This window comes from Rosa chinensis, chromosome 5 (assembly GCF_002994745.2).
Source record: "Rosa chinensis cultivar Old Blush chromosome 5, RchiOBHm-V2, whole genome shotgun sequence".
Lineage (NCBI taxonomy): Eukaryota > Viridiplantae > Streptophyta > Magnoliopsida > Rosales > Rosaceae > Rosa > Rosa chinensis.
In genome coordinates this window covers 41663584-41806167 of record NC_037092.1, presented here as the reverse complement: position 1 = coordinate 41806167, position 142584 = coordinate 41663584, and the positions used below count along the sequence as shown (strand labels likewise).

The window sequence follows — 142584 nt, the reverse complement described above, 5'->3', positions numbered from 1 at the left end:
GAGAGAGAGAGAGAGAACAGAAACATGGGCCGGTAAAAGGAAAAAACAAATCTCGAGTTAGTTGTAGGCCATTAGATTTGGTATGGACACGTGTCTCAATCTTCTTCAAAGCTTAGGTAGGTTAGGTAAATAATAGATCAGGAGAGGATCTGGTCCCGCCAATTAAAGTAGCTGTGTGTCAATTGATAAGGAGCTTAGACAGGTTCGGCAGATAAGGAGCATAGGAGAGGAGGCACGCCCCATAGAGACACACACACGTAATTAGTGTTTATTGATATTGCAGCCTACTCATAAACACTAATTACATGTGTGTGTCTCTATGGGGCGTGCCTCCTCTCCTAAGCTCCTTATCTGCCGAACCTGTCTAAGCTTTTGATAATAAATTGACACGTGTATAAAGGCAAATCTAACAGCTGATATTGATTTAACCACTGTACCTTCAATCCTTCCTCTATTCGCGACCAAGTATGAAGCTTCAGAGTTCAAGACTATAACAAACCCAAGCATTCCTGGTTCGTCTTCTTCATCAAGCTCAAAACCCAAGCTGTTTAAACTCGAATTTTGAAGAGAATCAGGAAGAAGAAGACATGGGTGTGGATTACTACAAGTTTTTATAGGTCGAGTAGTGCGCCACAGATGATGAATTGAAGAAGGCTTATAGAAAATTGGCTATGAAGTGGCACCCTGATAAGAAACCCCACCAATAATAAAGAAGCTGAGACCAAATTCAAGCAGATCTCTGAGGCCTATGAGGTTGCTGACTCTTACCCTTTACTTTGCTTTGTGTTGTTTCAATTAATTAGATGCAAATAGTATATTTTTGATCTGGGTTTTGGGAAATTGCTGAAATTGAGCTGAGGGTACATGAAAATTGGATCAAGATTGAATCTTTTTTTGTGTTTGGAATGTGTTGCATGAATGCTAGAGTTTGATCTTGTGTAAATATATCGTATGGCAATAGAAATGATCATATATAATCTGGTTTTTGAAGATTTGTATGGTAGAATTGAAGTCAACATGTATGCTTGGATCTGATTCCAAGTCTTTGGTTTTGCAGGTTCTGAGTGATTCTCAGAAAAGAGCATGAACCCATCTTGGAAACTAAAGGTTGATGGAATTGAAGATTTCAAGCATAATAAATTTCATTCCATGAGAGGAAGAGACAAGATCTAGAAATTGGCAAAGAAAAAAAAAATTCTGGAAACTAGCAACCCTTTCATTTTTCATTTTTTTCTTTTTCATAAAAATCTTAGGTCTTTTTTTTCATCTCCGATTACTCGATAATTCAGAATATATAAATTCGCAGTAAAAATATTGAGTCTCATTTTCCATGTATAAAAGTTAGGGAAAATGCTCATTTACCCAATTTTAGCTTAAAATTTGCCCACTTGCTCCACTAACTATTTTTTAACCCCATTTACCCAAAACACTCTAAGGGATTATTTCCCCTTTACCCAATTAATTCTTTTTTTGTTCTTTTTATTTATTTTTGGGACTTTTTTGCCCTCTCCTTCTTTCTCACTTAGAGGGAGAAGTCATCCTCCACCTTGCTGGACTTCGGTGACCAGTGGGCGGCCGCCGACTCCGGTGATCGGAATCAGGCGGCCGGTGACCGGAATCAGGAATCCGGCTACCGGACTGGTGACCGGATTCCGACGTCTGAATTTATTGCCCCCTAATAATACCCAGTAACCATATTATTGCCCCCCAGTAATCATATTATTGCCCCCCAGTAATCATATTATTGCCTCCCAATAATCATATTATTGTTACCCAGTGATCATATTATTGCTGCCCAGTGAATTGTATAAACTCCCAAAACCAAAATGAATACACTACAAGCACAATTGATCAATTTATAATCATATTATTGCCTCCCAATAATCATATTATTGCCTCCCAGTAATATGATTATTACCCCAGTAGAAATATTATTGCCCCTCAATAATGTTATTATTGCCAAGTCAATTTTGAAAAAGTTTGCTGGGCAAGGAGGAGCATAAAACAAAGAAATGGGAAATAAACATACTTAATCCCCCACTTTATCAAGAAAAGCAATAACCTCTCTTTTTGGCTGTAATGAACGATTAGCTTGATTATGCTTAAGTGCTTCAATTTAATAAAGACAGCGTTGCCTTCTTATAACTAATAAAGACATCGTTGTCGTCATAATGCCGAGCAGACGGCGGCATAGTGCCTGACTATGTTCAAGCAGACGGCGGGGAACTTTTTTCCGGCGTTGTCTCAGCCAGGCTGTCGGTTTCTCTCCTCGGTTTCTTCCTAGGCGTGGAGATCAGTGAGAAAAGTTGTTGTTTTGAAGCACCGGTTTGCTTCGATCCCGGAGTAGGGGGTGATCGGCGTTCTGATCGGTCGACCTGGGATTGAGGACCTTGGATGGGCTCCCTTTCAAGGTGGTCTCGGCGTCTTGGGTTGTCTAATCGGATTTGGAATCGGGTCAAGGTCGGGCTTTCGTGTTTGAGTTCGACGTTGATCTCCAGATTTGTGGTTGGACTTGGTGATTGGCACGGTGGTGCGGTGCTGCTTCTGATGAGGGTTGGAATGTTTGCCTGGGTCGACGATGGAGTAGCCAGCGGTGATGGCCGAGAACCCGCCAAGGAGGCTGTTGCTAGATCGGCGACAGTGGTCTGGGTGAGGAGGCGAATGAGAGAGAGAGATCGTTGATGGTGGTCTCGATGAGGAGGGGATGAGAGAGAGAGAGAGAGAGAGAGAGAGAGAGAGAGAGAGAGAGAGAGAGAGAGAGAGAGAGAGAGAGTAATTTATGAATTAAAATAAGGGCGAAACTGTCAATAGCTGTTAGATTGGGTAAATGGGGTTAAAAAACTCTTGGTGGAGTAAGTGGGAAATTTTTGGGCTTAAATTGGGTAAGTGGTCATGGCCCCTAAAAATTAAAGAGTTAAGCGGAAATAAACATAAACATAAGAAACCGTTTATCCCAAGATTGGTTAATTAGTCATCCTGACTTGAAGCGGGCTCAAAAGATCCACCGTATTGAGTTTTCACTATCATTTGTATGTATTAAGATACATGTATTATCATAACGGTGGGTTGAACAAAAACGAGTGGATGGTTAGAAACACCAAGATATGTAACAGATTTGTAATGGAAATGGAAATTCTGTAAATTATCCAAAAGGATATTTTTACATAATACACAAACAAAGAATACTAATTGGGGCTTAAGGTTCGTAAAAATTATTAGGCAGTACTCCCCAAGGCACGATTCCAATTCAGAGTATGCTTCTATCCACCGATCCAAGAGAGGGGGATGGGAGAGGGGACCATGATTTTTTATTTTTTTTTTTTTGGTCTCAGCATGGATTAAAAAAACCGATAAATAAGTAGGTATATATCAAAATCAGTATAACCTATTGGATGTGAATTTATAAACATGTCGCTTTGTCATCAAAAGTTTAGGCAGGTTAGGAGCTTAGGAGAGGATCCTCTCCCGTGTTGGGTGTGTGGGTGTGTTTATATATAGGTAGCAGCATCAAATGTGGTAGCAGATAAAGCAAGAGAGATAGGTATGGCGAGAGCAGATTCTAGTATCAACAGCAGACATAGGAGGTGGTCTCTTGAAGGAATGACTGCCCTTGTCACCGGTGGAACCAAAGGGATTGGGTCTGCAGCCTTGATCTCTTTCCATTCTTTCTATAATGCTTATATTTTCATCTGATTAATTAGTGTTTTAACTAATTAAGACAAGAACTAATGAAAAACTTGTAACACGCGTATCTTTTCAAAGATTCTGCATGCATGATCATAAAATTTTTTTCCTACCGTCAAAAAAAAAAATAAAAAATCAACATTTTAACACTGACCAATTAAAGAATTTGTAATTTTATATGTAGTTTTATGCACTAATCAATGTTTGGCAATTTTAGGTATGCAATTGTGGAGGAACTGGCGGGGCTAGGTGCTAGTGTACATACTTGTTCTAGGAATGAAGCCCAACTCAATGAATGCTTAAGTCAATGGAAGAAGAAAGGTTTTCGTCAGGTCACTGGTTCAGTATGTGATGTGGTTTCAAAAATCCAGAGACAGGAGCTAATACACGAGGTCTCATCATTGTTTCATGGAAAACTTAACGTCTTTGTAAGTACTTTAATCATCGATCATGTCTTCATGAGTTGAAAACAACTACTACCGCATAGAGTTCAGTACTAATAGCACCAAGGCAGTTTGCGAAAATCCCATACCTAATGACAAGCAGGTGTTTAAATTGCGAGAACAATATTAGATGTATCTTGTTTTCTTTTACATCATTGAATGACATCTCCTCGCTTTGTCGAGGTTTTGATAAGAAAAAGTCTAATAGTCTTATCAAGCACACATGCATATCTAGGGCTGCCACTTGGTTTGGTAATTACCAAACTGACCGAATACCAACTGATGTTTTAGGTTTGGTAAACCGACTTTTTGGTAACTGAGACCGATAAAACCGAAATTGAAAATTACCGAAAAAGTTGGTTTGGTTTTGGTAAATACCGAATCTACCAATTATCTAAATATTAGATTTATATACTACAATTTTCAATACACATACATGTATATTAAGAAATAAACATAAAAACTTTTATAATAGTATGAACATTACTACATATACTACATTAATAGTACATGTATTTTAAGTAACCTAGTCAAAGATGGTTAAATAACCTAGTTTTATTGAAAATTGCTAGAACTTGATGTCATATATACAAAAGAAAGCTATAATTAGTAGATGAATATAACGTTTATGACTATAAAATTCAAAAACCTAGTTTTGTTCACTCTAATTTATATTATAAATGTTATAAACTAGAGAATAAGAGAGAGATAGAATACAGAAACAAAATGTAGGAGGAAGTAAAAGTGTGTATTTCATTCTCATTAGACCCCTTTATATAGGAGTAATGTTTACATCATAAGGACATAACTAATGAATATTTACAGTGGACAACCACGTTTATATAATATTTATAACACTCCCCCTTGGATGTGCACCACTAAATGATATGGTGTTGGACTCGCTTTTGTTGCCTCGTCAAAAACCTTGTCAGGTAACAAAAACCCAGTGGGACAAAAATAATCTTGGTCGAAGGAGAAAAAGAGCACAACGCGCATATGTCCTAGGTAGCATAATTTTGAATGCTTCCCCTTATGAGAATCTCCCCCTGATTGTTGCAAGCTTCAGTCATGTATGTAATAAAATACATGCACCATGTATATTAGATATGGTGTGTCAATCACATAGGTGAGACTATGTGTGCTTTGCATAAAGGGGACTCATCATGAATTGCAATTCTTGCAAAAGTTAGGGCATTACCAATAAAACTATGATGTTCTTATGAATCTTACCCGACATGATAAGAGTAGAACCAATTTCATATGCTCAAATTATAGATAAAGATATTAGTTAAAGAATAACAATATCAAGGAACAACAACTGACACATTCACCTTTATCCGAGCATTGAAATTCAAGTATGGTATACTTAGCCATAAATATCAATTAGTGTAATTGATAATTTCATATGGGCTCAATATGAGCTCTAGATAAATTTATAACTTCGCGAAAGTTAGAATATGTTGCAACATTATGAGTATGATTCGAATTCGATTTCTTAGTCTTGTCATAGTACTCATTAAGGCAATAAGTCACTTTGACCATAATTGAATGAGTATGTATAAGCTTTAGACTTTTGATTCCATGAGTGAGCTTTAAGCTCATTCATTCATGGACTTGTCTTTGGCAATATGAATCGGTCAAGGATTTGATTAAGCAATATGCTTATAATGACACATAGGATTTGGGGATTTGCTTTTAGCAATTTTCCTTTAAGATCTTCATATTAGCCAAGACAACATGCCATAAGTCTCTCGTCAATATAACACTGTACTTATAGAAAAGTTGTCGCTTGGAGAAGAATGATAAGCCCATGTCTCTATAAAAAGACTTGTGTCATAGTGATTTTAATTCACTGGAATAAACACCCTCTTGTATTTTAGGGGAAAGTCCAAATATATCATCACGTTTACAATATTCAAATGCATTGGAATTGCCTCTTTCCAATTTTGCCAATAGTATAATTTATCGACACAATGAAATGTGGTAGTATACAACCCTTGATGATATTTAGTAGCTACAACAGATGAGATATCATCAATGATCATCAATTAGAGATCTATCACACATTCAAAATATATGCATGCATTAGCTATAATAAGCTTATTCATATCAGGTACCCATGCCTCTTTTAGCATTTGTTGTCTCTTAAGGACAAATTAATTCAAGAATGTGGATCTTTGTATAACCACATGAAGAGTGTTATGGGGCTTGTATAATCTTCCCTTATAGGGAGCTTGAAACATTGGACTTGGTGGCTATATTTCACATAAATTCACGCCATTACAATAGCTTTTCCTCCCCCTAATGGCGGGAAGACTATCTAGTTTGACCATTAGCAAAATATGCGTGCAAAAAATTAGATTTATGATATCCACTTGGGATAGAAAGCCCAAACCAATTTTTAGGTCAAGAAGATAACGAATTGAGATTTTTTCTCAAAATTAAAATGAGACATGGTGGATAGATATTACACACCAATGGCTGTCGTTTTTCATAAACGATATTGCTCCCCCTAAAGGCTGGAGGATTGTCCCATTAAAGTGACAACTCGCAAATATGCGATAAATTATAATTTTCGTGTTAGGATGGTTTGCAACTGTTGTTGTATTATACAACAATGTAGAGTATGTATATAAATGAGTCTACATGACATAGTAATGACACATTAGTCATGCCAAAATAAATTTATTTGGCTCAATGAAAATTTTAGTTCATGATACAGTATACAGTAGTATACTTATAGTTGATTAATACAACTTAATTTAGGTGAAAATTTCATCACCAAATATATGCAATGATATTCCACATAGGTAATATAATACAAGCTCAGTTGGAGCCGACCATCAATCAAGATCTGTAGCTCTTGAGATGATTGTTACCTTTACTTTTTGAAGCATCAATTGCGAAAAATTATCAACAATTTGCAATGGATCATGTCCATAGTTGCATTATATGCAAGACAAATATGTTTGTCATAGTTCAAATTGAATTATTGATGAACATGTGGTTCATATTATTTTTTGACACTGAAAACAAATGTCAAAATTATATACTCAAATTTGAGTCTGGGACAGTAGTCCATATGGGTATAAGCATATACTCCAATAAATAATAGATTTAGGGATCATAGCCCTCATACGCAAACCATTTAGTTTGAATCTTCACAATTAGAAGCATGTTCTAAAAGTGGAGTGAACAGAGGTTCACATGTACTCATAAAGAGAAGTGACAAAGGTCCTGACATATTTGGAGATCAAGAAACAAGAGGTTTCGATCTATTTGATTGTATGACAATCAGTGGAGAAATTTTAAGTCCACATGTAATTGGATCAAGAAACATGTAGCTTCGATCTCATTAAAAAGTGACAATTTTATATTAAATTATCAGATAAGATAATAAGAGGAAATCAAATTAAAGTTGTCAAACTCATGAAAATACATACCTCGATTCTGTTGAAAATATAATTGATATTGTTGATATCAATTGGTGAGTAACAGAATATTCCAAAATAGAGACAGATTCATTTAGAGTCAATAATTGAAACATGCATTAATATAACATTATAACAAAATAATCAATAAAACTGTTGTAGTCTAATTGGTTAGGATATTTGGTTTGCATCCAAAAGACCTGGGTTCAAGTCCCAGCGATGGAAAAATAATTTTGTTATTTTTTCACACACGACATAATCATATGAGTTCAAGTCCCAGCGATGGAAAAATAATTTTATTATTTTTTCACACACGACATAATCATATGAGGTAGATATGACAAAAATAATCATAAATAATAAATGTTCATTATGATCACATAAAATAAATAGGGTGCGGCTATTGCCACCCTATTATTTTCTTTGTTCACCCTACAAATATTTGAATTATTGAAAAACTATATATATTACCCAAATGCAAAATGACTAATAAGTACACTAATTTTCTAAAATTTAAATCTTTAAGGAAAACTAAATACATAACTAATTAAATACAAAACTACTTAATTTCTCTTCTGATAACATTAATCTTCATCTTCTCCATCCAAATTTCAATTTATTACAATTTTCTTTTTTATCTTTTTGTTGCATCCACATTGTTAATTCGTTATTCAATTCACAAAACCATTGTGTGTTAACTTCATCAAAATCTTTATAATACTTTTATAAACACCGAAAGTAAAAAATTTAAAACATGAAGAAAAAAATTAATCTTTTTTTCATTGCTCATTGTAGTACTTACTAATTTTTTAATATGGATTGAAATAAACGAACATTGAAATTGAATGGAAAAAATAAAAAAAATGGAAATAAATCAAATTATGATTTTATTAGGAAACTTTAACATATTTTAAGATGTCTTTTTAATTGATATAAATTAAATAAGAAATTTTCGTTAAACAAAATTTCTTTTTTAATTTGATATGTCATATGATGGAGGATATTTCTGGAAAGAGAAATGGGTTAGATAAGTAAATCTAATAATTGAAATTAAAATGCAGGGTGTAATGAGCAAGTAGGGTGAACAAAGAAAATTATAGGGTGGCAATAGCCTCACCCAATAAATAACTATGGTAAGTATCAAATAATGGTAATAGGATGAGTTACTTAACAATAATTACGGGAGAATGGTATTAAAATTGATAATAAAATGAGTTATTAATAATAATAACTACAAGATAATGGCAATTAAAAATATTATCATAACTCTTGCAACAAATTCTCATGACAAATTCGGTTATGAAAGAATTGTAATGAATGTAATATAAATGTAATAAATGTGATTAAATAGATAAAGATAAGGAAATGTAATTACGTTTAATCGGTCCCAGAACATAGGCTTAAAATGACTAAACAAAATAAATAGAGACAAAAAAAATGCCTAAACATAGGCTTAAAATTTATCGGTGTCAAGAAAACCGCCGCTGAACATGTAATTAATATGTTTTCTATTGTCCACAAAAAAATCAGAGACTTTGAGCTTGTTATCTTCACTGACAGATTCTCCACATAATTTTATTTGGGAGGTAATCATATGTTTAGCGGAATTGAAAATCAGTGACAGATTTAAAGTTCTGAAGGCGCAAAATGCGTCCATTCATATCGTGCTCCAAATAGAACAATGGTTTTCTGGTGAGCAAATCAATTAGCCAATGCTTGCCAAATCTCAAGTGGATCTTTCACCGTAAGGTAATCATCTTTTAGGATCTTATCAAGATGATAACGCAAAAAAATCATAGGCTTGGCAGGATCTTGCACAGATGACTTATTGTCAACTTTGATGGCATTTCCAAGGTTTTTAGCCATAAGGTGAATTTCAACATCAAATAGTTCTTGCCAGAAATTTTAAGAGGATCAAAGTCCAATTTTGTTAGATGCGTCATCTTTCTACAAAGAGAAAAGATGAGATATATCAGGATCCATAATTATTAGAACAGTGTGTTCTATGAAAAATTCATATACGAAACAAAAGTTTCGAAGAGTTCATAAATATGAACAATGGATCTCACACGGAACACATGAGAAAAACATTCGTGTGATGTCTATAGAACCATAGGTTCTAAGACTACTCGGTCAGAGGACTCGAGTTTTGAGCAATGGAATATGCAGTTCTCATTGTCGTATATGAAATATCAACAATTATATTATATAAAAGATATATACAAATATATATGTAAATGATCGCATAAAGAAAATTGATATTCATCTAGGAGAGAAAGAAGAAAAACTCATAGATCATTAGTCATGGTCATAAGTAACTATGTTGCACCATAAGGCTTGCGGATTATCATGGAGTTCAAAGAAGAAGAAGAAGAAAAAAAAAATAAGAGCAAATTCGTGCTGATAACGTGTTATAAACTAGAGAATAAGAGAGAGATAGAATAGAGAAACAAAATGTAAGAGGAGATAAAAGTGTGTATTTCATTCTCATTAGACCCCCCTTTATATAGGAGTAATGTTTACATCATAAGGACATAACTAATTAATATTTACAGTGGACAACCACATTTATATAATATTTCTAACAATAAAGAATTAGTTATTCTAAAGTTGGTAATACCAAAAACCGAAATACTGAATTTGGTAGATATAATTAAAAACCGAAAATTTTGGTTGGTAATTGGTAACTCAGTTTTGAAACCGAAAGCTTTAGTTTTGAAGTTGGTAATATGTATAACCGATTCGAACCGACCGAGTGACAGCCCTAGTTTTATCTGATAGGCTGGGATGATAGACCACTTGAGTTAGTTAAAAGAAGAAAAAAGAAAAAACTCAAATCAACTTGTTGACATATCTTGTAGATAAACAATGTGGGAACTTGTATAGGAAAGCCAACAACTGAGTACACGGCTGAAGATTACTCATTCATCATGAGTACGAACCTTGAATCTACTTACAATATGTGCCAACTTGCACATCCTCTTCTGAAAGCTTCAGGAGCTGGTAACATTATTCTTCTGTCTTCTGTTTGTGGTGTGGTATCAATTGGGGAGGTTGGGAGTCTATACGGTGCAACTAAAGGTACGCTTTTGATTTGATTATATGTACCCTTTTCAAGGAACACGAACATTAGGAAATAGGCTTTTCCGCCTTTCTAATAGAAAAAACCGTATATATATTCCACAAAATTTTGCACACCACAAATTGAAGGTTAATATATGGCGGCTGATCTCTTCTCTACTACATTTCAGGAGCAATTAATCAATTGGCCAAAAACTTGGCTTGTGAGTGGGCAAAAGACAAGATTAAAGTCAACAGTGTTGCTCCTTGGTTCATCAAAACTCCTCTTGCTGAACCTGTAAGATATCGTAGATAAATGATTTCAGATGTGCATACCTATATTTTACCACCCAATTGATTCACGGTACTGATTCTTGTTCACATACAGATTTTGAGTGACGAAAAGTTTATGGAGGCTGTCATCTCTCGAACCCCATTAGGACGTACCGGAGAGCCTGAGGAGGTGTCTGCATTGGTGGCATTTCTATGTCTTCCGGCAGCCTCTTACATAACAGGGCAAACTATTTGCGTCGATGGAGGGATGACTGTCAATGGCTTCATGTTCCAAGCATAATGAACTTTTTTTCTTGTGGACAATGGATTGGAAGCAAAATAATTCATCGGTCGCCATAGCTGTACAAAATGGGACAACGATGCATAAATCTTCTGATAAATGCCCTCAAAGATTTATCCTTGGTTTCTTAAATTGTACTTTTGCTTTCTTTGTGTTGGGTTAGTCCAGACCTTTGTCTACCGCGCACTTTCCTATAATTGGTTTTTTTCATTAATCAATTTGATCATCCAGCATAGAATATAAATTTTTAATAAAATTCCCTCATCCTATCCTTTATCCCTCATCCTATCCTTTACCAATAACTACAATGGGCCATTAATTCTTCCCACGCGCAGGATTTATATTTTGTTGCCCATGCAGTCATCTTTAGGATGAGTAACAGTAGCGGCACGTTTGTACAAAAACAAAAGGGCACAACAAGTTCTGGTTAATTATGACAATTGCCACAGCTGTCATTTCAATTTTCTCTCAAACCAAATATGTCAGATCTAGTTCTCCCAAAATCAAAGCGATCCCAAAATCCAAACTGTCTGAAAATCAAAATCCTCTCTAAATTGACATCTCAAGCGAAGCTAGGGCACGACCTCGGAGGCGAAACAAGCGATCGACCCTGGCGGTGAAGCAAGGGCTAGACCCTGACGACGAAGCTAGGGAGTGACCCCGACAACGAAGTAATCGCGCGACCTCGGGGGCGAAGCAAGGGCGTGACACTGGCGGCAGAGCTAGGGAGCGACACCAGAGGCGAAGCTAGGAGGCAATCTCGGTGGCGAAGCAAGGGGGCGACCCCGGCGGCGAAGCAAGGGAGCGACACCGGTGGCGAGGCTCCTGCAAAGCTAGGGCTTGAAGATCAGTAGAGAAACTTGTAGTTACTGAAGGTCAGTAGCAGCTATAACTTGATTTTTGTGTTATGCATTCAACACTGTCGAAATTTGATTATGCTTAGTAGCTTTAGCTGAGAAATTTTGGTTGAGAAATTCTGAGGGTCGGTATCTTCAACCTCGTGTTGTCACGGTCTCTCCCTCAGGTAAATGATTTTGGTTGAGAAATCTTGATTATTCTCAATGGTTGAGAAATTCTAAGGGTCAGTAGTTTTAACAAAGAAATTAACATTTAGGTTATTGAGGATCAGTAGCCTATTGAGGATCAGTAAACCTATGTGTATTGCAACCTCATTTTTATGTGTAGCTAGGTGGTGGAAATTGATGTTATGTGACTGATAATAGTACAAAATTAATTGTTTGAGCTTATTGACAGTCAGTAGCATTAAAATGCTGCAATATGTGCAATCTATGATTATTGAGAGTTAGTAGCATTAAAATTTTGCAATATGTGCAATCTATGATTATATGGACCCTCTAAAGATCATTAATTAGCTTTAGTTTCTGAGGGTCAGTAGCTTTAGTATCTAAGATTTCTTTGTCCTGATGGAAAATGATGAGTTCTGTGACCAACAATAGTACGAAATGAATTGTACGAGCTTCAGTTTCTGAGGGTCAATAGCTTTAGCTTCATGATTTCACCAACCCTGTGTTTATTGCAAGCTCATTTTTATGTTTATTTCGGAGGGTCAGTAGCTTTAGCTGATTTTATCTGTATTGCAACCTCATCTTTATGTTTACTTTATGGGAAGGTCATTGCAATTATATCTACCTATAGGCTCTGTGGATATTTGATCTTATTATTGCTGTTAGTCTTTATTTTCTGCTTGAAATTCTGGTCATTGATTTGCTGCAACTGTGAGTATCTTTTGATTAGGTCTTTTGCATTCTTGTAAGCTATAATGGTTTTTAAATCAAATTGAGGGTCAATACACTATTGAGGGTCAGTATACTACTAAGCATCAGTACTCATATGTTTGCATTTGTCATATACACAGATTAATCGCAAATGGCAAAGAGAAAGTCTGTTGGCCTGCTGCAATAGACAAAGAGGATGTACCGATTGAAGAACATGAGAAGAATTAGGATAGAAGTGTTTAGGCAGACAATGTGCTACAAATTGAAAATGAAATCAAAGAGAGCCTCAAACATGAAGAAATCCTGCTGGAGAAACTTCTTCACCATGAGAAGAGTTGAAATTCAAAGCAACTTATATGTAAAAACAGCAAAGCCAGAGATAAATGATATAGTGTTCAAGTTTCATATTGTAATATAGTTTTTGGAATTATTAAATAAATGAGTTGTTTTTAAGAAAAACAAAGATAGAATGTAGAAATATTATTTCTTCATAATGCTAGTATGCTACTGACATCCAGCAGTGTTAATTCACATTATCCAAACCACAAGGGCAGTTTCATAATTTACTTGTCAATAGAAAGAATTTAAAAAGTGAAGGAATCTGACCACAAGATCTAATACCTTGCGCATGGGCCTTGCATGCTAGCGTTGTTAAGGGCCATCATCTAGTGCCACAAGATCTAGGAACATCGATCGCTGTTAAGGGCCTGCGTTTGGTGCCACAAAACAAGGCATGTTCTCCACTTTGATCAATCGGTGCTCCATCGAAAGGATGAGGAACAGAGGATTAGACAGGGGTTTGATGTCAGGTGTCGTATTAGGGTTTGGAGCTATTTGAGTTTTCATTCGAAGTGGAACGTGAATTAACCTTTGAAAATGAAAAGATTAAAGGTTTTTGCATAAGCTGTGGTCTGTTTGAACATGATGTTGCAAGTTGCAATTTTATTTTGGTAAAGGGGAAGATGAGGTTCTTGCATGCAAAGCCACCGGCAGAGGCGATGGTTGATTTGTTGCTATTTTCGGGGGCTTCGGCTAACCCTATTGGATCGATGAAGGAGACAACTGTGAGTAGTGTTGTGTTCCATCACGAGTATGAAAATATGTGCAAATTTGTGTGATGTTACCTATTCCCAAGATTAGGAGGTCAAGTTTTAGTAAAGGGGAAAAGTAAGAGTCTCGTACTCAAGGGATTGAGTAACTCTACCATAACTAGATTACCGCGAAAATAAAACCTAGAAAACACATGTGAGTCTATCTTTTTACAAATTAATAGTTTCGGCCCTTTGGAAGCCAAAACTATCAATAATGATATTTACAATGGTAAAGTGGTGAATCGGTTTTGTTGATTTTAATTTCTATAAAGTAACATAAGTTGCACAAAAATAAACTAAGCTAATAAAAACAAAATAAAATAGAGACTTTGATCAATGAGATAAATAGGAGCATAGGTTTTGCACCTAGCCTCCCTCATGCATATAATGTAACCCATTTTCAAATGACAACATACTTTGATAAATTTCCCCTTAGTGCTTTGATGAAGCTACCAAGAAACCAACTAGTCATGCAATTTAACAATCTCTTCCGAAGTAAAGCTAAATTACACAACCTTTATACCATTCAAATCTTCCGGATCCTAAATGGCCTATGGTGCCGTGAGCCTAAATTCTTCCGGAACCTAAACCCACAACATCATGCTTTAATTTCTAGGTAAGAAACCCAAGCATTAATCTAGTTCTTCCCGTAAGAATAAGCTAAACCACTACCCTATTAGCCACACATGCTTCTCGGTTATAAAAGATTGACAAGCTTAAGTTTCCGATTTCATTAATTCCTACAACATGCTTCTAGGTGACAAATCCAAAAACACATGTAAGAAAACATTAAAGTAAAGTAGCTAAAGGATTCAAAACATGCATATTCATCAAAAACATGGCATCACACTATTTTATACATGAGTTTGGCTAGGGCTAAGGCCTAGCCCAAATTTATTCTACTCAAAACCCATAGTTTCATAAATTAAACCCATAAACATAATAACATCAAGCAAAAGAGAGGAAGAGTAGAGAAAGTGGTTGGTTACAAAACTAGCTCCCCTTGATGCAAAACTAGCGAAAGATGTTTCAAAGTATGGAAATTTCGGTTTTCTCAAACCCAAATTGCCATACAGATCCACAAAACTCTTAGAAGCTATGAAGAACAAGGCTTGTATATATGAAAACTAAGGTGTGATTGATCAAAGATGTAAAGGATCTTTGGTTTTTGGTAAAAACCCAAGACACTTTACACTTTTCTCTACACGAAAGCTAAACTAAACTATCTAAAATATGAAGAATTATGGAAAATGGAGAGGAAATGGAGAGAGGAAGAAGATGAAATGGATGAAGGAAGACATGAAAAACGTCCAAAGTGAGGGGAGGGTGTTTTTATAGGCCAAAAGTGATGAATGGAGGGTGGAGATCAAAGGAAATGAAGGGCTAGATGTGGTTGACAAATGTGTAAGCACAAAATGTGGACCTAGTCTTTAACTCCACATGGAAATGACCAAGAAAGCCCATAGATATTTTGGTGAAGGGGAAAAAGTAAGGGCAGAAGGGTCATTGTGTAGGGAAACAAGGTAATAAATGGGAGACAAAAGTGTAAGATGTAAGAATTGGACCACTTGTCATATTTTAAATTTTGGATTTCAAAATAACCTAGACCTAAAGTCTTCCCACCTAAAGTCTCTAACCCTAATCAGCTCTTCCTTCCTCTCCACACATGGTCTTGGCCGGCCAACTTGGGCGGAATCCGGCGTTGACCGGCGTTGACTCTCATTTCGTCAAGTTTTCACACTTTCTTCCTTCAATTTAATCTCCAGTAAGACTTTGGAATTAGCCTTTGGTTTCTTCATACCAAATGTTCCTCCATGTGTTTACATCATCCTCGTAAAATTTTAGAGCTTAGTTCATCATGGTGTGGCTGAAAATTCTGCCGGAATCCGTACAGGTCCGGTTTTGCAGTTTTTGTCTTCTAGTGCAGAAATTTGCACCAATCTTTTGAAAGCCTTCCATTCCGAACTAGCTCTTGAACTCTTCATAACAAATGATTCTTAGGATGTCTAGAATGGATCTGGAAAGTTTCAACTCATTTTGAGTTCATTTGGTCGATCTGTCGCTCCTCCTTCCTTGCCTAACTCGGTTTCTCCTAACCGGAGTAGGAAAATGTGCTAAAGTTAAGTTTTAGGGCATTTCCAAGCTTTTCCATTATTTCCTAGCATGATAAGGAAAAAATAATAAATATATATAAATAAACACAAAGGTTATGCAAAAGTGCAATATTAGGGGAATAATTACTAGGTAATTATGGACCTAACAAGTAGACGCCCAGGAGTAGTAGCAGTCGCTTGGTGCTGGTTGGAGAGGCTTCTGGTGGCAGACTGGGATGCATCACTTGGAGGCCAAGAGGTGCATAGCTCCAAGAAGTTGGGAACTCCCGTCATCTCGGAGCAGGTGTTTGCAGGTATTAAGAAGGCATGCTTTTTGAAGGATTGGGTGGCTCCGACCACTCCTACACTGGTTGGTGCTGTTAAACAAGTTGTTGAGATGCCCCTGGCCATAGTGTCGTCATCTAAGGAATCTAGGGTGGATGTCGCAATGGATATGGAGGAGCATGAACAACATTCGATCGTAGGATTCAAAAGGAAGGCTATGGAAGAAGAATGCTGATATAGGAAGCGTTACGTTGCTTTCTCTACACTTGTACTTAAGTGGATGAAAATGTTCAACTGGTGCTGCAGCACAAGAATGGAAAATTTGTGATTTCTCCAAAGAAGAAAAAGTTGGGGCGCCCAAAAGGAAGCAAGAATAAGCCCAAGATTGCTCAAGAAATCAACATAGATTTGCAGGTGAAGAACCTAGGAAATGGAAGTTTTGAGGATGCTAGCAAGGTTGTTTCCGGTTCTGAGAATTCTAAAGGAGAGTTGGATGGTGGGATTGATGTTGTGCAGATGGCGGAGACTCCAAATGCAAAGGAAGGTGTGGAAGGTGAACTGTCATCCTTGACTACTAGTATTATCTAATTTTTTTGAGTGGGCAAAAACCTGGAGTTTGGTTGGTTTTTATTTTATATGTTTCTAAGTTTCTAAGTTTTTGTTAGAATAATGATGCATGGACTGTCTAAAAGGTGGGTGAAATCTGGGTATACTGGGTTCTATTTGTTTTTAGAATAGGGTTTTGTGTGTTCAAAATGATGATTCTTTCTGTCGACCTCATAGGGGTGTCATGCATTTGGTACTGCATGCTGAATTATAAAATTGGGTTGACCTTTTTGCTCAATTTTAATTTTTTTTATTTGGAGGGAATCATCATCCTTTCAAAAACATCAAGTTATCAACAACGTGGTAGCTAGGGTTTGCATAAAAATTACATATGTTAAACCTAGCTTGGAGCGGTCATCTTACTAATCAACTTTGATCTACTTCCTTAATATTGATTATTTTCATCCAATTAACTTTGATTACCATTTAGAAATGAGGCAATGGGTTAACAAATTCTTGTGTGCATTAATAACAAAAACCCTAATTAAATCTATTGACTCGTATAATAATTGGTTGGACGTTCAATCAAGTAACTGGGTCGTTCTTGTGCTACTCCTCCTACACTATCTGAAACTTCTTTTCCACTCGTCTTTCCTTACATTCTTGTGATAATGTTTGGATTTGGATCCTCTAAACTTCTTATTGTGATAAAGGTATCAATTTATTTGGAACTGATAAAGGTATCTGGTGCATATATTTTCATATACACACATAAATAACTCTAAGGAAATACAAATGGATGAAACTTTTAAAATAAAATAATAATAAAATTTTCTACTACCTGAAGAAAGTGTGATGGCAGATGTAAAACTTTATCTTTAATGCATATGTCCATCCCAAACTTTTTAACACTGGCCTCCTAGCAATTGAGTAAGGTGAATGAATAAGTAAATCATAAAGTAATAAAAGAACAAGTCTTCAATGACTAAGCCATAAAACTAAGTATTTTAATTAAGAAAGAATTATATACCTGTTCATTCAGTTAATTTTGTGCAACATGAACACTATAGAATAAAAAAAGGGAAGAATGTATTTGCAGTTCTATTTATTGTGTCGAATGGAGTTGAACTTGTGTAGTAGGAACACGTGTGGATTTCACGTTTGAACGATGTAAGTTCCCTTTAGTGTGTAGATGAAGTATCTACTTCTTTCTTATGCCTTTTGTTTCGTAAGAGCTTTCCAGTGCATTATTTGGTCTAATAGAATTCTCCTTACAAACAATTCTTTCTTGAATCTGATTCCTTTCACCCTATGATCATCAAAATCATCATAAACAACATCAGTGTTCTATTGATGATCAGTGTGGTAACTTGAGGAGCTTCTTGATTGGTTTTTTTCTTTAAAGATGCCTTAACATCTGCTAATGTCAAGTGAAGAGACATGGTAGAAATTTCGTAAACTTAATTAGATTCTACAGTACTTGTTGCAAGTTCAGTATGTAGTCGGGCCAATAATTCTCTATAACGCATTGCTTTTTTTTCCTTGGGGTCATTATCATTTGCATTTGGAAAAGTCATTTTTTTCTGTTTTATCTCTAATATCCTTGGTCCATCTCTATAAGATGTATTGACTATAAATGAGAGGTGGAAAACGGGCTAGCCTGTCCTGACCCATTTTAGGAGGACTATTTGTGCAGTGCTCAGCCGCCTAATTCATTATTGCACTCGGGCTCGGGCTGGCCCATTAACTTAAATGTGAAGCCCGACATTCATGTGCCGGTCCATTTACTTAAATGTTAAGTCTAGCCCTGACCCATGGCCAGAGCACTTATCGTGCATGGCCGTACTCCTACCGGACCAATAAACTGGCCATGATCGGGCCATCCCAAAATTAGGCAAGGTTTTGAAATTTTAATTTGAGTATTTTTCTTACTATCTGTAATTGAAAATTGATTTTATATAACTATTTAGAAAAATAAAATAAATAAAACTCTAGAACAGTTTTCCTAATCTTTGTTTTCCAAGATTAGTTTCCTAATGGTTTATTCCACTATATGAAAGAAAATCTGCCAACTTTCAAGGCTTCTCTCTCTAGCCGCTATCTTCCCTATAAACCCTAGTCAGCGTTTTTCAATACGTTACTCATCGGTCGCGCTGCTGACATGGCTGATGTCAGACGGGTGGTGTCTATGGCCTGATTTCAAAAGTAGTTCGGTCTGATGGCTTCACTGGTGGGCGGCTTTTGAACTTATCAATTCATCTTGCTAGAGGGGCGGCTCGTGTGCACCATTTTCAAGGACGGCAGAGCGGACTGGTTCCGGTTCCAAGCAGAGGCGATGGCGGGGCGTCATCATTTGGACTGTTGGCGGCGTGGTTCCTTCCTGGATGATACTCAGGCGGCGGACGACAATGGCTTGGTCGCGGGGCTAGTGCGTGTCTCCTCATGACTTGAGGAGATTGGTTCTAGGCCGGGCTGCAAGTGGGCCTTGGCTGGCTCTCCCTTAGGCCTTTTGGGCTGCTATTAGATAGATTTTTCTTTCTAAATAATTCCCTACTTTTGGGAGCTAGGCACTGTGGCTTTTTTTTTTCCGTACTTATTTGTTATGTCTTGTGGCAAGCTTATAGGCTCGGTTTTTTAGTGAGCACTATTTGTTTAATTAGTGATCTATACCTATGTATCACCATGGTACCACCACAATTTCTTGTTTGTCTATTAATGTTAGTGGAATGATATGTAATAGTCATTCTGGCTTGCTATTAATATACGGTCCATGACCTCATTCAAAAAAAAAAAATGTATTTGTTTTTATCTTTATAAAATGAAGATTTAATATCTGACTTTACACATATTTACGCAAGCGTACATGTCATTATCAAGATAGAGAAGGATTAAGCCCAAAATTATCGTACCAAGGGGATTAGTGGCTAACCCACAATCCTTGGGTAATTGGAAATAGAGACACTTATCATACAAAAGAAAAAGAAAAAGAAAATAAATAAAATTAAAATGCTACTCTTGTAATACCCCGGAAATTCGTTACTAATTTCTTGGAAGTGTTCATTAGTACGATTTTGTGGTTCGAAACAATGTTCTAAAACTCGGCCGCCCAGGCCGCTTAGGCGGTGCCTAGGCGCTGGGCGGCGGCTTGCCGACTCGAGTAATGGCAAATCGGAGAGCTTGGGCGGGCTGAGGTTGGGCGGCCACCTAGACGGCCGATTAAACGCCTGGGCGGTTCGGCAATTCGACACTAGGCGGTCTGTCTAGTCGGGTTTTTTCCTCTCTCTCAGATTAGCGGGAGGAAGAGATCGAGGTGATCTGAAAATCAGAGAGATTGATGGACTCAGGAAAGAGATCGATTGGAAGACTGATAAAGAGAGAGATCTAGAGAGGATTTGTGACCTGAAAATCTGAAATTGATCGAGAGTCAAGACTTCGATCTGGGTAGTAGATTTTGGCAACTCGATTTAGGTATAATCCAATTTTGTTCAATGATAACTGGCTTGGAACTCAATCTGAGCATTTTCCATAGAAAGTTCTATGATATGTGGAACTAGATCTGGGTATTTTGACTGGCTTGGAGCTCAATCTGATGCTCTTTGATTCTTCATGACGGTCATGAAAAAGGGAACTCCTGCTTGAGAGACTTGATCTTTCCCCTTCCCATAAAGTCGTTTGCTTTTGCTCTTTTCGTTGAAATGGTCAATGGTGTTTGGTATTAAGTATTATTGTATTAACAAAGAGGAAGATAAAAATGGTAGCTGGTTGGAAACGACTGAAGCTGGAATTATCCCCTAAATGGTTTATTTAATCATTTATGAAAGTATAAAACTATCATTATTCATTATATCCGACTTAAGCTAGCCCAACAGTCATCAATAATTCAGTATATAATCAACCATTATAATATATAAACTCAGTTTAAGGTAGAATTAGTTTCATAAAGAAGTAAAATAATAATGCAATATGCTTGAATACATTTTATATATCCTTAATTATATAATTAAATGCTATAAAATTCAAAAATATATAAAACCACCTAGGCGCCGTCTAGGCGTCCGCCTAGCCGCCTGGGCGCTAGTCGCTTAGCCACCGCCCGACTAGCGCCTAGCGATTTTTCGAACCTTGGTTCGAAGGTAGAGCGGAAGTGTTTCGGATGAATAATTACTCGAAATGTTTTATTTTCGAGAGGTCAAAGTGTTGACTTTTTATTTGTTATGTTTCTCCAGAAACTTCCTTTACGAAAGTTATAGAGCGCGTCGATACAAGTTCGTGAACATGCAGAACGCAAAAATCGGAGTTCGAATGAAGAAGTTATGGCCAACGGAAAAAGTTTCCATTTTTGGATAAATAGGAAAAATTCGGATATTTTTCAGAAAACCGTAAATTTCCATAAAAGGAAACCGGATCCGATTTTCTCTCCTGAGCCGCCCTCTGACCTGTTTTCTTCTTCCGGACATATCTTCGCCATCCGGCCATCAATTTGGCCGCCACCTGTCTCATTCGAACCGCCTCTTCAAGTCTGTGTTGATGGTTTACGGCGAATTGCCTCCTGGACGAAGCTGCAAGGGAGGCAAAGGGTTTTTGGTCCGCCGTGGTTTCTCCATCCTCCTGCCACCGGTCATTTCTTGAAGCGCAGGAAACTCTGATCATCCCCTCCAAGTGGGTTGAACTGATTTGCAGAGAGGAGGGAGAATCGATCAAAAATCCAATTTCGGGTTTTTCCGACTTCTTAAACTTTCGAGGTAAATTCCGGCCAAATGGCTTAGATTTTGACTTTATGCTAGTTGTGAAAGTTGTTGTACATGTTGAGATGAACATGTTGGCATAGGTTTCATGACTCAATTTTGGGGGTTGCCAGCGGCATGTGGAGCTCACTCGCAGCCATGGACTGCGGCGCATCCGTCCAATTTTTGGGGTTCTACTTTCATAGTTGTCTCCACTCGTCGATACGAGTATGTTGATATATTATGGGGCCATGTCATGATCATTTGAAGCAGGCTAGGTTTACGTAGTTTTGGTTTTCTCGGTTTGCGATCTGTAAGGATTCGACCTTTGGATCGTAGTATAATTTTGTTAAATTGATCCTACAAGTGTTCTCGAGACCTTGGGAGGGCTTGAAGGAAGCTTGTCTCGATTGACAAAATCTTTAGTTTTTTGTTCAAATGCTCAGTTCAAACCTTAATCGCTTTCGTTTTAAATTTGTTTTGAATCGATATGTTCAAAAACTAAACCAATCTAATCGCCATCCCACTTTGGCACTTCCCACTGATAAAGATTGGTTAGTTGCTTCAATTGTGTGTCACTTTTAAAAAAAATTTGATTCTTCAACAAAAACTTTGTGTGGTGTGTATTATCCGACATCATGTCGTGTTATTCCTTGCTTAGTAAGTATCAATGTAGCTTTTAATAAATATGCTAAATATTATGTAATTGCTGCTGCTTTGGAGGCCATGAAGTCTAAATTTGCTAAGTATTGGAAACAATTTCCTCCGTATATTGTCTTACTGCTGCTATGGATCCTAGATATAAGTTTTTTGCAATTAGCCAATGGATGAAAAGTATGGGTGTTGAAGATTGGGAAATTGAAACTACTATATTTAGTTTAAAGCATCAATTGTTTGAATTGCACGAAGTGTACAAGGATAATATAGTGCATGCGGTTCCAACCTCTAGTATAAGCTCTAATTTACTTGCATCTTCTTCTAATTCTATTGTTTTACCTAATGATGAAGATGAGGACTTTGCTGAAGAGGTCTTAAAAAAGGCTAAAACAGCAACTTCTACTTCTACCTCTTCAAGTTCTGATTTACAATATTATATTGATATGCCTACACTTGAAGTTGTTGATGGATGTGAATTTAACCTTTTAGGTTGGTGGAGATCTCATGAAGAAGTCTATCCCGTGCTTTGTTTGAGAGCTTGTGACCTGATATCTATTCTAGCTTCAACAGTAGCATCGGAAGCAGCTTTTAGTGCCAGTGGAAGAGTTGTATAGGAGAAGAGGGCAAGTCTGAGCCCAGCCACAATTCAAGCACTGATTTGCTTGAAAGACTGGAAGCTGGCAGAAGCAAGGTAGCAAGACAAAGACCAAGATGAGCTCCGAGCTGAAGAGGAACAAAATGCAAAACTAGCAAGACCGGAATGGATGATTGAACTTGAGCGTGCTAATTCAAACACAGAAGGGGTCGAGTCAATTGGAGATTGAGGAAAGGTGTGTTACTGTGTTTTTCAGATTTGGTTTGTTTTGTTTGTCTTCAAATTCTTTTTTTTGGAAAGGTGTGTGACTGCTGTGCTTTAGATTAAGGAAAGGTGTGTTATTGTGTTTTTCAGATCTGGTATGTTTTGTTTGTCTTCAAATTCTTGTTTTTTTGAAAGGTGTGTGACTGCTGTGCTTTATTTTCAGTGTGTGTTAAATCACTGAATATGTATATATATATATATGTGTGTGTGTCCAGTTGGTATGTTTTGTTTTTGTTTTTTTTGTGTGAACTGAAATATATGTCTAGTTTCTAAATTATTTATAGGATTAAATACTTGTTACTCTTCAAACTTTTGCCTGAACAACAGTTTAGTCCCTCGCCTTTCAAATTAAATTAGATAGTCCTTATTCTCTCTAATTCTCACACAACAGGTCTAAAATGACTATTCTACCCCCAAGATCTTTTTTTATTTTTTCTCTCTCTTCTTTAAATTTTTCTCTCTTTTTTTTTTTCCTGGTTAGTTCTCTCTCTCTCTCTCTCTCTCTCTCTCTCTCTCTCTCTCTCTCTCTCTCTCTCTCTCTCTCTCTCTCTCTCTCTCTCTCCAAGCTCGTATCCGACCTCGAGTTTATCCACTTGATCCACTGCACTCACTACCACTCTGTAGCGCTTGGTGGGCCCCCTCCACCCCTCATGGAAGCTCCGCCACCACAATTCCATCTCCACATCCGTCGTCGTCCCCACTAAGCTCAGCCACCTCTCCTCCTCCTCATCCTCCACCACTCCCACCAATAAGCCACCTCACTATCATCATCCAACATATTACAAATGATCAGAAACACCCAGATCAGATCGAGCAATAACAACACACTGAAACTACCATATTACAAACAATTGATAAAACTAGCCGGAAAAGTTGAAGAACTAACCGAAAGGCAATCTCGTAATGTTAGAAGACATCGTCGGTTGACCCTGCTTCCGATCATCGCTCTCTTTCTCCGAATTCAACTGCCAAAATGAAAGCCCTAGCTGTGACCACACCAGCAACAGTTCCTGGACCTTGCTTGCAAAGCTAGTTATGGCAAGAAGACTTACTGTTCTTCTGTGTAGTACTAGTACTAGAAGCTGAATCAGAGCTAGTTGGAGCCAAAGAAGGCGGTGGAGATTTGACTGAGTTGGCGGTTGGGTTCATCAGAGTAGTCGTCGGAGGCAGCGGTGCTGCTGAGCCAATTGAGGAGTTGAATCGAAAGACAAGCTGAAGCTCCACCAGTCAACGTTGTGGATTTCGGTGCTTCCCTGGGTCGACCTGGAAAACCCGACGTACATGAAGTCGTTGACGTACTGATCAAGATCGAGAGGGAACTAACCAAGCGGGGCTTTGGGTTTGAGATAAGAATACAAAACGGATATGTTGAAGACCCGACTCGACCCGCCGAATTCAATCCAGCAATTCACGAGGTCCCCGCTCTTGAGATCAATATCCGCAACGCCAAGATCGCGAATCCGTTGGGAAATTGTCAATAGTGGCGAGGAAGACAAAGACCCATTTAGTGGTGGGTTCTGGAGGGTTGAAGAAGAAGATGAAGATGAGAATGTAATCACGAGTGTGTAAGGCGTGGGACCACACCAGCAAAAACAAAAGAGATGGAAAATTATAGAGAGTAGTGAGGAGGACAAGATCGATTTGTGGAGAGGGAGAGAGAGAAAAGCAGAAAAAATAAATAAAAAAGAGAGAGAAATTAAAAAAAAAAAAGAGAAAAAAATAAAAAAATGATCTTGGGGGTGGAATAGTCATTTTAGACCAGTTGTATGAGAATTAAAAAGAATAAGGACCATCCAGTTTAATTTGAAAGGCGAGGGACTAAACTGTTTTTCAGACAAAAGTTTGAGGAGTAACAAGTATTTAATCCTTATTTATATATTTTTGTGCAGGTTCTTTCTTTGGTGAAGACTTGATTGTGCAAAGCTTTGCAGGTGTTGAATTACATTTAACTTTTTGGGAATTGATACAATTTTTGTATCAAACATTACAACTTTTTGGGAATTGATGAGGACTTGGTCAGTTCTTGTATCAAATAAGTTTTTGTAGCCTTAGTGGCTTAGTGCCACAGAGCAATTAATAAGTCAGAATGTGAGTTTTAGAGTTTTTATGTGGGATTTGTAATTATTTGTAATTAACTCAGGTTCTGAAATATCAAAGTGTTCAGTGAATGTGTGTGTGTGTGTTTTTTTTTAATAGTTAACAACATTTGGTTTTATGTGAGTTAGACAAAAGGACGGCCCGACCCTATTCGGAAAGCCCGGCCCAGCCCTGCCCTTTTGGCCCTTGCAGAATGGTTTGCATTTTGAGGCCTCGGCCTGGCCCGGCCCTAATCTCTGTTGACTTGGTCAAAGCACGACCCGGCCCTACCCTAAGCCCTAAATTTTATGGTAGGGCTGGCCCTAACTCGGCCCATGATGAGGCCTAATCCGTGTGAAATGACCTGTTTTTCTAGTAGTGCGAACTACAACTAAAGGTGTAATAAATATGTTGAATTGATTCAAACATATCTAGCTAATCCACGTAGTTAAGAACAGCTTCTAGGTGTTACAACTTGACTTCTGGATAATCCTAAGAGGCTAAATATTCATCGATGTACTTAGTTGAAACCTACAGGGTCATACAAAAACAATGATTGTTGACCGACTAAATTGGAGAATAATTTTTGTAACATCAATTTTTATATTAATTAAATGGGTATATAAATTGGTTTAGGCTTCTTATAAGTAATTAATCTGTTGGGTTCAATAAAATAGTGAAACCGAGTTTGATCAATGGCAAGTCGAATAAGGAAAAAAAAAATTAAAGAAGCATGAGCCGTAGTATCTTGTTGGTGAGCCGCTAATCAGTTGGCTAGCTAGTTAAACTAGCATCTTGGAGGTCTAGGATTCAAACCTCATTAGCATTAAAGATGTGTGGGATGGGGTAGAAAAGAGAACGAGCCTTAATTAGGGCCCAGCACAGCTAAAAAAATCGGCCTTCATAGGGTTTTTGAACCGCTTGAGTTTCGGAAGGTTGCTTAATAGAAAAAGTACTCTAACTTAACAAAAAGTAAATCCTTTTCAGGTTGGTTATAAGGTATTCTTTGAGTCTGATTTATAGCATTCTTTGATCGCCATGCTTTGCAACGATATGACTTCATTTGTCCTTTATATGATATGAAAAATGTGCTCAAATAAAACAACTCCACTTCGATCTCTATTATATGTACAACAATACAGCCTTGACTTTCTAATCGATCACTCGATCATATGTTTCCATGGCTGAAATAAAAGACTTGAACAATATGTTGAAGAAAACATATCAGACAAGAGAGGAAACTGCAGAAAAGCAAACAAAGCAACCGGGACAAATGCAAATACAAATATAAGATTTGGGACCCATCCTAATCCATAGTGACAGTCTAAATAGAAGGTTGCGCTAAAAGCTACCATCATGGATGCTATAGATATGAAAAGTGATGCGAGTCCTATCATCAACTTCAACGGTAACGATTTGAGGAAATCACCTTCAGCGTAACGCGATGTGAGGATGAACAAGAACATCAGTATTGAAGTTGAAGAGGAAACGAGTGCTACTCCATCTGCTATGGCAAAGAATAGGAAAGCAGTCTCTTTTAGAAAGTTTGGCTGTCCTGTATTATCAGATGTACCACCAGGTACGCTAAATGCAGCTGAAAACACAATAGCTGCGATAAGAGCCGCAACAATCATGCATGAACTTGCAGTGTCCTTCATCCATGCTTCTCCTTTGTGTAACAACCCTTCATGCTCACTTGTGAACAATTCTCGTGGTGTTTTTCCTTTCTTGTTTTTCATCTCTATGGAGTTAGGTTGTACAATCTTTTTCACTTCCTGAAACATCAAAGATATAAAAAGAATGCATGACAATTTGGCAAAGAAATTGAGAAATGTCAAAGTGAATGTACGTCCTAGCTAGTATGAAATAATTGTAGGCTTAGTGGGAGATCGAAGTACCTCAAACCATACCAACTCTCGCTGCATTTGAAGGGCTGCTCCTGATACAAGGTTGAGTTGATTTGGAGGTGCTAATTTTGCAGCCATATGTAAAATGTTATTACTCTCTTCATCATCAGTAAATGTCACTATGATATCCTTGATGGAACCTATCTCATGCACTAAATTGAAGATACTTGCATGACGATGCAAAACAGCAACATGGATTATACTCCGATTTTTGTCATCAAGTTGCCATATTAAGTCAGGATAAGAGTTAATGAGCACTGCCAGGAACTCATAATTTCCTAATTTTGTAGCGTCGAACAGTAATCTTGAAGGATGTTTGATTAGTCTCATCACATCGTCATGATCATTTCTCAAGATTTCTGTCCAAAGGCATTGGACTAGTTGAAGGGCTTCATTGACTTGTTTCAAGTTTCTATTGTATGAGAAATTCCAATCTGGGATAACTTATGAATAAAAGGTTGAAAACCATAAGCCACAGGGTTCAAAATGACATGCACAGAGGTAATATTAACTTTTAAAGAACCGACTCACATGAGTTGATGAGTCTACTCCACGTTCCTGGACTTTGGCTGGTGAAGTCTGAAGGCGTTCTAGCCAAGATATGCAAAGCTGTTTCCTCTTTTGCATTACAAGCCTTAGCTAATGCTCTGTCACTTCTTAGAATCTTCAAAGCTAGATCTGCATAATTTACAAAGAAACAGATTAAAAGATCATTAGAAATGCAAACACTATATTGAATATGTGGAGGATGAATTGTTTATATCTTACCGTACAGACCATTATCGATACAAGTAAAAAACAACGCTTGGCGGTCGACTTCCTCCAACATTTCCTTGGTTCTAGAGTACAGGTTATCTGCCATTACAGACTGTCCCAACAAGGCAGCCATATAGAGTGGTGTCATTCCTTCACCACCTCGAATTATTTGCAAATCCTTATTCTTCTTGATCAAAATCTCTGCAATTTCAATACTTCCAGCTGCAGCAGCAATGATGAAGGCAGTGTTTCCATTCATGTCTTGCAGTGCCAAGTTTTGTGAACATGTCTCGTTTCCATTCAGTTCTTCCATCATTTCGACCAGCTTCTCCACAAAGCGAACATGTCTTGCTCCTGCTGCAATGTGAAGGACAGTGTCCCCCCCTCTTGTTATGCTAGAAGTCAAAAGACTCGGATCCTCCTTCAAGATTCGTTCAGCAGCTTCCCAATTGCCTTTTAGTGCATACTTAGAGAGTGGCACACATGTATTAAGGTATAGCTCTCCTATGTAGGATTTTATAAAGGACAATTGATCAAGTTCTGTAATTAATTTGTTGAATATATACATAATATATTAGGTCCATTCAAAACGCAGAAGAATATATAATAGCTATCATCTTTTATCTTTGTTTCAAATATTGGAGGCGATAAAATCTCTGCAAAATCCAACAATACTTCCCTGCATGCATGGCACAGATGCAATTTATTAGAACTCAATTGCTCAATCGAGAATCTAGTTGTTTTACTCTAGTGTCGACTTTATTTACCTTAACCTTTTCCTGTCAAAGTGGTAAAATACTTCATGATCATGTATTCATGTATGAGAACTTGAGAACTTGAAAAGCATGCATGATTAACACACACATAATCTAGGTAAGAGTAGAAGGAAGATTGGCTACATACTATTGTTGTTTTCTAGAAAACGATGCGAATGTATCGAGTGAATGTTAATGGCAGTATGTGCACTTGCCATTGGATCTCCATTACCAGTAGCCATCAATTGAATTCCAGGCGGTACAGAATTGTGTGCTTGTGGGCCAGACAATGGTTCCAAATTGAACCTCCACCTGCACCCAAGAAAATAAAAGTAAATAATCAATTATTATATCTTGGTTTTGCGCGTCTTCATCTTCTGTACTCCAACTAAACTTCATACTACTATTCCTAATTACATTAACTTTCATTTTCCACTCATATCCTACAAAATGTGGCTAGCTATGTGGAGTGGATCATATCAGTGAAAAACTGCATGGGTCATACATGCATCCAAGTGTGTGGAACTGAAAAATGAAAAGAGCACATATTTTTACCAAAAACTTAATGGTTATGAAATTGATCTTTTATATAGACTCCTAGGTTAATTAAATTTGGTTAAATTAGAAACTGCTGTGCAATTCTCTGGAAGGTGAAACAGAGAGAGAGAGAGAGAGAGAGATGGCTTACAGTTAAGCGAAGTATCACTCTTGTGAAGCTAATTCGCTCCTGATATAGCATGCATGTAGAATCTTTTTTTGATGAACGAGCATGTAGAAACTGTGAGTAGTAAGATGTTTGGTTGGGGAAAAATGGAGCTACAATAGTCATATATCAGTGGAAACGTACGTATCCATTATTTAATCATATCATGTTCAAATAAATGAGATTTAATCTACGGAACCACATTGATTCAATGAAGAGGAATAAATAGAAATTCTTTACTTGTTGTCATCGATGGTATATATTCGTTTCGTAGCTTAGAAGGTTACTACATTCCTTGTAAAATTCGGTAGCTCAAAAGTTTGCTACATTCCTTGGTTACTGAGTCATTGCTTAAATCCACTTTCGAGAAAAATTTTAGTAGCATCATTTGAGGAAGTTATTTCGAGAAACATGTTGTAAGACGCAGATTCTTTCCTTGTAATCCTCTATATAAAGAAGCCTATATTATCAATTCTCTCCTAATTTCAGTTTTCTTAAAACACAATTAAGGTATTTAAAGAGAACATTAATTTTGCTAGTTGACTAATGTTTATCACCTTTAAATAGTGGTAATATGTGTAATTTAGGAAGGAAAAAAAAAAGGCAATATTTTATCCTAGTTGACAATAATTGGGTGTAGATTGAAAAAAAAAATAGTATGTAGGTTTTCTCCATTAGATTTTATAGGAATTGGGTCTATAATGAATTTCCCTTTACTTAAAAACAAATATCAATTTGTAATGAATATGATTTTACAACTAACAATTAATCCTACTAAAACTAGTCTATCACTCAAAATAATGTGAGATTTACTCACCTCTAAATCACATTGCTTCTTTCACACGCAAACCAACTAACCAACATAAGCACATATCGCCAAAATCCGCTCAACACAACTCCTTACTTAATCACATCAATGTCACACTCAATACAACACAAAGTACACAAGCATTTAAATTTGAAACACGCTAACTAACACCAAAGACTACGTCAATCGAGACGAAACTTCATTAGAGACACCACAAAGTCTCCGAAACACTTCTAGGATCAAACCGCCCAAACAAAAAGACAATACAACGATCATATAAGAATATTTATGGAAAAAGAAATCAATTAAATAAGTAAATTTAATATTGAAATTAAAATGTAGAGCGTAATAAAGTAGAGTGAACAAAAAAAATGATAGAGTAACAATAACCGCACTCCACTCTTCAAGCCAGGTTATGCTATAGAGTGCCTTGACCCATGTTTGGTGCCAGCGGGATTAAATATAGAACCAACCTGCAAAACCTTCAACACCAGCAAAGCTCCAAAACCAGCAAAGCTTCAACACCACCAACCTGCAAAACCAGCAAAGCTCCAAACGGTGACCTGATCAGAACTCCGCTGTCAGGCCACCTCCGGCCGGCTCACCTGTTGGGTTCGATTCGTCTTCTGGTCGCAGACGTGCCTCTAGCCTCAGCTGGTCTGATTGGTGGGTGTGGAGAGAGAATCGCACTGCTGAGGGCTCAATTTTGGGATCCTTTCTGAGGTTTTCCATCACCCAGTCTGCATGGGAGCTGTGTTTGGTTGGGTGGCTAGTAACGGCGCCGCCATAGGGGTGTGGAAATGAAGTAATAGATGGGTTGAGGTTGAATTGCAGGTTGAGAATGATGAGAGAACGACGAACGGAAGGGAAGAGTAGATCGAGTGAGAGTGGCTTCCACAACCCCATGGTTTTTGGTGGGTTTGCGGAAGAAGGTGTCGGGGTGGTTTTTGGGACTGTGGAGTCTCATTAAAAAGAGTCCCCTTGCTGCCAAACATGGGATAACTGAGATTGGATTAGATCAGAATGTCCAATCCTGTGTAACAAACACCACCTTAGTATTCTTTTTGAGAAAATAAATATACACTTGGTTTTCAGGTTTTTATTTTTACTTTTATTCGGTGCCGTACGAGGGGGTAGGAGTCACCCACGATACGGAGAAAAAAAGATGCTCTCGTTCCCTTGTCCACTACCTCGCAGGTTTACACAACAAAATAAAAGCAGCATACTTTTCAAAGAAAAAAGATGGAAACTCAGGATTATTTATGGGTTTAACCGTGGTAAATGGCACAGAAAATTGTAACCATAGTAACTATATATCAGAAGCTCTCATAAGAATGAGAGGACAGATTCTATACATTCATACACTCTGGAAAGACAAGGAAATCTTGGAAGACGAACAAAAACAATCCAGCTTTGTAGATTGTAGTGCCACCTGCATATTTAAGCATTCAACCCCTAATGGGTTACGAGCTCAAAGATGGGCCATCAAGAGTGCCATTTGTGAGTTTAAAGGTGGTAAAAGCCACAGGTAATTGAAAATTATATATCAGGTGCTCTGATGAGAATGAGAATGAGAAGAGATATTCTATACATTCATGTGATCTGAAAGAAGGAAAAACTACATGATAAACAAAAACAATCCATCTCCTTAGATTGTAGTGTCACCTCCAATAGCTGCTCAGTCACCTGCATATTTAACGCTTCTCCTAATGGATTATGAGTGGTGCGCTTTAAGGAGTGCTAGATGGACCATGTCAACGAACTGATTATCCTACAAAACATACAAAGCTTCTCATCAAATAATACAAAGAGGAAATCAACCAACAAAGAAAAGCCGGATACAGTACATGCACAAGGGGGAAATGAGAGATTGATATGGGTTCAATGTACTTTCCTGGTCAAACTCACCAAATTATCAAAAGGTTGAGGTACTAGCCAATAAAGGACCACAAGGTAATAAAGTCCAACAAACAATAGCAACTAAATTATTTGTTCAGAAAACTTCCACATTAAATTAAACAAGAGAAATAACCGCCATATGACTTAACAGACCAAAAAACAAGAAATAAGAGTTCTAGTTTATGGCTCTGATCCTTGATAAATAAGACTACTAGACTCATCCGGTATTCCAAATATTGGTGCTCATATTGATCAGAAAACTATGAACTGTTTCTGGTGCATTTACAAATGCTTTCCTCCCCCTTGATGAATTTTAAAGACCATCGCAAACATGAGATCATGAGATCTTCTCAATTAAAAGAAACAAAAAATGGTACGGAGACTAACCTGAACAAGCAGCCGGAGTGCATCTCGGACTTTATCTCTGCTAATAAGTGGCCCATAGTTTGAAGTGGAAAAAGAAGCAGGAGTGAGAGATGGTGGAGGGGCAGGTGGGGGAAAAGGTTGTAGCAAAGGAGCACCATATGGACGCTGTAGACTCACAGCAGGTTGAAACAGAGGAGCACTAGGCACTGATGAAGATACAGGTGCAATCACTGTTGCAGGGGAAGGAGGGGTAACAAAAAATGACGAAGGCTTTACAAGACTAGTGGCCAGGTTGGTATTGCTGTGGGATTCAGGGACGTCAAGGAAAGGGACTGAAGGCGCAGTTGATAACTGTGGAGGAGATGATATGTGCATGTTAGAAATAGTGGAAGGAGCAAAGCCGACTTGATGCAAGGGCACAGAGATTGTAGAAGACTGGTAAGCCTGTCCAGCAACTGCTGTATGTGAAGCTGCCTGCAATCATCATCATATTTAGTCATATGGCCCAGAAAAGAGAATGAAAATAAGCTGTCAATTTATCAGTTTATATACAGTTTTATTTGTCAGTATGTAAACTATTAGATGCATTTGCAGGACTGCATTGTGCAAAGTTCTATAGTTACCCACTTTGTTTTTGGCCAGTAATACAGTGGGGTGTGCGTGTGTTAGTGAGTTAATAGGCAGATGCTTGAAATAAAACAAACACACAAAGTGAAAGCCAGCACCTTTAAATGTATAGATACGTACTTTTTAATGTATGTGTTTGTGTGCTACTTGAAATGCAACCAACACGCAAAATATAAACTACAAAGCCTTTATGTAAGCATGTGCTTGAAAGCAAACAAACACATTGTGTGCAAAGCCAGCACATTTAAGGAAGTTGGTATTCCATAAGCAAAGTATTGTTTTTATTTACTTTTTTCTTTAACTGGGGAACCAAGATCTTTTCCTATTCTTACTACATCACTGACTCCCAAAGGCCACTAATATTAGCATTGAAAGCAGAAGTTGTTGGAGATGCAATTTCAAGACATTAACTTTTCTTTTCATAGAGAATCAGGTATTTGAAATTCTACCACTATGCATATATATCCAATAGAAACTTCTAAACTAGATACTCAAAAATTAAGAAACGTGTGAAACCTGAGACAGTTAGCTCTATATACAATGTGCATTCGAGTCGTAGCAAAGTAAGTCCTATACAAATGTACATGCATCAAGGATAGCTACGCCCTTTTTTATTGGTTACATCATTTATGTTCAGTATTAAATCACTTGGGAAACTGAAAACACAACAACCAAAGCTCAGCTATAGAAACACCCCTTTTCCATATAACATCCCTTGTGTTTGGTTTGAGATCATATTCAGGCAGAATCAAGAAATCCCTAGAATATATGGTATAAATCTATGATATAAAGTAGGGATTCATATGAAAAGGCCAGATCCAGTTTCCTGAACTCTAGAAAAGCAAAGAGAACAGCACATACGCTAAAGAAGTTAACAAAGGCATGGTCATCAGGAGCATCTGCGATATTCGAGGCAGTTGATGATGATGGCTCTAAAGGACCATCCATAACATCCATGGATGGGACTGCTTCAAGTTCCTCAAACTCACTACAATGAAACGTAAGTGAACATATTATTACTTTAACTGGTATATCATAAGCTCATCACCAAAAGACTTAAACATTTACAAGTGATTACGAAGGACTGTCAGTAATCTCGTGTCAGGAAACCAAGGACAAAACTACTACACTGGGTTAAAGATGAGAGGAAGCACACACTGCAAACTTAAAACCAGAGCACCTCAAGAGATTACACAATCACATCAGTTGCTCTATTATTATTATTTTTTTTTTTTTTTGACTAATATCAGATCTGTGGCTCTATGCAGTTTGTTTGACTATAACTGCAGGGTGATAATACATTTTCATTGAAAGAATATCATAATCTGAGTAAAATGTATATTGATGAATCTACCTTGCTACTATTAGTAAGAGACATAAAAGTAGCTGACTTAAATGTTAGGGGGGGGCGGAGTGAAATTCACATTTTACAATCCACAGTCCATGTTTCCTTTTTTAATATCTTAAGTTTTATCTTTTTGTAGTGTGGATTGTAAAAATGTGACGTTAGTATACTAAAAAAGGACACATTGAGTGTGGATTGTAAAATGGGGAGTGTGGATTTCACTCCGCAAAAAAAAAAAAAAAAAAAACAGCAGTCAAAAATCAATGTCATTGTAACCTTACAGCACAGGCAACCAAGATGGTTTCTTGGTTTGAGGTTTCAAAATAAATAAAGAGAAAACAGCATTCTTAAAGATGATCAATAACACAAAACCCAAAGTTTATATACAATGGTTATGCAGAAAAAATATGGGAAAAGAAATTGTAAGGTTTCAAAGGAAACAGAACTAACAAAGTTCAGTAGTACATAACAAGAAAATATCTTCATCCTATGACAAATTTGAAAGGTATATTATAAAAACATCTGTGCAAAGTAAGAATGAACAGATACCTCTTTGTAGTTGATACTGTTGACTTTTGAGGCACCTTGGAATATGCACCAAGTATCCTGGACATAGGAAAACATAAGATAGAAACAAATGAAAAGTTTACTGTATTTTGAAAAACGAATTTACTCATTGTTATTCTTCCTTTACAGTGTGTGCAGTATAGATTGATAAATAAAATGCAATTAATCCAAATCCTAGCCAAATGTTGGAATAGTACCGTCCTGAGGTTGTATACTCCTATCAAAGTATCAATAAGGATAATATACCAATGAACAAAATAACAATACGTATTTTCTGAACTTCAGATGACCATTAAAATAAAGTTACCATGATGTACATTTCTTTGAAAAATAAACAGTGTTAATCATCATTATGATTAATACAGAAAAAAAATGGACAAGAGGTACACAACAGAGAGAAAACAACAGCAAAAACCAGAAAGCTACACCATATACAATTCAATGCCTGCACGCAAACACCCTAGAGACCATAATCTTAGACTACAGCTGCCTTCTGGTCAAGCAGAATATCGTAACGCCGTTGTCTCCAAACTCTACCATGGAGTATTGAAAACAAAAAGCCACACACAGCACTCAAAAGCATGGTATGCCAAATTATTTCTCAAGGTGCAACTATATCAGATAAGATTCAAAATTCTCTTAACATGAGACACATGGCTTGAACTTGACCAAATTATGTGCCCACATGACAGGCAGGATCCATGTAGTTTTACAAGTAACTTCATTTAAAAGAACAAGTTTTATCCAAGATCCATCAAACAAAACATATTAGATATGTACTCACACAAACCAATGAATGTATACTATAACAAATTATCTAACTCCTATAGCTCTTTTGTTGCAATGCGGGATACTAGTAAATGCAAGACGGAAGATCAAAAAGTCACAACTCGATATTTGACTGCATCTGCTATACCCTCTTAATTTTGAACTTGTTTATAAAGATCATTAAGAGCAAGTTCACCCGTTGAGTCACCAGGTCACCCACTATTCACTACTTTTTAGTGTTAATTTCACCCTCTGGGTCATGAGCACAGTGTATTTCGTGCCCTGGGTCACCCTGTACAGTGTTCTGGGTCACCATGATGACCTGCACAGTGTATTTCGTGCCCTGGGTCACGGGCACAGTATATTTCGTGACCCAGAGAATGAAAATATACAGTAAAAAACAGTAAATAGTATGTGACCCGGTGACCCAACGGGTGAACTTGCTCTAAATAAATTGAACAACATTCAGTTTCAATTGGGCATTCCCATACCTGCCATGTTGAAAAGTTGGATATCATTCTTAATGTAAGCCACGGGATCAAAAGTTCACTAAAACCAAGCTGTTGACCGAAATAAATCTTCAGAAAATTTTGACCTCTTTTCTATTTATAGATGTTCTCAATCTTTGACTCCATCTTACTGGACCCATTCAATACTTCGCTATGTTTATGAAACCCATTAAATAGTAAAAGACATTCAGTATTAATTGGGAGTAAGTAGACAAGGAGACATAGCTGAAATCAGATGGCAACATCAAGTACTCACACATAAGGAAGGGCCAAATCCAAGATTTTCAGACAATGTTGATGCGTTTCCTAGTTCTACAAAAATGAAAAATCCCCATGGTGCCTTTTTCCTGAAATGAAAAGAATAAGTAAAAGATAAAAGAGAGAAACTGGAGCTAAAGCAAGCACTCTGCAGACTTAAGGATGGCAAGTGGCAAGAAGACAAGTTGGAGGGTTGTTATATGAACTGGTCTGCTGGCTTTAGTAGTGTTAAATATGATTTTCATTGATCTATATGTTTACAATTGTACAATTATATAGCTAAGATCTGCTCTACTGTTACCAACAGAATTCAATGCTATAAATACAAATATTCAAAACTAATCTACAGTTACACAATCAGTTTTGATTGTGGAGAGGTTACACAATCAGTTTTGATTGTGGAGAGGAAATCAATATAGGAGAGTGATTTTCTCTAACACCCCCCTTCAAACTGGGCGGCTCAGGACGCACTAGTTTGGTACACAGGAGATTATGGCGCTGCTTGTGAAGTGGTTTAGTAAGAAGATCAGCTGGTTCATCGACGGAAGGGACAAAATGAACCTGATGACTCCCAAGTGCTACCTTTTCACGAACAAAGTGATAATCTAACTTGATGTGCTTGGTGCGAGCATGGAAGACCGGATTAGAAGCCATGTATGTGGTGCTTAGGTTATCACAGTAAAGCAGAATGGGGTACTGAATATGGACACCAAGTTCATATAGTAAGAAGCCTAACCAAGTTGTCTTGGCACTAGAATGAGCAAGGGATCGATATTCATATTCTGCACTGGAGCGAGCAATGGTAGGTTGCTTTTTGGAACACCAAGAGACAAGGGTATTGCCAAGGTAAATGAGATAGCTGGAAGTGGAACGGCGAGATTCTGGGCAGCCGGCCCAATCGGCATCAGAGCAAGCAGAAAGGTGGGCAGGTTGCCTTTGAGGACTAAAATGGAGACCATGGCCTAGTGTGCCTTTGACATAGCGGAGAATACGTTTGGCTGCAATGAGATGTGGAGCACGAGGTTGACTCATGAAGATCTTAGCTATATAATTGTACAATTGTATAGCTAAGATCTGCTCTACTGTTACCAACAGAATCCAATGCTATAAATACAAATATTCAAAACTAATCTACAATTACACAATCAGTTTTGATTGTGGAGAGGTTACACAATCAGTTTTGATTGTGGAGAGGAAATCAATATAGGAGAGTGATTTTCTCTAACAAGTAGTTGGAGCTGAAGCAAGTAATCTGCAGGCTATGAGGTAAGTTGTCAAGTAAAGGCATACAGTTTTACAAATACTAAAAATAAACACCTATCTTCTTGCATGTGGACGACCATGGCAATGTTGATTCCTTGTCTTTTGTGATAATTACATAATAGCTCACCCAAAGGAGGGACAACAAAAGAATCTCTTTCATTGCTATTCTACGGCAGAAAATTCTATCCTAGATGGCATATGTTGCTTCTTCCCTCTTTGCTTCTGTTGTCAATGTGCCTGATGGAGAAAAGCGGATCATAGGTTTTGTTTGTTTTCTCAATAGACTACAATACGAACTGTGCCATAGCTTCGTTGTTCATCTGCCCCTCGCTACTAGATGGGTGAACTTGGACCCTCATCCAAAACGAGATTAAAATCAATTCACCAACTCTACAAGAAACTTACTTTTTGACACCAATAAAAGAATCAACTAAAATCAAGTCTCAGTTCAAGGAACTGTACTTTAAAACACAGTGCCACCCCGCCCCACCACCACTACCACCAAAGCTCAAAATGGCTTTGCTGCAGGACCCTAATCAGGTTCTAACAACGGAGGTAATCATAAACTCTATGAGACGGAAAGCTTCAAGTGTTTCCCTTGACATGAGTGTTAAGGCAAGTAGCAAAGTCAAAAATGAACAACTTCTAATAACTGTGAGAAGGGTCAAAACAGATATGGCCCTTAGGTGTCTTGTATTAATTTTATGATACTGGGTTCATTCTCCAGCTAATTAATTTAGGCAAGACATCTTATGATGTGAGGATGCACCCATTCATATGATTTTTGTTTATAGCCTTTGGTTCTTGGAGGTCTCTTTGTAGACTATTTTGCTGCAAACCCACAGGTACCATGAGCTGTGACAAATTTGGGTCTTTCTGACACCCACATGCTGTAACTTCTTAAATATTCACAAGGTAGCTAGTAGATCGATACTGAAACATGACCAGCAATTAAAGTTAATCACAATGTCAAAAATTGATACAGACTAATGCTATTTATAAGTTGCATTATCATCAACTAAGTTGCTTCTTCTATCTTTTCTTATATATTTTATGAGGAATGAGACTTGCAAATCATAAAAATGCATAGACAGAAACAAGGATAAGTGTGCACCAAATACTAAGACTACGCATGACAAGCCAATATGAAAAGAATTATTCTAAATTAACAAATAACAAAATCCGGACAGCTTCACCATACAAACCTAGCAATGAAAGGATATATAATTATATACAATACACCATCATGCCGGATAAAATAATAGTAAACCTGAATTTTCTTAAACACTGAATGACCCAAGAAACAAAAAGCAATGCAAAAACAACTAATTATGCCTCAAATGCATGGAGATAGATACAAACAGTAGATTCCTGAGAGTCTTTGACTACACCTTTTTCCCTTTTTCTGACTATGGGTATCACGTGTCAAATCTGTCGTCCTCGGAAATTCTTAGCTATATGGGGTGGGGGCATGGATGTGAAGCTAATCATTATGAGATAAAAACTCTCCTAACTGAGAATTGCATACCTTATGTATTTTACTATGATGCAATTGCCTATATAGATGCCTTACATTAGAGGGGCGTTAAGACTTTGACATACTGATTTAAGATTTACTAATCGAGTTTACCCGGCCTTTTTCTTTCTTCTCTTCAACCTATATTCTATATACCCTATATTTTCTTCATTCTCTTTCATTCTACCAATTTTATCTCCTTGTCATACATCACCACCTAAAAGTAATTAATCAATCTTGATTTTGTCAAACCAACATACCACAAAGAGTACCTTTTTCGTTTTTATTATCCAATAGACTGTGAGAAGAGAAAAATACCTGCTGAAAAGATTTGCCACCTCTTCACACTCAGATGCATTGTAGAACCAAATACCATTCACCTCTCGGGCCGCATTTCGATATAAAAGATAAGGAAGCTGGACTTCACATTCAAAATCTCCCAAAAGATCCTCCACCAAATTTTCTGCTTATGCCAATATAGTTATTTTAACATGAAGAAACTGAAAAAATGCATTCGCTATTTAAATTTTATTTTCTAAATTAAAAATAAAAACACCATTTAACCGAGGTCATATGTGAGATGTGAGGTAAAAAAAAATACAAGAACGGCTGATAACAATATCTAACAATTAATTTGAACATCTTGCTGTTAATTCTTTTTCTATGACTCATTTCAAGTTGCAAAGCAGACTACAAGATATTGAAGAAGCCAACATGCAGGAGAAAATGAAAATGTCTCAAGACAAGAGATTCAAAGAAGAACATTCAAACCAGAGAGGCAATCAGCAAAAAACAAAAAAGGAACCAAGGTCTAGTAACCTTGCAAAGAAAAAGATACAGTCCAGTAATGTTTTTCACTGGTTCATTTGATATCCAAGTTATTTCATTTCAAAATTAATATCCCGTTGAGGGTGTGAATCCCTACCGGTATTCAATGACTTGGCAATGGCTAGGGTAACCAGGCCAAGTTAGTATTTGGTATATCCAGCCAAGTTTTCATATTTTCTATACAATAACAATTTGTATCTGATCCAGCCTATAGGTAGCCCCTTGATCGGACTCTATACCATGGTAAAACGAGCTCCGATACCAAATGTCACAACCCACGGGTAAACGCAGAACTAGTCTTCCCAAGTCCAACTTTCAAAACAGGGCACTCTAAGTGCTCATATACTACTCCACAACAGGACATCAGGCCTATCTTTTAAGTTAACCCTAAAACCCTACGATATAACAACAAAGTTCAGAAGCAAAGATTCAATTTCCAAACTAACTAGTCTCTGAAAAAAGAAGCCAAAGACACTGACCAGTATTGAGGCGATTCATCACAATAAACTGAAAGCGAGGCTGCGCGTTCCTGAAACAGCAACAGCGGCAAATCAAGCTCCATTCCCAAACGAAATTCAATTCGAAACAGGATTACCTCTTGACGACGAAGAGAGATCCCTCGACGTCCTTGCGACTCTGAGATTTGAAAAAGGCGGTGAGAATGAGAGACAATCGGAAAAGGGGGGAAAGAGAGGAGAGAGAGAGAGATGAATCGGAGTACGTACCCATTGGCTGGTGTTAGTGTCGAACTTGTAGAAGGTGACGTGAGTAGAAGTCATGAGGATCTCCTCGACGAAGGGGTCGTTTCGCTGGAGAACGGTGAGGTTGAGGACCTTGGTGCTCTGCTGGTCCAGATTCGGCATTAGCTTCCCGTTCTGCGACATTTTTGCTGTGACACTATACTCTCTGGGCACTGGGCACACCACCACCAACCTAACAAGGGGTTTTATAGAGAGAAAGAGAGAGAGAGAGAGAGAGAGGAATTGAGGAAGGAGTGTTGTTGAGTTTGTTCTACTCAAACACCTTCCTCCTGAAGTTAGTGAGTGACGCCTTCCTCCCGAAGTGATCAGCACGACGTCGTTTGCTGGCAAAGTCGACTACAATGATCGGACAAATTTCTTTTCTTTTTGTTTTTTTAAACAATTTAAGGGAACAAAAGTTAAAATCACTTTCATGAAGCGTTGAAATTAGAAAAGAAAAGTACTCCACTCCCGCATGCACAAGTCTTCTCCTGTTTTCCTTTTTATTTTTCTTTAATTATGGTTGTTGTTTTCTCAATAATAAGTCATTTGGATGTATAATTCTTAGTTCTAGTGGTGAGAGAGACCATAATTGAATTAGGATTAAGTTAATAGGTTATGATTGCATATCTTTTCAATGACTACGATCAGTTTAATTGAGTCGAGGGCTGCCATTTAGTTTGGTAATTATCGAACCGACCAAATACCAACCAATAATTTGAGTTTCGGATACAGACTTTTTAACTCTAGATATATTAAGTCAATTGAAGTTGGGAAATATAAGGAAAAGCAACTAATACAATTTAAGATAAAATCCACATATTGTACCTAAATTATCACCCATATGCACTAATGGAGATATAAATTTAAATTTATAATGCATATGCTATCATTACTTGAATTATTTTGACTCTGAAGAGATGCCTTTCGTGGAATCGTTTGGGGAACCTTGCATAGGAAGATTGATAGCTTTAATGGAATCAATAATATATGCCTGATGACTTTTGACAAGCCTCAAAAAAGGAGTTATCAGTTGACTAACAACTTTCCACCCCAAATTTGCTTAGACAAGCTAGACTGAAATGAGAGAGATGCAATATGAAATTATGGCATAATACACAACCGTACGTATTTATAGGTCATGTAGTAAAACATTATTGCTACTAGCAAAATCGTAATTTAATTTGAAAGAAAGTCAGGTTGGATAGGTATGGCATGGATGTTGGGAGCAGGTCAAGCAGAACTGTGAATGCTACTCTATACTGGTCCCGAGAATTCTAACTTATCAGTGATTAAATTTTACCAAACTCACGGTCAGTAAACAGGCTAGTCAATCCATTTTATTGACTGAACTTGGATAACATATTTAAGATTCACAGGCTTCATCAATTGAATCATTTCCTATAGTTACAGCACAAAGAAGCCAACACAATCTCACGTGCATTCCCAGGTCTTTCTTTCTCCTTTTCATTTATGGTTTCGATTTGGTCATTATTCTGTTGCCTTGCCTTTGCGCCTGCTACTGCTGCTAGTTTCCAACAAGTAACAAACCATGGAATCTACGTCATCTCCAAATATGCTGTAAGCTTCGATGGCCTGCAGATAGCTGAATCCCATCGACAGAACAATTTGCATACTACTGCTTAAGGTGGAATCCTGGCCACCCTGGTCTCTACCCCCTGGCTTAGTCTCACTGCCTGATGATCCTGTTAGTCAGCAACAAACATTCTCAAATTCCAACTACAATGCCAAAAAAGGGAAACAGAAAGAAGATAAGGGTTAACTCACTAGCTCCAGAAGATGAAGGCTCACAGCTTGAAGTAGAAGATTCTCTGCGGCCAAGTTGTTTCTTGAATGTGCCATCTGCAAGATACTCAGCCCTAGAAGCTTCCATCACCATGCGTTCAATTTCTTTCTCAGTAAGCTCAAGATCCGAGTAAAATCGCCCCTCAGCTAAAAGTGCCTGTCCGTAGGAAAAGAGGAAGAAGCAAAATTTGATCACTATCTGATGATATACCATCAGAAATTAGTGAACTTCATACTGCTTAAAAGTTGACATACTTACATTATCGATTTGTTGGTCTTGTTGAGCCTTAATGGCAGCCTTGACCTGATCCTTGTCAGCATTTGTCTGAAGCAAGAAAAAGATGGAGCAAACATCATAGTCAGAAGCAAGAAAAAGATGAAGCAACCTACATATAGTCCAACCAGCTCATTGCATAATAAGTATGCCATTCAAAACATTGTTGTCACTGGTATGGTAGAACACCTTGAAGTTGCACATCCCAACACATTTTTCCTGGTACCCATTTTTGTACACCCCCCTTCAAGGTGCCCCAACAGAAGACATGATTTTGATGGTGACTTCCTGGGATTCTTCTAATTATTGATAATGTTTGAATGGATGCTTTTGCAACCCCCAAAGTGGATCACGCAAGTCTACTTCTTTCTTGTCCAAGCTCATTATAAAAAAAAACTTTGCTCAACCCATATACTAATTAACTCAATATTCCCATACCATTGACTTCCTATTATTCACCAACTGATCTGGCAGCAGTGATAAAGAACTTGGAAAGAGAAGAGGCAAGGGAAGAATAAACATTGATATTCCGGGAGTAAACAATAAGAAATAATCAGTAGGCATAAATGCACTAGACAAAAGAAAGTATTTATAGCCATAAGAGATGCTAATACTAGAAGATCACAACAATGTCCAAGATTGATTATTGTGGACATTTCCCCATGCCTGAGCAGCTAAAGGGGACGAACTGTAATTTTTTTCCTTTTTCAAGGTATCATTTGTATTCAAACCTATTTCTAGTATAGCCTGTTCCTATCCAATAATAGAGAACAAACCTATCATATCCATTATCGTCTAATTGTAAATAGAATTGAAGCCAAATGGAGATAGAGACAACAGTTAAGAACATAGACGCACCCCGCGAAGACTGCTGAACCCAAGTCCTGCACCAATGGTCAAGCGGCGAGGATCAACAAGAGAGTTGTAATGATTTCCATGGTGGTAACTTAACCGTACAGGTGGTGTGTCGGTATTATAACTTCCATGGAAGATATTGATAGGTTCTGCATCAACCTTCATGTTAGAAAATGTAGAAGTAATGCAAACAACAGAGTTTATTTGAAGAAAGCAAATATAGCTATCCTGGTAAAAATCAGTACCAATGCTATAGGAATAAATATGGATGGGCCGATTATACATTTCAGATAAGGCCTGGATCTCCACATTATTTCCGTAGACCTGACAGAAAGGAAAGAAATAACCATTATACAACCAACATTGCACAATAGAGGAAATTGATCATAGGATGAACACTGCGCTAGATAACAACATTGATCATAACCTAAATTGAAAAATGAACAAAGATATAAACATGGAGAGAAGTCAACAAGGATGACTCATTACTATACAAAATCGGTAAAATACTAGTAGTTGAAAAGCCACAAGATAATACACAAAGGCTTAAGAAGTATGACTAGGATGAGGGGCGGAGCTAAGAAAAAAATTTTAAGGTGACCTGACATTTCAATGTAAATGATATAAGTAAACTGTATGGCAATGATGTTACAACTGGTATAGTTGGTGCACTGGTTGACAGCTAAGTAAAAACTTAGCTGCTCTCCATCCTAGGTTCAGAGGCAATCACAATGCTTAACTTCACTTTTGGCTTTCGGATGCCAAAAGCTGGCCAGCTTAAGCTTGCATTGTGCTCCGCCCCTAAACTAGGATGGTGGGAACGGGTAATGCATAATCATAGGATTTTTTTATTATGCAATAGAGGGCAATGCCTTTCAAACATTATTGTCCGTACGTAGCACTACCAAAGTCACCTGTCAATATGTACCCATCTATGGTTCTAAATGACTTGGTTGCTTTAAGATAATATAATGGTATGTTTCACAATTCTGGTATATATCAATGTGCAATAATCCAGCTTCTACCTCTTCTACACCTCAGAACAGACTCGCATAAAACTTGTGAGAAAATTAGCATTTGCAGTTCCAATGGGACAGAGCATTGTCATCCTTCAAATGAATAGCCAATTTACTGCAGCTTATTCTCTAAGGATGCACAACTCGTCTGAGGGTCCAAAACTAGATATGAATTGGCATCTGTGTTAATAAAGATTTACATTTTGCGGATGCAAAGTGTTGAATAACCGAACTGGGTTGTATCCTACAACCTGATGAGCCACCGGAATCTAGAGACTGTAGCTCCTACACTAAAAATTCTTAGACTAGGAAATTTCACTGTCTATTCTAGGCCACTCCCCTCTCATCGATCTCTCCTGAGTATAATACGGCGACTCTACTCTGCAAGCCTTTTAAAGTAAGATCGACGTGTATAGTATTTGAGACCCAGAACAGGAAATCCAAAAGCAAACCAAGGCCCATCCACCAAATCTCCTCATGAATGTATTTTGCAGTTGAATGCAATGGTTGTATTAGATTTAGCCACCCATCAAAGCCATAACTGAGGCATGATATAGTAAGAAAAAAATATCAAGAGACAGGCATCCTGCCAGTTGTTGCTGCTGAACCAATAACCAACTTTTTAATGAACAAGACTAGAACCTAGATATAATAGATAAAATAGTAAAAAGGTGCCAGGCCTTCACTGGGAATAGTTCAGGATCCACCTCATCAACAAAACCTCACATCTTGGACTCGATCTAGGAAAACGAATCAAACATTCAGACTGTTGAAATCTGATTCAAACAACAAGATGTTACTGAAAATTAGAGTATTAGACACATAGTATACTGAGAGAAAATTGTGAACGTTCACAATCTACTATCAGCTATGAGAGCACTGACCACGAGAGCCTTGGTCAATTACCTTTGGATGTAGATCCAAGGGTGGGAAAAAATATTTTGTATTTGAATTGTTTTGTTTTCCACTCTTGGATTTGAATCCAAGTGTGTGAATGACAAGGTTTAACTGGTCAACTCCTAACCACTTGAGCACTACTGTACCAGTAAACTGTGAAAGGAACAATCTGTCACAGTTGTTAAGCTTTATAATAGAATAAGTCTTGAAAGGAAATTGCATCTACTCTCTAAAGTAAAACTATATTGTGAAGGTATGAAAACAGTCATATCGAGAAGGTATGAAAAAGTTGTATTGCGAAGGTATTAGTTATAATCTATTATGGTTAATTAGATTAACCTGCTTTCTTTGTGGCATTTCAGGACTGAAACTGGAGAAAATTACTTTTTAAGATGAAAATGATAATGTCCATTTTATACTAAAGAATAGAAAATTTGGCATCTAACTAACAAAAACAAATTGTGGATCTCAAAAACATTAAAAATTGACTAGCGAGCAAATATATTACTGTGTACGCTCTACATATGCATCTTACCTCTTTAATTGGAAAAACTCATCATTTATTACATATTACACACCACAAGTGTTGGCGTAAAGTCATAAACATATAATTGTCTTTAACATGGGCACACCATAAAAACAACCTGTGCTTCTATACATCCAGTAAATTTAAAGAATATATTTAGCAAACGATATCCTGCGTGTGTAACAACCATTGAATGAATCAGCATGTTTCATTGTCCAGACCAAGAGAGATGCTTATAAACACCTAAATATTAATCACATTCTAAAACTAAAAAACAAGTCATTTATACCCCAAAGCCAGATGCAGACACTCCCTATCTTTGATCGGTTATAAAACACGCACAAGCACCTACAGGACAAAACTCAAACTTTGACCAACGAAGGGGCAGTTATTGAATAACAGCAACTAGTACTACAAAAATTTCTCTCGACTCTGAATTTAAGCCAATTATGCCAACGACCATGCGAAGTACAAATTTAGGAAAGAAATTAAAACACAATGGTAGTGAATACGACCAACATATATCTCACATTAGCATTTACTTCCAGACTATCATCATTTTGAGAATAAACCACAGGAAGTAACCGTGCCAATTAAAAAAAAAAAACAATTACGGAGCTACATATTCAACCCCTCTGTCATTAGAACATGTTAGAACTACATACCTTGTCTCTTCTTTTCCTCTTGCAATAAGAAGTAAATCCTTCTGTAATAAATTGAGAAAAATGATCCCTCTCGCGCTCCTGGACACATAAAGTAGTAGTATTGACAATCATGATTGGTTATAACATTAAGCACGTACCAAATGCAACTTTCAGAAACAAATGTGTAACCGGACAAAGAAGAAGAAATATGGGCTTTGCTTCATAATAATTCACTGGTGCATGGTTATCCAAAACAAATGGATAGTTTGCATTCCAACATTTATTAACTAAGAACCAAAAACACTAACATTTCCTTTTCTTCTTCTTGGTGAAAGAAATTGTCTCTACTACTCGATGTATTTCACTATTCCTATACATTTCTCTAATTATTTTCCTCATTATCCGCGCATTAAGTAGAACTTTTAAAACAAATGGTCGAGATGCAACTGACAAGGGATATAAAAAATAATTCAATTAACTAGAATAAACAATTTAGCAACTGCATCTACCACATAAAATTAATGAACTTTTCTCATACACCATATAATGTGCCCAACAAAGCTATTGTGAATTTCTACAGAACAAAACCGTAAAGCAGTTACCCCATTTTAAAAAAGAAGCCACAATGTCAAAAAAGCCATGTACTAAACTCTCATATACTTCTAAATAGCACATTTGTGTATGCAAGTGGTATTCCTGCAGTGCCTAAAAATTGACATTAAAAGCATAAACCAGTGAGGAAAGCAGGTACGAAACCATACCATATAATCTATGCACATTTGTCTAGTCAAGTCGTACGCTTCAGAATCCCCATAAACCTGGTCTGCAACAGCACGAAACAGACAATTGCCATCCTCCAGCATTCTTTTCACTTCAAACCCTTTTGCACGTCTAATATCAATTTCAAACTGCCGTTCCCTTTCCTAAAATAGAATTACAAAGGCAATTTAGAATGCAAGTTAAAAATGGATCCAATAACAACAATTGGGGTGTAGTTGCAACATCCAAAGACTAAACTAGAAAAGAATAAATATTATAAGCATGACAGTTTCCTCAAAGAAGATGTTAAACAAGTTTTGGTAATATATAATATTAGGAAAAAAAAAAAAAAAGCAAATAAAAAGGGGATGCAGACCAAAGAAAGTATTTGGATAACCCTAACTAAAATGACCAGAATGAAAGAATCTCGTATGCCACACCTTCTCTTTATCCTAAACCACTGGGCATTTTTGGCATAAAACACAAAAGAAAGGACATCAGATTTAAGATCTCATAATGATCAGATACTTACCATATCGTCATAGGAGGACACAAAGCAAGGGCCTTGCTCATCGGCACTATTGTACCCCTCGCCTTCACCATGAGACCTGGGAGAAGAAGGCCGTGACCCAGTTGGTGACGTCCTAGTTGAAACAACTGGCCAGGCAACTGCTCTTCTTGAAGGTCCAATCCTGACCGCAGTTGAACTTCCTGTGACAGTTCTCCTTGAATTTGAGTTTGGTGAAGAAATTTTTGGGGGAGGAACAGGAGGAGGTGGTGGCTGTGAACTCCCAATCACATTTTGTAAAGCATCCCCACCAGAGTCCACACTGTCAACTTTCACCCTTTCAGATATTGTCAAACTGCCTAAACCGTTCATCAACTCCCCTTGTCCGGCAATATCATTCTTAGTAACCCTCTCAACTTCAGTAAGTTCATCACTTGAACTTAGAGTGTGATCATTATGAGTGCCTTCCATCAAAACATCATCATTTTTCACGGCATTATTGTCACTACTCCCACAATTCTCTGAAGGATCATCCACAATAACATGTTCCTGTGGCTCCTCTTCAATATCCTCATCTTTCACAGCCGAGAGGACCTGAGGAGTATTAACCTGTGGCTGTGACCAAGCCGAGGAAGAGCCAGACAAGGAAGAAGAGCGGCTTGGGTTGGAAGAAGAACCACTTGAGGAACCTCGCTGAACCAGAATCCTAGTCATTGCATTCGTTGCTGTTAGTCTTCAACAAACACACTAGCCTTCACAAAACCCCAAACTTAGAGTTGTGTTTGTCACGCGTTCTGGCCTTGGGAGCAGTGACGCCAATCCCTTGGCTGAAGGATTTATTCCAGCCCAGCACGTTCTGCTCCTCGCGAAACAATCTCTGCATTCCCCTAACAATTCTCATGAGACCCAGAGCTCGAACTTTAAACAAGAAAACCCTCTAAGCTACTCGAATTTTACCCGTAAAATTGCCAAAAATTTCACCCCTCAAGCTGCAAGCAACACCATACATTTCCAAGAAACATCAACAAAGTAAAAAAGGAAACATCTTTCCATTGACTTCTCACAAAATACACAAGAAAACTAACCATAAAAAATCAACAAATCAAAAAAGAACACACCTTTCTAACTAACACCATACATATTAACAAAAGAACTGAGCAAAATTTAGATAAAAGCAAGCTACGAACTTTATTGAAAGGAACACAAAAAATCTCAAAGACTCGGCACTTTTCCAATTAATTTAGTTCCTTTCCTCAGCAATTAAACCCCTTTCAATCAAATTAACGATTTCCAGACCCATCACACCAAAGCATCAATCAAAGACCGTCTCATCCCGAAACGCAAACAACTTTCAATTGCATCGAAAACCCTAGAGTAGACTCAGCACGAGTTGGAGACTCACCTGAGAAACGAAGACAGAAACGAAAGAAAGCCCCGTTAAGCAAGCGCGAGGGTGAGATCTGAAAAGGGCGGAGCGAATTCGAATGGAATTTGAATCGGAACAGTTGAATTGATGATTTTAGGGTTTTGATGAATCTGGGAAGGCAAGGAGGATCAGAGAGAAGAGGAAAGAGGAGGAGGAGGAGGAAGGCAAAGAAGAGAGGTAAAAAAAAAACCCAAATGGGAGGCTGCGTTTTAAGGGACGGTGAGAGACGGCCACGTGACGTGGACTTCACCAGCAACGGCTAGTCGGGACACATGGGGATTTACACGTGTCGACTTCCTTCACGCTAATTTTTACACATGTGGGGGACAAGTCTGTGTTCTGTTCACTGCGTGCAACTCAAGGTAACTCTTCCGACTTTTTTGTCATGTAGGGCTGTTACTGTTTTATTTTTGACTAGTTTTATATGCACATCCTTGGGTTCGGTTCTTTTCGGATTAGTTTTTAGCTTAAATCGAGAACTGAACTTTAACTTCAGTTTGGTTCGACCCTTTCTGATTTTTAGAGTTTAAAATAGAACTGACCCAATTTAGTTTGGTTCCGTACAAAGTTCGGTTTTTTATTTTATTTTTTTGAAAAGTAATAATCAATGGTGTATATTTTTAGCTAAAGAAATTATGTCTAAAATAACATTTATTTCTGCCTATTAATTACAAATGAAGTAGTATACCTGCCTCTCTAAAAGTAGTAGCTGGTTTCAACTTCAAATACGTAGAGCAGACCAACTTTTGGAATATTCGAGTTGATTCTAATTATGAAGACATTCACAGGCAGTCGCAGACTATGAGTTCCATATTTTTTTTTTTTTTGGTCGAAAGGTAGCATCAATTAACAAGGCTCAAAGCCAAACAAACAGTACAAGGGACACAGCCCAATACAGACGAAGTCTGCAAAGCATGATTCACATGGTCATCTGCCAGAACAAGCAAGACCAGAGAAATCAACATACAAGAAAGAAACAACTGAAATCAACAAGGCCAAAGCAGCCCAAAAAACCCAAATCCTAATCAAAGCTTCTTCTTCATCTCCAACTTGCAGCCACCATAGTAGATTCGACTCCGGAGCTCCGACGGAAGTCGTGAGCAAGGGATGGTAACCAAGGGTGGTCAGCGGAGGTGAGGATACGGACAGAGCCGCCATACATTCTCCAATTGACCGATTACGAGAAGATCTCGCATAAAAGGATAACAACAACCAACCAAGATAGATCTGAGCAAAGAAACCTGAGATCTGAAGAGGTGGTTGCAGAGGAGTTCGAGCTCTTCCATGGCAGAGCAAGGTAGAGAAGAAGAAGGAGATCTGTTCACGGTTTGGACATCTTGAGGAGCAAAGGCAAAACAAAAACTGAGAATGACCATGAGAACAAATCTGAGCCTATATCTTAGAGATTCAAGTCTAAGATCTAAAAACAGATTTGAACAGTAATGACAAAATCAGATGCAAAAGAAGAGAAAAGCAAGGAAATCAAAACACCACTAGGGTGAGGAATCACCACAGAGGATGAGGAATCACCACAGAGGGTGAGGAATCACCACATGGGTGAGGAAAATTTGGGGAAGAAAAAGTTGTTGCAGAGAAGAAGGAGTCTGGGTAAGAGAGAAGCAGGAGCTTCTCTCACTAGGATGAACAGTAAACGACTCTCATTTGAGTTTCCAAAGTTATGAGTTCCATGTTTAATGGATGATAATATAAGGGGAGTTACCCTTTTTGTAAATGACACTCCCACTATCTTTTTGTTACTCTTATTTCCACAATTGCCCTTCTTTTCTTTTCGGTCTTTTTTGTCCCTCTCTTCTCCTTCTACATTCTTCTCTCTTTGACCGATGACAACCTATGAACAATTAGAAGCCTTCCACTAAGATCTGATGCGCGCACACTTCATTTCACAGTAATTGAAACGTTATGGTGGCCTTCTTTTCATCTTCTCGACCACAAACTATAATTATCATTTCTCAATAAAGTGGTTGATAAAAATACAAAACAGAGTCTTAGAATCCAAAGTATGAATAAGCATGTCCAGAGTCTGGGTCCTCTAGGATCAATATCAAAGCTCCAATAGGTATTAAACATGCTAGCTAACAGGTGAATATTTTTAAGCAATTGAATTTTGCTAGGTGAATCGTCTTAATTAAGTTGAATCTTATTTAGCAGAAGAAGGTAGGAAATGAGATTAAATATAGATAAAATAAATAAAAAAATGTCAGGTTAAGTTGAGATTTTTCTTGTGGAGGTAAAGAAATTGAGGAGAAGAGAGCATAAGAGATATTGCTGAACTAAAGAGGGAAGGGAGATGATGAGCGTGCAAAAAGAAAAAGAAAAGCATGAAAAACAAATAGGGACAGTTTGGGAAGTTTAGCACATAAAAGTTGAAAGGGAGTGTCATTTGTAAAAAGGGGAGTGAAATTATAAAGGCTAATTACTGATTACTACCTCATACTTTAGGTCCAAAATCAATTTAGTCCATGGATTTCTAATTTCATCAAAAACACCCTTGTATTATTTTCTCATCAAAAAGATCATTCGGTCAATAGTTCGTGAACTGAACACGTTAACTCGCTGATGTGGCATGCCAACTCATATCCTATAGGCCCAAGTGCAAGACAAAATCCCCAAATTAGCCCTGACTCGCTTTTCCCCTATGATTCCACCCCAAACACTAAAATAGGGATAAATTAATGTGTATGTCATCCCCACCATTGAAATAGGAATAATCTTAGCAAAGCGCAGGTACACTACGAGCCCTTTCCCATATGAGGCGACTGCCCACGATCCAACGGTCATCAAAACTTAATTCAGCCAGTCGGCACACGTGAACACCCTCGAGAACGACACGGCAGCCGGCTGCAGCTCGATCACCTATGGCTTCTCCTTATGCTCCACCGGCTTCGACTACTTCGGAGTCAACAGCAACATGTGCGGCATGGCCGCCAATGATCATCAATTAGTGATCAAGATTTATAACACTGCAGAAGCGGTTTGAGAAGGCAAGCCTATTTCAAAATTAGTATTTTTCTTTATCTAAACCACCAAATTGAATCTGAAAGCCCATTATGCGACCATGAATTTCACATCTTTCACAAAATTTCTTAAACATTGAGAAAACCCAATTGGGCGAACACAATTTCGAAGGACCGGAGACATGAAAAAAGTAGGGATGAGGCTGCGCTTCTACAACTTCCTAAACGGCACTGTGTTTTTCCATTAACACGGTGGTACTACCGCCGCCTCTTTCTTCTTTTGCTTTGCTTGTTTTGGGGTTCCTTGTATGTTAACAGAGAAGGGTTGTGCGGCTTTAAGGCAAAAAAAGGAAGGCTTTCTGGGTTTGAGATGTGTGCACGGTTTGATTTGATATCAGATTCGATGCAAGAAAGACAGAGAGAGCTTAGGATTTATCTTCTTCCTATTTTTAAATCAAAGGCAACAGTGACCCTAGGCTAATTTAGGGATTTTTCCTTGTATGTGGACCCCACAGGAGCTGAGTTGGCATGCCATGTCAACAACTTAACATGTTCACTTCACAAACTATTTACGAGAAACAATAGTATATGGGTGTTTTTTTATGAAACTAGAAGTTCAGGAGGTAAATTAATTGGACCCAAATTATAAGGTAGTAACCAATATTTAGCCCTAATATAAAATAATTACAATATAAGGCCATGAAAGTCCATCAATATTCTACATCAATGTGTGTAAGTTAACTCACCTACCATATATATTCAATCAACATCACAAAACCCTAAGCCGTGCCTTCGAAGAGATTTTTAAAAATAATTTTTAAACCGATTAAAACAAGATTGTATTTTTCAAATTTGAAAATGTGTTCGATAGTTTAGTGTGAACAAATATTCTTCATATTTTCTAAACTGGGAGAATTAAAAAGTGAAAACGTCAAATTGTTGTCATTTTCTCCGAGTAAAAGTTGAAAATATTTTCAATTTTTATTTTCCACATTTTGAGAAATAGGTTAGTGAGCGCATTTTCATCATATTTTCATTTTCTAAAATGATAATACAGGCATGAAAACGTTACAGAACTCCATGTAAGTTTCTAAAAATAATATTACATAAGTTTTTCAAAATTAGAACTAGTTATCTGCCTCTTATTCCATATTTTTCACAAACTCCAATTGTTTGGTGCATCTTGCAACTTGCATATAAGTTGTGCTTCTGCCCGTGGGTAAGTATCGATCTAAAGCAATTGGTTGATCCCACTGATAGAGATCCATTTGATCATCAAGTGGAGGGGCAGAACGAGTCAGCATCATGTTGAATGCATTGACTGCAGATTGACTACTTTTAAAAAAGGGTTAAATACTGTTTACTCCCTAGACTTTTACTGAAAAAACACTTCAGTCCCTCGCCTTTTAATTTGACAAGTTTACTCCTTCATCTCTCAATTTCTCACCCAATAGGTCCAATTCGTTAACTTACCGTTAAATTGTCCGTTAAGTGGCTAATCCTTTGATGTTAACTCAGTTTCGTGGGACCCATTTCAGAAGCAAATACCTATTATAGCCCTGACTTCCTCTCTATTTTTTTTTCAATTATTTTATTGTTCTTTTTTTTTCTTTTTCTAAGAGCACCAAAATGGAAGCCCAGAAATCCTCCTCCATCACTTCCGACGACCGGACCGCCGACTCCCCCCTCCGCTACCTCTCCCCCATGTGATCCGACGCCCGCGACCCCTTCGAAAACCCGCTCTACACCTCCCCGGATCTATCCCCAAGCCGACAACTCCAACTCCGGAATCTCTCACCAAAATCCTTCCCTCTCCTTTATTCAATCACCACAGTCCCCTTCTCCACCTCCACCTCTGCTATCGATTTCCTCCACCTCCGCCGTCCCACTTCTAGACCTCCGTCGTTGAACTGCACCACAAACCTCCCAACAGAAAACCCACATAGCAAAAACCAAACAAACACTATAAACCAAACCCACATAGCAGAAAAGATCGAATTTTTCACAAATCAAACATGTTTCTCACAAGAGAGACTCTTTTTTCTTGAAACCCAGATCAAGAACTCTCGCGAAGATCTGCAACGATGGGGAGAAGGGTTTTGGGCGGCGGAGCAGTGGTGGAAGTGGTAGATTCGAACATTACCAGAACTTATCGGAAATCCAAGTGTGATAGATTCGCCGGAAAGTTGAACTCGCACTTGAAAGTTTGAAATTCGAGAAAAGGAGGAGGACCCCTGACGCTGAGAGGGATTGATGATGGTGGGTTGCAGGGTGCGAGGGCAGTGGAGGTCGTCCGCCGCCGATAGCCTCTCCGTTATGCTCTTTGTCGGGCCCCTGCAAATTCCTCTCTCTAATGTTGGAGTAATTGCTCAGACTTGGAGATGATGGGTGTTCTGCATACAGATTTGAAGCTTGTAGATGGTAGTGTTCGGCTTCAGATTGATTTGGTTGCAGGAAAGCAGCAATTAGGTGGCTTTACTCTTTCTTGATTGTGAACGATTGCCCTGACCTTGAGGATGTTCCATATCTGAAGCGATGGTGGTGGAGGTGGCGAAGGTAGTGGCGAGGATGGGGTTGGAGTGCTGTAGCGATGGGGAGGGGGAGAAGAGATGAACGTACAAGAAAAAAAAACAAGAAGAAGAAGAAGATAAAGAATAAATATAAATATAAATATAAAAAAGAATAAATTAGAAAAAAAAAAAAAAGGAAGTGAGGGTAGAATAGACATTTTAGGGGGAAAGGAATTGCCACGTCAGCTACTAACAGAGGTTTTGGACGGAGTCTAACGAAAAGGACCTATTGGGTGAGAAATTGAGAGATGAAGGAGTAAACTTGTCAAATTAAAAGGCAAGGGACTGAAGTGTTTTTTCAGTAAAAGTCTAGGGAGTAAACAGTATTTAACCCTTTAAAAAACATGCACTAGTAGAAAAAACAATTTTTCTCTGCCACTCGAGAACTACACAACACATCTTACGTTTAAGATAAAATTGAAAACCAATTTTAGTTAAAGAGTGTAGATAATAAACAATGCATATGCTAATGAAGGTTTTAATTTGAGGATTTACAAACACAACACCTATGAGCATACCAAAGAGAGTTCCAAAAGAACTTAGGTATGATTCAAAATCAGTAAATGGTCTTGCATCCTATTTAGCATAGAGGGTCAGGAGTATCTCCTTCGAACGAAATAGAGGCTGCAATGAAGTAGGCATGGGTCCAATGAATCATGTGCAGCATTTATGTTTATATTCTCTCCAATATTGCGAAGAAAAAATACTGAAGAAAAGATCTGCAGAGAGTTACTTCATGATTCGCAATCTATCTTCTACCTAAATAAAAACAGTATTAAACATTTTTTAACATCTGAACTCTATATAGAATCACATCAACTAGAACAAAAATATATAAATAGAGAACTACTGGCTTACCATGTGTACGTATTGCCACCGGTGCTTAAATGGTTCTAAGATGCATATAGCATGGTGATTATAGCAACACGTTTAACATGCTTTTCAGGTATTTCGGCATTATGAATTATCATATCAGAACATAAGTAAGTTATCAAGAACATTAAAAAAAAAAAAACAAACAAAGAATAGTAATATTATCCAGCATAACAAGTTATCAATAACTTACGATTTTATCTACCCCATGTCGGTAGAGGGAGGATATGTAATGGCTCATTCTGGCTTTGGATGAATGATATACACCCGATTTGGGTTTGATTAAAAAAAAAAAATTTACGATTTCTTAAGGATGTCGTTTGCATATATTCACTAGAGACAATCAAAAAGTACGGCGTTGTGTCAAGACTTATAGGATTGATTATCTAGCTCTTAAACAAACAAATTTCATAGGCTTGATAGTCCTGAACCAAAAGTATTTGGGGTCAATAATAGTTTTTATTTAAACCAAATAAAACTTTAATTGAGAGTCAATAATAAATCAATTGGCTACAATGAAGACATAAACACAACTCCTGCCATAATCCACAAGTAAACAATAGGACGTAGCTTGAATGAAAATCAAAATCAAAATGTGTATTGAATTTTTGGAAAAAAAATCTCTATAAAAGTACTTAGAAACATAATCCATTTTCTCAAAAGCAACAACAAAAGTAAATTACTAATCAATATCGATCATCTTCAAAAGAAAAATATTTTTTTGCCTCCAATAAAAGCTGTTATTGCCCCCAAATAAAAACTAAGTAGAATCTTAAAACACTAAACAAATCATAGCTGGCAGCAGCTTCCGGGGCTACAACTTCTCAACTAAAAAAGTGTTGTGCATGTCTTTTTATTATGCTAGACTATTTGCCCACAACGTCCGTTACAAATTTGTCTTTTTTGAGACTCTTCACTAGACTTTAACCTCTTGACCATAGGCCTAGGGTAGCCTCTTTGTAGAAGGAAGAAAAATAAAATCACTACTTGCAGATATGGAGGAATCTATATGCACAGTTTCCTATAACGGATTAATTTCCAATATTTCCGCTACATTAACAATAATAATGATACATTTCATTTTATTTTCATCTTTATTATTGACTAAGGAACCAAAAAGAACTAAGACTTACGAAAAATAACTCAGCATATGCCATATATCCACACCTTTGATGGCAGTGTAACTCATAGTCCCAATCTACATTTCTTATTGATGTATGCATCGATTTTGAAAGATCCAACTTGTAATGTAGCAAGCCCATGGGGACAAGGAATGCCATTAATCTGCCACTTTCTACATAAGCATGAAAGATTATGAATGTTAAATTCATAAGACCACTGAGATTGAATCTCGTAGATACCTTTAGAGGAATAATGCACGCTGAAAATCTTAGATTTTTCCATCATTCCTTCAAACAACACTCCATAATAGGAGTAAGTTGTGTTGTCCATGAATCCACCTCATCTCTCCTGTCACCCATCTGCTGCATCATCTTCAACATAGTCTGATCAAGCATACTATATACAAGCATCTCGCACTCGGGAGAAATTCAAGAATTAAAGGACTGGGCTATGCTATTCGACATAATTCCATAATGGTCACCAACAAAAAAGGCAGGGCAACAATTTTGTAACAGTATATTAGAGAGAAACTCATGAATAATTTCAGCATCCCCCACTTATCTAAGCTCTCACAAACAGATACGATATTTTTCTTAGTAGAAGAATACGCGAACTCAAAAAACTCTTCTTAATGTCTAGAATCACCTTTATCCTGATATCCTCTCATAAGATTATCCACCAAATGCTTGTAACAAAATAGATTATGATAATCGGAAAATATCTTGTCAAAAGCACTCAAGAGCCCGGTACCCCAATTAGTAATAAAGGTAATCAAACTTCCTTGAGATTCAATCAAACTCTTCAAGTGCTCGAAAAAAAAAGCTCTAATTTGCATCTGTCTCAGAATGACAAACATACATGGCAAGAGAAAAGAAACCTACACAAAACCAGAAAACCAGAAGGTCAGTTTATTGGGTTAATAAAAGTACAAAACAAAGTTTATTGACTTGTAGCGTGCCACTGTATCACCAATGTGAGCGTACTGCTCCACAATGTCAAAAATAACAATGAAAAAAACCTAAAACAACAAAAGGAAACCAAAAATCACAAGAAAAAAATTATTGGGATCAATAAAAGTACAAAATAACCTTTATTGGGGGGGGGGGGGGGGGGGGGGGGGGGGGGGGGGGGGGTGGGGGACAATAAAATGTCACACCCCAAACCCGGGGTATGACTTAAGGGGTTCTCAAGTAAGAGAAAATGTGAATGAAGACCAAGATCGATACAATCTTAGCCTAAAAGTATGAAGTATTTCAGGAGGGACTTTGATTTGAAGAAAGAAATGTAAGTAACCTTAAACCAAATGAAACTATATGTTAATCAAGCAACAAAATACATTATTTGAACTAGAAAAATGTAGATGAAGAACTGAAAGCTGACTCAATAGAGTTACAACGAAAGGGAGACATAAGTGGACTAGAAGGTTAAGGCATGAACAACTTAACTCTGGAGATTTACTAAACCTTCATTTTTGCAGCAATGAACTTGAAACTTTCCAAACTAAAAGTAACCATGTTAAAGAAAAACATACTAAATTTTCAAGTAAAACGGAGTTCGAGAAGTAAGGGTGAAGATGGATGCAGATAGACTGAACTGTCAGGTTTTAGGAAAAAAAATATTGCAGCAGCAAAGTCAACTTAGAAAATTCGCCAAAAATTCATTGTAAGTCCAACTGTCAAGAAATTAGTTTCGAAACGACCATTGGGATGTATAGTTCATTACACACAAAAACCAGAGGTTAAATAATTCAAGTGGAAGTTCAAATCTCAACAGAAAATCAGAGGAGACATTTAGGTGGCGTTCGGTGACGTTTTCAAGTCATCTTTTTCATTTTATAAAATGAAAAAGGCTTGAAAATGCGTTTATTGGTCTGTTTTTAAAAATGCATAAAATAAAAATTGAAAATAATTTTTTATTTTACTCGTAAAACAGGAAAACGACAAATAGACGTTTTCATCTTTTCATTCTCATATTTCAAAAAACACGGAGATATATTTTCCAAAACAAAGAGAATAAGAAAAAAAAATAACGTGTTTTCTTTCATATTCTCACGTCGCTCTCTTCTTCTCATGTCTCTCTCATCTCTTATCGCCATCTTCTCTCTTCGCTCTCTTCTTCCATCACCTACTGGTTTTGATTTTTGGACCTTGGTTTTGATTCTTGTTTTTGAAAATTGTTTTCGGAATAAACTACCGGACACATTTCTGGATCTCAAAAATACAATCTTGTTTTCTCGTTTTCATTTTCAAAATCGGTTTTTGAAAAATTATTTTTAAAAACGTTACTGGACAAGCCCTTAGAGTGCTAGAACTTTTCCAAATGTAGACCAAATTTGGAAAAATCACCGAAAATTCACTACACATCAAAATAAGACGAAATTTTCCTTATCCTTTGTTAACTAACAGGAAAGAAACATATCAAAATTTCATAATATTTGGGGGTCAATAATTTGGGAAAAAGAAATACCAAAGAAGGCTATGTTGTAGGGCAGTTTCTGCAAAATTCTAGCTAACTGACTTTTCTTTGGGAAGAAGCTAGGTGTTCGAACTTATTTTGTTTTGGATGAAACTTGTTTGGAGAAAGTCTTGGAATGTCCAATTTTAAAGAAAACTTAGCTGAGCTGAAATCAATATTGAAGGATGAATAAAAAATAATATAAAAAATTATGCTGAGATAGAACTAGAGATTTGAAAAGCCAATATGGTGTCTCTATGCAACACTTTCACATTCTGAACAGATGATAGACAATGATATAAATTAACTCAATCAAACTGAAATCATGAATCTAGTAACAGACCCTCAAGAAAGTTAAATTCATTACTCAAGCACAAAAGCTGCAATGGTCACTAGACTTGCTCCACGAAAACATAACATATAATACAACACAAATGAAAAGAGAGAATACAGAACCCCATATGGTTGTCTCATGCCCAGATAAATATAGCTAAAGCTTCCCTTCGTACACATACCCAACTATCAATAAAGCCTACAATTTACTACAATCTGGTCCGCAGCCAAACTTGCTCAAAATAATAACTTAGCTCATTCAAGAGATAAGCTGCCAAAAATCCAGAATCTTACACCACCCAAAACTCCACTTATCTATTAATCACCACCTGAAAAGTTCGAGGAAAAGGGGATGAGCATAAACGATGCCCAGTAGGGTTTTTTTAATGTGTAATTGTAGTTGTATTAAAAAAGTCTGAATATGCCCTTCTTGAAACAACTTTGAAAGAAGTTCAGGATAGAAATTTAGTCTAAACTCAAGGAAAAGCTCAACGAGATCTCAAACCACAAATAATCCAACAAATAACTGAAACATCAGAGAGAAGGAGAATACGTTTCTTTGGTAGTATAGCAGAGGAACTAAAATTCATTGTTCTTTGGAAGCAATTCAAATCGAAAAGAAAAACAAGTTCAGATTCAACAAAAACTAGAACAAAAATTAAAAACAAAAAAAGCAGGATAAATCAAACCGAGCTGCATTAGGAAAACAATCAAGAGCTAGCATCGAAGATGAAGATGGATGATTAGATCGAGAATCGAAGCTTCGTTCTCCCTCCTTGGTGAGATTTAGAGTCTCCTTCTCTCTTCTCTTTCTTTGTTTATTGAACACTCTTTCTCTCAGTATCAAATAGAATTTTGACTTTACAATTAAGAAAATGTTATAATGGTCAAGAAAATATAAAATAAAAAACAGGACAAGAATGAATTAGTTGGGTATTAGAAAATAAAATCAGTTAACTTATAAGTAAAGGGGAATCTTTCAAAAAAAAAAAACAAGTAAAGGGGAAAATTAGATTTGCTAGAGTAAGATAGAATAATGTCCCTAAAATTAGGGTAATTAGGCATTACCTCATATAAAAAAGGATAATACGTGGCTAATCAGCTATAGTTAGCCAATGCTAACCATAGCAATAACAAGAGGACACGTGTCCATTTAACAATGATAATACTTATAGTTTATTGTGAGAGAATCTTCTTCACATTCTTGTCAAATACTTAGGTGGTTGTTGGACACATGTCATTTTGTTATTGGATGTGGTTAGCCAAGACAGCAAGAGTAACCATAGTTGGCTATCCAAGTATTATCCTATAAAAAATCGTAATTTATTCTAAAGTTCTAAACCCTGTCATTTTGTTCCTGTGCTCCTTTTCATGTTTGCATATTTACATAGGTTTGGTTTTGGTTTTCTCATCCATCCTATTTGTACCTTTTCTTTACATCAATAAAATTTGAGAGAGGACGATGAGTTAGTCCTTTTCTCACTTCCAAAAAAAAAAAAAAAAGCAAGCTCTTTATAGTAATGTAGTTATAGAGATAGACTCGGGAGAAAGAGAACTTACCAAAAGATAAACCATTAATTATGAAAATTTGATGCCATCAGCCCAGACCTTGTAACCAACAAAACACAAGCTTATTTTAATTCACCGTAGAATGATTATAAACTAAATCTCAATTAATCAAAAATTCATATTACCCATAATCGATTCTATATTAAAGGTAAGCAAAAACTTCTTACTAAATCTATAATAAAGGTAGCTGCAAATTGAAGATGTCATGTTAGTAAGACCTAAAAATGATCTAAGAAGGGAGAAGCCACACAAACAAAATACTAATGTGAAAGAAAAAGCTAGAAATAAACTGAGAAATAAGAAGTATGTGTTGGAAATAGGATATGCATGGAACAAGAAGAGGGAAAAAAAGATGATTCGGTAGAAAAAAGGAGGAAGAAGAAGAAGAAGAAGAAGATAATGTGTGATATAGATTCATCTTTTGAATAATATTTTAATATATATAGATTCATCTTTTGAATTCAATCAAGAACCTAATAATATAAATTAAAGGCAACACATTAAATTTGCTAATTTTACATTAACAAGATCGCAATAATTTAGGATTCCCATTAATATACTGGCTTTTACTGTTTATTGTGCAAAATATATTAAATAAGGGTATGTTAGGAATGAAAAATTTAGGTGTTGAGTCAGCAAGATAAAAAAGGAAATAAATCCAATGTGGTAGCTGAGTCATAGGACCGCGATTAATAAAAAAATTCATCTAGACTGCATCTAATATGGGCTGTGAGTTTTGGACTTGAATCTAATTAACTCTTGTATATATCAGTCTATTATGACCAAGGGTCGTGTTTTGGTCATCTTGTTTCATAAAACGGTTGGTTTCTGGTGGTTATATGTAGTTTCATAATTTTTGTTGATCATTAAATATAAATATAAAATGCATTGAAGAACTGCATTTATTATTATATGATTTCGTTTGTGATATCAATTATATGTGGTAAATGGATTAGAAGCAGTACGTGAAAGTTTAGATCATCAAGAGGTCGATAAGGACTTTTGTAAAAGTCATAAATATTCTTTACATTAAATTCTTCATATGTGGGGTATGAGTTTATGATCCAACTGCATGATTTCCGTTCATATCCATGGACAAAATATATCCTGCTTCAAGATATATGATATGTACTCCTAATGCCATCTCCAACCCAAAGGGCTAAAAATAGCCCTGGAGCTAAATTTTAGCCCTAAATTTTGTACTATTCATTGATCTGACATTAACCCTCTCCAACCCGTCAAGGCTAAATTATAGCCCTAAAATTTATTTTAACATTTTGGATTAGTTATATATATATATATATAAACCAACGGCTATAAAAAAAAATTTAACCAATGGCTAGCTGACGTCAGCTACAAGCTGTTGCTGACATCATGCTGCTGTCACCCTCCACTACCCGAGTGGGCCACCTTTAATCTGATCCAGTTTTTTGAAGGGCCAAAGGGCTCCTCCAAGGGCTAAAAATGCCCCTTTAACCTCACATTTGACCCTAAAAAATGGCACTTTACCCCTTAACCTCATGGGTTTGAGAAAGAAAGGGCTTTTTTTTGGCCCTTTGGCACTTTAAACAATTGGGTTGGAGAAGGCCTAAGGGTACTAAACCCTAATAGTACTCCTATTTTGTATTAAATATTGTTTATCTAAACCCTAAGGGTACTCGACTACATATCTCTTTCTTAACAAGATATCTGCTTCTCGTCAACATATCTCCTCTTCGATAAGATGTCTGCTCCTTCACAAGATATTTCTTTCTCTGTAAGATTATTCAAATAGGCAACTCTACTTATACTTTGCATTACCAAAGTCTAGACTTGAATCATGTACTACAAATTTTTTTATCTAAAGTCGTTTATGTTTAGACTTCTACCATCTTTGTCAGTTGAATAAGGTTTCATAATCATACTTTTGTTAATTCCATACTAGTACATCAAATCTATACTATTATTAAGAGAACCCACTTTGTTAGAGCCAAAGTGGGTGTGAATTTACGTAAATATCCTTATACTATAGGTTAATATATGAGAGGTGTTATGGTAAATAGCAAAATATAAATATAAATAAAAATTCAGGAAAAAAAAATTCATCCCACTTTCTACAGATATAACTTCCCACATCTTATAGTTGTAACTTCCTACTTTTTTTTTTTCTCCAAAAAGTAAAAAATAAGAATAAAAATAAAACTATTTAACACATGCATGCGATGCATGTGTCAATAAAGACTAGTATAAGCTAAGCGAAGTTCTATCCGTGTACTCATTTGTTCTATTATTTCAGCCGTTGGATATCGAGTTCTGCTCATTTGTTTTTCATGCGGATCGAGCTTTCCAACCTTCGATTCAATCCAATTGAGTTTTCTTTGTGTAACGCCTCTTATCTGTCTCCCTCAACTCTGTCTCTCTTGGTGCTCTTGGAAGGACGTCGTTCCACCTTTGCTATTCTCAGTGGCCACCTCAAGTTGGGTCTTTGCCTTTGCAATCAAAGTCGGGTATAGGGGATAAGCCGAAGAGCTTCGCGGCGGAGATTATGGGGTATAGCAAAGGTGTATTTGCATTTCATTACCGTCACTTCCATTAGACATTAAAGGTTCATACGATCCATCATGCCTGAAATAAAGAAAAAATTACACAAACTAAGATTACAGACTAATATGCAACATATAGTTCAAGGTATTTGTAGATGGATTATTTATATCAAATTGAAACCTGTAGGACCCTTTATTAAAACAAAATTACTGTACTGAGAACAATACGTGCGTACATAGTAGACCAATTTAAGGCAGAGCCAGGACCAATATGTGCGTATATTCTTTTTTTGTTTAGTCAACAAGGTATATATATATTTGGATTCTAATTTCTATAAGATTTGCTAAGTTAGTACTAGTTTCGTAATGTGAACATAGGCCAAGCAATGGGAATCACGGATTTCATAAACCATACTGAACTTGGAAAGCCTTTGCATGAGGTCAGTTATGTTATATAATTTATAATGAAGACTAGACCTACTACCAGATTACTTGGCCTTTCAAAACTTTGTAACCTAGGAAAGCAGTCGAGAAGTGAAAAATAAGGATCAAAACTTTCAAGTTCATTGCTTCATTACTCTATTGATATCATGTTAAACAACTGGTAGAAGCCTATAAGGTGGCTAAAAAACATAAAGCAACTACAGGCCTAACAATTGACTAAATTCTGTCCCAACAAAATATCAGTACCAAAGCCCTGAACTTCTACTACAGATATGATCTCAGCATGGCCTAAAAGGCCTATTGGCCATGCCTTTGATTAAGACCGATAAATATAGTTTTAGTATAATGATATCTAGCTATATTTACATTATAAACACTGCATCATTGTTAACAAGTCAAATGACTATTGGTCATTAGCATATAGGACGTTGACATGTCTATTTGCATGCTATACCCACTGGCAGTACGAGGACCACCACCACCATCAACATGGCCTTACTTAAATAAGTATGTTCTTAAACAAACGTAGTGATGAGGATGTTGCTAGTTCTATCACTAAAGATCTCTACACGGAAATCTTAGTACGACTCATGGTAAAATCTCTTATTCAGTTTCAATGTGTATGCAAGAGGTGGAGGGGTTTTATTTGCAGCTCAAGTTCTGTTACAACACATATCAAACAACATTCCCATACCCATCTAATTACGAATGACCGCTCAAGGTTTGACCAAGTTGAGCTTTGTTACTCTCTTTTTCCTTTTGAAAGATTTGAGTAGTCCCTGGAGTTAAAACTTCCCTTTCATCCCCAACTAGACTATAAATCCCGACTAGACTACTTCAAGATATATGCTTCAACAAACGTTTTATTGTGTCTTGCTAGGAATGTAATGGGTTCAAACAGCCCTATATACATATTGAACCCCTCTGTTAGGAAATTCAGGACTCTTCCACAAGGTACCAACATTTGTTGGAAAGTAGAGCAAAATTAGCTTAGTATAGCTGTCAACATTTAACACATTCAGTCTGAATCATCACACTAATTCTGTGTTATTAGGCATTAATAGGGCTAGAATAGTTTTCCTTTTTGTATCCTAGAATCAAGCTATATTCTTATATATATGTTATACTGATCAATAGAGCAAGATATCTCCGGCAAATCAATCTTTGTTGTTTTTCATGGTATCAGAGCAGGACTCATGATCCTGACTCTTCTCTAGCCTTCCCAACAACAAATTCACAGAAATCACAATCACCATGGCTGGTGATAAAGTCCCATCACCACCACCCAATTCCTGCAAGTCCACTAATTCAACATCTGATATCTCAAATCCATTCTTCACTCACCATTCAGACCATCCAGGATTGGTCTTAGTCTCCAAACCATTGAATGGAGACAACTACACAGGTTGGAAAAGGGCTATGACATTGGCTCTCAATTCTAAAAACAAGCTCGGCTTTGTGAATGGTTCAATCAAAGCTCCATCACCCGAAGCTGATCTAGAAGGATATGCGACTTGGTCAAGATGCAATGACATGGTCCATTCATGGATTGTTAACACAGTCAGTTCTGAAATTGTTGACAGTATCAACTACTATCCGACAGCTCATGAGGTATGGGAAGATCTAAGTGAGCGTTTTTCACAAGGCAATGCACCTCTCATATTTGAAATTCAGCGAGACATCGCTTCACTCAGGCAGGAACAACAATCAGTTTTAGCATACTACACGAAATTGAAACGTTTATGGGATGAATTGGCAACCTATTCAGAAGCATCACAAGGGGCACAAGCAGATCAACAAAAGCTTATGCAGTTCTTGATGGGATTAAATGAGACTTGCAGTGCAACCCGCGGTCAAATCCTCTTGATGAACCCCTTTCCAAGTGTTAGACAAGCATATGCTGCCATTACACAAGAAGAAAAGCAACGTTTCATTGCAGCAGCGGAATTCAGTTCAAGTGCCGCTGCCATGGCAATTCGAAGTGGCAGTCGGCCGAACCAGAATGGCAGCAGAGGTGGCCGTGGTGACCGAGCGAATTTTCAGACCGGTCCAAGTCTTGAAGCAAATAACCTTCTGCACCAGTCGCGCCCTCTCCTTCTGCTAACAAGGTTAGTGCGACATGCATCGTCGAAGAGGAGAATAGATCAGCAATTACTTTATCTGAGGCCCAATTCAAGCAATTTTTAGCTGCTCACCAACAAGCCCAAAAGCCCAATCCAAACACTGAATTGAGTTCCAAAGCAAATGCAGTAACGCAGCCAGGTTTGTCTAGAGTCGCTTCCCGCAATTGGATAATTGATAGCGGGGCGACAAATCATATTACTTCGTGCTCTAAATTATTGAATAAAAATAAAATATATGCATTACCGCCTGTTTTGCTACCTAGTGGAGAAAAAGTGCATATTGAAGCCACAGGTTCTTTGCCTCTGAGTACCGCATATTGGAGGCAAGGAGACAACGGGGATTTCCTCTACCAATCTTTGGCATAATCGCTTGGGTCATGTTTCTTCTCCATGTTTAAGACACATAGCAAAGCATTTTCTGCATTTTTCCATTCAGCCAATTAATAATTGCCATGTATGTCCCTTGGCTAAACAGAGTCGATTACCATTCAGTTCTAGTTCTATTTCTTCTACAAGACCATTTGAAATAATTCATTGTGATATTTGGGTTGTTATTGACACCCTTCTCTTTCTGGTGCCTTTTATTTTCTTACTATTGTGGATGATTTCACCCGATTTACTTGGGTTTTCTTAATGAGGCACAAAGATGAAACACAACCACTTTTGAAGCGTTTTTTTGCTCACATTCTCACTCAATTTGACTCTCGCATTAAAACTTTCCGAAGTGACAATGATAGTGAATTTATTTCACTTCACTCTTTTTTTCATGATAATGGTGTTGTCTTCCAACATTCTTGTGTTTACACGCACCAACAAAATGGGGTTGTGGAGCGCAATTAAGCATCGCCATATTATCCAGGTAGCTCGTGCCTTAAAATTTCAGGCTCATCTTCCTCCACAATTTTGGGGGGAGTGTGTTGTCACAGCCGTCCATATAATCAATCGGTTGCCCTCACCCATCCTTTCTTCCAAAACTCCTTTTGAGCTTCTTTACTCAAAACCACCTTCTTTTTCCCACCTTCGGGTTTTTGGTTGCTTAGCTTATGCCACTAATGTGCACCCCACTCATAAATTTGACATCCGAGCAATTCCTTCCATTTTCATTGGTTACCCGGTGGGACAAAAAGCCTTTAAACTCTTTAACTTATCGACGAAGAAAATTTTTACAAGTCGAGATGTTATATTTCATGAAGATGTGTTTCCTTATGCCTCCACTCAGCCCACTCTTCCTTCTGCCCCGTTGGCCCATGACCCAGGCCCACTTCCACTTCTCCCTGATTCTGTTTTTGATTCTAGTTATGACTCCCAGGTCAACCTGCCTCCGCCTCCTTCTTCTCCACCTGTCCGTCCTTCCATAGACGCCGATCTTGGCACTTCCTCTATACCACCTCTGCCTCCGCCTCCGCCTCCGCCTCCTCCCGTCCGGCCCACAGCGTCTCTTCGTCAGTATTCCAGCCCACCCAAGCTGCCCCCACCACCCCTCGTAAGGATTTCCTGCGCAGTAGGCCACCCACATAACACATTTCCAACACTCTCAAACTGGTGACGACAAAGCAGGCACCCCATATCACCAGTATAACCTTTCTTACTCAAACTCTCCCTAGTTGGTAACACATTATGACAAGCACGCCAGATACATATAGAGACCTTCCCAGGGATCTTAGCTTTCCAAAGTGACTCCCAGAGAATACTAAAAGGATCACCAAGAGAGGTGGAAGCAAAGACATCCCCCATCACCACCTCCCGAGCTACATAGTAGGTAGTTTTAGGAGAAAACTTACCCTTTTTCCCAAGTTTCCAACTCAAACGATCGCTTCGATTTCTATGACTGAGAGGAACACACAAGATAGCATCAACAACTTCTTGAGAGAATAGACGTTGCAGAACATCAACCCTCCAACTTTTGGTTTCCGCATCTATCAAGGAAGAGACTAGCTCAATATTACAAGCAGCCGGTTTACAGAGTTGATGAGGAGAAACAGTTGGAATCCACTGATCACTCCAAACATGAATAGAGGAGCCATTACCAACCTGCCAAAATAATCCAGCCTGAAGGACAGTTCTAGCTTCCATAATGCTTCTCCATGCATACGAGGGGGAATCCCCGATATCTGCATCCAAAAAAGAACCATTCGGAAAATACCTAGCCTTGAGCAAACGAGATAACAAGGAATTAGGATTAGTGAGTAACCTCCATCCTTGTTTTGCAAGCAGAGATAAATTATGAGCATGCAGATTCTTGAAACCTAAACCTCCCTCACTTTTAGATAGGCACATCCTATCCCATGACCGCCAATGAATTTTGCGATTAGAATCTAAACCTCCCCAAAAAAATTGAGCACAAAGTTGGTGGAGATCCTCACAAAGACCTTTAGGAAGCATATAACAACTCATAACATACGTTGGAATAACTTGTGCCACTGCCTTAATCAGAATCTCCTTCCCTGCAGAACTCAGGATTTTTGTGCGCCAACTAATCAGCTTCTTAGTTAATCTTTCCTTAAGATAAGAAAAAATTACCACTTTTGATTTTCCCACATGAAGTGGAAGCCCTAGATATCTACCATGGTCCTCCACACACTGAACCCCCAAAATAGAAGCTAAATTAGCTTTAGTATCCGGGTGCACATTCCTGCTAAAGACAACACTGCTCTTCTCTAAATTAATCCTTTGGCTAGAAGCACGCTCATACACATTCAAAATAGACTTGAATGTAGAGCATTCCACCACAGAGGCTTCTCCAAATATAAAGCTATCATCGGCAAATAGCAAATGATGAATAGTTGGGGATCGAGGACTCATCTTCAGCCCCTTCAATGAACCCTAGGATACTGCATGAGAAATAAGGGACGAGAGACCTTCAACACACAAAATGAATAAGTATGGAGAAAGAGGGTCCCCCTGCCTGATGCCTCTGGAAGGAGTAATATAACCTGTAGGTTTACTATGAAGCAGAATAGAATAACGCACTGTTCTAATGGAACAAAGAGCAGTGTCAATCCACTTTTGTGCAAACCCTATTTTAGATCAGATAGAGATCAAGAAAGTCCACTCCAATCTGTCATATGCTTTGCTTATAGCTAACTTAAGGGAGACAAAACCCTCATTTTGATGTCGGAGCTTACGCATAAAATGAGCAAGTTCAGATGCAAGAAGAGTGTTATCAGATATCAAACGGCCAGGAACAAAAGCACTTTGAAGAGGAGAGATAATAGAAGGCAATAATACTTTCAATCTGTTAGCAAGCACCTTAGAAGCAATTTTATACCCCACATTGCAAAGGGCTATAGGCTTGAAATCAACTGCAATTTTAGGCTCTTTAATTTTAGGAATAAGAGTCAAATGAGAAAAATTGCTCTCAGAATCCAGAAGACTTGTGTTTAAAAAAGTCCTCACAGCTAAACACACAAGATGATGTGTATTTAGTATTTAGAGGTATGTGGATAAAATTTTCCATCCCTTAATTATTTTTGTTAAAAAAGAAAAAAATAATTCTCATACGGATACCCAAATCTGGGTACCCTCCTTCTTCTTCCTTCTTCCTCCCTCCCTCCCCGATTTGATTTGCATACCCAAATCTGGTTACCGAAAATCTGATTTTCTTGTCCTCCTCCTTATTCCTCTTCCATCCTCCCTCCTCGATTTGATTTGGACACCCAAATCTAGGTACCCAAAATCTGATTTTCTCCTCCTCCTCCTTATTCTTCTTCCTTCTTCTCCTCTTTCTTCTTCTTCTTCTTTTTTCCCCTCCCTCCCCAATATCAAGTTTTGATTTGGATACCCAAATCTAATTTTCTCCTCCTCCTCCTTCTTCCTTCTTCCTTCTTCTCCTTCTTCCTCCCTAATATCAAGGTTTGATTTGGACAATCAAATCTGGTTTTTTTCTTCTCCTCCTCCTTCTTCTTCTTCGTTTTCCTATTCGTTCTTCTTCTTTGTTTTCCTTTTCGTTCTTCTTCCTTCTCCTTCTTCTTCCTTCTTCTTCTTCTTCTGCAATTTTTTTTTGTCAATCCATGAAGGATTTGTCCTTACAAATTTGACCAAAATCACACTGACTAACGGGAGCTGTAACGGCATACACCGATTTTGGGTCGGGATTGTAGCGTCATGTACCAAAGTTAATTCTTTGAAACCTAATACACCGAACTTCGGGACGGCCTATATGTCATGTACCAATCTTAAACTTTTTCCCCTAAGAAAAGCATATATATATATATATATATATATATATATATTATGTCGACTATGTCTTCTTGAATAGTTATGAAGAGTCATTGTTGCAATAATTATTTTGAGTTGTGTAATGAATTGATAACTAGGCATGTCTTTTAAAATCTTTATTTTTTTCCATGCTCCAAAAATACGCTTAGCGCCTCTCCTAAAAGCTAAGTTCATGTGGTTACATACTTGTAGGTTCGTCGCCGAATTGAAATTGTGGAAGATGATACCTCATTTGTGGGTAACCAGCATCCACAATATAATATTTCCATGTCAAAATAAAATTGTGAAAATATAATTTCAATTTTAATTTTGAAGTTGCATAATTTGAGTCATTATCATGGGGAGGTTTAGGAAACTTCAAAGCATCATTCCTCCTTATAGATGAGAGAAATATGAAAATATTACAGAAGATAACCAAGAATCACACATACGTACAACCCTAAATCAATATGTCAGAAACAGAGTTGCTTAATTCAAGCGACTGACTTTTTAGACTCATAAGAAATCCAAAAACAACATAGCCTTACCAAATAAGTTTGTAAAGGAGTGATCATCTGCAGATATGTAGATGGAGAGAACTTAGAGCAGGAGAGTATCTTTTTGTATTGGCGTCGATATCTTTTGGTTCAGTCTAGAATGGTAAAATGTGAAACCCTTTGATCATCTTTTAAAAAAGATAAAAAAATAAATAAAAAAATAAGTAAAATGAGATCAGGCAATATAACATATTAGATGAGGGTAAATGGGTAATCTAGGTAAAGTCAAGAAGTGATCTCAACTTTTGAAATCCCTGCTTCTAGAAGCACCAATATAGCAACTTTGTAGATTATACCTAGCGAAGTGGGAGATTCTGATTATAATCGATGGTTGTTATTTTACCAAACAACTTTAGCGACTTAAATTGAGAAATAAGTTGCTTAATCCAAGGTTGAACTCAAGGCCAAACTGGGCCTATATTGCACGAGGTCACCAGCCTTACCCAAATGAATGCTTCGCTGCTCAGAAAATTCTTTGGTTTAGTTCAGTATTTTTTAGGCTCTAAGCTTGATTTTGTGTCCTCATTAAGTCGCAAGCTTTTTCAAAAAATTCTTCTTTTACGGTAATGGTACACAAAATGAAATGGTTTTTCCTATCTTGGTAAATGGTAATTGTGACATTCATTTCGATCATGTGGCTTTGTACATTACAGCGTGACTGTATCAGGAATTTGTGTTGACTTTTTGACTTGTTTCTGTGACCAATTAGGATTAGGATTAACCTCCCTCTGTTTATAATAAATAAATAAAACCCCCGCTCGTCTCTCCTCTCTTCTCTCTCTTAATTCTCCAGTTAGGGGCTGATCTCAGTTTCTGAGATTGTATTAGCTTTCCTTGTATTACTTGTTTGAGTTTAATAGAGAACTTTCCTTGAATAAAAAAAAAATAAAAAAAAAATTCTCCAGTTTATTTGTGACCGTTGCAAACAAAACCGGGTTTGAAAGTGTTCCAACTCCGTTTAGGATTAGGATTAGCCTCTTTATAAAACCCACTAGTCACTCTTCTCTCTCAAAAAAAAAAAAAAAAACCCTAATTCTTTTATTTGTGACCGTTGCAAACAAAACCGTGTATGAATGAGTTGTCTTAAAGAACGCGTTTGAGAGCAATTCCAACTCCGTTTAGGATTAGGATTAGCCTCTTTATAATACCCACCCCCACGAAGACTCTTCACTCTGCTCTCTTCACTCTCAATTAGCCTCTTCTCAATTCTCCAATTCTCCAATTCCCGAAACCCTTTCTCTCTGAAATTCTTTCCATTCTCTCTCTCAAAAAAAAAAAAAAAGAGTGACGAGTGGTGGGGATTTAAAAAAAAAAAAAAAAAAAAAAAATCCTAATTCTTTTATTTGTGACCGTTGCAAACAAAAGCGCGTGTGAACAGAACTGCTGATTCCAACTCCGTTTAGGATTAGGATTAGCCTCTTTATAAAACCCAACCCCCACGAAGACTCTTCACTCTGCTCTCTTCACTCTTCTCTCTCTCAATTCTCCAATTCCCGAAACCCTTTCTCTCTGAAATTCTTTCCTTCCCGAAACCCTAGTTTTTTGGTCTCTCTGAAATTCTTTCCATTTCTGCAATCATGGCAATTCTCTCCAACAAACTCCCAGTGGGGGTCAGGTTCCTTCCCACAGACCAGGAACTGCTCGATTACTATCTCCGCACAAGGATCGCCATGGGTGACCAGTTTCGCACCGATTTCGTCGCCGATTGTCCTCATTTCTACGGAGACAAGGAGCCCTGGGTTGTCTGGCAGATCTACGGCGGCGGTGAGTCCAAGAAAGTGGAGGATGAAAATACTCTCTATTTCTTCACCCATCGGAGAAGGCTGAGTCCCACCGCCAAGAGATTTGATCGGAAAGTGGGTTCCGGCACTTGGAGTGGTCAATATTCGAGAGAGGTTGAGGATGATGGTGTTGTTATTGGGCTCAAGCGGGACTTTCGATACGAGGGCGGTTGTGACGAGAGTCACAACGACGCTTGGTTGATGCAAGAGTTTCAGCTTGATGATGATTCGGATTTGGTACTGTGCTCTCTGAGAAAAAACCCTAGAAAGGGGAGCAATACCAGAGTAGTTAATGATAAAAAGAGAAAGAGCATTCCACAACCCAGAAAGCCAAAATCTAAAAGGCAGAAAAAGGAAGGGACTTGTCATCAGGAACAAGGCAGCAGCAGTACTGTTCATCCCAATTACGAGTTGCCCTATCCACAAATGGATGTTCATCCCAATTACGAGTTGCCCTATCCACAAATGGATGATCTAGATTTTTATTTGCCTGAGATTTATCCAGATCTGTTTGTTGATGATGGGCGTGATTTATTTACTATGGATGACTTGCTTGGAGAAACCCCAGTTTGGGAGGAGGGCAACAACTTCAATTTGGGGGAGGAGGGCAACAACTTCAATTTGGTTACAGGAGTACCACTTCTTTGATAATCTGGTTACAGGAGCTAGGAGTACCACTTCTTAGATAGTTCATTTTAATTTTTTACTCCTTCATGTATCTAATGTACATTTTTTTCATTCTTAAACCCAGTTAATGGGTTATACACACTACTTTGTAAATCAATTTCTATCGAATGAAATCAACATCACATTGGTTCTTCTCTCTTTAGCTGTGCAATTGTTTTTCAATATCAAATTTGTTTTTCACTTGGTTACTTAATTCCTATTTCTGTCACACATCAGAGTTTCATGTTCTTGTCCTGTCAAACAGCAAATATAAAGAAAACTCCACTTTACAGGACTCTCTGTCACACAACTAGCTGCAATGAGAATTAAATGAATGACAGAAGGTTTCAACTCGCAATTTGGTCCTTAATAGGATCATAGAGGTGCATCTCCAATCCAAATCTGTAGAGAAGGCACCCAACAAAGGCTTTAGACTTTTCCATTACCAGTAAAATACTCGAGTCCATGACCAAGGAATCCTCAGGATTCATAAAAAATGCACCGCATTAGGAGGAAAATTAGGTGCATATTAATACATGAGGGAGAATTATAGATACAAAATTGGCCATTCACATACTTCTGCCTATTTTACTGGGCTGGCAGACACAAAAGGATGACATATACTATAATACAATACCCCAATCTCTTCAATTCGCAATCGTGGTTGTCCTAGGCCCATGCATTTTTTAGCACCCTGTGGAACATTAGATTTTCAACCAACTCTTTAGCTGATGGTCTGCAGACTGGATTTGGATCCAACATGGCCTGATAGATTCAAACAATATGATGCAATCAGCAACTCCATCACATGTCCTTTTTATTTGACCAAACCAACTTAAGAAAAGCAGGATACTAGGTGCATCTTTCCTTTGAAACAGATTTCTTATGAAATAAGCTTACTGGATCCAACATTACTACTTATGAAACACATATTCAGAGTTTCTTAGCAATTCTTTCTATCTTATATCTACTTGCAATTTCAGAAAACCATACTACATGAAAGATATTACTGTGAATCTATGATAAGGGGTGGTTTTGATCAACAAACAACATTTTCATCTCCCATTTGAAGATAAGGAAAGAGAAGCTGAAAACTTTTGTTTATGCATTTCCCCATTTCACATATACTGAAGAACACGTTCATTCATAAGCAGAAGAACTACATAAGTGACAACTTCACAGTTATAAAGCAAAGCCAACAACTAACGGAAAAGAAAACATAGAGTACCTTGAGCAAGTTCTGAAGTTGCAAGGAGTGACCAGGAAGCAGTGGCAATTTTCCTTTCTTAAGATTTAAGGTTTGAGGTCCTTCTTCCGGTAACGGTGAACCTCTAATAAGCTCATACATAGCAACTCCCAATGAGAAGATATCAGCCTTGTCAAGATCGTCATGTTTCTCATTCAGGATCTCTGAAGGCATATAGCGAGCATCACCCTCTTCAATTGGTAGGCTTTTATCAAGTAGTGTTGCACATCCAAAGGCACCCTTTGTTGGAGAAAAAAGAAAGTAAAAGGTTATGCATCTAGTCTAAACTTTAACCATATTCCATAACAATCATTTTCCACTTTCGAGAGAGAGAGAGAGAGAGAGAGAGAGAGAGAGAGAGAGAGAGAGAGAGAGAGAGAGAGAGAGAGAGAGAGAATCATTAACAAAGCCCTTCATCACCTTCTTTCAAATCAACACAATATCCAAATTGGTGTGATTGAACTGAAATTGGACATATAGCTTATTTGGTTTTCGGTGATAGGTTTATAAGATTCTAAGGCTCATTATATTGGTCCTTAGCTTGGAGTTGAATGACTGTGCCAATTGATTTGGGAATTCAGCATACTTATCTGGATTAGCTAGCAGATTTACTTCCCTCTGAAAGGGTATACATTCAATAGGTCCTAAATTTATCACAACCATCTTCTTTGCACAGTTGCACCCAAATTTGTATAGTCTCTGCATTTCATAACAAATCTATGTTAATAAAACTAATGACAAACAACAATAGTAAAGTATGAATGACTGACTGTATTTCTCATCATAACAGTCAATGCACCTAAAATCCCACAACCAAATTCAAAATCCAATGTATGGGGAAGTGATATATTTGAGTTATAACAAAGAAAATGTTTACTGTAAGTTGAAGTTTGAGTCTTACAATCAAAATGCCAACAAAGGTTTCCGCAGGTATCAACTTCCTCTCAACTCTGTTATAACTGGCACCAAGTAGTTACTAAGAAAATCGTTTGATTCGATTGTTATCCAGAAGAAAGTTCTTCTTAGTCCATTCTTCTAAAATCCCTTTTAAAGATTGTTACTTTGATGGGGCTTAAGAAAAATGAAAGCAGATGAAATTCCTAGCCGTAGACGAAGCAAAGAGTCCATAGTCGAAGGCCAATTGAAAAGTTTATTTGCAATAGCTTGAACTAACTCAGTTATTCTTGCAACATTCATTCACTAATTCCTCCCTAAAATTCAATAAAAATAAATCACTGAACAAAACCATCCCACACTACATTGAACAACCACACTTCTCTAGACATTTTCAATGGTGCAGAGCCTACATGCTAGCTTATGAGGACAGTATCAATTTTACTATCAAAATCCTACCCAAAACCAATACCCTACTATTCAAACAATTCATATTGATAAAAATCCAAATGTTAACAAAAATTAGGGAAAAAAATAAAACCACCCAGTTCCATAGTTGTAGATTAAGCTTGAAAGTTATGAACTTTGAGTTCAGTAACCATTTTTATATAAGTTCTAGGAAGCAAAAAACCCACAAAACCCAGTACCATACAAAAATCAAAACAATAAAAAATAATAATAATAATAATAATAAAAAATAAAAATAAAAAACCTTGAAAAAGGGTTGGACGTAAATTGATGATGAAGGTCAACAGCCATGATATTACCCAGGTCGATTAGAATCGCCGTCGTTTCTGTCTCCATCGCTGCAAGCTCTGTTTTGGTTAAGCAGCTCAAAACTTGAAAGCTGCGAGGTCGTTTCCTTAGCTCTCTCTGTCGCTCTCTACGGCTCTATTCCATCAAGCCTTCCCATTATTGTATATAAAAATAAAATGAGTTGTTTCGCAAATGAAATTGAGTTTTTAATACCAATGCTTCACAGCTGTGCAGGCAAATAACATTTACCTTGAAACTCTCATTGGAGATTGACTTTCCAACAGAATCAAAGAAATGTTGTACTCCTGCTAAGACGAACTTGTCTCGGATGGCTGAAGCCAGAAAATTCCATGACATTTCCTACCATGCTTCCAATGGTATGCCCGGCAATATAAACGACGAAAAACTTGTAACAGGTGTATTGCAAACTCAACTTTTATCAATAACAACAAAAGTGAAATAAGCAGTCTAACCAGACTTTCTAAATAAGTTGCAAAAGTAATCAATTAATTTGAGGTTTGCGATACTCGAAGTTTGAAAGACAATCATGAAGAAAGATAAAGATTGTTTATCAGCTTGGAGACTCACGATGTCTTGCAGGTCTAAGAATAACATGAAATTTGAAGTAGATTTGTGGACATTTTACTTTATAAAGGTGATTACCAAAAAGAAAATGCTTCAGTCTAAGATAAGATTGGCTTACTCTTTCAGTTCAGGGGAGTGTCCTTTTACATGAAAAATCTCATTCTGCAACTAATTTGGCTGCTTCATGAGGCTTCATGATAGCCACATTCTTTCTAATACTGCAAAAATCAAAACATAAGCATAAGAGTAACACGCCACATTTTTTCTAGTAAGATTCAGCCCCAATTATTCAGTTTCAGTTATTCATTAATATGCTCAAATATGAAAGAAAAAATTCAGTATTATTATTACCTCCATTGCAATAATCCATTGGGAGCAATTTGATCCATATATACCACAAAGATCTTCCTGCAAGCATTGAAACATATAAAAATCCAATATTTTTCTTTTGTTTACAAATGTAAGTAACTGGGGACTTGACTTACAGGATTTAGCACACATGTTCTTCTGAGGTTTGAGTATCAACTGGTTCATACATAAGCAACACGGCTATTTAGGTCTTTCCACAACCAGTTTCCAGATACACAATTATGTTCTCCTCCAAAGCTTTCTTTCACAATTAAATGATACCTTCAAAAGCAACACATAAAAACCAATAAACAAAACAAAAAGACCCCACATGCAATGTATATTCATTCTCTTTGACCCATTTTGGGTCTAGAAATTAGGCATGCAATCATGTGATCGGGTTTTGCAACCAAAATTACCTCATTCTCATGGCCAGACTGGAGCAAAAGCAATATGCCGATATCGTGCCTGCAGTCAGAAGAATAAAAAAAAAGACTGAAATTTGATCTCAATCGGGTACAAAATTCAACCATCCTAAGGTTATTTTCTTCAATCTCTGAGAAGATTGGGTAAAAAGGGAAGAGGAAACCCTTGACGGCGGCGGCGGCGACACCGACCAATTACTGCTGCTGAGTCTGATACTGCGTAACAGTAAATGTCGATCTTGACAAAGGCTTCCCGAAGACAGAAAGAGTTGGGAATTTTGCTTATACTGGGAAAGAATTTGGCCTGAGCCGGAGAAAGATGAAATTTGACAGCGATTTGAGAGAGAAATGGAAGGGAGCGATAGAGAAGAAAGAAGATCGGCGGTCGCAGAAGAAGGCTGTTATACCTAGGACAGAAAAGCAGGCCAAAATCATAATTTCACAGTGACGGCCCGGCTCGAGCCGGCACTGTTCATAAGCCGATGAACAGTGCGTTGAGAATTAGTATATAGTAAATACTAGAAATGTTATCCGCGCTTTGCTGCGGAACTTGTCACTGTGAACAACTTGCTCCAAATTCATTTGACATTAAACCACTCTATCATGATAATGTTCAAAGCGAGCAAAACAATGCAGATAACATATTCCAAATTCATTTGACATTAAACCCAAAAGCACTTTCATTTCAGAGACATTCCCAAACACACACTTACTACCTCTGTGGTACAAAACAACTAAATCCATCTAAACCAATCTGAATACTGAGTATAGACCATAACTAAACTCAAGAATTTTAGGACCTTCTGTGTTCTAATACACCCCAAAGGTCTAAATAGAGAAAATGAAACACAACAGGTTTGCGAACTTGCTTCAGCCCTTGAAGGTTTGTCTCTAAATCTCTATTTAGAGAAAAAAAAAATTAAAAATAATAATAATAAAAAAAAAGCCCTTGCAGAATATAATTCCAGAAAAATTCCATTAAAGTGATTCCGTTATATGATTTTGATGAATGAATGACATGAGTATTTGAATAACAGAACTATTAAAAGCAAGATGATACTTCACTGAATTGATAAACATATTGAAGAGATTCATCTAACCGCATCTAGTCTCAACCAAAATTCAACTATAATCAGTAAATAGTCAAAATTTGACTCACAATTCTGCAGAGGTTAGGCTCCAAAATTGAGGCAAATCCTTGCAAGCTAACCACCTTCAGGGATTCCACAATCACACTGCATAAAATGAAGCATGTATATAAACAATAGACACATAACATCTGACACTAAGACAAATCTCAATTATCACATATAATTATGATTGATGGCAAGTTATCTTACAAACAGAATGCAAATATATACAAACCGTTTCAAATTGATTTCTGTGAGATATTGCTGCCTTTATATACTTGTTTATGACAAAACCATTTCTAGATATGAATAGAACACTAATTCAATTCCAACCAGACTAAACAACAATTTCAAAGCAACATCAAGTACTGGCCAAGATGTTCCATTCCAATTAAGATTTGGCTAGCAGGAAAGCTAATGCTTCTTTCGGTTACTAACATTGTGAAACTGGACTAAAAGTCAACTCCAATGTTTCCGGTTAGGTCTAAAGTGAAATTGAAAGAAATGTGTAAGTCATGCTATTCTTTGTTCAAACTTAACAGTGAAACACAAAAATAGTCAAATACATAAATGGAGGGTGTAGTTTACAATGAAAATTAATAAAGTCTACATCTTTGTGTTTTAATGATCTGAATGATTTCAATTGAAACATTTGTGTTATCACAGATGAAGTTTGGACCTTAGGTTATGTTAGAGCTCTACTTGGCTGGAAACGATGATGGTTATCACTTAATAAGGCCATTAGATATATGGTTATCATATTATGCAAGCTGATAGTATTCTTGGATTATAGAGTTTCACAATCTAAACAAAATTGAAGATCCCAAATTCATTAAAGCCACCCAAAACTGCATGTATCAATATTTAAAACCAATAAACCATAAGAAGCTTACCCGGAGCTCAATCCTTCAAAGATCTCTGATTGCTCAATCAAATCCCCCAATTTGATTAAATGGGTGCCAGCTCAATCGGATATTCCTATTTGTTCAAATGAGCTCAATTTCTCCAAGAAAAACTATCACCAGCTCCTTCGTCTCTGTGAAAAGGAAAAACCATGTTTATTCTCTGAAGAAACATTTATCCATGATTCTCACAACATGGGAGAAATGTTGCTTCAGAGAATAAAGATTGTTTCATCAGTCAATATATATATATATATATATATATATATATATATATATTACATATTCTAACCATAGCCAGAGTTTTGAACTTGTAGAAATGTCTATTCATCCAATTAAGTAACCAAATCTATTACACTCACTCACCCACAAAAACCGATAAGAAAGCAAGAAGAATGGAATTATGCAGAAAAATTTCGCTTTCATAGCACATTGCAAAATAACCAATCAGATACCCAATAAGTGCTTACCAATGCTGATAAGCAAAGCAGAGAACCCCGTCATAGCCACATAATATCCAACACAGAGTTTCCCTCTCTGCATCTGTAGTTGTCAACAGAAACAAACCCAAATTAATCACTGTGAATTGTTGTAGAAGAAAAATGGGCGTCAGTATTTGGCCTTCTGGATCATAGTACTAGCTAGAAGCGAAAGCAGGGAGAAAGTCTTCACCTGATTTCTCACAGAGAGAAGCAAGGCGCCGAGTTGCAAGCTTCCAACACTCTGGGACTTTTCGTTGAAGACCCATGTATGGTTCCATCTCCGATTTGGCCTCTGTCTTCAAATCCATCTCCAATTCGACCTCGCAGAAGATCAGTATTGAGCTCGTTTTCTACCTGGTCTGGGACTTATATGCTTGGAGAGAAAAAGGAATAAGAAACAACAAAAAGAAGAGGATAATTGAAAGTAAAAGGAAAAAGAAAATGAAATTATGGCTGGGTGTCCTTATCAAATTGGGGACTCTGGGAAGATTGGGCCTTTGAACAGTTTGATGGGTGTCTGGGCCTTCGAAAAGTCTCTCTGATGCCCAAAACAAAAGTTCGATATATTTCCCCGAATTCTTTTCAAGAAAAATTGAGACTCAGAGTTCACTCGCTACATTGGGGGTCCCTGTATTAAATTTGGGGCTGAGAAAGCTTCATGGATCGAGGAACATGACTCGCGAGGATACAAAAGAAGTCCATGTCCAAATTTGGGCCCGTTGGAAGAATTCGGCAAAGCATGACGCTATGGGTTCCATTTCCGAATACCCAGGCTTTAGTTTTGTAAAAAATGCTCCGGAACCTAAAAAATTTACTTTTGGTACAAAACCAAGAAAAAACCCCAAATTTCAAATGTTCTGAACTACAATGGTTTGATCCCTTCACAGGGTATGTAGGCAATCTAGCGACCCACTAGATGCAACCACAAATTCAAATTGAATCCCTAACTCCATCAGTTAAATTCACCCAAACACCAGTATGAGATCCCTTCAAAGTGATTGGACCCAAAATGAGCATTTTGGCCTGACAAGGCACATCTTGGAGAAATTGAGCCAATGTCAGTGGCTCAAGCTATATATTGTCGACAAGTTCAAAATATATATATTTAGAGGCTAAATAAAGCCTACTATGGAAGCATGAAAAGTCAACTTTAGCACATTTTCCTACTTCGGCTAGGAGAAACCGAGCTAAACAAGGAAAGAGGGGCAGAAGACTAACCAAACAAGACTCAAATAAGTTGAAACTTTCCTGATTAATACTAGACATCCCAAGGATCATTTCTTATGAAGAGTGCCAGAGCTAGTTTTGGGTGGAAGGCCTTCAAAAAATCAGTCCAATTTTCTGCAGAAGCAAAACTGGAAAACTGGACCTGTAAGAGGTCCAGCAGCATTTTCGGCCCAACCACATGGAAATAAATTCTGAAATTTTACCACAGTAATCTACACTCATGGTGGATAATTTCATATGAAGAAGTCGAAGGCTCATTATGAAGTCTTGTTGGAGAAATAATTGAAGGAATAAAGGGGCAGAAACTGACCTAAAACCAGCTCAATATTCACATGTTCATGTTTCCTACCCACATGAAGAAAGCTAGATGCTTTTCTTTTTTTCCTTGGATATATTTTTCTACTACAATCTCTTTAATAGATCATCATCACTTCCATGTTTCTGCACCTTCATGCTTTGCTTTCATTTCATCATTTCTCTATCTTTTCCATATTTTACAAATCACTTTCATACTCCACTTTCATTATTTTTCTTCCACTCATCATTTCACTCTTCTTTTTCTTCCCTATATAAACACCTTCTCCTCTCATTCTCAAACACACATTCACAACATCAAAACATCTCTAAGATGATCTAAGTTCTCTCTAGAGCAACCTCTCTAAGAGCTACTCCTCTCCTTCTCTTTTTCTTAGCGGTGATCACACTCCTAGTCCTAGTCTTCTCATAAGCCGACTTTCAGTGCCACCAAACCCTCTGTCAAAGTGCTTCGATCCTAGTCTCCTTGGGAGCCGATTGTAGTACCACGACCAAACACCAACACCAAGACACATTCACAACAACAACATCTCTAAGATGATCTAAGTTCTCTCTAGAGCAACCTCTCTAAGAGCAACTCCTCTCCTTCTCTTTCTCTTACCGGTGATCACACTCCTAGTCCTAGTCTTCTCAGAAGCCGACTTTCAGTGCCACCAAACCCTCTGTCAACGTACTTCGGTCCTAGTCTCATCGGGAACCGACGGTAGTGCCGCGACCACAACGGTTACAGAACCAGCCAAGCAAGGGTAACGCCCTAGCAACCCAGCCAAGCTAAAGTCACGCTTTAGCAAGTTCTCTCTACTTCCCGGTGGTTCTCGCTCTGCTCGATCTACAACATCGAGTATCGATTTGGTGACGCAAGAAGATTAGCAAAAGTCCTCACCACGAGGCACAAAGAATCCCACGACGAGGTTGGTGCTCTCCTCGTCCACAATCGCTTGAAAGAAGTCAGGTCAAGGGACACCCCCGACGACCACACCCGGACGGTGCTGGCACGCCCGCGCAGAAAAGAGACTGTTGACCAGCTGCAACAAAATTGGAGCCAAACACAAAGGGTATGTAGGCAATCTGGATTTAAATCTGGATGCAACCACAACGTAAACCGAATCCCTGGTTCTTTTAAAACCAAATTCACCCAAACACCTAACCAGAATTGTTTCGATAGGTCATCCACCTGTTGAAACTCCAAAGCCACGAAAACTTGAACTACGAGTGGCTTGATCCCTTCCGGGGTACGTAGGCAACCTGTAAAACAACCCAGGTGCAGCCGCAATTTTTCACAAACACACACATCTCCATATGTTAACTTTGTACTTGGAATCAAAGGGTTTTCCCTTAAAGTGAGGGGTTGTAATTAAGAGATTATTGTTATCTTGAATGGGTCGAACCTGACATAATAAAAGCTCTATTTTGTCAATAAGATAGAGCGAAATTGTGTTGGGTATAAATTTACAATTTTTGCTCAACAGCTCCAACATTCAAACCAAATTCAGACGCAATTGAACTCATAATTGTAACATGCGCAATTGAAAGACTTTTGTTTAAAATGAAAGGATTGAAATGAAAATATTAAGGAGGATCGTGACTCAATTCAATGAGTACTTACCAATGCCAGTGAGCTGAGCAAAGCAAAGAACCGCTTGTTCTTTGCCAATCCTCCCTTGAATATCTTTCTGCACAAAAGAATGATGGAACCCATTAGCTTATTCTTGACGTAGTAGCCTATTTCCTGCAATCACCTTAGCTAGTCTCACTACCAAGAAGCAATCATAAAATAAAGTATTAATAAACACAGAATAGAAAACCTAAAAATGAATTCAACCCTCTGATATGAAATTAGAGAAGCTGATGAGAGAAAAGGAAGACCTGAATTCACCCCAAAACTAAGTAGCTTTGTTGTTTGATCAAATGTCTCTGATGAGAAAAGGAAATTAGGTGTTGATACAGAAGCATCTCCTAAGAGCAAGTCACCCCAAAACTAAGTAGCTTTGTTGTTTGATCAAATCTCTCTGATGAGAAAACGAAATTGGGTGTGGATACAGAAGCATCTCCTAAGAGCAAGTCACCCCAAAAGTAAGTAGCTTTGTTGTTTGATCAAATCTCTCTGATGAGAAAAGGAAATTGGGTGTTGATACAGAAGCATCTCCTAAGAGCAAGTCACACACAGAGAAACTATCTTCTACTGCGAAACTACATAGAACACACACAGATCAAAGTCAAATGGGAATCCTAAGGTTCGTGATTCACTGATGAAATCAAGGAACATCGAGATTGTTGGGTTGTTACATGTGTGGTTGCAAGTGTTGCTGTACTTCTTCGATGTCGTACTGAGTGATGGCGATAGCTTAATAAACCAGGGCAGAAGGGAGGAAGAGAGAAACCAACAGGAGAGAAGAATCCCATGGCCGTAGAAGAAAGAAGAAACTGATGGCTCAGTGGCAGAAAATGAGGGCAAAAGCGTCATTCCATTTCGGTCCCTTAGGAACAGTGCCCATGAACAGTCTCTCTCCTTTAGTATATAGTAAATAAATTGTAGCACTCATGGTGAAGTTTACGCTTCCTGAGACAATAATAATTACAGAGTATAAGATACATATTAGCTTTTTTTTTTTTTTTTTTCTCATTTTGATTTGTGAACTGTAGTGTAGGACATACTCAAATCAAATTTTAAAAGCTGAGTACTATAGTTGACCTTTTAGAATGACATTAAGAAGCAAACTAAAATCCCAGTAATAATCATTAGCAGAAGGTACAAAATGTAGGCAGAGTTTGTAAGTTTTGGTAGAGTAATATGATCTTCCTATTCTGACTCAAGTTCATACAGATATATTGAATTTTGAATTCCATAAGAAGGAGAAATTAAAAAAGAGAAGCATCGAATTTCACAAATTGAAAGTAAATAACTCTGAAAAGAAGGAAAAAAAAAAAAAACCAGACTTGCATCCTTTAATAGATTCTTAATTAGTTTGAAATATGGTTCAGTGTTATCTAGCAACTAATACAGATTGTTGGTGCTGTTTAATAGATGTCTAGTCCTTGAAATGATGTATACAATTACACAAACCAAAGTATAATACAATAGTTTTAGTGTCAGATTTTATGCAAACTATATTTGTGCATGTTCTTTGGTTCAAAACAATTGATAACATAATTCAAAGGTGATCACAAACCAGAGCAGAAATATCCTAACTAACCATAAAGCAAAGAGTCCTGTAATCCAAAATGCATTTATGGCAAGAATGCAACTCTTTTTTCTTCCCCTTAGTTTGAGAAAATATTCCATTTTGAGGCAGAAAGGCATTCAAACAATAAACTAACTGTCGAGCCATCTCACAGGCTACGTGATATCAATGAATTTGAAATGAAGGGGGGTGTATTGTATATGGAATTAGTGGAACTTTTAAAGAAATCTATGGAATTTAAAAGTCTGGGTGTATTCAATATAGACTTTTAACAGTCCATGAAAGTCTTGAGGTATTCAATTAGGATTTTTAAAGACTTCATGAATTCTACCAAAATCTAGGGGTATTCAATTATGACTTTTAAAAATGAATAAAAGTACAGAGGTATTAAAAATATCATTCATACTTATGGAATTAGAAAATCATTGATAATCATGGACTTTGTAGTGTTAACTATACATACCAAACTCCAATAATTTTCCAGCCTCCAGACCAAAGATTTCAAAAAGTCTATCAAAGTTTCCTCTTCAAAAAAAAAAAAAAGTCTATCAAAGTTCTTCTCTCTACGCACGAAGAAGTTTGTCCTTCATCATCTCTCTTTCTTAATTTTTTGTCTTTTCTCTAATCTTTTATGATATCAACCTTTTTTGATACCCAACATGTTCATTGTAGTTGTTGAATGTGATTTTTGTTTTTTTGTTTTTTTTTTCAATTGTGATACTTTGAACCCTAATAGCAATAAAAATGATTTATGAAACCCTAAAACTCAAATATTGTGGTCTAACCCTAAGACCTTGAACCATACTAAATTTTATTTTATTAATTAATTATTTTCATTAATTTGAATTTATATTATGGTTCAAAAAAAGGTTGAACAATTGAATTTCAATTGATTGACTATAGATCAAGACATTGACCGATATTGCTACAATATATGTTAATCAGCGAAAACAAAATTGATGAGAATAATTAACCATAAACATCAAGTGATCTATATTGTATATTTATGTTGTTGGGAGATTAGAATGAGAACAAACTCGCTAGACAGACTAACAATCATTTATTTGAGTCAGTTTCTATTAGAAGATACTGGAGCATTGAAGAGACAACAAGTAATTATTTTGTCTTGTGTTTGGGTTGCATTTGCTTTAATTTTTATTTTTTATTTTTTATTTTGTACATCCTAGGAAATCTGTAGAAGTCATTCATAATAAAGTATATAGATTTTCATGAATCAATAAAAGTCTGTTGCTAAAATCAATGGTTTTAAGAAATCTATAACAGTCTATCAACTTTTTAAAGAGTCTGTGGACTTTTCAAAAAGTCTGTCATTTAAAAAAAGTCTGCACAAATCCAAATACAATACACCCCCGAAGTATATTTGTAATCCAAAACAATTCAAATTGTTTCACTTTGAACTTCTTCCATCATATCCGATATTATATTAATTATGAGAACCTTTAGTTACAATCGTTAATAACGACATTTTAGACAAAAGCAAGAGCCAAAGCAAACCGCCAAATGTAATCAAACTTAAACTGCTATGGAAAGGTAAAGAACTTAAACTTTGCAGAGTAAAGACCTTGAAGACTCGCGCACAAAACAAATGAGCTAAAAGACGTTTTTGAGTAGGTTACATATTGGAGTTAGTAGGCGCTCTAGGGCAAGAGCCATAGAGCTGTCAAAAGAAACCAAATGGGAGGCCTTTGCTTAAAGATTTCATTTTTCAAAAATCAATGTTCTAAACTTTCATATTTGTAGATTAAAACTTTCCTTTTGCATAATTTAAGAGAAAGCTAGCTTTGGCTAAGATGATACACGGAAATGGCAATTGGGCAGTATCAGATTTTCTTTAAAAACAGCAACATAAACTGCAGGAGCCGTCAAAAATCTAGCTTTGTCGCTCATCTCCTTGGGGAAATGAAAGTGCAATTTCATCCCAAAAAAAAAAAAATTTACCTTTATGATGTGCCATTTCAATTACACATTCCTCAAAGGTCCCAATCAAAGTTGTCTAATATTGATGAGATCATGCGAAAATTCTAAGCTTATTGTTTTACAGATCTCTAAGAGGAATTTCCCCACATTACTTCTAATCTTACTGTTTTATAGATATTAAGAATCGTCTGCAAAATCCACAAATCTAGAAAACCAACTAAACAATTCCATGAAAGTGCCATAATCCGATGAGTAGATAACGATTGTAAACAACTGTGAAACTACTTGCACGATACAATTATGTTTTTGCCTGGAAAGACCACACTAATTCAGCCTCAATCATTTCAATAATGGAAAACTGAAAACAAAAATACTCATAAAGTGAAACGCAATAACAATAATAGCAAGCGAAACCTGCAAACAAAATCAATAAGAACCCAATATCCAAGTATTCAATTTTCAAGCATCTAATCATTGACCAATGAAATATACAACCCAGAAAAAAAATTCAAATCAAATTCTCACAAAACCACAAATACCTTCCACTTGTGTTGTTTTAGTCAAGAGCTTCCGGTTTGTCTCTTCTCCTTCTCTTCCTTCTTCCCGGGTTCTCTTCTCCCTTTCTTTCATCTCACATCTTTCTCTGGACAGAAGAACACAAATTTCATTGCCCCAAAATTAAAAAGAGCAAAAATTCAGAAAAATAGAAACAAAAACTGCAATCAATGACACCCAGTAGTTTACTACACCAATCATCGTAAACATGGTCATCAAACAAAATTAACGACTCCAAAACAATGATCATAGTATCAAAACAAACAATCAACAACCTCTTCCAACCCACTATCAAATAACAATTCCATAATGTGAAACACAAATAACATAGATAAAGCAAACAGTAAGCAACATAGACAAAGCAAACAAATGTATGCAAAACACATCAAATTCGTCTACAGCCGAATGGAAATGATGACGTTGCACAAATTGCCCAACGTCAATGAAGTTTGAACAATTCCAACCTACTATCAAAACAATGTGCCAGAAATGAACAACAAATTTTCATCCAATGTCCTAGTATGGTCAAAATACAAACATCATTGTCCTCTCACCACAGTATTTGGTGATCAGTAAAAACACACAAGAAAGACAAAAGATTGAGAATAGAAACCTCAGCTGATTTGCAGAGGAGTCCGAGATTGAAACAAACCAAGTCAAGTTCATGATCAACCAAAGAGTCTCTTCGTCGTCAATCCCAGGTCAATCTTCACTACTGTGCAGCAAAGATGGTGGCTTTGTGCTCGTCTGGGTCGGCTCTGTTTTTGAAGCTATGGTCCTGTTCTTGCTGCTCACAACTCTCTCTCTGTTGCTCTTTTTTGTAGTGATTTTTGGGTTTTGAGGTGGACTTTGACTCGGGTGTAAGGACAGTAGAGGGCTCTAGAAGAGAGAAGAAGATCCATCGATACACATATCTCAAAGTAGGGCAGAACAGTCTTTTTCGACCCCAAGGCACTGTAGCTCTTATGAACAGTAAAACAGTACAACTCATGTTTAGTATATAGAGAAGAATATAAAAAAGAATCATCAAGTCACATTAACAATGGCAAGCTGAGTGAAACAATTGACAGGTAGGGCTAACATTCCAGACCAGAAACAAAACTAGCAAGCTGCTCTAAGGTTTTTATTTCTGTGTGGGCTTCAATGTGTAAATGTATTACAGAGTTATGATTCTCTGTGGACTGTAGTGGCTACACATATGGAAAACATCTTAAAAGTTTTCAAGGTAGTTGCAGAAACATGAAAATTTTATCACCCCGGCCTCCAAATTAAGTCTACTACACTGACATAAATATCCTGTTCTTGCCAATGCAAGATATCATATATTGCAATTAAGTAATCCATATATTTCAAAGATTACAAATTAAAATCAAGTCTACAGTGGTTCGTTGAATATAGCTAGGAATATGTACCTTAATCAAATGGATAGAGATCATCTGCATATGGGTTCATTGACCCTACTGAAAACAAAATTTGAAAGAGACATACGGTTGACGCCTTTCATTCGATCCCCCTGCATAACTAATATAACAATGATAAATTATGTACATGACAAATCGAGACTGCTGCCTCATATCCATTCCTGGTTAATAGTTTACCAGCATTTGCATTCACCTGTAGGAACTGAAGTGGAGCTAAAATAGGATAATGACATGTGTTGACGCTTGATCTCCATAGGCTGCGTTGTTTGCACCAGACTAAACCGACCAATAATTCTTGTGCAAAATGCCACATTAAGTTTCTTCATAGGATTTCAGTTTTATCATTTCCCAAATGAAGCATATGATCAATAGCCAAGATTTTAAGGAACAGCTAAGAATTTATGTTCTACCCCCTCATCTAGAAACCGAATGTTACATAAGTAAGCATAGTCGCTTGACATAAAATCAATTTCCAGTACCTAGTCTATTGTACTGGAAACTCCATAAAATATAATAATAATAAATAAATAAATAAACTCCATAAAATAGCTATTGCACTCGATTGCAGTCATTAATTAATCACAGTATTTATGGTATCTTCCACTCAATTAAACATCCTCACACCTCAACGCTCATCAGCAACCTTTGCCGAAAGTTCGTTCCAAGCTTAGAACAAAAACCTAAACATGTCTTCTCTCCAACCAATATTCTCTTACAAATCCAGTTCCAACTTCAGTGAGGATCAATGGGTGATTCAAATCCGAAAAACCGTAGAGGAAGAGCTCGACGATGATAGTGAAATCCCTGTCTCCATTTTCAACAACCCCAAATCCCTCTTGGCTAGTGACCCGGAATCGTACACCCCTCAACAGGTTGCGGTCGGTCCTTACCATTATTGATGTCCGGAGCTGTATGAGATGCAGATTTACAAAGTGGTTGCAGCTAAACAAACCCAAAAGCAGCTCTAGCTCAAAACCCTCACATTCTAGCACCCTGTTGACCAATTGACGAGGTCCGAGCTGAGGATTCGTGCTTGTTACCACAAGTACTTGGAGGTTAGTGGTGAGACTTTGGGGTGGATGATGGCCATTGATGCTTCGTTTTTCCTCGAAATCCTCCAAGTCTATGAGGTCCAAGAAGGCCCAAGAGTTTCTTCAAGGATGGCGCATTTGGTTGACCATGCAGGAAGGAAGTCAGCGCATCATGCAATCCTTAGGGACTTGGTGATGCTTGAGAACCAAATCCCTCGATTTGTTTTGAAAAAAGTGTTGAAGTTTAAGCTCCCAGCATTGGAATGTGCCAAAGATAAGCTTCTTTCCATGTTTATGGGATTGTGCAAAGAGCTCTCCCCATTCAAGATGAATGACGAAGACATGCCAAATATGGGAGTGAATATCCAATTCTCGAGTTGTTTTCACTTGCTGGACTTCTTGTACCGCCTGATCACCCCCAATTAGTAGCCGAGCCATCGGAAATCACAAAAGCCGTGGGATATGAGGCCGCACAACAACAGAATGGAAAATCATCAGTTAATTCGAATTTCGTCAAACAATTTCTGAAGCAGGTACGGAAGCTGCTATCGAAGTTGAATAAAGGCCCAATACCTCTTCTGAGAAAAATTCCAATATCTGGACCTGTAAAAGTGATATCCGACCTGCCTTGGACTATCCTCTTTTTGACCTTCTTTCCACCCAAGACAAAGAAGCAGTCAAACCCGAAGATGACAGTTCGAGCAATGGCATTAGCAAACCGCCGAAGATAGAGGAGATCACCATCCCATCAGTCTCCGATCTCTCAAAATCTTGTGTCAAGTTCTTGGCCGGCGGAATTAGAATTTCAGACATCTCTTTCAATACTGAAACTGGCTCATTTACCCTCCCGATTACTAGCTTAGATGGGAACACAGGGGTGATCCTGAGAAACTTGGTGGCCTATGAAGCATCAAGTGTATCGGGGCCATTGGTTTTCACTCGCTACACCGAGTTAATGAACAGGATCATAGACACCGAGGAGGATGTCAAGTTGCTTAGAGAGAAGCGTATCATCGTGAACCATTTGAAGAGTGATGAAGAAGTGGCAAATCTGTTCAATGGCATGAGCAAGTCCATTAGATTAACCAAAGTGCCCTCCTTGGATAAGGTAATCGCAGATGCCAACGGGTATTACAATGGTAGATGGAAAGTGAAGATGAGGAAGTTTTGAACACTTTTGTGTATGGTTCCAAGCCGTTACTGGCTTTCCTCGCTGCCATTTTGCTCCTGCTCTTGATGACATTGCAAGCAGTCTGCTCAGTCTATAGGTGCAGTAGCATATTTCTTAGGCATATCAACACCACAGTCACCATTACTTAGTGATCAATTTGATCATAGCTTATTTCATTGTCATCTTGGAGATTGACCCCTCCTAATTTGTGCCTGCGAAAAAGATTAAGGATGGTTTGGTTTGCTTTCCTTACTTTAGCTATTAGTTTTTTGAGAGGGGGATTGCGGTGATCAAAAGATTGCATGTAGTGCTTATTTCTTAACGGCATGGTTTGAGTCTTTCTTTCTTTCTTTGTTTCTCCGGTGAAGTTAGTGATTCTAATGATGACAAGGGGGGCATCATAAACTTGATTATATGTTAATATATAGTTGGGTCTATGATTCATTCGTGACCTTCTGCCATGTTAATTTAACTTCAATATTCTGGCTGTTATTTGTGAATGATAATTTGAACTTAACAATGTCAACATATATACGTAAACTTTTGGTTCCCGAGTCTTGTTATTCTCTCAATCATAGTAACCATTATGTGGTTTTAACCTTCAGGGCTATGATTAGTGAAAGACCTAGATGGAGAATCAAAGCTAAAAGTGTGTGCTGAACCAAGAATAATGGGCAAAAGAAAGTAATATTCATTTGAAATTAATGAATGTATAGCTGGACTTGCAGGCAATTCTAGAGTATGTACGTATAGAAACCTAGCTAATTGATAGACTGCATTTTTTTTTTATCTCTCTTAGGCAGAGAAGAATATTTATGCTCAAAGGTTAATTTCCAGTCAATGTGTTAATGATAAGATACTTGCACTCATTGCTTGGTTGTAATCCTTTGTTGTTTTCCTTAATCTATACAAACACGACATCATTCGAACTGTACGTTGAGACGTGAGATCATCAATGACTTGCATTTGGTCGTTGATCCAGATATGGGTTTCAGTTAAGTTTAATGTTCCCATTTGCGATTAGGATCATTACTGTTAGTATGCACTACATTTATATGATTTCACCATATCATACTTCACAAGAGGCCTATGGAATGGTAAATAATGTAAATGATCTGGAATTAAAAGCTCTTATAAGGAGCATGAAGCTGCAGAAAAAAGCACCTTAATTATCCTAATTCTTAACAAATTTGAAAGATCAAGTGCAATAGCCTAGCGAGAGAAAAACCAATACAAAGTTAATTTTATTGATAAGAAATTGATTTACAGTTCGATGTACTGTTTGCATGACCCATTCTTTAATAGACATAGCATCATGGTTTCTGGTACGCAACCCAAGGCAGCTAACAAGCCACATGCATGCAACGAAGTTGCAATCCTTAAATACACATCTACAAAAAGGACAAGAGTTTTTTTTTGAGTTATACAAAAAGGACAGAGTTGCTCATCCAATCTTATCTTGTTATGTAGAGCATTCTTCGTCGGCAATATATTTTTCACCAGTCGCCAGACAAATGATTTCACCTTAGGTTGAACGTTGGCTTGCCAAATGAGCTTCCACAAACCCTTATTAAGCTGTGTGTTGGACGTAGAAACTTGGTTAGTCAATGAAGCTGTAGATCTAGCCAACTGATATCTGCTCTTAACTGAGTAGAGGCCATGCATGTCTATCAAAATGCCAAACTAGTCTGTCTTCCGGACTTCGTATACTCAGAGGGATTTTGAGGGATTTTACGAATTAATTCAACCTCATCTGCATAGAATAAGTCATCCAACCAATCTTCCATCCAAACATTCGTCCCAGGGTCGATTAAATCAGCAAAGTTTAAATCTTCCAGGCCTTCCATTACTACCGAATGGTCTGAATGTGTGAGGTCTGGGTATCCACGGATCATTCCAGACAGAAATAGACGAACCCGTGCCAACCTGAAAACGAATCCCTAGCCTTTTTCCAAGAGCTTCTTTCCTTTCATTAAACTCCTCCACGTGTAGGAGTCTCCCAGATGGACACTAGCATGCATTAAATCACCGTTAGGGTAGTATCTTGCCTTCAAAATCTTACCAATGAGAGACTCAGGATGCCTCAACAACCTCCAGCCCTGTTTGGCTAAGAGTGCTTGATTAAAAAGCTCCATATTCCGGAAACCTAGTCCACCTTCCTCCTTCGGGACGCACATCTTATCCCACGTGAGCCAATGAATTTTCCGTCCTTTCTCCGAATCCCCCCACCAAAACTCAGCCATGTAGCGGTGCAATTCTTGACAATGATGCTTCGGTAGCTCAAAGCAACTCATGACATACGTGGGCACCGATTGTACAACTGATTTGATCATCACTTCTTTTCCGGCCATGCTAAGTGTCTTCTCCTTCCAATTCTTCATTTTGTTTCTGATCTTCTCCAGGATGAATTGAAAAGCCTCAGTTTTAGAGTAACTGACTTCAGTAGGGAGGCCCAGATATTTATCATGCTTATCAACTCTGGCAACTCCGAACACACTAGCAGTGTTATGTATGTGCAGAAGTTTAAAACATGCATCGAGGTACTGCTTTGATGTATAATTGTATATATCAGTCTAATATGACTAAGGGTCGTGTTTTGGTCATCTTGTATCATAAAACGGTTGGTTTCTAAATGGTAGTTGTATGTAGTTTCATAATTTTTGTTGATCATTAAATATAAATAAAAAATGCATTGAAGAACTGCATTTATTATTATATGATTTCGTTTGTGATATCAATTATATGTGGTAAATGGATTAGAAGCAGTACGTGAAAGTTTAGATCATCTAGAGGTCGATAAGGACTCTTGTAAAAGTCATAAATATTTTTTACATTAAATTCTTCATATGTGGGGTATGAGTTTATGATCCAACTGCATGATATCCGTTCATATCCATGGACAAAATATATCCTGCTTCAAGATATATGATATGTACTCCTAAGGCCATCTCCAACCCAAAGGGCTAAAACTAGCCCTGGGGCTAAATTTTAGCCCTAAATTTTGTATTATTCATTGATCTGACATCAACCGTCTCCAACCTATCAAAGCTAAATTATAGCCCTAAAATATATTTTAACATTTTGGATTAGTTATATATATATATATATATATATATATATATATATAACATTTTGGATAAGTTTATATATATATATATATAAACCAACGGCAATAAAAAAAAAATTAACCAATGGCTAGCTGATGTCAGCTACTAGCTGTTGCTGACATCATGCTGCTGTCACCCTCCACTACTCGAGTGGGCCACCTTTAATCTAATCCAGTTTTTTGAAGGGCCAAATGGCTCCTCCAAGGGCTAAAAATGCCCCTTTAACCTCACATTTGACCCTAAAAAATGGCACTTTACCCCTTAGGCTGTGTTTGGGGGGGCTTTTTTGCTCCCCTGCTTATAAGCACAAGAGCATCTGGCGTTTGGTAACCCAGCTTATTTTCAGGCTTTAAAAAAAGCTGCCCCAGCTTATGGCTAAAAGCAGAAGCTGGCTCCCCCCAGCTTTTAAAAGCCAGAAGCTGTGATGGGCACTGTAGCGGTAACACTGTTCATTAATGAATTTTTGAAAATCCCGTTTTGTATCCTCCGTTGGCTGAAACAATTACAGCCGATGCCACCCACCCTCCATCAGTCTCTCGATCCCATCTCCCATCTCCCTCTGCGCTCTCCCATCTCCCATCTCCCTCTGCTCGATCTCCCTGCTCGATCTCCCATCTCCCTCAAATAACATCACAGAACGCATCCCATCCGATCTCTCTCAAATAAACGCATCCAATCCCTGCTCGATCTCCCATCTCCATCCGGTCGATCTCCCTCTGCTCGGTCTCCCTTTGCTCGGTCTCCGGTCGATCTCCTCTGCTCGGTCTCCGCTCGATCTCCCTCTGCTCGATCTCCGCTCGATCTCCTCTGGTCGATCTCCCTCTGCTCGGTCTCCGGTCGATCTCCTCTGCTCGATCTCCCTCTGCTCGATCTCTGCTCGATCTCCTCTGGTCGATCTCCCTCTGCTCGGTCTCCGGTCGATCTCCTCTGCTCGGTCTCCCTCTGTTCGATCTCCCTCTCACAGAACCCATCCAATCACAGAACGCATCTCGGCCTCACTTGCATCTGAAATTGAAGCCTCAATCAACCAATTTTCGAATCAAGCAAGTCAGTCTCCCTCTGCTTCGTTCTAATTGTTGTTATAATTATTGTTATTTTCGTAGTTCTTGTTAAATTCGTAGATTGTTGTTATAATTGTTGTTATTTTCGTAGTTGTTAAATTCGCAGTTCTTGTTAAATTCGTAGTTCTGCTTCTATAGCTCTTATTGTTGTTCTAATTGTTGTTATAATTGTTGTTATGTTCGTAGTTGTTAAATTCGCAGTTCTGCAAAGATTCTAATTGTTGTTCTAATTGTTTCCTTTGATGCTGGGGTTTAATTGTTGTTCTAATTGTTTCCTTTTAAATTCGCAGTTCTGCAAAGACTTACCTGATTTTATGATAAAGGCATTTGTTTCCTTTGATGCTGGGGTTTAATTTCCATGCAATAATTTGTGCAGATCGGAGGCAGTGGGGTTCTATATTCCCCTTTGACTTACATTTTTGATGAAGAAACTCCAAGATGGCGTGAACTTCTCTCAAAACTTGGCCTCTAAGCCCTTGGAGACCTTGTTGCATATTTTGTAGCTATATCAATGCTAAAGATTTTGTTGAGCACATCTTTGATACCTGCAATTGTTTAAAAGTAGAAAGGATGCACTGCATGAGGATTTTATTTTGAAAAGTCGGATCTTTGTACCCTACTATATGAGTCGAAACATGACATTGTAGTCAGACTGGTCATGTAAGACATGTTTTGTATGTTGTAAGCAATTTTTCTCTATTCTTCTGTTGTGGTTATATAGCTGAAATCTGCCTGCAATTTGGTTAAATTGGTTTCATGATGCACGATCTTGGATCGTAGTACAAGAGTTGAAGTTTTGGTTGGCAGTAAACCAATCACTTTTATATTATAATTTTGAAACTAGTTTGATAATCATGAAGCCACTGCGAGCTCATCTATGATGGGTATCGTGGTGATGGTTCTCAGCATGACTTGCGTCACATAGCAGTGGTTTTCTGAATGTGTGAAAACCAGAAAAATGAGTGGGTGTCTATTAATCTTAGCAAGAAAGTCCATTTTAGCACCTGACTTCTGATGTAGCAACCAGCAACTAGCAATTCAATTAGTTGACTTTGGACAAAATGGACCACATAATAGGCAGCCTCTTAAAAGAGCTACAATCCTAAACTAGAAATTTATCTAGTATGTGCGGGATGGGAAGGGTCTGCTCATGATACGAGAGTGTTTCTATCGGTACTTCGAGATCCCGAAATGAATTTTCCTAAACCTCCACTAGGTAACTATATTTATTTTTAGATCAAATTTTATGATGCTTTGAATGAAGTTTTGTTAAAATTTGACATTTCTTTATTTTACAGGTTATGGGTCAAGTGGTGAGATAGAAATGGATGATGATGTACAAGAAGAATATCATGGTCACGGTGCACAAGAAATGGAAGCAATAAGAAATAGCATTACTCAAAGTTTGATGAATGCGCGTAATAACGTGAACATTTGATGTGAACTAGAAACTATGATTTATAATAATATAGTCACCATGATTTATAATCATATTGTCCAATATTAATCAAATAGTCACCATGCTTTATAAAAATTCAAAGTTAACAAAAATTAATACGGACATAATAAAGATTAAAAATAATAACAAGATCATTTGAACAATATTGTTTTATATACAATTAATTAAGCAAAATAATCTCTCATGTCCAATTCGGTCATTCCACAAATAAAAAGCACAAGCCAGTTTGATTTACCAAACACTTTGCCACTGCTTCTGCCACTGACAGCCCTTATAAAAAGCCAGTTTACCAAACACTCAGCAGCTTTGCTTTTCAGCCACTTATTCTCAGAAATAAGCACAAGCCAGCTTTTTCTCAAGGAACAGCCATACCAAACATAGCCTTAGCCTCATGGGTTTGAGAAAGAATTCAACTCTGTCTCTCTCGGTGCTCTTGGAAGGACGTCGTTCCACCTTTGCTATTCTCAGTGGCCACCTCAAGTTGGGTCTTTGCCTTTGCAATCAAAGTCGGGTATTGGGGATAAGCCGAAGAGCTTCGCGGCGGAGATTATGGGGTATAGCAAAGGTGTATTTGCATTTCATTACCGTCACTTCCATTAGACATTAAAGGTTCATACGATCCATCATGCCTGAAATAAAGAAAAAATTACACAAACTAAGATTACAGACTAATATGCAACATATAGTTCAAGGTATTTGTAGATGGATTATTTATATCAAATTGAAACATGTAGGACCCTTTATTAAAACAAAATTACTGTACTGAGAACAATACGTGCGTACATAGTAGACCAATTTAAGGCAGAGCCAGGACCAATATGTGCGTATATTCTTTTTTTGTTTAGTCAACAAGGTATATATATATATTTAGATTCTAATTTCTATAAGATTTGCTAAGTTAGTACTAGTTTCGTAATGTGAATATAGGCCAAGCAATGGGAATCATGGATTTCATAAACCATACTGAAGCTGGAAAGCCTTTGCATGAGGTCAGTTCTGTTATATAATTTATAATGAAGACTAGACCTACTACCAGATTACTTGGTCTTTCAAAACTTTGTAACCTTGGAAAGCAGTCGAGAAGTGAAAAATAAGGATCAAAACTTTCAAGTTCATTGCTTCATTACTCTATTGATATCATGTTAAACAACTGGTAGAAGCCTATAAGGTGGCTAAAAAACATAAAGCAACTACAGGCCTAACAATTGACTAAATTCTGTCCCAACAAAATATCAGTATCAAAGCCCTGAACTTCTACTACAGATATGATCTCAGCATGGCCTAAAAGGCCTATTGGCCATGCCTTTGATTAAGACCAATAAATATAGTTTTAGTATAATGATATCTAGCTATATTTACATTATAAACACTGCATCATTGTTAACAAGTCAAATGACTATTGGTCATTAGCATATAGGACGTTGACATGTCTATTTACATGCTATACCCACTGGCAGTACGAGGACCACCACCACCATCAAAGTGACTTCCAGAGAATACTAAAAGGATCACCAAGAGAGGTGGAAGCAAAGACATCCCCTATCACCACCTCCCGAGCTACATAGTGGGCAGTTTTAGAAGAAAACTTACCCTTTTTCCCAAGTTTCCAACTCAAACGATCGCTTCGATTTCTATGACTGAGAGGAACACACAAGATATCATCAACAACTTCTTGAGAGAATAGACGTTGCGAACATCAACCCTCCAACTTTTGGTTTCCGCATCTATCAAGGAAGAGACTAGCTCAATATTACAAGCAGCCAGTTTACAGAGTTGATGAGGAGAAACAGTTGGAATCCACTGATCACTCCAAACATGAATAGAGGAGCCATTACCAACCTGCCAAAATAATCCAGTCTGAAGGACAGTTCTAGCTTCCATAATGCTTCTCCATGCATACGAGGGGGATTCCCCCATATCTGCATCCAAAAAAGAACCATTCAGAAAATACCTAGCCTTGAGCAAACGAGACAACAAGGAATTAGGATTAGTGAGTAACCTCCATCCCTGTTTTGCAAGCAGAGACAAATTATGAGCATGCAGATTCTTGAAACCTAAACCTCCCTCACTTTTAGACAGGCACATCCTATCCCATGACCGCCAATGAATTTTGCGATTAGAATCTAAACCTCCCCAAAAAAATTGAGCACAAAGTTGGTGGAGATCCTCACAAAGACCTTTAGGAAGCATATAACAACTCATAACATACGTTGGAATAACTTGTGCCACTGCCTTAATCAGAATCTCCTTCCCTGCAGAACTCAGGATTTTTGTGCGCCAACTAATCAGCTTCTTAGTTAATCTTTCCTTAAGATAAGAAAAAATTACCACTTTTGATTTTCCCACATGAAGTGGAAGCCCTAGATATCTGCCATGGTCCTCCACACACTGAACCCCCAAAATAGAAGCTAAATTAGCTTTAGTATCCGGGTGCACATTCCTGCTAAAGACAACACTGCTCTTCTCTAAATTAATCCTTTGGCTAGAAGCACGCTCATACACATTCAAAATAGACTTGAATGTAGAGCATTCCACCACAGAGGCTTCTCCAAATATAAAGCTATCATCGGCAAATAGCAAATGATGAATAGTTGGGGATCGAGGACTCATCTTCAGCCCCTTCAATGAACCCTAGGATACTGCATGAGAAATAAGGGACGAGAGACCTTCAACACACAAAATGAATAAGTATGGAGAAAGAGGGTCCCCCTGCCTGATGCCTCTGGAAGGAGTAATATAACCTGTAGGTTTACTATGAAGCAGAATAGAATAACGCACTGTTCTAATGGAACAAAGAGCAGTGTCAATCCACTTTTGTGCAAACCCTATTTTAGATCAGATAGAGATCAAGAAAGTCCACTCCAATCTGTCATATGCTTTGCTTATAGCTAACTTAAGGGAGACAAAACCCTCATTCTGATGTCGGAGCTTACGCATAAAATGAGCAAGTTCAGATGCAAGAACAGTGTTATCAGATATCAAACGGCCAGGAACAAAAGCACTTTGAAGAGGAGAGATAATAGAAGGCAATAATACTTTCAATCTGTTAGCAAGCACCTTAGAAGCAATTTTATACCCCACATTGCAAAGGGCTATAGGCTTGAAATCAACTGCAATTTTAGGCTCTTTAATATTATGAATAAGAGTCAAATGAGAAAAATTGCTCTCAGAATCCAGAAGACTTGTGTTTAAAAAAGTCCTCACAGCTAAACACACAAGATGATGTGTATTTAGTATTTAAAGGTATGTGGATAAAATTTTCCATCCCTTAATTATTTTTGTTAAAAAAGAAAAAAAAAAATTCTCATACGGATACCCAAATCTGGGTACCCTCCTTCTTCTTCCTTCTTCCTCCCTCCCTCCCCGATTTGATTTGCATACCCAAATCTGGTTACCGAAAATCTGATTTTCTTGTCCTCCTCCTTATTCCTCTTCCATCCTCCCTCCTCGATTTGATTTGGACACCCAAATCTAGGTACCCAAAATCTGATTTTCTCCTCCTCCTCCTTATTCTTCTTCCTTCTTCTCCTCTTTCTTCTTCTTCTTCTTCTTTTTTTCCCCTCCCTCCCTAATATCAAGTTTTGATTTGGATACCCAAATCTAATTTTCTCCTCCTCCTCCTTCTTCCTTCTTCCTTCTTCCTTCTTCTCCTTCTTCCTCCCTAATATCAAGGTTTGATTTGGACAATCAAATCTGGTTTTTTTCTTCTCCTCCTCCTTCTTCTTCTTCGTTTTCCTATTCGTTCTTCTTCTTTGTTTTCCTTTTCGTTCTTCTTCCTTCTCCTTCTTCTTCCTTCTTCTTCTTCTTCTGCAATTTTTATTTTGTCAATCCATGAAGGATTTGTCCTTACAAATTTGACCAAAATCACACTGACTAATGGGAGCTGTAACGGCATACACCGATTTTGGGTCGGGATTGTAGCATCATGTACCAAAGTTAATTCTTTGAAACCTAATACACCGAACTTCGGGACGGCCTATATGTCATGTACCAATCTTAAACTTTTTCCCCTAAGAAAAGCATATATATATATATATATATATATTATGTCGACTATGTCTTCTTGAATAGTTATGAAGCGTCATTGTTGCAATAATTATTTTGAGTTGTGTAATGAATTGATAACTAGGCATGTCTTTTAAAATCTTTATTTTTTTTCCATGCTCCAAAAATACGCTTAGCGCCTCTCCTAAAAGCTAAGTTCATGTGGTTACATACTTGTAGGTTCGTCGCCGAATTGAAATTGTGGAAGATGATACCTCATTTGTGGGTAACCAGCATCCACAATATAATATTTCCATGTCAAAATAAAATTGTGAAAATATAATTTCAATTTTAATTTTGAAGTTGCATAATTTGAGTCATTATCATTGGGAGGTTTAGGAAACTTCAAAGCATCATTCCTCCTTATAGATGAGAGAAATATGAAAATATTACAGAAGATAACCAAGAATCACACATACGTACAACCCTAAATCAATATGTCAGAAACAGAGTTGCTTAATTCAAGCGACTGACTTTTTAGACTCATAAGAAATCCAAAAACAACATAGCCTTACCAAATAAGTTTGTAAAGGAGTGATCATCTGCAGATATGTAGATGGAGAGAACTTAGAGCAGGAGAGTATCTTTTTGTATTGGCGTCGATATCTTTTGGTTCAGTCTAGAATGGTAAAATGTGAAACCCTTTGATCATCTTTTAAAAAAGATAAAAAAAATAAGTAAAATGAGATCAGGCAATATAACATATTAGATGAGGGTAAATGGGTAATCTAGGTAAAGTCAAGAAGTGATCTCAACTTTTGAAATCCCTGCTTCTAGAAGCACCAATATAGCAACTTTGTAGATTATACCTAGCGAAGTGGGAGATTCTGATTATAATCGATGGTTGTTATTTTACCAAACAACTTCAGCGACTTAAATTGAGAAATAAGTTGCTTAATCCAAGGTTGAACTCAAGGCCAAACTGGGCCTATATTGCACGAGGTCACCAGCCTTACCCAAATGAATGCTTCGCTGCTCAGAAAATTCTTTGGTTTAGTTCAGTATTTTTTAGGCTCTAAGCTTGATTTTGTGTCCTCATTAAGTCGCAAGCTTTTTAAAAAAATTCTTCTTTTACGGTAATGGTACACAAAATGAAATGGTTTTTCCTATCTTGGTAAATGGTAATTGTGACATTCATTTCGATCATGTGGCTTTGTACATTACAGCATGACTGTATCAGGAATTTGTGTTGACTTTTTGACTTGTTTCTGTGACCAATTAGGATTAGGATTAACCTCCCTCTGTTTATAATAAATAAATAAAACCCCCGCTCGTCTCTCCTCTCTTCTCTCTCTTAATTCTCCAGTTAGGGGCTGATCTCAGTTTCTGAGATTGTATTAGCTTTCCTTGTATTACTTGTTTGAGTTTAATAGAGAACTTTCCTTGAATAAAAAAAAAAATAAAAAAAAAATTCTCCAGTTTATTTGTGACCGTTGCAAACAAAACCGCGTTTGAAAGTGTTCCAACTCCGTTTAGGATTAGGATTAGCCTCTTTATAAAACCCACTAGTCACTCTTCTCTCTCAAAAAAAAAAAAAAAAAAAAAAAGAGTGACGAGTGGTGGGGATTTAAAAAAAAACCCTAATTCTTTTATTTGTGAATATCAGAACCGCGTTTGAGAGCAATTCCAACTCTGTTTAGGATTAGGATTAGCCTCTTTATAAAACCCACCCCACGAAGACTCTTCACTCTTCTCAATTCTCCAATTCTCCAATTCCCGAAACCCTTTCTCTCTGAAATTCTTTCCATTCTCTCTCTCAAAAAAAAAAAAAAAAGAGTGACGAGTGGTGGGGATTTAAAAAAAAAAAAAAAAAAAATCTTAATTCTTATATTTGTGACCGTTGCAAACAAAAGCGCGTGTGAACAGAACTGCTGATTCCAACTCCGTATAGGATTAGGATTAGCCTCTTTATAAAACCCAACCCCCACGAAGACTCTTCACTCTGCTCTCTTCACTCTTCTCTCTCTCAATTCTCCAATTCCCGAAACCCTTTCTCTCTGAAATTCTTTCCTTCCCGAAACCCTAGTTTTTTGGTCTCTCTGAAATTCTTTCCATTTCTGCAATCATGGCAATTCTCTCCAACAAACTCCCAGTCGGGGTCAGGTTCCTTCCCACAGACCAGGAACTGCTCGATTACTATCTCCGCACAAGGATCGCCATGGGTGACCAGTTTCGCACCGATTTCGTCGCCGATTGTCCTCATTTCTACGGAGACAAGGAGCCCTGGGTTGTCTGGCAGATCTACGGCGGCGGTGAGTCCAAGAAAGTGGAGGATGAAAATACTCTCTATTTCTTCACCCATCGGAGAAGGCTGAGTCCCACCGCCAAGAGATTTGATCGGAAAGTGGGTTCCGGCACTTGGAGTGGTCAATATTCGAGAGAGGTTGAGGATGATGGTGTTGTTATTGGGCTCAAGCGGGACTTTCGATACGAGGGCGGTTGTGACGAGAGTCACAACGACGCTTGGTTGATGCAAGAGTTTCAGCTTGATGATGATTCGGATTTGGTACTGTGCTCTCTGAGAAAAAACCCTAGAAAGGGGAGCAATACCAGAGTAGTTAATGATAAAAAGAGAAAGAGCATTCCACAACCCAGAAAGCCAAAATCTAAAAGGCAGAAAAAGGAAGGGACTTGTCATCAGGAACAAGGCAGCAGCAGTACTGTTCATCCCAATTACGAGTTGCCCTATCCACAAATGGATGTTCATCCCAATTACGAGTTGCCCTATCCACAAATGGATGATCTAGATTTTTATTTGCCTGAGATTTATCCAGATCTGTTTGTTGATGATGGGCGTGATTTATTTACTATGGATGACTTGCTTGGAGAAACCCCAGTTTGGGAGGAGGGCAACAACTTCAATTTGGGGGAGGAGGGCAACAACTTCAATTTGGTTACAGGAGGACCACTTCTTTGATAATCTGGTTACAGGAGCTAGGAGTACCACTTCTTAGATAGTTCATTTTAATTTTTTACTCCTTCATGTATCTAATGTACATTTTTTTCATTCTTAAACCCAGTTAATGGGTTATACACACTACTTTGTAAATCAATTTCTATCGAATGAAATCAACATCACATTGGTTCTTCTCTCTTTAGCTGTGCAATTTTTTTTCAATATCAAATTTGTTTTTCACTTGGTTACTTAATTCCTATTTCTGTCACACATCAGAGTTTCATGTTCTTGTCCTGTCAAACAGCAAATATAAAGAAAACTCCACTTTACAGGACTCTCTGTCACACAACTAGCTGCAATGAGAATTAAATGAATGACAGAAGGTTTCAACTCGCAATTTGGTCCTTAATAGGATCATAGAGGTGCATCTCCAATCCAAATCTGTAGAGATGGCACCCAACAAAGGCTTTAGACTTTTCCATTACCAGTAAAATACTCGAGTCCATGACCAAGGAATCCTCAGGATTCATAAAAAATGCACCGCATTAGGAGGAAAATTAGGTGCATATTAATACATGAGGGAGAATTATAGATACAAAATTGGCCATTCACATACTTCTGCCTATTTTACTGGGCTGGCAGACACAAAAGGATGACATATACTATAATACAATACCCCAATCTCTTCAATTCGCAATCGTGGTTGTCCTAGGCCCATGCATTTTTTAGCACCCTGTGGAACATTAGATTTTCAACCAACTCTTTAGCTGATGGTCTGCAGACTGGATTTGGATCCAACATGGCCTGATAGATTCAAACAATATGATGCAATCAGCAACTCCGTCACATGTCCTTTTTATTTGACCAAACTAACTTAAGAAAAGCAGGATACTAGGTGCATCTTTCCTTTGAAACAGATTTCTTATGAAATAAGCTTACTGGATCCAACATTACTACTTATGAAACACATATTCAGAGTTTCTTAGCAATTCTTTCTATCTTATATCTACTTGCAATTTCAGAAAACCATACTACATGAAAGATATTACTGTGAATCTATGATAAGGGGTGGTTTTGATCAACAAACAACATTTTCATCTCCCATTTGAAGATTTGGAGCAAAAGTAATAAGGAAAGAGAAGCTGAAAACTTTTGTTTATGCATTTCCCCATTTCACATATACTGAAGAACACGTTCATTCATAAGCAGAAGAACTACATAAGTGACAACTTCACAGTTATAAAGCACAGCCAACAACTAAAGGAAAAGAAAACATAGAGTACCTTGAGCAAGTTCTGAAGTTGCAAGGAGTGACCAGGAAGCAGAGGCAATTTTCCTTTCTTAAGATTGTTACTTTGATGGGGCTTAAGAAAAATGAAAGCAGATGAAATTCCTAGCCGTAGACGAAGCAAAGAGTCCATAGTCGAAGGCCAATTGAAAAGTTTATTTGCAATAGCTTGAACTAACTCAGTTCTTCTTGCAACATTCATTCACTGATTCCTCCCTAAAATTCAATAAAAATAAAGCACTGAACAAAACCATCCCACACTACATTGAACAACCAAACTTCTCTAGACATTTTCAATGGTGCAGAGCCTACATGCTAGCTTATGAGGACAGTATCAATTTTACTATCAAAATCCTACCCAAAACCAATACCCTACTATTCAAACAATTCATATTGATAAAAATCCAAACGTTAACAAAAATTAGGGAAAAAAATAAAACCCAGTTCCATAGTTGTAGATTAAGCTTGAAAGTTATGAACTTTGAGTTCAGTAACCATTTTTATATAAGTTCTAGGAAGCAAAAAACCCACAAAACCCAGTACCATACAAAAAAAAAAAAAAAAAAAAAAATAATAATAATAATAATAATAATAATAATAAATAAAAATAAAAAACCTTGAAAAAGGGTTGGACATAAATTGATGATGAAGGTCAACAGCCATGATATTACCTAGGTCGCTTAGAATCGCCGCCGTTTCTGTCTCCATCGCTGCAAGCTCTGTTTTGGTTAAGCAGCTCAAAACTTGAAAGCTGCGAGGTCGTTTCCTTAGCTCTCTCTGTCGCTGTCTACGGCTCTATTCCATCAAGCCTTCCCATTATTGTATATAAAAAATAAAATGAGTTGTTTCGCAAATGAAATTGAGTTTTTAATACCAATGCTTCACAGCTGTGCAGGCAAATAACATTTACCTTGAAGCTCTCATTGGAGATTGACTTTCCAACAGAATCAAAGAAATGTTGTACTCCTGCTAAGACGAACTTGTCTCGGATGGCTGAAGCCAGAAAATTCCATGACATTTCCTACCATGCTTCCAATGGTATGCCCGGCAATATAAACAACGAAAAACTTGTAACAGGTGTATTGCAAACTCAACTTTTATCAATAACAACAAAAGTGAAATAAGCAGTCTAACCAGACTTTCTAAATAAGTTGCAAAAGTAATCAATTAATTTGAGGTTTGAGATACTCGAAGTTTGAAAGACAATCATGAAGAAAGATACAGAGTGTTTATCAGCTTGGAGACTCACGATGTCTTGCAGGTCTAAGAATAACATGAAATTTGAAGTAGATTTGTGGACATTTTACTTTATAAAGGTGATTACCAAAAAGAAAATGCTTCAGTCTAAGATAAGATTGGCTTACTCTTTCAGTTCAGGGGAGTGTCCTTTTACATGAAAAATCTCATTCGGCAACTAATTTGGCTGCTTCATGAGGCTTCATGATAGCCACATTCTTTCTAATACTGCAAAAATCAAAACATAAGCATAAGAGTAACACGCCACATTTTTTCTAGTAAGATTCAGCCCCAATTATTCAGTTTCAGTTATTCATTAATATGCTCAAATACGAAAGAAAGAATTCAGTATTATTATTACCTCCATTGCAATAATCCATTGGGAGCAATTTGATCCATATATACCACAAAGATCTTCCTGCAAGCATTGAAACATATAAAAATCCAATATTTTCCTTTTGTTTACAAATGTAAGTAACTGGGGACTTGACTTACAGGATTTAGCACACATGTTCTTCTGAGGTTTGAGTATCAACTGGTTCATACATAAGCAACACGGCTATTTAGGTCTTTCCACAACCAGTTTCCAGATACACAATTATGTTCTCCTCCAAAGCTTTCTTTCACAATTAAATGATACCTTCAAAAGCAACACATAAAAACCAATAAACAAAACAAAAAGACCCCACATGCAATGTATATTCATTCTCTTTGACCCATTTTGGGTCTAGAAATTAGGCATGCAATCATGTGATCAGGTTTTGCAACCAAAATATTGCAAGACTGGAGCAAAATCAATATGCTGATATCGTGCCTGCAGTCAGAAGAATAAAAAAAAGACTGAAATTTGATCTCAATCGGGTACAAAATTCAACAATCCTAAGGTTATTTTCTTCAATCTCTGAGAAGATTGGGTAAAACAAAAAGGGAAGAGGAAACCCTTGATGGCGGCAGCAGCGACACCGACCAATTACTGCTGCTGAGTCTGATACTGCATAACAGTAAATGTCGATCTTGACAAAGGCTTCCCGAAGACAGAAAGAGTTGGGAATTTTGCTTATACTGGGAAAGAATTTGGCCTGAGCCGGAGAAAGATGAAATTTGACAGCGATTTGAGAGAGAAATGGACGGGAGCGATAGAGAAGAAAGATCGGCGGTCGCAGAAGAAGGCTTTTATACCTAGGACAGAAAAGCAGGCTAAAATCATAATTTCACAGTGACGGCCCGGCTTAACAGGCACTGTTCATAAGCCGATGAACAGTGCGTTGAGAATTAGTATATAGTAAATACTAGAAATGTTATCCGCGCTTTGCTGCGGAACTTGTCACTGTGAACAACTTGCTCCAAATTCATTTGACATTAAACCACTCTATCATGATAATGTTCAAAGCGAGCAAAACAATGCAGATAACATATTCCAAATTCATTTGACATTAAACCCAAAAGCACTTTCATTTCAGAGACATTCCCAAACACACACTTACTACCTCTGTGGTACAAAACAACTAAATCCATCTAAACCAATCTGAATACTGAGTATAGACCATAACTAAACTCAAGAATTTTAGGACCTTCTGTGTTCTAATACACCCCAAAGGTCTAAATAGAGAAAATGAAACACAACAGGTTTGCGAACTTGCTTCAGCCCTTGAAGGTTTGTCTCAAAATCTCTATTTAGAGGAAAAAAAATTTAAAAATAATAAATAAATAAAAATAGAAGCCCTTGCAGAATATAATTCCAGAAAAATTCCATTAAAGTGATTCCGTTACATGATTTTGATGAATGAATGACATGAGTATTTGAATAACAGAACTATTAAAAGCAAGATGATGCTTCACTGAATTGATAAACATATTGAAGAGATTCATCTAACCGCATCTAGTCTCAACCAAAATTCAACTATAATCAGTAAATAGTCAAAATTTGACTCACAATTCTGCAGAGGTTAGGCTCCAAAATTGAGGCAAATCCTTGCAAGCTAACCACCTTCAGGGATTCCACAATCACACTGCATAAAATGAAGCATGTATATAAACAATAGACACATAACATCCGACACTAAGAAAAATCTCAATTATCACATATAATTATGATTGATGGCAAGTTATCTTACAAACAGAATGCAAATATATACAAACCGTTTCAAATTGATTTCTGTGAGATATTGCTGCCTTTATATACTTGTTTATGACTAAACCATTTCTAGATATGAATAGAACACTAATTCAATTCCAACCAGACTAAACAACAATTTCAAAGCAACATCAAGTACTGGCCAAGATGTTCCATTCCAATTAAGATTTGGCTAGCAGGAAAGCTAATGCTTCTTTCGGTTACTAACATTGTGAAACTAGACTAAAAGTCAACTCCAATGTTTCCGGTTAGGTCTAAAGTGAAATTGAAAGAAATGTGTAAGTCAGGCTATTCTTTGTTCAAATTTAACAGTGAAACACAAAAATAGTCAAATACATAAATGGAGGGTGTAGTTTACAATGAAAATTAATAAAGTCTACATCTTTGTGTTTTAATGATCTGAATGATTTCAATTGAAACATTTGTGTTATCACAGATGAAGTTTGGACCTTAGGTTATGTTAGAGCTCTACTTGGCTGGACACGATGATGGTTATCACTTAATAAGGCCATTAGATATATGGTTATCATATTATGCAAGCTGATAGTATTCTTGGATTATAGAGTTTCACAATCTAAACAAAATTGAAGATCCCAAATTCATTAAACCCACCCACAACTGCATGTATCAAAATTTAAAACCAATAAACAATAAGAAGCTTACCCGGAGCTCAATCCTTCAAAGATCTCTGATTGCTCAATCAAATCCCCCAATTTGATCAAATGGGTGCCAGCTCAATGGGATATTCTTATTTGCTCAAATGAGCTCAATTTCTCCAAGAAAAACTATCACCAGCTCCTTCGTCTCTGTGAAAAGGAAAAACCATCTTTATTCTCTGAAGTAACATTTATCCATGACTCTCACAACATGGGAGAAATGTTGCTTCAGAGAATAAAGATTGTTTCATCACTCAATATATATATATATATATATATATATATATATATATATATATATATTACATATTCTAACCATAGCCACAGTTTTGAACTTATAGAAATGTCTATTCATCCAATTAAGTAACCAAATCTATTACACTCACTCACCCACAAAAACCGATAAGAAAGCAAGAAGAATGGAATTATACAGAAAAATTTCGCTTTCATAGCACATTGCAAAATAACCAATCAGATACCCAATAAGTGCTTACCAATGCTGATAAGCAAAGCAGAGAACCCCTTCACAGCCACATAATATCCAACATAGAGTTTCCCTCTCTGCATCTGTGGTTGTCAACAGAAACAAACCCAAATTAATCCCAAAAGCTCCAACATTCAAACCAAATTCAGACGCAATTGAACTCCTAATTGTAACCTGCGCAATTGAAAGACTTTTGTTTAAAATGAAAGGATTGAAATGAAAATATTAAGGAGGATCGTGACTCAATTCAATGAGAACTTACCAATGCCAGTGAGCTGAGCAAAGCAAAGAACCGCTTGTTCTTTGCCAATCCTCCCTTGAATATCTTTCTGCACAAAAAGAATGATGGAACCCATTAGCTTATTCTTGACGTAGTAGCCTATTTCCTGCAATCACCTTAGCTAGTCTCACTACCAAGAAGCAATCATAAAATAAAGTATTAATAAACACAGAATAGAAAACCTAAAAATGAATTCAACCCTCTAATATGAAATTAGAGAAGCTGATGAGAAAAAAAGGAAGACCTGAATTCACCCCAAAACTAAGTAGCTTTGTTGTTTGATCAAATGTCTCTGATGAGAAAAGGAAATTGGGTGTTGATACAGAAGCATCTCCTAAGAGCAAGTCACCCCAAAACTAAGTAGCTTTGTTGTTTGATCAAATGTCTCTGATGAGAAAAGGAAATTGGGTGTTGATACAGAAGCATCTCCTGAGAGCAAGTATGGTCTTGCTCCATCTCTCCCCCAGTATCTATGTCCACCCAGCCAAAACTGAGAAATGCAAAACTGATATAAGTGAAACCCAAAATTATATGAGAATTCAACCTATCCAATAACAACGAATTGGAGAAGCAAAAAAATATGAAGCAAAAACAACCATTCAATAAAAGCCTCAATCTTCGAAATTTTACTACCCTCAGATCACGAAAGCTTTAACTTTTATTTGGGGATAGGCTTACCTGAGAGAGAGGATTGACTGCGAATTCCGGTACAGACAAAAAACTCGTCGGCGAAGATGAAACCTCCGCCACTGTGATCGAGCTGACAGAACCTCTCGTACAGAGAAACTATCTTCTGCTGCGAAACTACATAGAACACACACAGATCATTTCAATAATGGAAAACTGAAAACAACAATACTCATAAAGTGAAACGCAATAACAATAATAGCAAGCGAAACCTGCAAACAAAATCAATAAGAACCCAATATCCAAGTATTCAATTTTCAAGCATCTAATTATTGACCAATCAAATATACAACCCAGAAAAGAAATCAAATCAAATTCTCACAAAACCACAAATACCTTCCACTTGTGTTGTTTTAGTCAAGAGCTTCCGGTTTGTCTCTTCTCCTTCTCTTCCTTCTTCCCGGGTTCTCTTTCTCCCTTTCTTTCATCTCGCCTCTTTCTCTGGACAGAAGAACACAAATTTCATTGCCCAAAAATTAAAAAGAGCAAAAATTCAGAAAAATAGAAACAAAAACTGCAATCAATGACACCCAGTAGTTTACTACACCAATCATCGTAAACATGGTCATCAAACAAAAGTAACGACTCCAAGACAATGATCATAGTATCAAAACAAACAATCAACAACCTCTTCCAACCCACTATCAAATAACAATTCCATAATGTGAAACACAAATAACATAGATAAAGCAAACAGTAAGCAACATAGACAGAGCAAACAAATGTATGTAAAACACATCAAATTCGTCTACAGCCGAATGGAAATGATGACGTTGCACAAATTGCCCAACGTCAATGAAGTTTGAACAATTCCAACCTACTATCAAAACAATGTGCCAGCAATGAACTACAAATTTTCATCCAATGTCCTAGTATGGTCAAAATACAAACATCATTGTCCTCTCACCACAGTGTTTGGTGATCAGTAAAAACACACAAGAAAGACAAAAGATTGAGAATAGAAACCTGAGCTGATTTGCAGAGGAGGAGGAGGAGTCCGAGATTTAAACAAACCAAGTCAAGTTCATGATCAACCAAAGAGTCTCTTCGTCGTCAATCCCAGGTCAATCTTCACTACTGTGCAGCAATGATGGTGGCTTTGTGCTCGTCTGGGTCGGCTCTGGTTTTGAAGCTTCTGGGTCCGCTCTGGCTTTGAAGCTATGGTCCTGTTCTTGCTGCTCACAACTCTCTGTTGCTCTCTTTTGCGGTGATTTTTGGGTTTTGAGGTGGATTTTGACTCGGGTGTGAGGACAGTAGAGGGCTCTAGAAGAGATCGAGAGAAGAAGGAGGAGGGCAGAACAGTCTTTTTCCACCCCCGAGGCACTGTAGCTCTTATGAACGGTAAACAGTGCAACCCACGTTTAGTATATAGATCGAGAATATAAAAAAGAATCATCAAGTCACATTAATTATGGCAAGCTGAGTGAAACAATTGACAGGGCCGGGAGGGCTAACATTCCAGAACGGAAACAAAACTAGCAAGCTGTTCTAAGGTTTTGACTTCAATGTGTAAATGTATTGCAGAGCTATGATTCTCCGTGGACTGTAGTGGCTACACATATGGAAACCATCTTTAAAGTTTTCAAGGTACGTAGTTGCAGAAACATGAAAATTTTATCACCCCGGCCTCCAAATTAAGTCTACTACTACACTAACATAAATATCATGTTCTCATCGCCGATGCAAGATCATACGGTTGACCCCTTTCATTCGATCTCCCTGCATAACTAATATAACAATGATAAATTATGTACATGACAAATCGAGACTGCTGCCTCATATCCATTCCTGGTTAATAGTTTACCAGCATTTGCAGAAACATGAAGTGGAGCTCAAATAGGATAATGACATGTGTTGATCGAGCTTGTCAACCCCTCCAAATGAAGATGACGCTTGATCTTCATAGGCTGCGTTGTTTGCACCAAAGGTCAAACTGATGAGGGGAGAAGGATATATACGAGTATAATGAGAGAAAATAATGTAATTGTCATCCGTAATGCATGCAATAAGAAGAATTCTTGCTTCCTCAAGAACAATATATGGAAGATTCTGTTTGAACTCAATGCCAGTAGAGTCCACAGCAGCAGATCTAAAAGCACTTATAAGAACAATGAAATAAATTAGGAAATAATATAGATTCAAGGGTCACAAAAAACTACCTATCAACGTCTGTATCAAAGATGATTCCCAAATGACCCTTGTTATCAAGGACTGCTGGGGTGATAGCTTTCATGGCTATTTTTTCCTCTGGGTTTGGAATGTGGTTCAGAAACTCAGCTAATACGAGAACAAGTTTTTGTCAAATAATCAGGAGTTATAGCTAGAGTTCAGTATTACCATCTGGCTCCAAGAACTGACAGCCAGAAGTGACTGTCCCAAGAGGTTCGAGCACTTTTACCTGACATCATTGAAACAAAAATTATATGATCAACTTAATTGAGTACTCTATACATCACATCAGTTCATATAGCCCACACTCTAATCAAATAAGAATTGGATGCAGGACATAAAGCTAAATTTTTTCCAGCATAAGGCTTTGATGCATGTAATTAGGAAGAAGAAATTAAAGAAATGGATGAAGACAAACTTGTTCAGTGAAAGCGAAAACTTTGTTTTATTTTTTTTTTTGAAGGTACTGTTGTACAGCACATGTAGTACTGAACTACTGATAAGCCGCCATTCAATGCATTTGGCTCCCAATAAGCTTTCTCAATGCCTTTCACTGATGCAACCTTCTAAGATTTCTTTAAATGCACCGAGAATCTTACGAAAGTATCCAAAATTGTTTACTAATTAGAGAGGCCAGATTCAAAATTACTGAAACTCAATTGTTCAGTAGTGTAGTGCACTAGAGCTGCGGCCATAAAGTTACGCAGTGGGGTCTCAAAGTGTGCAGCCGACATCTAATTAGCACCATAAACTTATTTAGACATTTTTTCTTTGGCAGTCAAATGTGAACAGTAGGTCTCTGGAAAACCTTTTACTGCTATAATTTTTGGATTTTTCAATCAGCAAAGGAGGAAGGTGTTAAAATAGACAGATATCAAACTTAGCATTCCATCAAGAAAAAAATAAGACGCTTTCTATTGCGTACGTTAAATTGACTCACAAATGATTGTAACAAGAAAATATGCCCGCACTTTGCCGCAGGACCCCTATACTTACTATTATTACAAATAAAACCGCTTGTATAGACAAATAACTGTATTTAGGAGTGTGTAACAATTATCAATTTCCGTCGTTTTAAGTGATCATTAACTAACAATAATCAAATGAAGTTTTCAGTTTTAAACAAATCTTTCACATGTTCATTTAATACCTCATACAACAGCCCAGAAGCTCATTTGTGTACTGATCTGAAAGGTCATCACCTTCGTGCTTTGTAGAGTGGAAATTCTGTCCCTCCAGGCATGGAGTATGCAAGATTTGAAGAACGTTTGAAGCTTATATATCAAGTTTCCCTTCTCAACTTCCTCAGTTGTCCAATAACTCGGCACTTCTGCTAGCAGTGGAAAAAAAAAAAGAATAAAAAAAGAAGAAGAAAAAGGAGTCCTTCAGTAACAACCTTCTAGCATATCTTAAAAATAATTTCATATTTAATCAGGTGTGCTTTTACCTTATAGCGTGAGAAGTTATCAGGGCAACCAAGTTTCATAAACTTCATGACTGATTCCTTTGTTTAGAAGTTATCAGTGCAGCCAAGACCTGGAATCACAGGTAATTCATTTATGCATCCTTCCCCGTCCAGATTTGAGTTTGATGTACACTTCCACAGTTGTCATGCACTGTAAAAGAAAGACTTGCTTACATATGTATACAATGACACAATTGCAGTCATTGGTATTGTGAAGCACATGATTTCCAGCATATATAACTGATGCTTTATGTGGATAACAACTGTTGTGTTCCAGTATCAAAAGCATCATCTGACTGTCACATTAGATAAATGAATTTTGGTCATTGTCTACTCTTTGGATGCCTAAGGAAGACGCTGGTGAGAGAAGAATCCCAAAGAAAAGATGTATCCAAAAGGCGAAAAGCCTGCAAAAGTAAAAGCACAACAGAAAACAACAATTACAGTATTAGATAACAGTCAAGTCTTGCTAAGTAAGAATACCTGAAGTTTCAAAATAGAAATGCAAAAAGAAGGTAAAATGTAGTCGTCTGATGTTGCAGTCGCGCTAATATCTTGAACATGCTCATCAGTAAGTTTAGTTTTGATAATGTAATTCTCTTCTCGTTGGAATTTTTTTTGGACAATGTAGATTGCCAGAAAATGGTTCTGCAACATAATATGCTTCTTAGTCAATTTATTCGCTGGTTTACCATCTTTAGTACCAATAGTACCAAATCTAAAAACCTGAAGTAAAAAAATAAGCAATGTGTTTAGAAAAAAAAATAATTAAAAAAAAAAACCTGTGTACAAATACTTGAATATGTGTGTGCACGTGTTCCATGGATCAACCAAGGAAAGAGAGTTGATTGGCATACCTGAACAAACTCTGATAGAAGCAAATCTTCTCATTGCTTGTTAACATGCCATGCATGGAGGATGAAGCAATATGAGAATGTAGATGAAGTGCAAGCTGATCAAGTTTGACACACTGAAAAACATATGGGGAAATATATACAAGAACTATATGAGAAGTATAAGAATGATAAGCATGCAGTTCTTTATAACTATTTAACAACGCACCCTGGATCCTGAGGAACAAAGACAAGTTTTTCTCTGAGACTGACCAGCAGTGGGTACTATCTATAATGCTGCTCCCAGTATTCCAATAGTCCACAGTGAAATTCTCAGTTAACCCATTCACACCCTCAAATGAGCATAATATGAATATTGTTGGCGATTAAGAATGCTGCAATGGAAAAATGGCACATGTATAAGGAACCTAAGAAGAACAGATCTTTTCTCATGCAAAAGGTAGCCAAATATGATGTCGAACTAGAAAGAAGAAAATGTGTCCCAACACATATACGTCATAGTGTTTGAAATATGATTAGCTAGCATGTTTATTTTAGTTACCAAGACTAAATAAAATCGTGGTGGTCAGAAATTCAAATCTTATTAGCATCAAGGATGTATTGAATATAATGAGATTACAACCAACTGTATAATATATGTTTACAACGAAGTGACGAGAGTTCATCAGTACGTCCGCTCCTTACTTTGACATCACCAAATTAACAAGACATTTTCAATCAAGCATCCAATTCTAATCCTAGCCATCGCAAGAGACTCACGACACAATAGTAAACCAAAACAAGCAAACAAGATATTTTCAGTTGCCTCCTCCTATTTTGGATGATGTACTTGTGTAGTTGTATCCTTTAATCCGTGTTTCTTCCAAAAAAACAAAAATAATAACCTGACAATAAAACAATTTGTTTTTTTTAGTCAACTATAAAACAATTTATTTGAGCCAAAAAGAAAAAAAGGTCTACACGTAGAAGATGACAGTCCAACTGAAGCCGTCCCCAACAAAATTCAACCCCCTCATCCTCTCTGTTGTTACAGACTCATTGTCGTTCCTTTTCTGGTTCAACAAAGAAAACCCCATTTTTATTTCAGTTAATGACACTCACGTCCCACATTCCTCTCTCTCTCTCTCTCTGACTCAAAACCTTCTTCAAGACCCGGTCTTTCTTTAGCGTCTTGTTGGATTTCTCAAACCAAAAAACCAAAGCGTTCAGTCTTGGAAACGGTCTCTCTGTTTCGTCTTGTTTATTCTTTTCTAGAAACATAAAGGGTCGCTTTCGCTTGCCAGCCATGACAGAGCTCGTCCTCCATTCTCATCCTGACCATTTCTCTACATCTCCAACACCCACCACCTCTTCTTCTTCTTCTTCTTCTCCACCACCCTCCTTAACCTCCGCACCGCCGTCTTCTTTAACCTGCGCACCCCCGAGGGATGAGTCTTGGGTGACGGACTGTGACGCCCGGCAGCAGCTGTCCCTGTTGGCATTGCTGGTCACGTTTTTCAGGAAGTCTTTGAGTCCTTGCAAGAGGGAAAGGAGGGAGCTTTGCGCCATGGAGATCGGCTGGCCTACCAATGTGCGCCACGTGGCACATGTCACCTTTGACAGGTTCAATGGCTTCTTGGGTTTGCCTGTTGAGTTTGAGCCTGAACTTCCCAGTAGGCCTCCGAGTGCAAGGTACCTTCTTGATCAGTTTTTCATGTGATGTAAATTTGGGGTTTAACAAATTACTGCGTTTGAGAAATTGAGGGTTTTGGTTACCTGCATTGGTTTTGGGAATTGTTAGATTTTGTGAGTTTTACATGTAGAGTTTTTGCTTTTCTTTGCATTGAAGTTTTTGTGAGGTTGTCTATTTTCCCTGTTCTGTTAGTTTGCTTAAACCCAGAAATGTTATGAAGTGCTTCAATGAAATGTCATGTTCTGTAGGTAATTCTATTACCTAGTTACATAAGTTGTATTACAAACTTTGCAATTGTATCTGATGTGAAAGCTAATGACAGTTTTTCTTTTAATTAATGGTGTATCATTTAACTACTGCCATATTTATTCTCGAGAAGCAAGTCTTAGATTTTGTCATTGTCGGTTCAACTACTGTCATTTCTGCCTCTATGTTTATCAGTGATTTTAAAAATTTTCATTTTCAGTCGAACTGTTTTTGGAGTATCTACCAAATCCATGCAATTGTCTTATGACTCTAGAGGGAATAGTGTGCCGACAATTCTCTTGCTTATGCAAGGGCGGTTGTATGCTGAAGGAGGTCTACAGGTATGCATCTGTTCCCTTCTCTCACTAGTATCCATATCTGTATCGTGATGCTTGATTTCAAATGCTACTGTAATGTTTTTATGCAATTCTCATAGCTGGGAATTGGGTAAAACCATACTTCTGTTTCATCTATTGTTTCTGTTTCATCTATTGTATTTTTTGTGTCAGATAGGGTAGTTCTGCAGCTCTGCGCATAATATATAGGTTAACTATACTAAATAGTGGCCCTGACATTCTCAAGTTGTATGCACATAGGTAGAAGGGATATTCAGAATTAATGGAGAAAACAGTCAAGAGGAGCATATAAGAGGCCAGTTAAACAGGGGAGATGTACCTGAAGGCATTGACATACACTGCTTGGCAGGGCTGATCAAGGTATGGCATTGGGATTGGTACTTTATAGCAATTTTTTTCATATGCCTTTTCAGATGAATCTGTTAACGTAATCTCAGTGACAATAGTGACAGAGGGGATGTAGTTGCATATCTGTGTTCTGGAATCATGGCAAAGAGTGATTTAGATTATCATTCTCTTAGGAATTTAAAAGATAAATGCCTTTTTTTGGAATGATTATTTTCTTTCCAAGGTTCTTAGAAAAGTAGTTACCAAAAGGACTACCACAAACAGTTCAATTTATCTTAAACAAATCTGTCCTGTTGCAAGACCTCAACAAGGAGCAATGTAGAGATACTCATGTAAAGTCTCTAATTTTTTGGGACACATCACAGGTAATTATTATCACTTGAAATACCAACCAAAGGAAAATTCAATACTGGCCTTCAAGAAAAATAGCAGCTCTGTTGAAACGTACATCTGCAGATATATTTCTAAGCAAGATGTTATAAAAATAATATTGCTTGTTCCTTAGGTCAAGGATGAAATCAAAATCTGGCTTTTCTATATTATATAACTGGAATGACTTGGCGCAATTTATCATGGCACCCTTGGACCTCTTTTGTTGTAGTTTCATTTACTTCAATTATCAGTTGTCACCATCTTTTGTACCTTTTCATCAAGAACATTTAGTGATGAAAATATTCTTGAATTTATTAGATGTTTGCTGCATTGCAAGTTCATTTTGTTCTCTACCAGAATTTTAACTCACTGGGTCAAGTTCTTCTAGTACAATCAAGAATGGTAAATCCTAAACTAATGATGAGATTCTGAGTTTATTGTAATTTGGTAATTCGATTGGAAGTAAATTTGTTGGTTTGTTTCATAGAGGAATTTTTTATGAATCTAATTTAATAGGATTCTCAGATTGCCCTTATGAATTGGCTATGAGGCTATTATTCAACTCTTTTGGGAAAAAACTGAATCACATTGAGATCCTATGGTTCAAGTCTTCCTCTCTCCTTTCCCCCTTTCTCTTCTCTCTCTCTCTAGCTTTGTCTCCTCGTCCCTTACTCTCTATTTGTCTTCTCTCTGTCCACCAAGTTTACTATTCCCTTTTGCTAGGCAAAAAGGGAAACTTTCTTGAGCTAAAACCTAGGACAGACCTTTGGAGACAGATAAGTTTACTACTGGGCTGTAGTGTCCCAGTAAATTCATGATCTCAACAATTACTGAGCATTTTCAATCATTACTGAACTTGTAGTCTAATGGATTTCAATAAATGATGTTCATTGTGCTTGTAGCTGTTATGAAGACCCACAATTTAGATCGTAAAATCAGCAATATCTTTGTAGTTGGATGTTTTTTCTTCCATTTCTAAATTGTCTATCATGTTCTTTCTTTTACAAGTCAAATCTTGAGTAACCTTTTCTAGTGGTGCACATATCTGGAGAAATTTCATATGCACCCTATTATTCTTCATTCTGGCGGACATGCTAGGACTTTAGGATCTTTCCTTGACTTGAATGCTCATCTTGATTTCTTGTTCATGGTTGTGAGTGCCATTTGTATGCCTCCATGATTTAGCTGAGAACACCCATAAGAAAACAAAGTGGCCTTGTTTGCCTCATCTTGGTATTTTCATCTGATGTATAACTTTGGTTGTTTAGGCTTGGTTTAGGGAACTCCCAGTTGGGCTTCTGGATTCTCTAGCCCCTGAGCAGGTAATGCAGTGCCAGACAGAAGACGACTGCTTAGAGCTTGTGAGGCTTCTACCCTCTACCGAAGTTGCTCTATTGGATTGGGCGGTCAACCTTATGGCTGATGTTGTCAAACACGAACATCTAAACAAGATGAATGCGCGCAATATTGCCATGGTTTTTGCACCGAACATGACTCAGGTGTGTTTGTTTAGTCCTGTTTCTGTTTTCTCTTTCTTTATCTGTACTGCATTTGACATACTCCTATTAGTAGCAGGCACATAATTCTTCTCACAGTTCGGAGAGGGACTTTCTAATAATCAAATCAAAGTTTTCTTATTGTTTCTTCAGTTTAGGCTTCAGGTGAAGCTCTCATTTTCTTATGTCCAAGTTTTGATGTTAGTTTGTTACAGTATTCTTCACCTCGCACCCTTCATGCATTTAAAATTTTGCTGTTGGCACCCATGCTAATTTATCAACAGATGATTTATGAGCATTTGTACAATCAATCATCTCACTTTTAATCATATGTTTAAAACCAGTAATAGAAGTGGCCAGTGAGATTTATGTTAATCAATGGTTGGAGCATCTGCAGATTTTGACTTGTTGGGTTTTAGATGGCAGATCCTTTGACTGCACTGATGTATGCTGTTCAAGTGATGAACTTCCTCAAGATTCTTATTCTGAAGACACTGCAAGAAAGGAAAGAAAATGTGGTAGAGGCCCGTGTCTTTTGTGTAGAACCTGCTGATGAGAATGGACACCAGAGCTGTTTGCAATCATGCCATGAAGATGTTGTCAAAGAGAGCCTCGTTGAGAACCCAATTCCTAATGGCAGGGACTGTTGTGGTACTTCTGATCAAGTTGACACTTTGGGTAATGAAATGGAAGCTGTAAACACCATGACAACTGAAGTTCAAGGGGACTCTGTGAAGAGCAAACCTGATCAATTGAATAATTCAACTTTCAAAATGGGACCTGAAAGAATAAGTGATCAGCAAGCTGCAGTATGGGGAACAGGGCCCGTTGAGAAGGCTAGGAAAATCAGCAACCTGAATCGCATAGATTCAAGGAGGGAGCTAATTGAAGCCTGGCGGTAAATGAAGCTCAACCCACATTGTGCATCAACTGATTCTATGACATACTCTGAATCTAAGTTTAATTGATTTCAAAATTTGGGAGAAGAGTTTTGTGAATTGTTCATATATGTATAAAAATTCTGAGAAAAGTTTGTGAATTGTTCATGTACGTACTCTGGTTTGTTGCTGGGTGAGTTACTTAATCTGTTCATATTTGATGAATTGTTCATGTAGGTTTTAATAAAACGTGTAATAAAGCATTCATTGTTTCACGTTCAGTTTCTATCCACAACCTGTTGTCAATGCCATTTACATAATAATCTCACCTCACAATCTCACATAATGAAATTTCAGTCGACTAAAAACCAAGTGGAAACAACTTGGACATAGTCATGCTATCTGTAGTGTAAACAAGGAAAAAATGTCTCCAGCACGTTTTAGATTAGTAATTGCAATTTGGACAATTTGTTTTTCCAACCAGTGTCCCAAACAAAGTGGCTCCTTTCAAAGAGCCATTGGAATTTTCCTCGTGGAACAGAAGTCACCATTACTTGACAATCAAATCAAGTGGCAAACTGGGATTTGAGTTGGCAAACTGGGATTTGAGTTTCTAAATTTTCTGCTATACGTACGCTGCCAAAAGCACTTTCAATGTCTAGTAACATAAAGTCTACCATTTATAAGTGGAAAGTCATGAGTTCAACTAATAATAAACTAGTTGTTTTTTTTTATCAAAATAAATAAAATAAAAGAAAAACACTTTTGTTAGCTTATTAAAACCCCTTTTTTTTTTTTTTTAATTTTAAAACAATCATGAGTCACAACTCGAGTATTTCTAGTTGTTCAACAAATGATCCTTTTTTTTTTTTGTCTTTTTTTTTTGTCAATAAATGATACATAGGAAAGATTTGTCTTTGTGCGACGAGGAACGCCTTGATATTTGGTTAATCTCGATGACCTAATAATCTAAGAAGCAATGTCTTGCGATATAATGTAATCTCTTGGCAATCTAAGAAGCAGCCAACAGTTTCAAGGAGCTCTGCTGAATCAGAATATAGAGCCTTAGCAAACCAAGATGTGGAGCTGGTTTGTATCAGACAAGTGTTAGTAAAAGCCTGGTGGTAATGAAAGCCTGACCCGTCTTGCGCTTCAACTAATTCTGTGACATACTGCGTCAATGAAGTTTGATTATTTTCAAAAATTGCAAGTCGTTAATTCATGTTCTCTGTGTTGCTGGGTGATTTGCTTAACCTGTTCCTATTTCATAAATGACAGTACTTTTGATATCATCACTTACGTAGTTACTGAATTCTCGATTCCCTTTTCTCACTTTCAGAAGCTACGCCACAAGAAGTCAAAATGTCACAGCAAGTGATCGATTCCACTTGGTTTTTCATTATTGACTGCCTGGATTTAGGTAAATGAATTTGTCGTCAATGATGAAAAACCAAGTGGAGCTTGGTACTTTGATGTGCACAAATGTTGATAATTGGGACATAGACCTGCTAACATGTTAGTCCGCTAAAAAGGAAGCAAAGTCTCCATTAGATTGCTATAGATTGCAACCATGGTCAGAAAGAAAGTGGCTCCTGAAAGGAACCATCGGAATACTCACCCTTATGTTACAGTAGTCACCGGGGATGGCTGTAAGGCTAACCTATACAAAAGAATAGGCAATTAATAAGTTCAAAGAAATTTGTAGACAAATTTTTGCCAGTAAAAAGATGTAGAGAAATATTAAAGAGGTACTGAGTTACTCTTATTGGAGCGGTTTTTCATATTTGTTTGCTGAGAAACCTGTTATTAAATCCTTGGAAAGAATTAAGCTTTTGGTCCATGATATATCTTAAAGTTCGCTCATATATTGTTTCAAACCGATTTTCCTAACTGGTGCCTAGGCTGCAATATATGAGACATCACTCTCTTCTTTCCTGCAGAATATATATCTCATCTTAGCTTTTTCGTCTGTCTTTTCATTTTGATTGTTAGAGAGGGGGGTTGCTCGATGCCCTGTCTTCTGGTTTATTGTTTCTACTTGGCAACAACAAAAAAATGTCACTTGAACATCAGTAATCAAATTCATATCATCAACTATAAAGCTACATATTCAAATATTGCAGCTTCCAATAGCAAGTAGATACATCTGTAATGGGACGTGGACAAGAAAATGTAAAAGACCAAAAGATAGACGTAAAGATTCGCAGTCTATGGACTCAAATCATCTAGCAAATCAAATCACTGACTAGTGTAGTACTCCGGATAGCGTCCATAGGACCATAGCACAATGTAATCAGGCACCATATGGTTGGAACATGGAAAAGATATAGATACACTAGCATCTAGCATATACCCATACATGCCCGTTTCTAAGAAGACCACAAAAAATGAAATTTTTTTTTTTTTATTGTTCAATCACATGGTGTCCTCAAAGGCTTCCTAAGCTCAGAGACTAATCCGTGCTCGGGGATCCTGTCAGAACATTTCCTCCCCCCTGACCACCAAGAATATATTGGGATTTAACTCCAATAAGCGTCGGCAGAATTCGAACCCGGCTATGGAGGTTCCACACCTGGAGACTCTTACCAACTCGACCACCTGTAATAGTTCAAAAAATAAAAATAAAATGAATTCTTTGTGAAACTTTTTCTTTTTCAACTATCAAGGAATGTAATTCAATGATCGAAATTGTTTTTTAACGATCGTTCCTATTTTGGCCCATGCCATTTTCCTTTTTTGGTTTGTAACATGACATATTTTCAAGTTGCAACAAAAACCCAATAGCAAACAACCGTTTATTACTGGGGCTATTTAATATCCTACTTTGGAACATTTTGTTATATATTGAACCTGATCGAAATCATAGGCGATAATCCTTGGATTGAAGTTCATGGATCGGATTGACAGTCAAGTAATGCCAAAAGGAGTATGTAATCCAATTTTTCTTCGAAACTTGGTAACATTATATCCCACCAAATAGAGGCAGAGAACCAACACCACCCATCCCTCATTCCAGTCCAACCAAGACAGATAGACACCCCAAATCAGCACCGATCATAAATAACAGCAACAACACCAATTGATTTTTTCAAATCAACTCACCCTGATCCCGTGCCTCTTTTCTCTCTACCATCAAAAGCACATCTTCTATATTTTTCTCTGGAACAATCTACATCTCTCTTTCTTTTCTCTCAAGCAACATTAGAGCTAGAATACTAAAGAAACCAGGCGCGCCATGGCTGCCTGTGGAAGCCTCCAACACATCTTTGAGACCCCATTGCCCGCTGAGAACCCAACACTGCTCGACCCCCTCTCCTCATGGAACATTCAGCCTGTCACACCCATCAACAACTCGTCCTTCACTGAGATCTTCGGAGAGCTTCATTTCAATGACAATTCTCCACTGTCATCATCATCACCTCATGTGTCAACATCCTTCTCATCATCATCTTTGGTCGATTTGGATTCACAACCCAAGATTATTAAGGAGTGCAATGGCAACAAAAATGGGGAGACTGACCAGAAGATCAACCCCATATCAAAGGAAGAATCTTTTTTAAGCACAGAGAAGAATTACAACAGGTCTCATAAAAGCAGCGACAGCTTTTCATCAATGAATTCAGAAAGCTTGCAACTGTGCACAGAGGGGCTTGGTTTTGAGAGCTCAGGCGATGTTGAGGACCTGAGGAGTAGCAACGTCAGGGAAGAATGGCAAAATATTCAAGAGGAGCAGGTTAGTTTCACGACAAAGCCATGTTATATGGCAACATCAGATAATCATTTTTGTGGACATAAGAAGTCAAGGAGTGCTGGTGTTGGAGGATTCCCTCCACCAATTTCTTGCATAAGCAAGAGTGGGAAGCCTTGGGTTTGCTTCAAGTCTTATAGGCACAACGGCAGGTTTGTCCTCAAAGAAATAAGAATTCCCACCCAGGAGTTCCTTCATGCATACAGAGAAGGTGGTCGTCTCAAGCTGAACTTCATTCACCATGAGGATGAACAGATCCTCAGCGAGGTAGATCGGGAAGACGATGATGACGATGAAGAAGAAGATTGTGATGATAATACTGACGATCAGGAAGAAAATGAAGATGAGCATGCAGATGACGATGCAGTAAATGAAGGAAATGAGGCAAACACTGGAACCTGCAGTACAAATGAGGTCTGAGGTTCTACATGTTTTAGGTAGGAATAAGTTTCAAGGTTGAAGTGATGTAGCATTGCAGTAAGGCTTTCATGTGTCTGTGATTCCTCCCACAAAAACATGCCGGTTTTTCTTTTGTTAACAAAGAATATGTGCAGATAATTAGACCTAAGAAAACGAGGAGATATGGTTTTTGCCATTTAGAGAATAATTCCTCATACTGCACTTCTGCAGTGAACTTTTTAGTAGTGAACTAAATTGTTGTGCATTTTCTTTACAATGTAACAATCACAGACACAAAGCGTTAGCAATCTCAACCATTTATTTCTTCTATTATCCAAACACCATATAGCACACTACATGCAAGCAATGCTACAGAGAAGGTAATCTTGTTATATGACCAAAAAGACAAAAGTTGCAAACACATCCACTTTCTTTTCAACGCCACTTCAGAAATAAAGTCTTCAAAAATTGTCCAACCATAGTCACAAAAAGTTTAAACAAAAGTGGGTGTTTTGAGCAAAATAGAGATGCCAAATTGCAAAGACAAACTCTGTGACAGAAACAGGCAACCACATTGTACTCGAATTTACTGTTTTATACAATTTATCCAGCATTTCCATAATAGCTTTATATTTTTTTACTGAAGCAACCTGTCTTTTTAAGTGTGACAAAATACAGCATGAGAAATCCATTCATACCATACTAAGGTTTAGCAGAAAGCTTCAACACCCAATGGTAACTAATATCAACACAGGAAAATAGAAGGAAATGTCATAGTAAGTGCCAAGAGCCCTCAATCTAGGGGAATCCATGTTTTGCACATTAGAACCAATCAAAATAAGCCAACTGTGGCAGTGGCATAGCCATACATATGGCATCTCACAGCATCAAGGTGAAGATAATATCACAAACAATTAGAAAGTATGCACAATACAAAACCAAACATATGATTGAGATGGCTCAAACTGAGGACATCAGTAGGGTGTGACCAATCAAAAATGCAGTCACTGCATGAGAAAGAAAAGGTAGCAAATACATATCTAAACAAGGCTTGAGGAGAGCATTTAATCAAGAACGTGATACCATGGTCACACAATCAGATCATGACAGTGACACCAAACAGGAAATCCTTCATATATCCAATGAATTCATCACAAATTTCAGATTTTCTACTGTCTAACAGCCTATTAAGTCAGCTTCTTGATTTATATGCTTCAATATATGTTTGTGAACCAGAATATGGGCAATATTTGGGGAAACTCACAGATATATCTGGATATATCCCCAGTTAGTTTCAGCAATTTGATACTGCTTAAATTGAGACAGCCCACAAATCTCAAAGGAAAATATAAAATTCTTTAGTACAAATTCACTAAAGTTGAAGTGATAGAAGTGCAGGTCCCAGACCCTATGTGGTCCAGAAAAAGATTCTTAAGAACAGAGCTAGATTACATGTGATGGCAAAGGGAAAAAAGAGTACTGATTAGACACTTCTAGAGATGCTTTTCTAAATTGTGAATGGAACTTATGTGGACAGAAAGAAAAACTCTTTCCACCAGACACGCATATGAAAAAAGATTGTCCGAAGTCTTCGGAAGATAAAGACTTTATTTATCACCTTAGAAAAAACTTGACTTTGGGCAACGCATTAATCTGGACGAAATGAGTCCACGTCTGGGGCTCTAGTGCTTCAGAAGACCTCGTCCATCCATACTGAGTATCATCACAGTTACTCAGCTATGTGACAAGAAGAGTATTAAAGTTCTTTTCAACTGATTTAAACTCGGTACAAAACAGAGAAACTATCAGATTCATGAACAAAAGATATATGTAATTAGCCATGAAGCCATTAACAAAGGTTTATCTGCTAGTGGGATCATCTTTCAATTTACCACTGCTCCATGGACAATATATTAAATGCTCTCCACACATTAATTGCAGTTACAGGCTACTAGTATTGCTTCTACCATACACCAGTACTTGGAATATTCCATGGTTTCTTCACCATTAGATCTGTTTTATCAACTGAACCGGCAGAAAAAGACATAAAATATTCCATACACTGGTGTACAGTACAATTTCCGGGCAACCAGTAATGAATAATGATGTGTATGCACACAGACATATTGAAAATAAGTTGAACAACCAGTTAGATGCTCAAATTCAACCCAAAAGGGTAAAAAAAAAAAAAAATTAAAAAATGCTCACACTCAGTACGGCCAGTACCAGTCACCAACCAAAAATGAAATTCAAGATACGTTAAGCATATGAGATCATGATTTCCCAATTACTGCACTTTTCTTCCTCTAGAATAAACCCAAATCTTATTCATGATTGGCATAGTTTAGGTTGACCGTCAGAGCAAATATTTCAACTGAGGATCCTCTCAGTAATCACTGCTGTACTTCCTAAACTTAGTGCATGAGGTGATGTGTTTTGAGTACTTCCATTATAAAATCTATAACATGCATGGTAATACAAGGTACATGAGAAGTATCACTATGGGGTGTTCTTGCCATCTAACGAAAGTAGCACCTTGTATAACTCTGGACGTCGATCACGGAATACTCCCCAGCTATGCCTCTTGCATTTGATCTTATCCAAATCAAATTCTGCCACTAGTACCGCTTCATCTTTATCATTAGCAGCTGTAACAATTTCTCCAGTAGGTCCTGGACATCAAAATGCGAGTTAAAAGATTTCTTTAAATGAACATCCATCCTCAAATGATCAATTATATAAAGGTTAGTTCTAACTCTCAAGCTGCCAGTAAAGCAGTGTAACATACCTGCTATGAAAGAGTTACCATAAAATGTGATCTCACTCTTTCCATGCTCAGTCTCAATTATCTCCTTTCCTATGCGGTTTGATGTTACTACAGGCACCTGAATTCATCAAATCTAGATTAATGTAGGATTTAAAATTAAACAACTATCACTTTGTTCCAATATGTTTGGTTTTTGGTCTATCACAATCCCAGAGTAGACAGCAAAGATAAGCTTTTTCCTTTACGACATAATGTTTAAAATATTCTGATAGAAGCTCTCAATTTCTTTGGCGTCTGTCTTTTTTACCCGAGAAGTGAAATTTTGAATTGCGTAGATAAACAAAACGAAGACTAATGCAGTTAACATACTTTAAGACATAAGGCACATGAATTGTTGAGAACAAACAAACTACAGATCTTCAGACAACTAAACTAAATTCCAAGTCACAAGCAAATTAGCCAAACTACTAGTCTAATTTGGAAAGATCATGCTCCCCAATATCCATCCCAGCTGTAGTTGATGGCATTAAAATCTAAGAAAATTACCAAATTCGCCCCAGCATGCCCTTGCATTACTCGCCTCCAGTGATCCCTAGAATCAAGTCCTCCATCTTGAGGTTCAGAACCAATAGCAGTAGGATAAAACAAAATCTCTGCACCTTGAAGAACCAAAGCTCGGGCTGCCTCAGGAAACCATTGATCCCAGCAAATTGCTGAAATTAAATGATGTATTAGCCAAATAAATTGCCCACCTTGCCTTCCCAGGAAAATAACATGATAAGATATGTTCAACAAATCGAATAGGTATACCAATTTATTTGGTAAAATGCTACACCCAAATTCACCAAAACTTAAAAAGTACTTAGTTTTCTCACCAACTCCTATTTTTGCGAACTTGGTCTGGAAAACCTGCTTCCCAACAATAGTATAACTACCAATTATTATCAAAAATAAAAGAAATCAAAGCTACCAAAACAGCATGAAAAATAGATAGTAATTATAGTTTGCACCAACCTTGAATCCAGTGTCACCTGGATTGAAGTAGAACTTTTCCTGGTAGCCTATAGCAGAAACTGAGTGGTTACTACAAAAGTAATAGATGAGATCAAAGATAAGGAGTACTTATGGAATTTTAATACCTGGTCCATCTGGGATGTGGGACTTTCTATAAAGCCCAAGATCGGCACCGTCTGCATCAATAATGGCAATTGAATTGTAGTGGGCATTGTTCGCCTCTTCAAAAAAGCTAACTGGTATTACCACACCCAACTCTTTTGCAAGTTTCTGCATCCTACAGATATTGCAGATAAAAATGTGTAATCAGTTTTACTGCACAATTAATCTGCCCAAGCTACTATTTGTTTTTCTTTCTTTTTCAAAGATTCCTTGGATATGTTAATAATGTGATGCTATCCAGGATGATGGCATACAGGAACATAATGCCTAAATTGAAAAGCAATTTCCCGTGCTTTCACCTAAGAATAGTTGGATGGTTGCTGTAAGGCTTTGCTCGCTGAATGAAGTCCTCCCTTTGTGCTTGACAGAAGTAATATCCTTCAAAAAGCTCCTATAAACATCCATCAGAACATAAACATGTTAACTATTAAGATGTGAACTCAAACACAGTTGTCATGGAAAAATTTCTGCAAAAAGCATACTTATCGGGTTGAAGTCCTCCCTAAATTACCACAATTACTATTTTTTTTTTTCATACTCAGAAATCCCCCAAACCCACTTCGCAGACAGAGTCTGGAAACGGGGACCTCTGCCGCACCATACAATCTTTACAGTCTGGTAGAAGGGGTTTGAAAGACCACATGGGAGCACACCATGGGACTGACCAATTTTACTAACCCCTCATTGGTACAATTACTAATTCATAGAGGCCTTTTAAGCTTTTAGTAAACAAAAGCACATAAAACATAATATATAATAGTTGCAAGCAGTATCTTCAACAAAATTGAGAAATTCATATCAATGAACAGATAACGCCTTGTCCTTCTCTGAGGCTACTAGTGTTTGGTGGATTAGGCAATTACTGGGTATCAAAAACGAAGCAAAACCATCAGCATATGAGTTTGGGAGCTACCTAACATAACGCCTTGTCCTTCTCTAAAGCTATCATGGTAGGGAAATTATCGTAGCTCATCTAAGAATCCCAAGCATGTAGCCGCAAACCCATGAGATGAGGAATACATGATACTACAATCTGATAAATGATAATTACAACGTACTACTGTCACACATATTACATGTAAAATTTACTTCCACTACAATACATCCTATACAGTACATATATACACATTATGCAATAGGTATGATGTCTTTCACTTTGACTAACTATTGTATCATCCACAAATTTGATACTAAATCAACTATAGACAATCATTTGACTACTCATTAGAAGGTGTAAAGTTCATTGAAAGGATCATAAAGTAAATTAGTTTCTTGGTAATCTCCTTGAGGCTTAGTTTGCATAAAGAATTTTATTATGAAATATGAAACGGAGAAACAGAAATCATAATAGGTTTGAGGATGGAGCGGGTATAAGCAGTTGCAGTTGTATCGGAAAGGAAACGAAAATAAACAAATCATACGCCAAGAAAGCTTGTTCTTTCCAAGTTTGTAGGGTCATACCTGTATAAGAATGATGTTTGCACCCTTTGAATGAGCAGCTCTAACCAACCTGAATAAAAAAGGACAATGAATTCAACTGCAGAAAATAATTGGTTTGCAAAAGGTGAAGGGTAAAAGAAGTGTAAGTATCACTTTTGGCCCTTTGACCGGAAAAAAGGATGCAAATCACGCAACAAAAGGATCTCATACAAGCAACCAGAAGCTCAAGCATAAATGTACTTCATAAGATACCGGAAATCAAAAGTTAATAGCATCCAACCACCAAAAAATTCAATTTGAAAATGGTACGAAAGTGCGGCAGTGAATAAATTGGATAGGTGAAACCGTAGTGCTTACAAAGGAGAAGTAGACTTCTTTTCCTTTTTCGTCGAAAAAGGGTGAACTATATTGAATCTCAAAGATGAGAAATCTTTTGATCAATGAAATTCATAACTAAAACTACATTGACAGTACTAGGGCACAGTGTAAAGCTCGATTTGTATGCATAGTTAAGACATCAAAAGCAACAATGAGTGAGATACAGAAACGTGATTTCCAATCCTTCCTGATACAAATTCGATTGAAACATACAATTTCACAATCACTTATAGTCAACAATTACCAATCCTGGATAGCAATTTCATTCAAGGAAAACAAGCCGATAAATTTGTGATGGTAATAATATGGAGTGAATGAAAAGGAAAGAGAGAGACCTTTCGGCGGTGGCGACGTTGGTGGCGACGTCGTCGGTGCAAGCGAACTGCAAAGCGGAGACCACCACCTCCCTCTTACCCTTGTTTTCCATTTTCGCCAGAGAGCAAGTGGAGTAGCTAACTCCTCTCTATAAAGGTTTCGTTAGCGGACTCCTCTCTTTCGCACCCACCTTTATATTCTTCTTTCTTTTTTTGGTTACAACCTTTATATTCTTCTTTCATTTTCTAAATCACCATTTAATTTGAAAAAAAAAATGCCGTTAAATTGTATTTTTGTATTTAGTGGACATGTGAATGACTAAATATTTTCTGATAAATTATGTTTTTAAATGGATGATCTTCAAATGTGAATGAGATATCACTGATTTTGATTACGAAATGTGAAGTGAAGATTCGTTAATCACAACTGAAATGTAATGAAGAGTTACAGACTTTAGAGTCGTTGTTTTATTGGTTTGGTAATCATCTTCAAACAAACTATGAGCTAGAGGGAGAGCCGGACATATGAGATTCATGTCCAATTTTTATTGGTAATTTGATGAAACTTTGAATGAATAGCCAAGATGGAAAGCATCTAAAAATATAATGCCAGATTGATAATACAAAGGCCAAACCAAAAACGGCCAATTGATAGCACAAGGAGCTTCTGAAGTTGGGCACTATCCGACCTTGTTAGACATGTTTTGCTGAACTAGGTAAATTGCCAGTTAGAGATCCTCTAGTCATTGTTTATCTGCTCTATCATTGTCCTCTTGATAACTCTCAAGACGAAATTATGTTTGTGATGAATCTTTGCCAGTAGCCCCACATCGAAAAATAAGTAGAGAGAGATATGCCAATTTGATTTCTGATAGAAGGTGTTTTTACATTCACCCCAATATTTCGTTTTCCTTGCTCAAGAAGCTTGGAGCTCAAATTCCCCCTCTTCAGCCTCCCTAATAGCTAGAACAAAGAAACATAAATGCACCAGACCCCAAATCATGGCCATTTTGGAGGGTTTCAGGCAGCATCACCACAATGTGGTCGTCAAATGCCATATGCAATTAAACGTCGTGAACAAACATATAAGTTGAACTCACAATATCAAGCCTGAGAAGATCTAGCAAAAACACCACATGAGAGGTCTTTCAGTCAGTTTCATCAACCCATTTTATCAAGAGCACTAGAGTGCTCTTCACGAGGGCATGAAACTCGGATTAACTGGGCTCTTAAGCCAGATATGCACTCTCACCTGCTCAGAGAATTAGTACTCATTTGCTGCCTACTATTAAACAATAACAATAAAAATCTCACTCGAAATTGAATGCTGGAAAGGTATCCTCCATTCATGTATATATTTCTGGGAAAAGAAGAGGTCAAAACGGAAACAGTGCCTCAAAACTCAACAAAGTATACACCAGCCAGAACAGAAACATTGAAAGTTCATAGTTTGCTTTATTTCTATGCTAACTGCGTGATACTAACTGATGTTCAAATGTTCCACATCAAGACACTTTAACCTCAGTCCTGCACTTCTGCCTTCTTTTCACTTCCTTTGATATACCATCCCAGAGCAGCAGCAGCAGTCATAACACCAGCTACAACAGCATAATTCCTGTACTTGTCAGTTGATACTTTGGCAGTTGAGCTCGAATCACTTGGTTTGGCATCAGTTATCGATTCCCCCGGGCCTGCAGTTGCTTTGTCTTCTGGTTTAGGGCCCTGAAAAAATTTAAGTCATTGATTAAAAAAAACTAGTTGAGAAACATATACAAACCAACACCCAGATCTTTTTCTTTCTTTTGAGCTTGATTAACTAAACATGATCAGAAATATAGGATAATAAGTTCTTAGTCATTCAATCAGAGCAACCAATACACTAGCATACGAGGTAGCCCCAAAAATTTGAGACCACACATCGACTACAACACTTTAGATTTTATTTCTTTATTTGAACTAGCCTCATTGAACATTCAGCAGAGTCCTGAAATGTGGTTCAATTTTCTGAATGGTAAAATCTGACCACTAAAGACCATATAAGATTGCCTAAAGTATCAAAATATATGAACAGTTACAGAGCGGTCATACCTTTCGTGCAAGCTTCTCAAGCTTCTCTTGCTCAGTTTTCTGCAATATGAGAAACAGTAAACATAGACAGTCAGAAGATATAACATGATTCGATCGGACATATGACAAAGAAGCAGCAGACATCAGAAACACTAAGTTGAGAGAACATATATTCAAAGTTTAACTAAATTTATACTAAAAGAATTGGACATGCTACTGCTCAGACAAACAGAAGATTATCCATCAGCTTCATACTTTAAGGTAAAAGAGAAATTTTCAAACCAAGAGTTCTGTGTTCTGTACTGCTTGGATGAAGAAAGGTGAGGGATTTCACACAAACTCATTTAATCACTTTTTACTTACTTTTAGTTCATATATTGTCAAATAGCATTTTACAATGCAAAGGTAAACATAAGAGCAATCTAGATGTCATTTCCTTCAATGTTGACGGGGTCAGCGATTTCTTTTCTAGTTTACAACATTAATAACTATATTTGGAATATAAAGTTTCAGGTTGATTCCCATTTGTCAAGGCATGGACTCCTTCTCCCCTGTATCTACTAATGATGATAAGTGATGTTGGGCTTGGGGTAAAGGATTAAGAAGGATGTATACAAACAGTCACTTCTTGCAATCACATTATGCCCTAGTTATGTTCCATTGTGTATTTTTACAGGATTATAAAGCAAAATAAAAAATAAAATAGAAAAAGAATAAAAAGGAGAGAAAGCGTCCATTGTAGGCTCTCTCCAGGCTTAAACAAAGTGTATAGCTAACAATAAGAACCATAGAATTCTCATGGACGGTAAGGATGAAAAGCCATTTAAAGCCAGACATCAGTTCCAAACAGGCATAGAATACAGGACAAGAATAGTTTAATCATCAATGTTTTGTAACCACAGTATGCAGTGAGCTTGTGAATTGTGATTACTAATAATCCTATCTTTAATCATAGGGTTTTTTACATAGTAGAAGTCTGCTGAACTCAATAGAACTTATCGCATCTAGAAAAACCACCATAGAAGCCATAAGCCATATAAGTCATGCATTTGATCATGAAAGTGTATATATGCACACATAGATAAAGCACATATCTAGCACATTAGCAGGGTAAAGTTCTAGTATAGAAAGTTCAGCACATAAATAACCACTTTATCAATATAACCACAGACTCAGACAAGAATCCATTAATGATGAATAGGATGGCATCTGGAAAAGTCCCCAGCTTTCATGGACAGAAGACATTCAGTTTCCAATCTAGCACCAGAATATCCCTATATTATCAATATTCATAGTTCTTCAATTTTGATACCTGATCATCCGCCTTATGAAGTCAAACTTTTCAATAATAAAAAAGTTCTCACTCTCTTTTTCTGTTTGCTCAACTAGCTTTGGAAAGATATCCAGTTAGAGACATATCTATTGGCCTGAATAAATAGATATCCAGTTACAACTTACAACATTAGACCAAATCTTTATGCAACATATCCTCCTTGCACCCCACCAAAATCAACTACAACATATACTCCTAATCATTTAATTACAACTGAATCTATTGGCCTGAATAAGAAAAAAAAAGGGCAGGGAATAAACATATTCAAGCTGTAAAAGGTTTCATTCAGCTTTTTATTTCATGTTTTCAAGGACAGACCAATATTCTACATAAGTTTTAGGCCTTACATACAAAACTTTTCTTCATCAGACAATGATTTGAGAAAGCTAAATTTCCAAGAATTTGGAAAGGTACTGCAGGAAAAGAAATCATAGAACAACAATGACCAATACTCATGTTGGCAAGATCAAAGTAAGGGATGTAGAAGCATGTATTCGTACATAGAGTAAGTTTCAACAGCAGGAAAACTCAAAAGTAAACACAACATCCCAAGCTAACTCCATATTCCTACAACATAATCAAGAAGAAACTATTATAGATGCACAGCAAGTACACAGCCAAACAATTCAAAGGAAAACATACAAAGATGTATCTAGACAATCAAAAAATACCTTGATGTAAACATTTTCTGCAGCTTTTTCCTCTTCACTCAGTATCTTTCCACTGCTTGACATCCTCCGAGAGAAAAACCTTGCAGCCAACCTTGATGCCATTGGAATCAATTATCCTACCTGAAAAGGATATTGTGGATTAGAAAAATTCTAGAGAAAACATATGTATTGTAATTTGTTATATCAATTTGTTAACACTAATACAGCAATAAACCAAGAAAGAGGGAAAAGGAATGTATTCGGAAAGCAATAACAATCAACAATTCAACATAGAACCTCTGATTCAACCCAAACTGTCATATTTTCTTTAACTGGTTGGTTAATCAAAAACAAAGCCCAATGAACTAAAGAACAGACCTTAATTCTATTGATAATAGCTTTTGTTTAATCATATTCTTTATGCAACAATTTAATGCTTTTCTTGAAATGGTTGGCCCTGCGCTGCCAAAACATCAGTGTCATAATGCAGTCCGAGCACGCTCAACCCCCAAACAAAATAATGCAGTGAAAAACAAAACGCCATGGTCTGCTTGATGCATAACTACTGGATTCGAATCTCAAAAATACTCAGAAAACAGGATCAAAGTAGCTTAACAAGTATAAACCCTAACTCATAAAACAAGCAAGCTCACGAAGTTTCACTACCTATAAACATATTCACTTCACAGCCTCATCGTTCCAAGAAAATTTACAGACAAATTAAACACAAAAACTAAAATAAAATTGCAGAAGCACAGTCTACCATTAACTAAAATAGCTTCAAGAAAACGCTAAATTGAATGACTGAGCTTCTAATTTCATGCACATCGAAAGCTAATGCCACAAATTCTCGGTGCGTCGCAAGCATCAGTGATGGACTTACTGATATCGATTTGTGAAGCAAAATCGATTACAAGCCCTAAATAGGAAGCAAAAAGCGAGCCGATGAATATCTGAGAAAAATAGCTTACCACAAATGCTTAGGGGGAGAGAGAGAATCAGAGAAGTTGAGGCGAGAGAGCGAAGAATCGAGAATGTGGTTAATTTGGCCTTGGAAGAGTTTATATAGGAAAGGTTTGGACTGGAGAAGGGGTAACAAGTCCTCCGCTGTATTTTAACCGGAAAAAAAATTACATTTCCCAGAGAGTGCGGTTAAAAATTAGTCCGTCTCCAACAAATGAACAAAATATAAATATAAAGAGCAATTTTAAATACACACTCCTAATCACTTAAAGAAAATACCTGAGATCCCAAAAAATTATACCAAAACTCATTATCAAATGATGTGGCACCTGGTATGTCATCAATTTTGGTTCTAAGATGGTGATGATATGGAAATAATACAATTTTATGCTTCTCCTTAAAAAAAAATTATAAAAAAAAAACACAAGATAAGATTAAACATAGACCATTAATTATCTTCTTCCTTATACATTTGAGCATCCACTCATGCTTCGCTGTACTTGCATCCACTCTTGCTTCACCCTTCCTAACCGGAGCATGAAAAAGTGCTAGAACTTTTGCCTTTGTTGTCAGATGAATTAATGAATTAATTAAAAGCCATCCAAACTTACCAAAGTTCATTTCTCCTTCTTTTACTCCCTCTCTTTTCATGATTTCCTCGAGACATTTGAACTTTAAAAATTTGAATTAAAGAATCAATTAGAGATTGGGCTATATTCAGTGCCAACAATTGGGGATCGTGTTATGTCTGCAGTTAATTATGACTTCTTGGCTATTGGCCTGACCATATTTGTTGATGGAAGATCCTTGTTGCTTTGTCATCTAGAGTCTGGGGGTACCCAAGGAGTGTTGATTAATAGGCCCCAATAGTCTTATTGGAAGAAAAAGGTCCTCCAAAAATATCATGCAAGATAGGTGAATAAGGTGAGTGAAATGAGTGAAACATTGAAAATGGAGAAAAAAGCCTCACCCAACCAACTAGATCTACGTCTGATGGTAGATGATCTCCTCTCGATGAGGATGGCGGCCATATATGGGACTTTGCAATGGTTTTAGGTTTTCTTGATTTTTAATTTTTTGATAAAGAAAAAATTAGTAGAGAAAGTCTATGTTAGCAATTTCTTTGATGAGTTGGCACCTGCCACATCATTCAGTATATGAATTTGGTATAAATATTTGGTGTCTCTAGCACTACTCATCACTTAATACACATCCCTATTATTTTATATTTCAAATTAGATTTTGTAGATAGGTTAAATGACCAAAATAGACATCTATACATTAGAAGAAGAAAAAAATAGTCATATTTTCCTTATATTATTCTATTTATGTATAAATAGTTAGATAAACACAACAAATTTCTATACATGGCATCCCAATTTAATACAAGTATAAAGTTAGAAACTATCTAATTTAATTTTTCCTTAAATAAATTGTAATTAGATGAGATTAGAGACCATAATATTTAGAATTTTAAAATCAATATTTTAAAAAAAAAATCGCTTTACTCCCATTTTTTAGTTAATTTCCTTTTTTGTTCTAAGAGTTATGATTAATCAATTTATTTTCTAATATAAAACATCACAGGTGAAAAAACTTTGTAATTGTTAATTTGTTTGGCCCCTCTAATGACAACTATTTAGTTCCGCCACTATGAAGAAACTACTGGTATAGTTTTAGTTGAATGTTTTAACTCATAATTTTATACTTGATTAACATGGTGTTTGGTGGATGAGAGCTCAAACAACACAAAGCCTATTTATATGCATCTATTTAAAGGGAACAATAATAAATCTTTATGGATTTCTCAATAACTAACACAAGTAATCAATATGGTCATTTGCAAAATGTCAATATACTAGAATATACCAATCATATTAAATAGTAACCTTAATATAGTCAAAAAGTAGGATATTTCATGATTTTTGAGATTTAGGGTATTTTAGGTACTTTGGGTTGTGTATTTAGTAAATTATTAGAATGAGAAATTAAATGGGTCGTGTATTAAATATGGAGTGTGTATTAAGTAATTATGGGTGTGTTTTTAAAACTTCTCAAATATAAATGGCTGCAATTAAATTTCTAATTATAAACAAGCAAAAAAGTCGGTATCTGACCTAGCGCTCTGTTAGGATTTTGGGAGGGTGTCTGTTCTCTTTCCTACATCTACCGTCTTTGATGGTTGTATTCCGATTTGCTTGTCTAATCGGCTTTTGTTCTTACTTTCTCTTCATGCTGGGTGTGGTTCACTAGAGCACGTTTGGCCGGGTCAAGTCGTGGGCAGCTTCGATCCCTGGCTTCGGGAGCGGATCATTGGATCGTCTAGATCAGATTAGTTTCTCACTGAGATGGCGCCGCCTTGGCTGGGTGTGGCTTTTTCTTCCAACGGCGGTGGGGTCATTTAGTTGGACGATGACTGTGTGGCTATTAAATTTGGTCTTACTATGAAAGGTATCAGAGCGCTTGTTGGGGGTGGTGGCAGCTCAAAATTCTTGGGTTCTGCCGTCCTCTGTTCTCTACTGGCAGCGATGAAACCCAGGTGTGTGGAATTGGAGTTTGCGGAGCGTGTTGACCAAAAGTCAATCCCGAGTGATCTAAGTTTGGTGCTGACCTGGGTGTGTTTCGATCCTGGTGATGGTGCAGTCTCTTCGGTGACGACCCACGGCAGCGGTGGTGGTTTGTTTGGCTGTGATGGAAATCTTGGGTTGCCCTTAGCAATTCCAACCCACTGGGCCTTGCACTAGTTGGAGGGCTTGATGCATGGTTGGACGTGGGTGGGCAGGGTCCTAAGTTTTTTTAAGGCCTGGTCTGTCTTTGGAATGAGGGTTGAGGGTGATTATTCACTTTCTACCCCCTCTATGAATAGGGTCTCTATGACCCATAGTATTGTTTAATTACTGTTTGGGTCGCAAAAACCAGTACCTTAGTTGAATCTTTTTATGTTTGCTTCGAGATTTCTTAGTTTTTGTTAGAATAATAGTGCGTGGACTTCCTAAAAGGTGGGTGTACTAGGGACTTTTGGGGATTTTATTCTTCTACAATAGGGTTTTCATGAGGTTCTGAGGAACAATTCTTTCTATCACCCCTATGGGGTTGTTTCGTTTTTATACTGCTTGTTGAACTTAATGAAAGAGCTTACCTATTTCAATCAAAAAAAAAAAATCTAATTATAATTGATTTTTAAAATTTTAGTTCTATAAGCCCTCAAAAAATTTTGAACTACCTTAATTACTCTTATTAAGTTAATTAAAACAAATAAATACAAAGTTTATTATAGTAATAAACAAAAATAAATAAACAAAGAGATAATTATGAAAGAGAGACGTAAGTAGTGGGTAAAATATAGATAACTGCATTCATTCTAAATTCTCACGTCTAAAAGATTCAATTATAAAAGTGTTCATAATCTTTTGTTGTAAACTTCGGATGCCTTGGAGGCTTTCATATTTAATTATAGTCTTTTTCGCATAAAAAAAAAGAGAGAGAGTATCTTGTTGTATCATCGATATAAATGTACCTGAGGAACTTAATGAGATCATTTATTTGAGTCACATCATATGGGATGTCACTTGATATATCTTGCATATGGTAGTCTCTCAATCAATCAAATAATTTTTTCATCTCATTTTAAATACTTCTGAACTCGTCTCTTTTTATTGTCACCATAAACTCTCCTGGTTTGCAAAATGTATTTGCTATTGTGGCATGCTCAATCTTCACAAAATACTTCAATCTTTCATTAGATTTCATAAGATACATATGCTTTAAGAATAGCTCAGCACAGCGGGAATCATAAGTGCATCCCTACAAATGTTGAAGTGCGCTTGCCAAACAGTCATGTGAAATAACTTATATACATATACCCATTCAATGGAGAAGTGAAAAATGTCTTCACTTCTCTTAAAAAAAACTCAAAAGAGATAAAACCATGACCAAACACTTCGTTTGGACTTATCCACAAGGGGAACTGCCTTTAACTCTAAACTGCATGAATAACTGTCTGTCAACATACAGTTGTTTGTAATTGGTTGTCCATAGATAGATTTGCATCCAATTAGACAGGTGACCAATTGATCTAAAGAAACTCCTGGCATTCAACTGCTCTCAATGGCTCCTAGACTTCACAAGTCGCTCCATTCATTGATATAACCAATGCAACATGAAAAATGAAAGACAAAAAATAATCAGAATTGTAGCTATGACGGTCGTCCAATGTTTTCTTACTCGAACTCTATCTACACGTTATCCTGAACAAATTGATATTATGTACAACTGATTTCAAGAACCGAAATCTAAAATTTCGAAAATTTCGATTATTTTCAAAACGTGCACCAATCGCTACAAAGTTTATATCAACATGTCTATAAAGCTGTGCTCTACCTAACAAACCAAAACAGAAGGTCTGAAGTGGCCGAACGCACCCCCAAGCGCCGCCATCTCTGACCCTAAATTGGGTCTCCAAACCTACATCAAAATGTTCCTTACAACATCCCCAACAACTTTCTCAACTACAACATTGATCAATTTTACGTCTACAAGTCATAATTTACCTCAAAAACCCAAAATCCCTAGTTTTTCTTCCGATGTTCAATTCTCCTTCCTCCGATTGAATTGGAGCTGGTAGTTGGGTGGATTTGAACTATGAAGAAGAGAGCTTCAAGATGTGGGTGGTGGTGCAGCCGAAGGTGGCCGGAAAATGGCAATCGAACATGGTGGCCGAATTGGTTTCAGCTTCGAAACTCGTCCTCCAGTGCAAATCAAAGCTGACAGTTGCCGAAGGAAGGGTCGCCGCGTAGAATACAACCGGTCCGGCTGTCTGGGTCGCCAGAATGACGGAGAACTCGCCAGGTTTTCAAATTCGAGTCGTGTTGTTAATCGGGTCTGGGAAAGAGAAAAGTTTGCTAGGGTTTTATCCTGAAAATGGAAAGCTACCTCCTTTACACTTGCTATTTATAGTAGTTTCCTGAAATAGTGACCTGAGATTTTTAGATCATAACTTTTTCATACGAACTCCGATTTTCATATGCCGCATGTCCATGAACTCGGTTTAACGTTCTCTACAACTTTCTAGAATTTTGAAGCGAAGAAAACGTCAACTTTTTGATGCACTAAAAGGTCAAAATTAAGGTAAGAAGTGAAATTTTTATTCGTTTACCGTCCAAATGACTAGTAAACTGGTAAATTTGGGTACGGGGTGTAATACATGCATCGTTGCCCCAAAACAGCGGCTGCAAACTTCACAAAAACCCATTCCTCCATTGACGCTCATTTACTGCACAGTCTGCACTCACCCACTGCACTGAAGAGCTAGATCGAAGAGTGAGAAAGCTGAAGCCTGGTTGTCGGGGCCTCTCCCTAGTCACACCCCAATCTCGACTCTGTCTTTGACCTTCACTATCAGACTCATCGACTAGACTTACGCGTCTGATAATAACATCCCAAGGATGCACCACTGGATGGGACATGGACGCAAAAAACTTTGGTTCCCCTAGGATTTTCGTTCCGTGTTTTCAGAGAGAGAGAGAGGAATTTGTATTCAACATTTGAGAAATAATCATATTGAGAGCCATAATTTGATTTAATCATGTACCATTAAGAGACATGGGCTATAAATTAGTGCTCAAAGTCAATATAATATCCGTAGGTACAAATCTTAATGAAATTATGAACAACTAAAAAAGAACAAAATAAACATAAAGCCTACGGCCTAAAATAAATGAAAATTAGCCCAACACAAGATATAACCATAAAATTGAAGTACTATATAACAATTATTAAAGTAGAGTGCCAAGGCTTTGTTAAATAGGAATAATTGTTGCAACAATGACTTGAAGAATTTGTGTTTAAAAATTATTTGAATTGATGAAGAGGGTGAATCTAAACTTTTTTTTTTGACAGGAATATAGATTTCATTTAAACCCAAGACCAGAATGGTACGTACAAATATACAATAAATCCCTATGTGTTTTGTATCTTAAATCAGTGGTCAAGTAAGAAAAAATGGGTACCATCCACCAGTAGATTTTCACTCAATTATCCAAAAATCTACACAACTATGAAAATTCATCTCACACTAGGAAAACTAACTTCGAGCAATGCACTCAATTTTATACTCCACCAGATTCATTAAGGCTATGTTTGGGGGGACTTTTTAGCTCCCCCGCTTATAAGCACAAGATGACTATGCGTTTGGTAACCCTACTTATGCTCAGCTTATTCCAAAAGCCGCTGCAGCTTCTCTTGAAAAGTAGAAGCTGCCTGACCCCTGCTTTCAGAAGCCAGAAGCCAGAAGCCAGGATCCTACTGTAGCGGGAGTGACTGTAGATTAATGAATCTTTGAAAATACCGGTCTCTATCCTCCCTTGGTTGAGGCAATTAAGGATTGCCATGAAACCCTTCTTCTATCTAGACGCTGCACAATCTCTCTCCCTCTCATCACAGATGCCGCATCACACACACCCTCCCTCTGACGCTGCCTCAGCCTCTCATCACAATTTCGGGTTGGATGATACGCTAAAAAGTAAGCACATAATTTAACCCTGAAAATTGTCATCGTTAGTATATGGTAAATAGGGATCGTTCTAACCGGGGATTAAGGGTACACCTGTAATTGCAAAAACAAATAAAGAATAAAAGTACAAAGTATTAATTACAAAAATAAAATAAAGAATAAAAATATATACATGAAATTAAACGGGGGGATTAGGATTATTAAATCAAAAATTAAATAAATAAAATAAAGAAAATGTATAAACATATATACACGGGTGGAACGCAAGGAA

General features: G+C 37.2%; 9 protein-coding genes, 4 long non-coding RNA genes and 1 other non-coding gene across 42 annotated transcripts; 5 read left to right on the top strand and 9 right to left on the bottom strand.

Moving 5' to 3' along the window:
• The first annotated feature begins 3490 nt into the window (after positions 1-3490).
• LOC112165270 (tropinone reductase homolog At2g29290) lies at positions 3491-11312 on the top strand. Of its 2 annotated transcripts, none has more exons than XM_040506756.1 (5): positions 3491-3638; positions 3902-4076; positions 10420-10639; positions 10810-10916; positions 11007-11312. In XM_040506756.1, exons 1-5 carry the CDS (start codon positions 3544-3546, stop codon positions 11190-11192), a joined length of 783 nt encoding a protein of 260 aa, XP_040362690.1. In that variant the 5' UTR covers positions 3491-3543; the 3' UTR covers positions 11193-11312. The 2 variants fall into 2 exon arrangements, with proteins under 2 accessions (XP_040362690.1, XP_024157517.1); XM_024301749.2 differs by having other exon boundaries at positions 3902-4112.
• TRNAA-UGC lies at positions 7711-7783 on the top strand. Its single transcript has one exon. It is a non-coding gene; the product is annotated as a tRNA-Ala (tRNA).
• A 15017-nt stretch (positions 11313-26329) lies between the features above and the next one.
• On the bottom strand, positions 26330-29517 carry LOC112166117 (ankyrin repeat-containing protein ITN1). Of its 2 annotated transcripts, none has more exons than XM_024302885.2 (6): positions 29366-29517; positions 28826-28989; positions 27935-28426; positions 27698-27844; positions 27158-27609; positions 26330-27034 (listed from the first exon to the last, which is right to left on the bottom strand). In XM_024302885.2, exons 2-6 carry the CDS (start codon positions 28917-28919, stop codon positions 26420-26422), a joined length of 1800 nt encoding a protein of 599 aa, XP_024158653.1. In that variant the 5' UTR covers positions 28920-28989; positions 29366-29517; the 3' UTR covers positions 26330-26419. The 2 variants fall into 2 exon arrangements, with proteins under 2 accessions (XP_024158653.1, XP_040362817.1); XM_040506883.1 differs by having other exon boundaries at positions 27944-28426.
• A 1985-nt stretch (positions 29518-31502) lies between these two features.
• On the bottom strand, positions 31503-41171 carry LOC112165798 (mRNA-decapping enzyme-like protein). The gene is made up of 8 exons (XM_024302461.2): positions 40860-41171; positions 40730-40770; positions 40614-40663; positions 39625-39769; positions 34975-35031; positions 33942-34068; positions 32475-32927; positions 31503-31959 (listed from the first exon to the last, which is right to left on the bottom strand). Exons 1-8 carry the CDS (start codon positions 41016-41018, stop codon positions 31903-31905), a joined length of 1089 nt encoding a protein of 362 aa, XP_024158229.1. The 5' UTR covers positions 41019-41171; the 3' UTR covers positions 31503-31902.
• Positions 41172-42147: 976 nt separating this feature from the next.
• Positions 42148-49763, bottom strand: LOC112202694 (OVARIAN TUMOR DOMAIN-containing deubiquitinating enzyme 6). Of its 5 annotated transcripts, XM_024343702.2 has the most exons (10): positions 49562-49763; positions 49117-49148; positions 48184-49036; positions 47654-47815; positions 46914-46991; positions 44055-44133; positions 43813-43958; positions 42940-43005; positions 42663-42837; positions 42148-42580 (listed from the first exon to the last, which is right to left on the bottom strand). In XM_024343702.2, exons 3-10 carry the CDS (start codon positions 48871-48873, stop codon positions 42366-42368), a joined length of 1611 nt encoding a protein of 536 aa, XP_024199470.1. In that variant the 5' UTR covers positions 48874-49036; positions 49117-49148; positions 49562-49763; the 3' UTR covers positions 42148-42365. The 5 variants fall into 5 exon arrangements, with proteins under 5 accessions (XP_024199470.1, XP_024199469.1, XP_040361615.1 ...); XM_024343701.2 differs by having other exon boundaries at positions 48184-49148; XM_040505681.1 differs by having other exon boundaries at positions 42148-42571; positions 48184-49148.
• A 23138-nt stretch (positions 49764-72901) lies between these two features.
• On the top strand, positions 72902-73753 carry LOC112203846 (NAC domain-containing protein JA2L). The gene has a single exon (XM_024344755.1). It carries the CDS (start codon positions 72902-72904, stop codon positions 73751-73753), a length of 852 nt encoding a protein of 283 aa, XP_024200523.1.
• A 421-nt stretch (positions 73754-74174) lies between these two features.
• LOC112166846 (wee1-like protein kinase) lies at positions 74175-75351 on the bottom strand. The gene is made up of 2 exons (XM_024303770.2): positions 75000-75351; positions 74175-74536 (listed from the first exon to the last, which is right to left on the bottom strand). Exons 1-2 carry the CDS (start codon positions 75189-75191, stop codon positions 74441-74443), a joined length of 288 nt encoding a protein of 95 aa, XP_024159538.1. The 5' UTR covers positions 75192-75351; the 3' UTR covers positions 74175-74440.
• Positions 75352-75376: 25 nt separating this feature from the next.
• On the bottom strand, positions 75377-112885 carry LOC112166847. 20 transcript variants are annotated; one of them, XR_005799636.1, is made up of 16 exons: positions 112871-112885; positions 111678-112618; positions 111048-111152; positions 110703-110828; positions 110269-110514; positions 110007-110073; positions 109919-109934; positions 109755-109827; positions 80049-80191; positions 79185-79260; positions 78020-78068; positions 77738-77882; positions 77604-77660; positions 76917-77470; positions 76679-76816; positions 75377-75716 (listed from the first exon to the last, which is right to left on the bottom strand). It is a non-coding gene; the product is annotated as an uncharacterized LOC112166847 (long non-coding RNA). The 20 variants fall into 20 exon arrangements; XR_005799633.1 differs by lacking the exon at positions 109919-109934 and having other exon boundaries at positions 76917-77100; positions 77371-77470; XR_005799642.1 differs by lacking the exon at positions 109919-109934 and having other exon boundaries at positions 76917-77073; positions 77371-77470.
• On the bottom strand, positions 83693-84628 carry LOC112166851. The gene is made up of 3 exons (XR_002923440.2): positions 84368-84628; positions 83948-84271; positions 83693-83754 (listed from the first exon to the last, which is right to left on the bottom strand). It is a non-coding gene; the product is annotated as an uncharacterized LOC112166851 (long non-coding RNA).
• Positions 95300-96295, top strand: LOC112166850. The gene is made up of 2 exons (XR_002923439.2): positions 95300-95533; positions 95924-96295. It is a non-coding gene; the product is annotated as an uncharacterized LOC112166850 (long non-coding RNA).
• LOC112166849 lies at positions 104411-107232 on the bottom strand. The gene is made up of 6 exons (XR_002923438.2): positions 106966-107232; positions 106832-106888; positions 106145-106698; positions 105906-106043; positions 105230-105450; positions 104411-104750 (listed from the first exon to the last, which is right to left on the bottom strand). It is a non-coding gene; the product is annotated as an uncharacterized LOC112166849 (long non-coding RNA).
• Positions 112886-116167: 3282 nt separating the features above from the next.
• On the top strand, positions 116168-120842 carry LOC112202236 (rho GTPase-activating protein 1). Of its 3 annotated transcripts, none has more exons than XM_040519473.1 (6): positions 116168-116870; positions 117338-117458; positions 117714-117833; positions 119462-119692; positions 119769-119854; positions 120116-120393. In XM_040519473.1, exons 1-6 carry the CDS (start codon positions 116485-116487, stop codon positions 120240-120242), a joined length of 1071 nt encoding a protein of 356 aa, XP_040375407.1. In that variant the 5' UTR covers positions 116168-116484; the 3' UTR covers positions 120243-120393. The 3 variants fall into 3 exon arrangements, with proteins under 3 accessions (XP_040375407.1, XP_040375408.1, XP_024198953.1); XM_040519474.1 differs by lacking the exon at positions 120116-120393 and adding an exon at positions 120087-120108 and having other exon boundaries at positions 116169-116870; XM_024343185.2 differs by lacking the exon at positions 119769-119854 and having other exon boundaries at positions 116172-116870; positions 120109-120842.
• A 6111-nt stretch (positions 120843-126953) lies between these two features.
• LOC112202835 (N-carbamoylputrescine amidase) lies at positions 126954-130983 on the bottom strand. Its single transcript, XM_024343850.2, has 9 exons — positions 130811-130983; positions 130119-130167; positions 128957-129048; positions 128621-128772; positions 128496-128542; positions 128357-128390; positions 128028-128194; positions 127503-127599; positions 126954-127386 (listed from the first exon to the last, which is right to left on the bottom strand). The coding sequence occupies exons 1-9, from the start codon at positions 130900-130902 to the stop codon at positions 127214-127216; spliced, it is 903 nt and encodes a 300-aa protein (XP_024199618.1). The 5' UTR covers positions 130903-130983; the 3' UTR covers positions 126954-127213.
• Positions 130984-132103: 1120 nt separating this feature from the next.
• On the bottom strand, positions 132104-135960 carry LOC112202836 (uncharacterized protein At2g27730, mitochondrial). Of its 2 annotated transcripts, none has more exons than XM_024343851.2 (4): positions 135811-135960; positions 134861-134980; positions 132878-132916; positions 132104-132511 (listed from the first exon to the last, which is right to left on the bottom strand). In XM_024343851.2, exons 2-4 carry the CDS (start codon positions 134960-134962, stop codon positions 132311-132313), a joined length of 342 nt encoding a protein of 113 aa, XP_024199619.1. In that variant the 5' UTR covers positions 134963-134980; positions 135811-135960; the 3' UTR covers positions 132104-132310. The 2 variants fall into 2 exon arrangements, with proteins under 2 accessions (XP_024199619.1, XP_040361578.1); XM_040505644.1 differs by lacking the exon at positions 135811-135960 and adding an exon at positions 135218-135241.
• Between the last annotated feature and the right edge of the window lie 6624 nt (positions 135961-142584).

What these genes read in the sequence shown, in the direction of transcription:
- LOC112165270 (XM_024301749.2), top strand. Translation starts at nt 3,544, where the DNA reads ATGGCGAGAGCAGATTCTAGTATCAACAGCAGACATAGGAGGTGGTCT. An exon ending in TCTATACGGTGCAACTAAAG is followed by an intron (nt 10,640 to 10,809) that starts GTACGCTTTTGA and finishes ACTACATTTCAG; the next exon opens with GAGCAATTAATCAATTGGCC. An exon ending in AAACTCCTCTTGCTGAACCT is followed by an intron (nt 10,917 to 11,006) that starts GTAAGATATCGT and finishes GTTCACATACAG; the next exon opens with ATTTTGAGTGACGAAAAGTT.
- LOC112166117 (XM_024302885.2), bottom strand. Translation starts at nt 28,919, where the DNA reads ATGGCTACTGGTAATGGAGATCCAATGGCAAGTGCACATACTGCCATT. An exon ending in TTTTCTAGAAAACAACAATA is followed by an intron (nt 28,427 to 28,825) that starts GTATGTAGCCAA and finishes AATCCTACATAG; the next exon opens with GAGAGCTATACCTTAATACA. An exon ending in GAGAGTTGGTATGGTTTGAG is followed by an intron (nt 27,035 to 27,157) that starts GTACTTCGATCT and finishes TTGATGTTTCAG; the next exon opens with GAAGTGAAAAAGATTGTACA.
- LOC112165798 (XM_024302461.2), bottom strand. Translation starts at nt 41,018, where the DNA reads ATGTCGCAGAACGGGAAGCTAATGCCGAATCTGGACCAGCAGAGCACC. An exon ending in TCTCTCTTCGTCGTCAAGAG is followed by an intron (nt 40,664 to 40,729) that starts GTAATCCTGTTT and finishes TTGCTGTTTCAG; the next exon opens with GAACGCGCAGCCTCGCTTTC. An exon ending in GTGGCAAATCTTTTCAGCAG is followed by an intron (nt 35,032 to 39,624) that starts GTATTTTTCTCT and finishes TCCTATGTCCAG; the next exon opens with GATACTTGGTGCATATTCCA.
- LOC112202694 (XM_024343701.2), bottom strand. Translation starts at nt 48,873, where the DNA reads ATGACTAGGATTCTGGTTCAGCGAGGTTCCTCAAGTGGTTCTTCTTCC. An exon ending in GGTTCAGCAGTCTTCGCGGG is followed by an intron (nt 43,006 to 43,812) that starts GTGCGTCTATGT and finishes TTCTTGCTTCAG; the next exon opens with ACAAATGCTGACAAGGATCA. An exon ending in GCCTTCATCTTCTGGAGCTA is followed by an intron (nt 42,581 to 42,662) that starts GTGAGTTAACCC and finishes GCTGACTAACAG; the next exon opens with GATCATCAGGCAGTGAGACT.
- LOC112203846 (XM_024344755.1), top strand. Translation starts at nt 72,902, where the DNA reads ATGGCAATTCTCTCCAACAAACTCCCAGTGGGGGTCAGGTTCCTTCCC.
- LOC112166846 (XM_024303770.2), bottom strand. Translation starts at nt 75,191, where the DNA reads ATGCCTTCAGAGATCCTGAATGAGAAACATGACGATCTTGACAAGGCT. An exon ending in AACTTCAGAACTTGCTCAAG is followed by an intron (nt 74,537 to 74,999) that starts GTACTCTATGTT and finishes TGAATCTATCAG; the next exon opens with GCCATGTTGGATCCAAATCC.
- LOC112202236 (XM_024343185.2), top strand. Translation starts at nt 116,485, where the DNA reads ATGACAGAGCTCGTCCTCCATTCTCATCCTGACCATTTCTCTACATCT. An exon ending in AGTAGGCCTCCGAGTGCAAG is followed by an intron (nt 116,871 to 117,337) that starts GTACCTTCTTGA and finishes TTTCATTTTCAG; the next exon opens with TCGAACTGTTTTTGGAGTAT. An exon ending in GCTTGGCAGGGCTGATCAAG is followed by an intron (nt 117,834 to 119,461) that starts GTATGGCATTGG and finishes TTGGTTGTTTAG; the next exon opens with GCTTGGTTTAGGGAACTCCC.
- LOC112202835 (XM_024343850.2), bottom strand. Translation starts at nt 130,902, where the DNA reads ATGGAAAACAAGGGTAAGAGGGAGGTGGTGGTCTCCGCTTTGCAGTTC. An exon ending in AACGTCGCCACCGCCGAAAG is followed by an intron (nt 130,168 to 130,810) that starts GTCTCTCTCTTT and finishes TTTTTTATTCAG; the next exon opens with GTTGGTTAGAGCTGCTCATT. An exon ending in CCACATCCCAGATGGACCAG is followed by an intron (nt 128,543 to 128,620) that starts GTATTAAAATTC and finishes TTTCTGCTATAG; the next exon opens with GCTACCAGGAAAAGTTCTAC.
- LOC112202836 (XM_024343851.2), bottom strand. Translation starts at nt 134,962, where the DNA reads ATGGCATCAAGGTTGGCTGCAAGGTTTTTCTCTCGGAGGATGTCAAGC. An exon ending in CAGAAAATGTTTACATCAAG is followed by an intron (nt 132,917 to 134,860) that starts GTATTTTTTGAT and finishes CTCATATTGCAG; the next exon opens with AAAACTGAGCAAGAGAAGCT. An exon ending in TTGAGAAGCTTGCACGAAAG is followed by an intron (nt 132,512 to 132,877) that starts GTATGACCGCTC and finishes AAATTTTTTCAG; the next exon opens with GGCCCTAAACCAGAAGACAA.